The following is a 117,682-nucleotide window of genomic DNA, read 5'->3' on the forward strand; positions in this document are numbered from 1 at the left end:
GTGCCAATTGTTAGCAAATTCTCTCTGGCTGAACCTCGTGAGCTCGGCCACTAGCCAAGGTTTTTTATTTAATTATTGCTTAGATGGATTGTCGAGCTCACAGCCCACCTGATGTTAAGTGGTTACTGGAGCCCATAGACATCTACAACGTAAATGCGCCACCCACCACGAGATATAAGTTCTACGGTCTCACAACGGCTGCCCCGCCCTTCGAACCGAAACGCATTACTGCTTCACGGCGGGGTGCTGGTACCTACCCGTGCGGACTCCCAAGAGGTCCTACCACCAGTGAAGAAGGTCAGGCCAGGATAGCCCCTAGAGACTACTAACAAGACAAAACAAAAAGTACCGACACGTATAGATACCGTCAAGGTAAGGACTAACGCTAAGCCGTTGTGTACAATACTATATTTGTTTATTCTAAGGCTTTCCAACACTAAAAAGAAATTGTCTCGTTATACTCGTATGTATTGATTAGCAAATTATGATAAAAGTTGTATTTATTGTGTAACATAGATTCCTCACCTCTATCGCCCAGTGATGTTTCAGTTGGATTAGTGTAAAAGGCATATTGGTGCTCAGATCCAAAACATCACAGTGCTTTACCGTCTCGCTAGGCGGGTACCAATTTTTCTAATGAAATGCGTACTCAACAAATGTTCACGATTGATTTCCACGGTGAAGAAATAACATCTATACTAATACTAATACTAATACTAATAATATTATAAAGAGGAAAGATTTGTTTGTTTGTTTGTTTCGAATAGGCTCCGAAACTACTGGACCGATTTTTGAAAAATTATTTTTCCATTAGAAGCCGACATTGTTCCTGATGAACATAGGCTACTTTTTTTTTTTTATTTTTTTTTTATTTTTTGTTTCATGTGTGTTTTAATGTTTCCGAAGCGAAGCGAGGGCGGGTCGCTAGTCGTGTAATAAAAATGAAACCCGCAAAATTATAATTTGCGTAATTACTGGTGGTAGGACCACTTGTGAGTCCGCGCGGGTGGGTACCACCACCCTGCCTATTTCTGCCGTGAAACAGTAATGCGTTTCGGTTTGAAGGGTGGGGCAGCCGTTGTAACTATACTGATACCTTAGAACTTATATCTCAAGGTGGGTGGGCATTTAAGTTGTGGGTGTCTATAGGCTCCAGTAACCACTTAACACCGGGTGGGCTGGGAGCTCGTCCACCCATCTAAGCAATAAAAAAAAATCGTTTTCATAAACGATGTCATAAAGTATTTTCTTTGATTTTTAAAAGTAAGACATGTTATAATGAACTTTAACTTGTGAAATTTTCATCAACTCAACTCATGTAAGGTACAGAGAATCGTGGTGACTAAAACATTTTAATCCTAGCTGTATATTCTAAATCCCTTTTCATGTTGACTTTTTAAAGTCTGTCATAAATAATCTGTCATCAAATTGACAAATAGCCATCAAATAGCAGATGACAGTAACAGTTGGTAGGTAAGTAGTTCCTCCCACTGGAAAAGTGAAGAAATCACAGCTTACGGCCTAATCTATTGTATATTCTGTTTAATGAAAAAATGATACGGAAGGAGATGAAATGAAGTTGAAATTAAATTAAATGAAAGGAGATGAGATGGGATGAAATATAGTCTCAGTGAAACGGTGGTTATTTATAGAAACTTTTTCAGTGGACTCTGGAAAACCCGAAAAGCTGCGTTTAACAGCTTTGTTTCATTTTCCCACATTTGTGCTCTTTAACAGATAAATAAACCACACTTATTCCACATTGAAACCCTAAAAAACACTAAATTAACAAAATAAAAAAATAAAAAAATTCACACAACTTCGCTCCTCGACGTTCGCGCCAAAAAGTCGACAGATGACAATACCTTTTTCTTTTTTTTTCGTGCCGGGTCCGAACCTCCTACAAGGTCCCCACGCCCAGTGAGCGCGTGAGGTATGTGGGACTGGTCATCACTGATCCGCGACTGCGAAACCGCGGGCCCAAGGATGTTTTTAGGGCCCTACCTACTAAACGACTCCTCTACATTCTTCGCCCAAGCGTCCGATCCCCTCTGAGGGTAGAACCCGGATGAGGTAGGGGGGTTACCGCGGTCAACACTGCAACCAGACAGCGCAGCTCAACCCAAGGACGCCCGGCCGACGGAGTCTTCGAGGCGAATCGAAGGCTCTGAAACGTCGGCCGTCTCGGTACGGCAGCCCGTTAGGCCGCCCAGGCGGTGCCGCTGGTGTCCCGGAATGCCCCGCTGTACCAGAACCAGCCTGCCGGGTCGGGACGCGATATACTGCCAACCGGTTGCTCTTTCGTATCTCCTTGGCAGCGCGCTAGAATGCTGATAGCGTGCCGCGCGGCCTCTACCCCCTCAGGTCGTCCCTTAACCTTCACGGGGGGAAGCCGCTACCTACAGAGGCCCGGACGTACGGGCGTAATCCTCCGGCCCCCGGGACAGATGATAAAACATTTTTTTTAATTTAAAATTCTTGCATTTTACCTTTACATTTTAACCGATTTCATTTCTAATCATCTTTAAAAATAATCCTTTGTATATTATTTTGGTAATTTCAATCCAGTTATTGTAAGACCCCATGATACCATATCCATACCCATAAATAGTCCCTTTGTCCTAATTAAGCGCTTTTAATGGAAATATTCTATCTAAAGGTACGAACTAACACGTACTACGTGGTAGACCGGACATCATAAAACACCATATCACACTCCAAATACATAATTCACTCACATAGTTGGAGCCAGTCGAGCCTGAAACCTATAACAAATCAATCCTCCATACTCACTACTTCATTATTTATATGGCTTTTTGGCGGGAACGCGAGGAGTGAAGTTGTGTGATTTGTTTTATTTTGTCTCTTTAGGGGTTTCTTCAGGTTTAATTGTGTAAGAACGGTGGTTTATTAACTGTTTAGTATCCGTGAAAGTGCACAAATGTGGGAAAATCAAACAAAGCCGCTGAACGTAACTTCTCGGGATCCTCCAAAAAATCCACTGAAAAGTCTCAGTAAATGACCACCATTTTACTGAGATTAAATTTTTTACTATATCATCTCATCTCATTTCACTTCATATTATAATTTTTCATAAAAATAAGAATATAAATTAAAATAAGACTTGACCTAAAGGCCTTCATTACCAGGTCATAAAATCCCTTAAAAAAAAAAAAGACAGACTATACCGTACCAGATTGTACAGGTGAATGAAGTTAGCCCCTCAAAAAAAATTTTCTTTCCTATTTTCTACTTATTTTCTATTAATTCGTTTGTTCATCATTTGTTTTTGATTGTTCACTGTTAATAATTGTTTGTTCTGCATTTATTTATTTTAAAAAGATTATTAAAAAAATATGTACAAGTTAGCCCCTCGATTGCAATTTTTAATATTTTTTCGTCCTTAATGACTCGTAAATATTCATTTTCGATTGTTCTTATATAAAACACGTTTGTTCTCTTTCGAAATTACTCGTTTTTTGTTTAATTTACTATTTGTATTAGTTGATTAAATGTATGCAAAATATGTGTACTGCGCATGCGTCAACTATAATGCCTAAACTTTGTACCGTCTACGCGGTTTTAATCGAGAGAAAAAAAAACAAATATAAATCCTGAAGGAGCAATTGATTGGTATGTATACAGTTTAATTAAAAAAATTAAAAAATAAATAAATGAAATAATGTACATTGGCGTAAAGTTAGACCAAATACATTTTTTCCATCCTCCTACCTATCGTTATGAAGGTATAAAAAAGATTAAGTCAATAATATGTTCATTATTTATCTTTCAAGAGATAATGTAGGTATACATTATAATAACTTTTTTACACAGTCGAAATTATATTCCTAACATTAGTAAAATAACATTTTAATATTTTTTTTATAGGTTATGTATTGAAAGTGTTGGAAAATTATTTCATGTTTTAGCTGGAAAACGACATTGAGAATTATATGCAATACAAGATAATGGGCTCCATCAAATGAATTCGAATGAAACCAAACTGTTTACCATCCAAATTCGATTGTCGGGCAGATAGAAAACGAAAATTCACTCAAAGTGAACCTCGACCTGCATTTGTGAAACGGCAAAGACTCACTATTGTCAAGGAGATTGAAGAGACGACTAAAAATGAGATGTGTTATATTATTATACCTTTGCCATCTTGTAGTCAAGGTAGGTGTAACTGTCAATAATTAGTAACACTCACAGATCTCATAATCAAATAACAATATCAGAAAAAAGGAGAATAGTTAGTTAGTTAGTGGAAGTAGCCAAAATGGGCAAGTGGACCTCAGTTCCTATTACATAAGGTATAATAGCCGGCAAACTTCTTGAGCATTTGTTGACGTAGTGGGGGTAAGTTTGCGCATGGTACACTCACGTGCAAAAATATTATTTACTCTGCGTCATAATGCAATTAAATTATTAAAATCAACATATGTATTTATTTATATATTTATTAGAACATCAACAAAAAATATAGGTTAATAATTGTAATAATTTAATCTTGGGGTAAAATAGATATTCCTTCTATTAAGTCAAAACTAGAGCTGTTGCCAGGTCTTCGTTCAGTTGAAGCGAAGCTGGTATTTGTAATTTTTTTTTCGTTATCATAATCTTGACCATTATCATCATCACTGTTTTCATCACCCGAGTCGCCATCATCGTGTTAAGTCGACATAGGGCTCATCGGTGTAGTTTACGACTCGGTCGGTTCGATCTTCTTTTTTGTCTATAATTAATTATTTTTTGAAGATATTCGATTCGTAGTAATCGAATGTTACTTTTTTCAATTACCAGCTTCCGATTATTTTCTGTTTTTTTTTTCCATCTGAAGCCTAGCTCTTTCATAATTCGTCGTAAACTTCATTCCGAGCCATTAAAATGTATATCTTCTTTAAAATTTTCGAAGCCTTTTTATTACAGATTGAACGAAACTATCCATTCCGGTAACTTTCTTCTTCCCTGATCTTTTCTTACCCGGAGTCCCAAGCACGATGAGCAAGCCAGAGCCTTTAGCTTCGTTAATAATGCACCTAACAGTACTCACTGATGTTTTTGTTGCTTCCGAAGTCTGTTTTACTTTTTCCATAATATCATTCTTCCCCTGTTTTATAATGAAGCAATATACGTCGTACACATTTTTTCTACCCTTTCTTTTGAATACTCCACCAGTTTGTCGCGGCATAGTGTATTTTTTTATAAAAAATCAACAAACACTCAACAAATAGCAATGGCAACAAAGTCAACAAGCAATTATAATAAAATATAACTTAACGATTAATAACGATAGATTTTTCACTGTACGCAAGCGTACTTTACGCAAGGTTCGACTGATCTACCAATAACGCGCTCGATACGATTTCCCCTGCCGTCGCGCCTCACCCTCACCACCAAAGTGATCTAAAATTCGGTTCTGCGCAGCCAAGGTCATTTGCTCACGATGTTTGCCGGTTACTATACTAGGAAGTTTGTGATAATCAAAATTTATCACAGTGTAATATCACTTACTTACTTTAACAGTGAAGGAAAACATTGTGATGAAACCTGCACACCTAAATGTTCTTAGGATTTTCTTAGGTGTGTAATCCACCAACCAGCACTAGGCCAGCGTGGTGGACTAAGGCCTAAAAACCCTCTCAATGGTAGTGGAGGCCAGTGTCCAGCAAGGGGATATATTATATGGGCTGATGATGATGACTAGGAAGTTATATACATACTACTACTACTACTACTACTACTACTACAGTACACATATAATCCTATATATTTACAAACTATAAGTTTGTTGGGTACCTAGAAATTGCTAACATTATTTCATATTTCCAGATGTCCAGCCACTTGAAAATAGGTGTAGTAATGACAAAGCTATCCAAGTAGCTCCAGCACAGGAACACAAAGGCAAGGCAAGTGTGTATTGCCACATCACCCCTAAATATATCTGAAGCAAGTACAAGTAAACAATCAGAACCAGCAAAAAGAAAACTGTTGTTCCTGAGGACAAATTTGACAGTGATGAGTCAAATGCACCAGCAACAGAAGGATCAACAGTTGACTATGAGTCATCTCTCAATATCTCCACTCCATCAAAGACTTGTGCACTGCAGACTATAGCTCTCAAGAAGACTAAAAAGTTGAAAAAATGAATGTGTTAACAATTTTATCTAAAGTGAAAAATAAACCACGTTTATATATTGGTCTTCCACAAGAATTATATTTCATAATAGGCTTGATTGAGAAACATACAAATGTTTCTGAACAAAATATTATATTATGTTTGATGAGAATAAAATTAAATAGAACATTCTCTCAATTGGCTGATGATTTCGATCTATCTGTAAGTGAAGCAAGCAATATATTTTTCAACAAACTCCCAGAAATTGCAAATGTAATATCACCCCTTGTTAGAGTATAAAAAAAACGATACAATAAATATATATGCAGGAAGGATAATTGATGTCAACTTGGTGGAAAATAGAAAGTTTTTAGATAGTTTGCCACCTACAAGACTCTTTAATTAAATAAGTAATCCTTACTTATAAATATTAATTTATTGTAAGTATTATTCACTCTTCATTCAAAAACTACTGAACAGATTTTAATAAGACTTCTATGCTGGTCTTGAATGGCTAGCAACTCATTATTATTTTGATTCTGTTTTCCACAAATGTGCTAAATATGGGCTTATATATATGAAAAGGAATAAAGATTAATGTTATGTAACCTTTGTACCTGTATGTTAAGAATAATTTTTAAATAAAACATATTTAAATTGAAATATTATTTTTATTAAATCACATTCACTTTGTACACATCAATATTTTGTACTCCCTAAAAGGAAAATAGGTATGAAGATTTTTTTAAGTATTTAACATTACATTTTTGTGTAAGATTAGAAAAATGTTATTCTTCCAAAAAGAAACTACATTACCTAACAACTGTGCAACTTACTCGGGATCAAAATCAATACTAATTATAGTGACCTGATTATTTTTTTCAAAGTTGCTGTTTGCTACACAAAAGTAGCAAGTTTTACTTTTAGTATAGTAATCGGCAAACTTCGTGAGCAAATAACCTTGACTGCGCAGAACCGAATTTTAGATCACTTTGGTGGTGAGGGTGAGGCGCGACGGCAGGGGAAATCGTATCGAGCGCGTTATTGGTAGATCAGTCGAACCCTGCGTCCCGCACTGCGCCCTCATTCCGCTTGCTCCCAAAAGTACGCTTGCGTACAGTGGAAAGTCTATCGTTATTAATCGTTAAGTTATTTGTTATAATTGCTTGTGGACTTTGTTGCCATTGCTATTTGTTGAGTGTTTGTTGATTTTTTATAAAACATACACTATGCCGTGACAAACTGGTGTAGTACTTAAAAGAAAGGGTAGAAAATTTGTGTACGACGTATATTGCTTCTTTATAAAACATGGGAAGAATGATATGGAAAAATTAAAACAGACTTCGGAAGCAATAAAAACATTAGTGAGTACTGTTAGGTGCATTATTAACGAAGCTAAAGGCTCTGGCTTGCTCGCCGTGTTTCGGACTCCGGGTAAGAAAAGATCAGGGAAGAAGAAAGTTACCGGAATGGATAGTTTCGTTCAATCTGTAATAAAAAGATGTAATCATAATAACTACATAACAAGCAGCGAAACTCCGTACCGTAGAAAGGCTTCGAAAAATTTAAAGAAGATATAAATTTTAATGGCTCGGAATTAAGCTTACGACGGATTATGAAAGAGCTAGGCTTCAGATGGAAAAAAAGGACAGAAAATAATCGGAAGCTGGTAAATGAAAAAAGTAACATTCGATTACTACGAATCGAATATCTTCAAAAAATAATTAATTATAGACAAAAAAGAAGACCGAATCGACCGAGTTGTAAACTACGCCGATGAGCCCTATGTCGACTCATCACGATGATAGCGACTCGGGTGATGAAAACAGTGATGATGATGATGGTCAAGATTATGATAACGAAAAAAAAATTACAAATACCAGCTTCGCTTCAACTGAACCAAGACCTGGCAACAGCTCTAGTTTTGACTTAATAGAAGGAATATCTATTTTACCCCAAGATTAAATTATTACAATTATTAACCTATATGTTTTGTTGATGTTCTAATAAATATATAAATAAATACATATGTTGATTTTAATAATTTAATAGCATTATGACGCAGAGTAAGTAATGTTTTTGCACGTGAGTGTACCATGCGCAAACTTACCCCCACTACGTCGACAAATGCTCAAGAAGTTTGCCGGTTATTATATAATACATATGCATTTGAACTTGTGCATAATATCTTTCTTTAATTTTTTTTTGCCATTTTTTTTATGGAAACAGCATTACACACTTGCTTTTTTGTAGATCTATCAAAAAAACATAATTTATGATTTTTTTTAGCATAGTGGGCAATACCCTATTATTCATATTAATTATATACGGTGATGCGAAAATTATTTCTTTACTGAATTATTTAAGAATGATAGGCATAATATAATATTTTAATACGCTATCTTTGTTTATAATTTTTAATCTATTATTTAAAAATAAGTTATCTATAATATTTTTAATTTCTTTATTTATCGGGTGGTCACAGTCATTATTATAAAAATAGAAATTTTGAGGAAATACAAATGTTTAATACAAATTATTTTGATAATCGAAATAAATTAATATCAATCCAAATTAATATTTGAACTATGAAAATTGTATGGTATGTAAACAGAAATATATTTTATAATTATAATGATTATTTATTCCATGCAGTGTCGGTTAGAGAAGCTGTGCAAATTAGAATAAATTCTAATAAAGAATAAGAATAAACTTTGAAGAGAAGAAAAGAGCTTTCTTCGAAGCTCAATTCTACAAGGTATTCAATCAGATAGCTATCTATCTCTGTCTTTCCTGTATGAAATTTTGGTATGTCGAAATATTGGATAAATCCAGCAAAGCTAAATAGAATATTTACCTAAAAAGTATGTTTATGCTTAAAGTCACGTGTTTATGTTATTCGAAAATATTAACCAATTTTTCAATCGAAGATTAAAACAACATTAATACTGAGAATGAATATTTATTTATAAAATACACATATATGTTTTGACCAAAAATTTTGCACGATAATTAAAATTATATTCATTAATATTCATTTAAATAAATATTAATTAATCTTCTTCTATAACTCATAGTCAACTGTTGATCCTTCTTTTGCTGGTGCATTTGACTCATCACTGTCAAATTTGTCCTCAGGAACAACAGTTTTCTTTTTGCTGGTTCTGATTGTTTACTTGTACTTGCTTCAGATATATTTAGGGGTGATGTGGCAATACACACTTGCCTTGCCTTTGTGTTCCTGTGCTGGAGCTACTTGGATAGCTTTGTCATTACTACACCTATTTTCAAGTGGCTGGACATCTGGAAATATGAAATAATGTTAGCAATTTCTAGGTACCCAACAAACTTATAGTTTGTAAATATATAGGATTATATGTGTACTGTAGTAGTAGTAGTAGTAGTAGTAGTAGTATGTAACTTCCTAGTCATCATCATCAGCCCATATAATATATCCCCTTGCTGGACACTGGCCTCCACTACCATTGAGAGGGTTTTTAGGCCTTAGTCCACCACGCTGGCCTAGTGCTGGTTGGTGGATTACACACCTAAGAAAATCCTAAGAACATTTAGGTGTGCAGGTTTCATCACAATGTTTTCCTTCACTGTTAAAGTAAGTAAGTGATATTACACTGTGATAAATTTTCATTATCACAAACTTCCTAGTACCTTATGTAATAGGAACTGAGGTCCACTTGCCCATTTTAGCTACTTCCACTAACTAACTAACTATTCTCCTTTTTTCTGATATTGTTATTTGATTATGAGATCTGTGAGTGTTATTAATTATTGACAGTTACACCTACCTTGACTACAAGATGGCAAAGGTATAATAATATAACACATCTCATTTTAGTCGTCTCTTCAATCTCCTTGACAATAGTGAGTCTTTGCCATTTCACAAATGCAGGTCGAGGTTCACTTTGAGTGAATTTTCGTTTTCTATCTGCCCGACAATCGAATTTGGATGGTAAACAGTTTGGTTTCATTCGAATTCATTTGATGGAGCCCATTATCTTGTATTGCATATAATTCTCAATGTCGTTTTCCAGCTAAAACATGAAATAATTTTCCAACACTTTCAATACATAAACTATAAAAAAAATATTAAAATGTTATTTTACTAATGTTAGGAATATAATTTCGACTGTGTAAAAAAGTTATTATAATGTATACCTACATTATCTCTTGAAAGATAAATAATGAACATATTATTGACTTAATCTTTTTTATACCTTCATAACGATAGGTAGGAGGATGGAAAAAATGTATTTGGTCTAACTTTACGCCAATGTACATTATTTCATTTATTTATTTTTTAATTTTTTTAATTAAACTGTATACATACCAATCAATTGCTCCTTCAGGATTTATATTTGTTTTTTTTTCTCTCGATTAAAACCGCGTAGACGGTACAAAGTTTAGGCATTATAGTTGACGCATGCGCAGTACACATATTTTGCATACATTTATTCAACTAATAAAAATAGTAAATTAAACAAAAAACGAGTAATTTCGAAAGAGAACAAACGTGTTTTATGTAAGAACAATCGAAAATGAATATTTACGAGTCATTAAGGATGAAAAAATATTAAAAATTGCATTAGAGGGGCTAACTTGTAGGTATATTTTTAAATATTTTTTTTAAATAAATAAATGCAGAACAAACAATTATTAACAGTGAACAATCATGAACAAATGATGAACAAACGTATTAATAGAAAATAAGTATAAAATAGGAACAAAAAATTTTTTTGAGGGGCTAACTTCATTCACCTAGATTGTACAGAACAATATTAAGTGTATAATCTATGCACTGTTGCCAGATGGGGGGGATTCCCTGCAAATTCTGGGGGTCTTTCGACCTTGGGGGGGAAATTCGGGGAGAAAGATTCTTTGGGGGACATTCGGGGGGAAAAGTTAGTTGAGAGAAATTTCGGAGGTTTTTTGAGTATCAATTTGCAATTACTATTAGAATAATTATAGTCTACTATACTATTCACAAGTCAATATTATAAAGGACAAATTATGCAACCAAATAGCAATAGAAACTGCCGAAGCGGTTCTCAGGATTCGATTTTCACTGCCAAATAGATGCATAAATTTTGTTCCCACATCGGACATGTTAAATATCTTTAACTTCGAAAACGAGTATGCTTTAAATAATAATAACGAAAGTGAATATGATCGTGATAATTGTTTAGAGATGGTTATGGGGATAGCTTGATAGATGGAAGTTATGGGGATAGCTTGATTAAAAAATAAAAGAATCCTTTTGGTTTTTTATTTTTTCTTTAAAATAAGTAAAAACTGTTTTGGGGTTTTTTTTCTTCAAAAAGCCTATTTTCGGGGGGTTTTCGAAAAAAGTTGGGGGGAAATTCACACGGTCATCTGGCATCACTGAATCTATGGTACAGAAAAATGGACTTTTTGGCGGGAACGAGAGGAGTGCAGTTGTGTGATTTGTTTTATTTTGCCTATTTAGTGTTTCTTCGGGTTTAAATGTGTAATAATGGTGGTTTATTAACTGTTTAATATCTGTGAAAGTGCACAAATGTGGGAAAATGAAACAAAGCTGCTGGATGTAACTTCTCGGGTTCCTCCAAAAAGTCCACTGAAAAAATCTCAGTAAATGACCACCATTTTACTGCGATTATATTTCATCCCATATCATCTCATTTCATTAAATTTCATCCCAGTTGATTAATGTCTCAAATTAATCATCTTCATTTCATTTCACTCCATATTATCATTTTTCATAAAATTAAGAATATAAAGTAAAATAAGACATGACTTAAAGGTCTTAGTTACCATGTCATAAAATCTTTAAAAAAAAAAAAAGGTACAGAAAAATAAACACAAACAAAAATTTCATAAAAAAAAGAATATTTATTTATTAATTTTGAATTTAATGTAGAAGAGGTCATAGACAGACAATACACATAATATTTTTATCAGAAGTTACATAGCAAAAAGTAGTTTTGATAGACACAATCAATCATCATTTTCAACTAGGACCACTACTGAAATCAAATGAAATCTAAGATAATTAGATGAAAATTTTTAAAGATGAAATTTAAACTATCTATAAATGGTGACAATGAATCGCGGTTATTATGATGTTTTCATGCGAACTTGCGCGAGAAGTCCCGGTAACGTTGCCATTAGACAGTACGAATGCGGCAAATATCATACATATACTTATTCAGAATTATACGGAGTCTGCGAATACGTGTCGCAGAACTTGCAACAGTTAAAATGCAACAAAGGTGTCATAGCATTGGTTTCGGAAAAGAATGCAATCATACCTTCGGTTATAGCAGCGTAAGTATTTCGTTAACTGTCCACTGAGACAAACTTTTAGTTGCCTCGCCAACCCTATATCTGAAATTATTACTATGTCGTAGTGTTATTGGTAGGAAGACAGCACCTTGGAACCATTGAGACTCCTCATATACCAAGGTCAATGTTGGCATTCACATTGCAATTTTATGAACTCGAGTTACCACTTAATACCAAGTGTGCTCACAGACACCTATTACAATAAAATTTAAAGTGTACCATGATACACTTATTTTTAAAGCTATTACACTATGGCTTTGTATTCTGCCTGCACATCAGCATTAGTGCATTCATTACATATATTATTTGAAATGTTTTTTATTCACAATGCCGACCTAAACAATTTAAAGATTATTGATCCTGAAATAAGAGTTTATAAAAAATAGACCATTTAAAATTTCTTATTGACTGTGGCTCTTTCTGAAATTATACCAAATCTGGACATTAAATTAACATGCAGTTGGAAGCTATTTAGTTCTTTACTTACTTTACTCTGTTATCAGCATACTCCTTGTTTCCTCTTATGTTCACATAAGATTATGCAAATTAAAAAAGTTTTTTGTTTGTTTGGTGTGTTATCTGCTATCTGCATGTACTATAAGCAGATGTGCTGTGAGATTGGCAGTGTGTCCTCTAGCTCTTCATCAAGAGGTCATACTTAAAAATGTCCATATAAATAAGCCATGTCCTTTACTATTATATGAAAAATTCTATACCATTGCCCCAAAGGTTGTTTATATGGAATAATAATCTACTTTTATTTGTTTAAGGGCACACAAATGTTGTACCTCTTTTATATTTTTGAATTCTCCTCAAGACATAGAGACTATTACTGGGAAAATCAAATTGTCTGCAGTAATTGTGATCAACAAAAACAGAGATAATGTTCAATTGGAATTATTTGGAAAAGAACCTGACACAACAGCTTCAATGTTTGATTTGAATATACTCTTCTACAGTTGTGATACTACTGCAGAAAATAATTTTGTATCTCAACACTCATTTATAGCAACAACCTCAGGCAGCACTGGGGAACCTAAGCACATACAAGTGCCAATACAATGCCTACAACCAAACATTGATGATTTAACTAAACTATTTAGCATTACCTCAAAAGATGTTATCTATTTTTCAACTCCACTGACCTTTGATCCATCTATGGTTGAAATATTACTTGCATGTACAAATGGAGCATCACTTCTTATTGCACCGGACCTCACAGAAGTATTATTTCATGAGGACAATGACAATTCTGTAACATTCTGGCAGACAACACCATCAAAATTTTTTCAACATTCAAATGAAAATATCAAGAATAAAATATTATGTGCTAGATCTACACTCAAAGTGTTGGCTTTAGGAGGTGAACCGCTTAATGGAATTAAAATACTGAAAGAGCTAAAACATAAGAATAATAAAACTAGAATATTCACATTATATGGAGTTACAGAGATGTCATGTTGGGCAAGTGTAGCAGAACTTGATCTAAATAAAGTTACTACAGGAGACAAGGAAGTGCCATTGGGAAACTGCCTATCGGAAACAGAATTATTTGTTCAACCTCATGAGAAAAATAATACTATGGGTAAAATTATATTGGGTGAGTTAAAGTTTAAGTGCACCAAATTTATACTAAATTTAATATAGAAATTTTACCTTCCAATAAAATTTGTATTATGTTTCCTAAGACGTCCGAAGTCCATTATGAGAGTACATCGTATGATTTCCACTGCAGGTCGCTAAATTTGACTACTTCCGTTTCCTTAAGTCCCATCTACAGCGCCCTCTATAACGTCTGGAACCGAACCAACAAGCAAAGACAAGCCGCCATATTTGTCATTGTTCGGCTCATAATGATGGATGTAGCCCCAGGAAGACATTATCTGGACTTCGGACGTCTTAGGAAACATAATACAAATTTTATTGGAAGGTAAAATTTCTATATTATGTGTTCCGTTTGACGTCCGAAGTCCATTATGAGAGACTGTTTGTTATCTCCTGGTGGCTTGTATTTGAAATAAAATAAGATTTATTTAAAAAGCAACAATGTGACTTATTGTGTTTAATTAAGCAAAGCTTAAATTAAGCACGTAATTTAAATTAATTGAAGGTAACCGTATAATATTACCCACTGAATTCAAATCAACCTAATAAGATTTAGGACGAAAATACTGAGAAAGATTTCTCAGAATTTATATCAGTGTTTGATGCATTAATAATAAGTTTTTGATAGAACTTTCTAAAAGTATGCTCATGTCGTCAGTTATCTTTAGCTGAAATATCATTAATTTGGTAATTTCCTACCCAGTTTAAAGTTTTCACCACCGCTCTACAGCTTCCAACTGAGGCCTGAATACCTGAGTCTCCTAAAAGACTTTTTACCCAACTACTAATCCTCGCTGCAGTAGCTGGCTTAGTGGAGCCTTTAGTTGCTAAGAATAGATTAAATATTCCCACTGGTTTGCTGTGTCATATTCACTAGATTGCGTAGCCAGTATACTGCATCGATGATCAATTGGTCAGGAGCAGCCACGAATGTCCAACTGGACTGTTGGTGTGAAGATCGATTAGTTTTCGACCCAAATATCAGTAATTTAGAAGGTGCAGGCTTTGTCAAGGAAATAGATTTCAGTATGTTTCACTGTCGGGCTCGAAGCTATTTTTTATATCCGATAGAGTTTCACAAACGGACGTTATATAACAGACTTATAAACTAGAATGGTCCGGTAGGAGAGACCATGAGATAAATACAGATAACAGAGAAATCTAGCTACATTTTCTAATTCGGGTACACGAGAATTAATACATTTTCTTGACAAAACCTTACCCCTTATTCCAAATAGGGGCGTATGTTCTTATCGTAGACTCTCTCCTGCCGATGTCCATGTCCCTGTCAGCGTGTCCCACCCAAAATGAACCAAGCTTCCAGGTGTAGATTGCTGACAGCCTGGCGGTAGCATTGTCAGTGTCCACCAGACTGATGTTCAGATCTCTGAGCTTCTTGAGTCGCTTGAGGGCAGGTGTTTTCAGGTCTGGCCTCCACAGGGGCTTCTTGCACTTGGGTACCACTAGTATGTACCGACCTGAGGTTGAGTTGAGGTGGTCCAGCACTCTGGATATCATACTGAGCGGCGGAAACGGCCATGCTAGTCAGTAATGCCAAGATCTGCTGAACGCGTTGTAGAGGCAGGCGTTCGAGTTTTGCTTTGATGGGTGGACGAGCTCACAGCTCACCTGGTATTAAGTGGTCACTGGAGCCCATAGACGTCTAGAACGTAAATGCGCCACCCACCTTGAGATATAAGATCTAAGGTCTCAAGTATAGTTACAACGGCTGCCCCACCCTTCGAACCGAGACGCACCACTGCTTCAGGGCAAAATACCTACTCGCGCGGACTCACAAGAGGTAAACAGTTTTTATCCATGAGCGGTCCGAGACGCGAACAAGTTCCCCACAGGCTGAATAGCCTAGTAGTTGCTTTTTCTGTGAGATACCACTCCAAGCCGCCGCGATTGCGTAAGAGGTGATCGGCTTCAGTGTTGTACAGTCCCGGTAGGTGGTGAAGGAGAAGTACAACTTTGAGGTGGTCTATTAAGTTAAGCAATTTTCCAGTCAGATCTAGCAATTATCGTGACCGGGTTCCTCCCTCGTTCTTTATGTAGGAAAATTCTGTTCTGTTGTTTACAAGGGCTCCCCACTGAATGTCCGACGCGTCGGTGATGACGTGGTTCGTGGCCATTCTCTGTGGATGAATTGGTGTGCTCTGACTGACTTTCTCTAACCACCAATCCAGCTCTGTACGTACCTCGTCCGAATACTGCTTTGGTAAATGAGGATACCTCCTGAGCTTGTTGCTGTGGTACTGCAAGGACTCGGCAAAGCAACTTTCCCCGGTGGGTGATGAAAGTCGCAAAGTTGAGATATCCTAAGAGGCTTTGCGCCTGCTTTAGGTTCCAACCGCCGGCAGTAAGTCGCACGAGCAAATTCTTGGGTAGGGACTTCGTCTTGGATTTGGTGTCCCATAGGATTCCCAGAAAGTCTATCAAGCTCGTCAGTGTCATAACCGGTTGCTTAGATGGGTGGACGAGTTTACAGCTTACCTGGTGTTAAGTGGTTACTGGAGGCCATAGACATCTACAGCGTAAATGCCGCCACCCACCTTGAGATATGAGTTCTAAGGTTTCAGTATAGTTACTTGAGATTTCAACAAGTCTTTTGCCCTTGCAGGCAGACGAGCATACGGCCCACCTGAAGGTGAATAGTTACAGTCGCCGATGGACTTCAGCAACGCCAGGGGTAGAGCCAAGCCGCTGCCTACTGCTTAATTCTCTCCACAAGCCTCGTTTGAAGAAGGACATGTCATAGCGCTCGGGAAACACCGTGGAGGGAGCTCATTCCATAGCCAGCTGGTACGTGGCAAAAAAGACCTCTGGAAACGCACTGTCAATGAACGCAGCGGTTCCAGATAATATGGATAAGCTTTGCTCCGATGGCGGGAGATGTTCTGCCCTGGTGTACAAGCACATAACCACTAGTCGCAGACCCTTCTGGCGAAGTATTTCGGCTATTTAGTTTGTCACTGAAGCAAAAATCCGCGGTGGTGCAGCTAAGCCGAATGGCAGACATATCATCTGAAGTAGACGACCCTGATAACTGATCCCGAGAAACGTCATTGATAGATGATAATAGGCCTGGCTCATATCCAATTTGACATTCCAATCTGTTATAAAACTTAGGAACTCGATGGTGGAAAAGGTGAAAAAGACTGTTTCATGTACTTGTTCAATGCCTTGAGGTTGAAAATTGTTCGATTTTTTATTGGTCTTGGGAAGTATGAAAAGAGGAAATCTGAAAGATGGTGTCGGGGGTGCGGGTTCTAAAGCTCTATTGAATTAAATTTTGGATTTTGATTGACATAAAGTTATTATTAATTTCAATATTACGTTTGGTGGATCGAGTCCAGGTGTTTCGATATAGTCTTAGACATCCGCCTGAAAATGCTGTTGAGTAATTTATTTTTATTTCCTGATTTTCGTTCCACTTTGTACTTGTTCCCCCCTCCCCGTTTTTCTTGCTGAGGAATTATTTGGATAGCATCGCTCAGAATATCTGTTTTCGGCCTCTTTAGATGTATTGGAATGTGGCCTACCTCGACATGGCTTTGCATTGGCAGTACAGGCTGAGGGTTCCGGCGATGCGGGCCGGATGCGAGTAGCAGACGGTGCCGCTTTTGTAATTTATCAATACCACCAATTTTCTGTATATATGCCAATAATAAGTTGGGGTTAAACATATAATCACAAGAAGAAGATATTTTCTCTATATCTTCCCTGATATATCTATCCTTTAATCTCTTTATGAGGTATCTACGACGCTATCGTATAACCTCGGCTCGCTTACCGAAAATTATTTGAAGGATATCGTTAGAAACTTTTATAGGCGAAATCGTTACCGAATAGCGGTTTACACTTTTCGTAAAAGGCGGAAGTATTAAGCTGAACATTCTCTGAATTTGACCCGTCGGCAAGGTTTTGTATGGCAGCATAACGCATTCGTTCTGTGCCAAAAGAGCATTAGATAACGCAGGAAAAAAAATTTTTTTTTTTTTTTTTGAACCTCCGAATACTGCACCGCGTTCTAAGTCGGCTAGTCAAATCTTTGCATATCTGGTTCTTTTATAGAAATGCTCAAATTTCAAAACCTACCCGCTTCTGGTAACGGACGGTCTGGTGGCAGACGTAAAAACTATTCGTCGTTGTCTAATTTCGATTGGAAGTTGAAACCAGATAAGACATTATTATTATAAGATGTTGGTATTTGTAAGTGTAAAGGCGGGACCACTGGTGCACGACCAGCAATAGCATGATTCGAAGTTAAAATATTATTCACATGACTCACCGATTATTGCGACAGTAAGTCAAACCTTTTATTCAGATCTCGCGACCAGTCACTTTTTCGAAGTTTTCTTGCTGGTCCCTAGTCTTTATTTTCCGACGAACCCGAAGAAATATCCGAAGAAATCGAAGAACTATCCTCACTTAAATTTTACTTTGAAAGGCGCGATAACCTCGTCACTCATTGTAGAGCCTTGGAGGTTTCACGAAACGGAAGATAATCATAACACTTGTTTGAAACAAACTTTCTACTTCAAATCTCGAAAGTTGCTTATAACATTTTAAATTACTAACTTCTTAAAATATTAACGACTGCACGTGGGAAAAAAACGACGCAACAATGACAAATATGGCGGCTTGTCTTTGCTTGTTGGTTCGGTTCCAGACGTTATAGAGGGCGCTGTAGATGGGACTTAAGGAAACGGAAGTAGTCAAATTTAGCGACCTGCAGTGGAAATCATACGATGTACTCTCATAATGGACTTCGGACGTCAAACGGAACACATAATATGGTTTCAAAATGCAAGTGTTGTCAAAATTCATTATTTTTAAGTGAATTAACCATGGTTTTCTATATTACAATGTTATACTTGATATAGTAACCGGCAAACATCTTGAGCAAATGACCTTGACTGCGCAGAACCGAATTTTAGATCACTTTGGTGGTGAGGATGAGGCGCGACGGCAGGGGAAATCGTATCGAGCGCGTTATTGGTAGATCAGTCGAACCTTGCGCCCCGCACCGCGCCCTCGTTCCGCTTGCGAACTGAAAAATCTATTGTTATTAATCGTTAAGTTATTTGTTATAATTGCTTGTTGACTTTGTTGCCATTGCTATTTGTTGAGTGTTTGTTGATTTTTTATAAAAAATACACTATGCCGCGACAAACTGGTGTAGTAATCAAAAGAAAGGGTAGAAAAATTGTGTACGACGTATATTGCTTCATTATAAAACAGGGGAAGAATGATATGGAAAAAGTAAAACAGACTTCGGAAGCAACAAAAACATCAGTGAGTACTGTTAGGTGCATTATTAATGAAGCTAAAGGCTCTGGCATGCTCGCCGTGTTTGGTACTCCGGGTAAGAAAAGATCAGGGAAGAAGAAAGTTACCGGAATGGATAGTTTCGTTCAATCTGTAATAAAAAGATGTAATCATAATAACTACATAACAAGCAGCGAAACTCCGTACCGTAGAAAGGCTTCGAAAATTTTAAAGAAGATATACATTTTAATGGCTCGGAATTAAGTTTACGACGAATTATGAAAGAGCTAGGCTTCAGATGAAAAAAAAAACAGAAAATAATCGGAAGCTGGTAATTGAAAAAAGTAACATTCGATTACTACGAATCTAATATCTTCAAAAAATAATTAATTATAGACAAAAAAGAAGATCGAACGACCGAGTTGTAAACTACACCGATGAGCCCTATGTCGACTCATCACGATGATAGCTACTCGGGTGATGAAAACAGTGATGATGATGATGGTCAAGATTATGATAACGAAAAAAAAATTACAAATACCAGCTTCCCTTCAACTGAAACAAGACCTGGCAACAGCTCTAGTTTTGACTTAATAGAAGGAATATCTATTTTACCCCAAGATTAAATTATTACAATTATTAACCTATATTTTTTGTTGATGTTCTAATAAATATATAAATAAATACATATGTTGATTTTAATAATTTAATTGCATTATGACGCAGAGTAAATAATGTTTTTGCACGTGAGTGTACCATGCGCAAACTTACCCCCACTACGTCAACAAATGCTCAAGAAGTTTGCCGGCTATTATAACTTATTTGTAAATAAACATGCAAATCCTAGCTGTCACTGCCAGTTTTTATTCAAATATTACCAAAAAATATTTATTTCATTTCAGCTAGCAAAACAAGAAAATGTATTCTTCTTAATAGAAAGAATGGAAACAAAGAAGAAAATAGTATAAAGTTTATTGACACAGGTGACATTGGTGAGATAAGGAATGGGACTGTGTTTTATAGAGGCCGTGTAGATGACACAATAAAAAGATTTGGTCATAAAATCAATTTACATTCTATAGAATCTACTGTGATGCAGTGTCCAAGAGTAAGGGCTTGTTCATGTGTGTGGCTGCAAACCCCTCTCCTCCTCATTGTATACTTCTCAGCTGAAACATTGAGCAGTCAGGAATTACTGGACTTCCTTAAATGTAAGCTTGATGAAAAATACTGGCCAGATAAGGTGATCAGAGTGGATACTTTGCCTACTAATGCTCATGGAAAGACTTCTAAAGAAATCCTAGTCAATATCTATAAAAAATCAAACATACTACAAAATGTGGAAAATATCAAATCATATCTTTTTAGAGAATTAAAGGCCTTAGTAAATAAAGATTTGAATTATGAAGATCTTCAAAGTAAAAGTTTTTTTTCACTTGGTGGTACATCATTCCTAGCAGTAACAATTTGCAATAAACTTTCATTAACTTTCCCTGAAGTAGGAAAACATATTTTACCACATTTATTATCACATAATAAAAGTATTGGTGATGTTTTAAAAACTATTACCCAAGATACAAACTGCTTAGAAAATAAATTCAAAAAGAGTATCAAAAGAAACCGATCTACAAGCAGCCATGGTGAAAATAGCATATCTTACAAAAAAAGGTGCCGGTGGCCTTAGAAATTCTAATACCGTGGAGTTTGTTGTCCAATGGACTTTCGATACTGGGAAATGTGTTGATGCTTCTCCTGCACTCTATAAAAGTGAAAGGTGAGTTATCCAGAAACCTACAAGGCTTTAATGTAAAAACTATGTAATATATATATATATATATATATATATATATATATATATAATTTAGTAATAAAATGTAAACATCTCCGGGCCCAGTTAGTGAAGGTTTTTCAAACATAAAAATTGCATTATGAGTTAAAGCAATATTCACTGAGCGGAACAGAATAAATTTCGTAATTACAGTGTTGGTTAACTCAGCTTATTCACTGCTTTTTATGCTGTTACCTAAATGTTTTTTTTGTGTATTGAATGGTGTATTGAATATACTCACATTCTTTTGAATATTCTGACAATACTTCCCAACCTTGTTTGCAGTGTGCTGTATGTCACCGTCGGGAGCCACTCAGGAAAAATCGTGGTTATGAACGCTAACACCGGTTTTATACAAGGTCTGATTAAGTTGAAATCACGAATTGAAGCTCCGATCCTGTGTGTGCACGATGAATGCGTGACATCACCTTGCGGCGTTGTTGGCACATACGATGGCACTGTGATCTGCTTTCTTCTCGAAAATTGCTCAGTAATATGGCAAATCAATGTTGGTTCCATGATTAAAAGTAAAGCAACATACTGTAAAGGAGTTTTATACATTGCATCATATGATGGTAACATACGATGCATTGACATCTTGGTAAGCAATGTATTACTAGACAAAGCTACTAAATTCAAAAATTCTTAAGGGTAAAGTTAAACCAGAATTATCTTTTCAGACTAGTACCATTAAAGAAACAGTACATGTCTCAGACCAAGCAATATCAGCAGATCTAGTCTTAGCTAAAAATGAATTCATTCTCTTCGGTACATTTTCTGGTGTGTGTGCTTGTCTGCACGTCAATACCAAGACTATTATTTGGCAAGGTTCCTTGAAAGGTCCCATTTTCGCATGTCCTGTACTATATGATAATGATAAGTATGTAATTTTTGCTGAAGTAAATGGAGAAATACATTGCAGGACTGTAGAAAAGGGTATTAAGGTCAGTTCTTAGTTAATACTTTTTATTAAAAATTGAATATGAACTGAGATTTTATCATTTCACATATAAGTACTATTTTCAGATATGGACATACAATGGAGCAAAAGGAAACATATTTTCATCATTATGTGTAAAAGAAATAAATAAATTTAAGTGGCAGATGTACTTTGGATGTCATGACAATAATGTCTATAGTGTTAACATTACAAATTTTCAACCAAGCTTGCACTGGAAGACAAGAGTTAGTTCCCCTGTTTACTCAACACCAACTATATTCAATAATAAATTAATATTGGCTGCCTCTAATGATGGAAAGTTGTGGGTAATTCATTCCGAGCTTGGAACAGTAATGGCACAGTACCAATTACCAGGAGAAACATTCTCTTCTCCCATAATATGTGATGATCATGTATTTATTGGCTGTAGGAATGACCTCTTATACAGTCTTAAAATTAATACAAAATAAGATATATTATAGCTATATATTAGATATGTACAAAATAGAAAATTGTTGTCGTACTTTTATTTTGAAATAAAATAAAAATTATTGTTTTCATAATGTAACTTTATTTATGATCTTACACAATTAAAATAATGAGCATTCATAATTTTGAAAGATTACACAAATTATATTAAGGTTATTGCTGCATCAATAAATGTACCATATTGGAATGCATATCAGTTACAAAATAACATATAAACAGCTTTTAACTTGTGCAGACCAACTTAACACTGATAAATATTAAAGATAAAAATAGCAACCACCCAACTATATTCGGAAATTATTCTTTAGTTTTAATACTTAGTGCAAATAATATTTTCTTTTCATTTAATGAAACTGGTTAAATGTAGACCATAAACTTCTCAATTACTTAAATATGAAGTATTATAAAGTAACAATTCATTGAGGTTTTTCCTTAAATAAACAGTTGAATAACAAGCAGTATACATATTATTTTTTCATGAGACCTCTCAATTATTTACTGATCCTCTTCACCAAGTTCCAGCTTGACTTTAGAGAAATCAAATTCTTCCCCAGTACCATGTTTATAAATTTTAAGCACATCCAGACAAGTTGTTTCAAAGTGTGTGGTGGCATCATAAGATTCCGAAATAAATATTTGGCTTTGGCTACCATCATCGATTGGCTCATAATAGTCAGTCACTGATACAAACTTTTGCCTAATGGCACCCAAAAGAGCCAAACCAGGTCTGATTTCAGATTCAGGATCATTGGTCTCAACAGTAGTAGAGACCATAGCAATAAACCAACCCTTAGCTGCAACCTGGTGAGTGTAGGACACTACCGACACATAGATATCAGAATTCCTCTCAACTTGTTTTTGAGGGATTATAATCTGAGTGGAAAGTGCATCCTTGGTGTTAGAAATGGGATGATCTAATAGACAAATGCATCGTATCACCTGACCCTTCTTACGGACACGGTCAGGGACATAGCTTGGGTCACAATAAACCTGCTTACACTTGGCAGTTTCATTGCCAGAGCGAACACCAACCACTTTTCCATCCTCTCCCAAGACAATCTCATCTATGGGTTTGTCCAACATATAGGTTCCTCCATATATAGCAGAAAGGCGAGCAAAGCCTTGAGGAAGTTCTCCCAATCCATACAATGGGTAAAGGTAAGGAGACTTACCATACTTCGCTAGTGAATCAGAATACAACTTGATGCGGCGAATGGTCTGGATAGCAGGCTGTTGCAAATAATTATCATCCAAATAAAGGGCAAGAGCATGTCCAGTGAAATCTTGGGTGTTTCTATCTAGCCCAAACTTATCGTACAGCGACTGCATGTTTGCAGTTGAGGGATCAAAATCCTTCCATGTCTTGGCATCTTCTTCCTGGAAATCTTGAACGTAGATTAAGAAGTTGCGGAAACGCCTCTTCTCAAACATGCCCATAAGATCAGACGCAAGAGCTTCTTTCTGATCGACAGGTACTTTGGAGATTTTTCCACCTTTGTAAACATAGCTTCCTTCGATGGACTTAAACTCCAAGTACCGGGTGACGCCCGTGTGAATGAGCAATTTGACTAGCAATCCATTAGCCATCAGAAACTTAGGAATCAAGTCAACGTTCCAGTCTCGACCTCGACCGTATGTTTCATCAGGTGCCGGTGCGTTGAACTTAGCGAACAGCTCCTCTAACGGGGTAATTGACGCAGATTCACCACCGTAGTACTTATTGCGATCGATGTGCAAAACCTTCTTCCCAGAAACTGACAACATGCCGCTTAAAATACATTCTTTTAAGCCTGTTCCCAGGACAATCACATCGTATTCTTCATCCATTATGATAGTGTAAAAGATCGACTCGATTTAACCAACTACTGCTGAAGAAATGTCAAAATGTCGGAACTGAGAACGGAAAGATGTCGGCCATCGATGACGTTGACGAATGAACAAAATGAACGAAGTAAAATTATAGAATCCAGATTATTAAAGGTGCATATTGAATGCAAGACTGAAGCATGAACCAAAATTATATCAAAGATTGAGAATCGATGTTTGTGTTTTTAACAAAGAGAAGAAGTTTAGTTTGTTTTTTGCTTCCGAATAAAAAGTAGTAATATCGGTCGTCTTTATTTAATGTTCCAGACATTTATAAATAGCCCGACATGTTTCAGGGATAGTTTTTGTCATCAGGGGTTGGGATATTGAAGAACTAAATTTTAAATCTTGATACGAATTTCCTGTTGCAAGAAATCTTAATGTACAACCAATCTTTCTTTTGGACTTATACGGTCGTAGGATTAGATATGTAATAGTTGTAAAATAAATATATAATAGACTATCGTAGGATAGTATCCTGCTTTTGAATAAACGGTGTCATAAGGCCTAATATTAGATCAAACGAGATCGAATCCATTTATAGATAACTAACTGACCCGGCAGACTTCGTAGTGCTTCAATCGATAAATAAAAGACCTAAAGGAATCCGTCCGACGGGGAACACATCAAAGGAAAAACAAAATTGTTATTTTTATTTAATTCCGAGCATTTTCATATTTAAATCTACCTTTTAAACCTTCCCTGGACTTCCACGAATAATTCAAGACCAAAAATAACCAAATCGGTTCAGCCATTCTTGAGTCTTAGCGAGACTAAAGAACAGCAATTCATTTTTATATATAAAGAAGATTTCTGAAGTTTGCTGGTTCTAAATCACTCATAATGTTCATATTTGTTAACATTCCGCACAGCAATAAATATTTCTTCACCGATATTCTTGTTTTTTTATTTTTTTATTTTGAGCAATTGAAACAAAAAACAAAAATTTTGTTGTTGTCTAGACAATACTGGGGCCATCCTCTTACGCATACGACACGTCTTACTTCATCGAGTTTAAACTGACAATTGATTCGGTAACTGAATTTAATATTCAAAAATTCCATTCCAATATCAATTTCATTTGCATCTTAGGTCCAGTTGCTCCATTTCACTGCCATTCACAATAATATAAGAAGGGTTCTTTGTGCCCCCTTAAGAGGGCACGGAGCGGGCCTCGGGGCAAACCCATCTGCCCGGGCAGAAGCTCCCTGCAATGCAGGGCAGGGGTGTGATGAGGGTGGGACTGTTCTTAGCGTGCTCGGTTGCAGTTTACATCTATATATACATATATAATACGATGGGTTTGGTTAGGCGTCGAATTGGTGCCCGTGGACGTAGCACGCGGCGGCGCCGGGGTGTTGTACTCTGCTTTTTTTCTTTTCTTTTTTCCCCTTATAACTAACTAAACCTAACTACAAACTGACTACTGACTACTATATACAAACAGGAACAACAGTCAGCAAGAAGAGGGCCGGGGTCCACCACGGATCCCGTATGTGGACAGCTCAGTCCCACCCCCATGCTCCCACACTCATTATGAGCACTCCCTTAACACTCCGGTTAAGTCGCGAGTAGCTCCCTTGGTAGCGCCTGACCATTAGGTGGTCTGGCATGCAAGGGAGCTATATTGTGGAGATGCTCGTGGGGTCCACCGTCAGCCCGCTCGTAAATATTACGAGCTAGCCTCCAAATGAACTCCTCGAGCAACTGCACATCAAGATCCCGGGCTATTACGTCATTTCTGACGTAACGGCCTGCTCCTACTATCGCGCGTAGAGCCAGATTTTACTGGGCCTGCAACCTCACCCGCATACGCTGCGGGATGAGGTGATACCATGTCGCAGCTGCGTACGTGATACGGGAACGGACATTGTAAATTGCCATTCATAACGGCAATCATGGCTTCATCCTCCACTACACAAGACTTGGCTGTATAGGCTTTGCTCTCATCGCGTATCCAATTGACGATCAAACAAAAAAAAATCATGTCAAAATGTCAACTTCGTGTCAATTCTGTCAGTTCGCTACTCTCACTTACAGTCACTTTTTTAGTTGTTTTGAGTTGTTCTCTCGCGTACGTGATAAGCACCGTTGCTTTGTGGAAATAACAATATTTGTATTTCGATGTGAAATATATAGCAATGTGTAATGTACTATCAGTTCAGAATACATCACCATTGATACGTTCTCTCTGTAACACGAATATTATTCTTGCGAATCAGTGATCAGATGACTTTACCATATGTTTCAAATCTTTCGACAATCGACAGATTCTCTTATAACTCTTCAATAAACATTACTATCACATTACGCGTCACGTTTTAAATGAAAGGAATAATTGAGCCGCATCCATCACAGATGTATAAAAATGTCAACAGAAGGAAGCGGAGAGACTCCCTCGACGGTGCCATGTTTACCAGGAGCACCCGAACAAACATATCTATTTCCGAAAGTAAAAGGACACTCGAGGTCCATAAGCCATGGTGGCACTCCCATATTAGCCGGGAATACGACCACGGCCCGGCCGCCCTTAAAATCTGCACTGAGAGGTCATCAGCGAGCTTTGTCTCATGGTCAAATTGGCGAAGGTCCACGCGCCGGGTCAGGACCCGGTCACAGTCGCACTGGCAGCCGCACAGACTTCATCTTACCACCAGGTCATCGCGAACCAGTACCTGCAAGTGCCCAACCAAGACTTGGATCTGTACGCGCTCATCACTCACGACAAGCATCCCGCTCTGATTCCATATACACAATAAGAAGAACTTCCGTTGTTGGCCCATGGCGGCGTGCAGCCTTTTGGTTGTTGAGAAGACAACAGCCTGTTATTGATAATTGTCATATGACTGTAGTACCAAACCATTTAGTGCCAGATAAAACACCACCAAAAGACCATCCTAATGGACATAGGTGCAACAATAAAATTAGGACTACTAAATACACCTTACTGTCATTTTTACCAAAAAATTTATTTGAACAGTTTCATAGGATCGCAAATGTGTATTTTATTTTTATTGTGTTGTTGAACTGGGTGCCAGCTATAAGTGCATTCGGGAAGGAAGTGGCTATGCTACCTGTGTTGTTTGTGTTAGGTGTGACGGCTATTAAAGACTTGTTTGAAGATCGGAGAAGACACATGTCCGACAAGAGAATCAACAATTCATTTTGCAGAGTATACAAGAAGTGAGTAATTTAAATCTTAATATTTTTTTACTTGAATTAGCTATTTGGAAGTATACTAGAATGTGGAATTGTTGTACCTACAGTAAGTAATGACTCAGTTTGTTTCATAAGATTCTGTAGAATTTACAAAATGGCTCTGGCCTTTAGAGCTAGCTTCTGTATCAAAAAGCAATTTTCATTTTGGTTTTGGATACATTATTTGATTCATTATTTTATCATAATATTGAATGTAAACTTTAAGCACATTTTTATATTTTTCAAGTCAATTTAAAGTTTTATTTTCTTTTAATATACAGATTTTATAAAAATAATAATATAGTCAGTTGGATTGAGTAGAATAATGAATATACAGTGAAAACAGTCTACAAAAATATTATATTACCTTTTATCAGTGCATACTGCAAAATAGCAATAATTGTGTTAAAAATATGAAACAAGAGCAACTTGTAGAATTTGAACAGAGTATTTTTTATACATATTTCTAAATATCCTTTTTTTATTAATGCATGAAACAGTTAATGTTCTATAAAACATAAAATGATCTTCATTATGCTTAATCTCATTTGTCTACTAATTTGAAGAACCAAGGTTATATTATTCACAGATTATAATAATATTAATATAATATTACTTTATTAAAAATACATTTTTACAATCACAATTAAATTTACACAAACAAATATATTTTTTGTATTATAAATAATTCTGGGAAGATATCCCAAGATAGATAGAAGATATCTTCAAGAAACTGATGTACATGAAAAGCTATAATTCATATTATTGTACACACTCAATATTATTTGTTTTATTTATTTCAAAAAATTTAAGAATTTAAGAAGTCGTCGTGGCCTAACGGATAAGACGTCCGGTGCATTCGCGTTGAGCGATGCACCGGCGTTCGAATCCCGCAGGCGGGTACCAATTTTTCTAATGAAATACGTACTCAACAAATGTTCACGATTGACTTCCACGGTGAAGGAATAACATCGTGTAATAAAAATGAAACCCGCAAAATTATAATTTGCGTAATTACTGGTGGTAGGACCTCTTGTGAGTCCGCGCGGGTGGGTACCACCACCCTGCCTATTTCTGCCGTGAAGCAGTAATGCGTTTCGGTTTGAAGGGTGGGGCAGCCGTTGTAACTATACGGGAAACTTTAGAACTTGTATCTCAAGGTGGGTGGCGCATTTACGTTGTGGATGTCTATGGGCTCCAGTAACCACTTAACACCAGGTGGGCTGTGAGCTCGTCCACCCATCTAAGCAATAAAAAAAAAAAAAAAAGAATTAATTACAAAGCATGTAATAAATAACTCACATACTGAACAATTAAAGTAAGTAAATTTATTCAAATAAAATTTTATTTGTTATAGTGGCAATCTATAAATTTAATTGAATAAACAAACCCAACTGTTAAGTGTTGAGTGCATAGACACAACATAAATGTAATAAAAAATTTAAGTCTTCATTTCTCCCCTATCATTTTCTCTAATGCACTGGCATGTTGACATCCAATTTAACTGACTGAAAAAAAATGTCTATTTCTATTAGTTAATCTAGTATTTATATAGTTAGACAACATGGATACTTTTTTTTAAATATTTTTTTGCATCACCTATTTGAATTTTCTTGATTTCTTGATAGGATTTTCAATTCTCTAGTTCATCTTTCTCTCCATTTTCTAAGCAACAGCTTAACAACAACAGAATGTGTAATGATCATATTATATCATTTGAAAACACAAACAAAGATGTCTTGAAATGTTACAGTATCTATACTATGTAACATTATTTATGACAAACATTAAGAGATAAATATTAGACTGCATTTATGCAAATAATACTACGGGTTTTGTCCTCTATGGGTTTAACTTCTTACCAATGTTTAATTGAAATTACTTAATGTTTGTTCGACATTTTATGACTTTTATGTCGTTTGATTTGTTTAATTTGAATGATTTATTAAAACGAAACTAAAAAGTAAATACAGTAGGGTGTATAGTGTCGATACATGTACAGTACCTACCTATTTTCGTTCGTAAATTAGATTTTTAGAAAAGCAACCTCGTAAGATGACCTTCGCCGTGTAGTCGGAAACCTTATATCGCCTTATAACACAATGTAGGAAATGACGATGTAAAATAAATAAACCTCGGAAATTGGATGTTGGTATTTCAAAAGGCCCACGTGTGTAGTGATCGATATTCGTAATGAAATATTTCATGTATCCGTCGGTAATATATGTGTCCTCGAACTTTAAAGTGCCTTTCGCGTCGCCCGGCTCGTTTACAGTGATTTCAATTGATTGTGTCGACTGACTGCTACCAAGGTCGCTTCAATAACTTGAAACGTTATGAGCTTAATGAACATCGTTATGGTCCCGAGAACAAATACGCAGATTTATTGTTTTATTGATTTTGTTATGTTATTCGGTACGTCTGATGAATGATATTTACATAAATTAATAATGCTCGTTTGCCAAAATATTTGAAGGTTACAAAACTTTATGTTATTTATTTTTCCAATTTGAAAACCAGAGAAGAGCATTCTAATAAGACAGAAAATAGGAAAATACTTAGGCTTATTAGAAATATATAGCCCTCGTATACGTATTCGTATAAGTTCATATCGAAGAGTGAAAGGCTGTTGTGTGTGTTCCTGTAAGTTTACAGGAGAGCCATTTAAAGGTTAAATTTTGAAATAAATATCAGCAATTTGAATGAGGTAAACTCAATTGAAGCTCAATTAAAAACATCGAATTGCTGATGCTAATATCAAATAAAACGGACTTTAATTATAAAGATACAATATGTCGCGTATTAAGCGAAATGTCGCTTAAACTAAAAATAACCTTTCATTCATTCCTCGTTGCTATAAAACGACTACATACTAGGTACCTACCTACTGTCTAATCCATTTGCAGAGTTTGCTTGCTCACTTTCTCTATTTTCTAAATCGGTAAGAAGAAAAATCAGGTTTTTGATAAATCATTGATAACATTTAATTCAATTAACACACAATTTCCCTGCAATTTTAATGTATACCTACTTGATAATTGATATCAATTTAAGGTTATGAATTAAACTTGAGGCTTATTCTGGACTTTTTGTGCAGGAACGCGAGGAGTGAAGTTATGTGATTTGTTTTATTTTGTCTATTTAGTGTTTCTTCAGGCTTAAATATGTAATAACGGTGGTTTATTAACTATTTAATATCTGTGAAAGTGCACAAATATGGGAAAACGAAACAAAGTCCATTAAAAAAAATTAAGCTTATTCTGTATTCTCATTTACCTCATGTTCACGAATTTAAATATTTTAGAATAAATAAACAAAACAGGAATTTAAGATAAAGACACAATTATGAATTTCAGGATTTCGATATTTAGGTATTATCCGCCATTACGTGATTGTTCATTCATAACATCCATTAGAACGTGAGGTTGATTACTGACCGTATAAATACTGAATAACGCTGTCGACGGTCGGTTCACGATTGTTTTCGTGTGATTCGCTTAGGAAATATTTGTTTCAAAATTAACTGTTTGAGTAATACGACTATTATTTTTTTTCGCGACTATCAAAACAGATTTGTTGAAGTGTTTATTATGTATTAAGTGTCGGCTCGTTGTGTAATTTATATATCACACAAACTGGCAAAATAGAAGGTCGCCTATGATGTGTCTGGTTTTTTTTCACATTCATCAAAATTAAATATTTAATGTACGAGCACCTGTATAGATTTTAGATCCCTATGCATATTCAACTTCTATATATTTCGCAGTGAATGGAATGGAAATTAAGTCATCGTTTTCATTCTTCCGTCTGACGAGACGAAGTAAAGCCGGTCTTTCTAACCTTAAACTATCGACCTTAAGTGCAGTTCGTTAAGATCCAATTGTGAATGAACTCTTTTCCTTGCTTTTCCTGGAGCACCGTGATATGTCTTCTCAAACGAGGATTCAGAAGAACAATGAAATCCCAAGACGGGCTGCGGCCCGCTGTGTTGCTGGTATTTCTTACATTTGTGTAATAAAAATCAAACCCGTAAAATTATAATTTGCGTAATTACTGGTGGTAGGACCTCTTGTGAATCCGCACGGGTAGGTACCACCACCCTAGCTATTTCTGCCGTGAAGCAGTAATGCGTTTCGGTTTGAAGGGTGGGACAGCCGTTGTAACTATGTTGAGACCTTAGAACTCATATCTCAAGGTGGGTGGCGGCATTTATGTTGTAGATATCTATGGGCACCGGTAACCACTTCACTAGGTGGTCCCGTGAGCACGTACACCAATCTAAGAAAAAAAAAAATGGAATCAGTGAGAGGATTAAGTTGTTTATTGGAAACTAAATATTGATATGTATACATAATATATGTACACACACATTTAGTAATGGTATTGTCATTTAAAGAATATTTAGAACAATTTTCAATGTGATGGATTTTTTCGTTTTAGCAAAATAGACGATTATTTATAGTATCGTTAAAAAATCCGAACCCGTTTTTATTTATTATAACATTATACAAATAATTTATTTACAAACCAAAGTAAGAAAACAAAGACGTAAAAAAGTAAACGTATTTATCGACAATGGTTACGAGAAATGGGAGTGCTGTTTGCGTGAAGTAGGTCAACGTTCAAGGCCTGAATGTCAATAAGTTCCCTGGACTATAACAGCGTTTGTGGTGCCATCGGCCTGCCAAAATATTTACCGCGGCCTGCGTATACATTTTAATGACACGTTGACACTTTGTTGTTTTTCGAATCGTTAACCGCATGACACCTACGTTGTTGACCCAAACAGCCAATAAGCTGATCAATTTCTAGTTCGATTTTTACAAAGAAAATCATTTAGAATAAATCTTATTTTTTTGGTATATTTGAGAATTACGATACTGCAGCCATAAAATGTGGTAAGGAAAATCAAACGATTTTGGCAAACCAATAGATACTAAAAGCAGTTTTATAGATATTTCATATGTAATTACAGTATATCGTTAAAAAAAAGAACTATCAGTCGCTACTTCCACATTTCGAATACAATACATGAGAAGAAAGACACGTAGTCAGTCTCATTGTGATTAAGACCAGCTTTCGATATTGTGAGTCGTCGGAGTGCGACGACCCATGACCCGTGAGGGTCATGTGACTTTTCAGCGACGAATTATAATTTACCAATTCGTACGCAATTTTTAAGCTTTATTGTTAAACACTCGCATTTTAATCGGTAAATAGTTCTACATATATAATATACCATACATACCTGACGATATATATTCAGCAATATTTAATTACTTATATTGATAATTCAGTTTGATTTAAAAAGCATTATCAGTAACATCTAATTATAATGCGGATCTTTTTGTTACTTTACTAGTACAAGTACCTAAACGTAATCATTAATCATTTTATTTAAAATTAAAAATGTCTGGTTTCCAATCGCTGCTACGCACGGACTTCGTGTTACGTAGATTATCAAAACAAATTAGTTATAATATTATATTGAATGTGGATACATGATAACGGGAATTAACCGAATTACTTAACGCAATGCATACACAAATCCTACAAAAATGCTAGTGGCATACATCCTGCCCATTCGTCGTTAGGCAATTATGCTTTCCGTTTTGAGGTGTGGGTGGGTGGTGCGGTTATATCATACAACCGAGATTTAAACCTCATGTCTCAAGATGGGAGGCGGTATAAGACTGTGAATTATTTCCACTTCCTATGCATTCAAAAAATACACTTTGGACTCTGGAAGTGATTTGACAGTCACCACCGCCGGACGTGTTTCTCGAGAATGAGAACTGTATTTATTTAGTTTTGTGTGGTCCGAAATTTTGTACGGACACACCTAGTAAAAGATAAAGTATCTAAAATATGAGTCACAATTCGATTTGATGAAAAGTTTATCTTTTTTAAATACGTAACTATATTATTAGTCATGACATTAAAAATATTTATGTATTGATATAGATAAAACTAAATAGATAGTATTGAAAATAGATTTTTCGTGTAGTTTTTTGTCTTTGTAGTTTAAAATTATGAAGAATAGGTAAATTGATAACAAAAGTGATAAGTTAACGACCGACGCACGTTTATCTGAATGTACACAAACAATAGATAATAATCTGGTGCGTAAATAGGAATTAGCATCAAGGTCTTCGTGACAATCTATTCCCAAGTAAATCCTCGTAAATCGGACGATCATCAAGCTATCAAAGAATATTAATTAAAAAAAATTACTGGTGTTAGGACCGAGTCAAACGAGGCTTCAGAAGAACAATGAAGTCTCAAGACGGGCTGCGGCCCACTCACTGTGTTCCTGGTATTTCTCGCAATTGTGTAATAAAAAACAAACCCGCAAAATTATAATTTGCATAATTACTGGTGGTAGTACCTCTTGTGAGTCCGCACGGGTAGGTACCACCACCGCGCCTATTTCTGCCGTGAAGCAGTAATGCGTTTCGGCTTGAAGGGTGGGGCAGCCATTGTAACTATACTGAGACTTTACAACTTATATCTCAAGGTGGGTGCGGCATTTACGTTGTAAATGTCTATGGGCTCCAGTAACCACTTAACACCAGATGGGCTGTGAGCTCGTACACCCATCTAAGCAATAAAAAAAACAAATTAAAAGCGCCGTATTTCTGTTTTGTGCCTTATCCTAACGGATGGTGACACTCGAATTGGATTATTCATATATCGGCACTTCTGTTGCGCGCTGTCTTTTCTAGATTCATTATTCGCAATTTGAGTTAACTTTTACGCTATCGAGAACGTTAAAAAACTCGCACTAAGCACACTGGTGCGCTCTCACAATCCATAAATAGCTCAGTCATTCGGCTTGATATACTTTGGAGGTTCGTTTCTTATCAGATGTTTCCTAATCTCGGAATTCGTTCGTGAACATGTGTTAGTAACGTATTAACTTAAAAATTTGCGTATTGCAAAATAATAATAAGTTTTTAATTAGAATAACAAAAACGTTTATCAGTCAAGGAAAACTTAAAAAAATACGTTGAATTACAATAATACAAATTGTTACTACATACTTAATAATAATACAATAGCATACACGCAAGTAGATTATGCTTGTATTATCGTGTTCATTATTTCCTTAAATTCATTAACTGATACCGGGTTCGTACCCGGTAACACTGTTATGTTAGCACGTTCACAATAAATCGACTCCTGAATCGCGCTAGTAAAGATTTCAATTAGATTGATTGAAGAATTAATGTTCCGTGGTGAAATTTCAAATAACAAACAGAACCATTTCAAAAACTTTAGCCTTAGATAAGACTGAAAAATGAATTGACCAAGAAATAAAAATCTTACGTTACGGACGTTTTTTCCCGATTAGGGTACCCCATCCGCATCATCCCATAAGGAACTTCGTCCCAAAAAAAATATTTAATTTTAAGGGTCAACGTTGAATGTAATGACGGAATCCTCTGTCCTTGTGTTGTCCCTGTATTGTCCTGTTTTTATTACGCTTATTAGAAAAAGTTGTGGTTTATTCCCATTCGATCGAGTCTGTTTCAACGGAAACTTGTATACATATGGAAAAATCCGTTAAATTAATGTATGGAATACGCGAATTCTGTGTGACCGCGTTCCGTCTGCGTCATCGTGGGTATTGCTCGTATTGCCTGCCTCCTATAAACACGTTTTACGACTCGTTTGTGAACCTCAGAGAGCTGCCGCAGTAAACTGGCTCGATCGTTACTTGCTCTTGATAGGCTAAAGCATCACAATATTCGCACTTTCAAGGAGAATTTACGATTTCATTCGATTTATATTTTATCGTTATATAGGCGAACAAGTATCGGTGTGTTTGCCTTTAAATCATCTACCTATATATATCAAAATGAATTGCTGTTCGTTAGTCTTGCTAAAACTCGAGAACGGCTGGACCGATTTGGCAAATTTTGGTCTTGAACTATTTGAGGAAGTCCAGAAAAGGCTTAAAAGGTAGATAAATATGAAAATGCTCGGAATTAGATAAAAATAAAAAAAATGTTTTCCCGTTGACGTGTCCCCCGTCGGACGGGTTCCTTTTGTTTGAAGTTTATTTTATACAAAAGGTTAGTTCTTTTATTTATCGATTGAGGCTCTACGAAGTCTGCCGAGTCAGCTAGTCACTAATAATTATATTAATAAGACGAGTTGTTATTCCCTACCTATTCTCTGATAGCCTAATGAGCTATTCCAGTTTCTCGAGGACGGGTAGGTAAGCTCACAGGGTGTGACCTGAGAGAATTTGCTAACACTAGCCCTAGCAAGAGCAGTGCTTCGCAGAATCTACCACCGGATCAGAATCGCGACCCACTGAGAAGATCCGGCGAGAAATTCAGTGGGTCGCTTTGCGAGTTGTCAAGTAAATTCCAACGCGACATCACGAATGCGCGCACGTACTTTCCTCGTTTGTACAAAAAAAAAAAAACGGATCGAACGCGATTCAGCAAAAGTTATTTTAATCATCTTATCACTGTGTTGCGTTAATGAATACATGATAAGAGCGTACTTTGTTGAAAACAACAAAAAAGACTGACGAATTCAATAAGTAAAACTACTTTTTTTTTATTTCTACATTCATAGGCTGCCCCACCTTTCAAACTGGAAGGCATTACTGCTTTGCAGTAGAAATTGTCAGGAAGGTGATGCCTACAGATGTGGGCTCATAAGAAGTTTTACAACCATTATAACTTTCAAAGTGTTTTTGCCGCGAAACAACAATGAAATACCATTTTAAGAAGTGCAAGTTAATATACAAAAAAATGGGTACTTCATGTCTTTTTTATTTATTTATTTATTGCTTACATGGGTGGACGAGCTCACAGCCCACCTGGTGTTAAGTGGTTACTGGAGCCCATACATATCTACAACGTAAATGCGCCACCCACCTTGAGATATAAGTTTTAAGATCTCAGTATAGTTACAACGGCTGCCCCACCCTTCAAACCGAAACGCATTACTGCTTCACGGCAGAAATGGGCAGGGTGGTGGTACCTACCCGCACGGACTCACAAGAGGTCCTATCACCAGTAAACGTGTCTCAACGTGTGCGGCGTTATTCACTTTAATGTCTACGGGCTCCGGTAACTACATAACACCGGGTGGTCTATCTAGAATTACGAATGCGCAAAATAATATTAATATCGTTGAACGTTTTCTCAAGAGTCAATCAACCATACGAAATTACGACTCCTTCAATGCAATTTCTGGAATAAACCCAGCTTTCTTGGCTTTTCCCTGATGCGATGACACATGACATTCGAACACGTAGCGGTCAAGCTAAGGATATTAATTTATTTGTTCGTGACTTGTTTCCGGCTGGTTACATTGATGATTTCGCATCAACGTACGTGCAATGAAATCTTGTGGGTCGCACCGTATTAATAGCAAAATGTTGTTAACTTATCATATCAGAATCATAATTGGAAATAATTCATTAATGTCATAAAGGCGCTGTATCGTCATACTAAGCGTCATAGCGCAACGATAATCAACCATTGTTTTTAGTCACCAGTGAAGCAAGAGACATTTCTGTTTCGTTTATAAACGAAAACAGCTGTGCTAACTTCATTTGCGATGATTGTATGGTAAATGGAGAATTACGACCTTCGACATTTCCAATAGTTTTCGACGACGAACGTTTTCTATTTAAGTATACCGATATAAAAATTTTGATATAAAAACATACGCGTTAGAATTATATTTGCATAAATTAAAAAATATTTTATCGTTCTGAATCGATATTCCTGAGAAATTCCATGAAAAAACTCTATACATAATTTTTTAAAATGTGTATGCAGATATATTTATACATACATTAAATGTAGATGGGTTGAACTGTTCAAGGGACATGAGAAGTAAACCGAATAAAATAATTTCAATTATGAATAGTAAAGAATAGTAAAGTCAAAATTATTATTGTGATAAAATTCTATTACATTAAATATTGACATCGAGCGAACAATTTTTTATGTTTAATATGTTAAACGTATACAATTAGTTTATAAAGTTTACTTTTCTGAATCGACCTGTCCTGAATTGTAGAATGTGTTATTAATTGGGTTCCGCTGTAACTTGTGCATAATTTAGAATTTTGTGTAAGGTGGTGGGCTGCTGTGTTCGTTCAACGATGTCAGAACTCCGGTAATCGTTTGATACTAAATCAACTTATCTGAGAATTTACGCCAATTGAGATTCTTGAACCATAAAAAGGTCAATAAAATCATATGCGCAGAAAAAATCTATGTCAAAAATACTTATATTTCAATCATGATATTCATCATATAGGATATGTAATTATTATTGCCAAAATAAATATATCCGGAAGTTTCCAACTAGGAACGATTTAACCTCGAGAAAGGCTGCCGTAATGTTTGCATGCGCAAATATCCTAGCTTAATGAATCGGCTAATTGCGTGCCAACCTTGACTGGTCGACCTCATACGAATATCACTGCAGGGACATTACCATTTAACCACCACATTACGTTTTACAAATTTCTTCAATTTCATGTTTAATTTAATAATTGGATTGCGTGTTCAATGACTGTTTGGCTTCTGGTTGGATATTTAAAATCGTTTTATGGGTTATGAGAAAAAAAAAAACATTTTTAGTGGAACAAAGTTAGCCTGGTTTATTATAAGGGATTACTGAAGGCTACACAGACACTTTAACCATAACGTACTATTGCCACACACCTTGAGATATTGAAGTTTAGGTCTCAATTGTATTGAATATCGACTGTCACCCGCCCTTCAAACTGGGACTGGTTTGCTGTAGAAATAGGTAAGATGTTAAGTCAACTAGCATTTTATTTACATTGTTTTTTTGTTTTTGGTATTATGATTTACATAATACAGTAATAAAATGTAAATTATAAGAGCAAAAATGTATGAAGTAAAAGAAACACCAAAAGATGAAACAAAAAGGTCACTTCCTATGCCACGTTGCAGTGGATTTTTAGAGTTATTAGTGGTCCAAGGTCGTCGAAATTCGACTATAAATAGAAATTATAATTTTGTAGACTATTGTGATTCTATTGTCAAAGACTTAACTTCTTTAATCACAGATTTCGCCAAGAGTACACTTTAGACAAATACTAATAAAGACAAAACAATATTTAATCTATTTTCAATTTGACCACAGACTATAACTGACAGACTGCAATCAGAAAAGTTTGACAATACACAAATAGTATGCGTGTGTGTGCCAAATACATGGTAGTGTGTGTAATATTTTTATTTATTGACTTAATGTATTTTTTATGCATATAATTAAAAAAAATATTAGCACTCTGCACTTCTTCTCTATAAGTGTGAGAAATTTCATACTCCTCCGTCTGCGCAATTTTCGTAAAAAGGGACAAAAAGTTTTTGCTTCACGTACTAATTTATAGATAACCCAAGGCGGATTGATGTCGGGTAGGCGGCTGGTCGTAAAACTCACGCCAAATCTCTATGTAGTATGATAAGAGGAAATGCTGCGCCCTACCCCACAAAAATTGAAAAAAATTTACGCGGAAATGGCATTGGATTGGTCACCTATTCAGAAAGCCCGATACCCATCTATCAAAGAGAGCACTGACCTGGAAAGTGTCTGAAAAAGGAAGAGAGGCCGCCCCAGTACAACTTGGCGTCGCTCGGTGGAGCAGGAGCTAGGCGTCGTGGGTATGACGTGGGAGGAGCTAGAACAGACTGCCCAAGACCGATATAAATGGATAAATTTGATTCGAGCCCTACACCCCGGCAGAGGGTAATAGGAAATAATGATGATGATGATGACCCCACAGAATGTGAGGTAAGGGTAAGAAGATGAAGAACTTAGATAGTGTGGATTAGATAGGGCAGATTTGTACATATCCGGGCCGGCTCACGTTAAACTCTACCAGTCTGCTAATTTGAAAGAAAAAGAAAAATTACTGGTAAAATTTTACTTGTGGTAGGACGTCTTGTGACTCCGCACGGGTAGATACCACCGGCCTGCCTATTTCTGCCGTGAAGCAATAAAGCATTTCGGTTCGAAGGGTGTGGCAGTCGTTGTGTTGTACTCTGAACTTGGAGCTCATCTCAAGGCACTTAATTGTAGAGGTCTATGGGCTCCGGCAACCACTTAGCACCAGGTGGGCCGTGAGCTCGTCCACCCACCTAAGCAATAAAAAAACCGGCTGTTTTTCGATTATGTTTGTTATGTTACGAAGCATGTTTTATTAGACAACCTTTGATATTTCCTTGTGTAGCGTTTCATTCCTTTTGCTAATTGTTGTTCGCGGGTTAAAGCGTTAATTGTTGACGTTCGCTTGTATTCGCTAATCATTTCGCATTCTAGTCGCGGTTTAGCATTTTCATTTACCGTTTATTAAATTTAAATAAAATAATTCAAATGCATTTGTTTCAATGCCTTGGACTATTGTATCGAATAAGTTTCTTTAAATGTTTTTCTTTTTATAAAATTCAATCTTGGAAATAAATTGTTGAACTCATCTTAGACATTTGTTATCTACACAATTATTGTGGTTATTAAAAAATTAGCGTTCACGATATTTCCACGACCAGTTTTTGGGTTTATACATGTGATATTGGGAATTTTAAATATAATCTTGTTTCATATTAACAATATTTTTTCCTTGTACCATATGCTTGTTGTTAATATTATGCTACGAAATGGAACACCAAGATCCTTAATCCTCAGTTATATAGAGACATGTATGTGAATTAAAATACTAATTAAGCCTACTGGCCATTTTTTTTCGCAACAGTATCATCATACATATGTGGGAAATACCTATAATTATAACAACATTGAATTGTCCGTTGCCTATTTTTTTACTATGTAATTAACATTTTGTATCGTATGTTCCATGGGGAGTGCTCAGAGGGATTGTTTGTTATGATACCATCATCTCGTTTTTACCATCGCACCGCCCGCCACCGGAGTAGAGTTCATCCATACTACCTGGAGCCACTGCGGTCATCCACAGTGCGTTTCCAGAGGTCTTTTTGCCACGTACCATCCGGCTAGGAATGAGCTCCCCTCCACGGTGTTCCCCGAGCGCTATGACATGTCCTTCTTCAAACGAGGCTTATGGAGAATATTTAGCGGTAGGCAGCGGCTTGGCTATGCCTCTGGCATTACTGAAGTCCACGGGCGAGGGTAACCACTCACCATCAGGTGGGCCGTATGCTCGTCTGCCTACAAGGGCAATAAAAAATAATAATATATGTTTACTAATGACTTGTAGTATAAATACAACATTATACGTGACAGTTATTGGTTCTAGCTTCCAAGATTGGGTCATGGTAGCATGAACCGATGACTCGTCTCAAACTCTGAAGGAACACTAAGAAAACTGTTTTGTAGTTCATAGCCAACTTTAAATAAATAAATATTTACTAACAATCACGCCACGTTAATGGGTCCCGTAATAAGTTCGTAAAGAACTTGTGTTACAGGTACCAGATAACGGATATAAATGTAAGATTTTTATTATACACATACATAATATATTTAATAGACATCCATAACCCTGGACAAGACATTTATATTTATCATCCAAATATCTTCCCTTGGCGGGATTCGAACCCGCGACCCTCTTGTGTAGTGACCATGTCACTTATCACTACACCAGACGGCCGTTAAAAAATAGAAAATAAGGCGGCGATTCTGAATTCGGGTCGTGTTTCTTATCGATGTGATTGGCACGATTTCTCCGCTAAAATTAAATCGATTATGTTAATTACTAATTTTATCGCTTCGGTTTGATTATAAGTTGATCTCGGTTAATTCTTGTAGATCTGTTGAAGACTTCGGGCCGTTTCCAAAAATATTGTCTCGACATGGAACTCATATAGGGATGGATATGCACTATATTCTCTAGCAGACTCTGGGTGGATAGTAAATAAATACATCTTTAATTATCATAAATCATTCATTAAATAGATATGAAAAATGCAATTAGTACTACAGATATTAGGTACAGATTTTCTCCACATCGGATGTTGCATTGTTCAGAATTTCGTTGATCCGTAACGCGTGACGTAACTGACCGTGGTCTACATAAAGCCGAACCAAGATTGGAAGATCCACAACCGAACTAAACATTTTATACCGGCGATACGTTCTGACCATGTCGCATTCAACTGGTTCGACCTACGCGATTAATATCATAAAACTTGTTTACATTGTGTGGTCTGAGTATTGTGTTTTTTTTTTGTTCTTTCACAATAACAAGGTTAGTAACACAACCAACAAAGTGTCGTACTTTAATAATAATAAAAAACTAAATCGTGAAGCTCCATTTATATTTGAAGTCGGTAAAAAATCGGTTTTCTGTAAAGTCGGCTTACTGACGATAGTTGAACGCGACAACGTCATAAGAAAATACTGATGGAATGGTTTCATTTTTCAATTATCGCAATTATCGTTGCTATAAACAATTGACACCACATTCACTTTTCACTGAACTTCATACTTGACGAAAACATGTAAATGTATTATTGTATAGCAGCTGTCCACGCGGATGCATCGCTCACTCAAGTAGGAGAGAGACAGATGTCGAACGCTGCCGAACGCGGAGGCCGATTGTGCCTCTTTGTCGCTCGTTGCGCGCTCTCGCTTGCGCTTTAAGCCTTAAATGGAACGCCTCAGAGCGAGGTAACGCCGTATGAGTCATGATTTTTCGTGCGTGCAGCCGGCTTCATCGAATTATAAGATGTTGTCACGTCAAAAATAAAAGATAAGATGAAGATTAAATTTTTTTTTATTGTTATCCAACCATCACAACTATCAACAGACTGAAAAAAAGTATAAAAATTTTACAAATCGAGAGTGCTTCGTGTCACTTAAAAATATTATTATTTGCATAGTTGTGTGTTAATGTTCTCGACGTGTCTACTGTTAAGTGGTTATCCGACGCTTTAGGCACGACTTAAATGCTGCTTTTTGCTTTAAATACTCAGATCAAACTCTCTATGGAACCCGAATAGTATCGTAGAAAAAGTAGTTGGCATTGGTAGATTAGATCTACACGTGAAGCGAGAACATAATTATTAATAATTCGCTGCAGAAATACTTAGGTAGTGTAGTAAGTAGGCTGAAATAGAACACGAAAAAATGTTTTTTTTTTCCTTCTATGGGTGGACGAGCTCACAATCCACCTGGTGTTAAGTGGTTACTGGAGCCCATAGACATCTACAATGTAAATGCGCCACCCGCCTTGAGATATAAGTTCTAAGATCTCAGTATAGTTACAACGGCTGCCCTACCCTTCAACACGTCATCTCGGATCCTCCCGATCCACTAACGGTGCTTCTAGGTACTTCAAGCACCGGTCACCGTTCTCGTCGAACCCGTCGCTTGCGACGAAGGGCTCGACGAGTAAATTAACTCCCAGACACAGCCCACTGAGTTTCTCGCCGGATCTTCTCAGTGGGTCGCGTTTCCGATCCGGTGGTAGATTCTGCGAAGCACGGCTCTTGCTAGGGTTCGTGTTAGCAACGTCATCAGGTTTGAGCCCCGTGAGCTCACCTACAAAAGTTAGGGTTACGCTGACATAGCCTCTCAAGGCTCTCAGCTTAGGTAGGAAAAAAAAAAAAAAAATACCCTTCAAACCGTAACGCATTACTGCTTCACGGCAGAAATAGGCAGGGCGGTGGTACCTACCCGCGCGGACTCTATAGGTCCTACCACCGGTAATAACGTTCAACATACTTAGCAATAAATAACAAACAACTTCATAATAAAAGTTGGTTTAGCATTTTAGATATCGTCGTAACAATGCATGATTTTTAGCCGTTGTAACTATATTTGAGACCTTAGAACTTGTATCTCAAGGTGGGTGGCGCATTTACGTTGTGGATGTCTATGGGCTCCAGTAACCACTTAACACCAGGTGGGCTGTAAGCTCGTCTACCCATGTAAGCAATTAAAAAAAAAAAAAATTTAAAACAGGCGACATATTGATAATTTTATAATACTTTTATTTGAATTTAATGATACAGTTGTTTATTGTACTCGTCGCATCCTATGTTTTGGTTTTTAGCGATAAGACCGACCACACATTAAGGTTTTTATGTTGTAACTGCGCCTGAAATATTCTTATTTTTATGCATAAAATTTTTATTTACTTAATGTTGCAACGGGTAAGTCTTGCCGAAGACGTGAATTAAAAGTGATTGCCTGAAGATAGACTAGAAGTAATACAAACGTCGTTTTTAGAAACACACATATGTAATTCAAAATTGAACTGTATATTTTGTCCTTAGAGCGCTATTGTTTTTGATGTGAAACATCTATAGCCGCACGTAAACCCGATTTCTGGCGTGGCGACGCGTCGCCACGCTATATGATGGTTTATATATACAGTCTATATGCAGTAGTGTGTACGGTGTGGAGACGCGTTGCCATGCGCAATCGACTGTGCGATTCTCTCCCACTCGATCCGGCGTTAAGCCATCTCTCTCGCTACACTGAGCTCGGATACCTATAGTGTATACTCCGTAGTGATACAGTGTTGTTTACTACAGTACACATAGCCTGTGTTTTACTTGAAAACAAATAATTTTTTCATAATATTTTATTTTATCATTATGACATATTTAGTTCCCATGACAATCTGTTCTTTTCTGCATATTACTTTTACAAAATAATGTCGATGTTTCACATCTGCCAGGCGTCCCGTGACGGCTCACATTTTTTAATGAGATTTCTTGTATTTTATGATACTTATGATAATATTAGTTAGTATTTTCTTCGTTTTTCGCGAGTAGATGTCGATATATTGTGTAATTATAGAACGAAATAACCACGAAAATTATAAAGTATTCGAAATGACGGGAATTCCATAATGACAATGAAATATCCAAGATTACATTTTAAAATTAGCCTTAATTATGGCCTTATATAGTTTGGTTTCCATTAAAGCTTGCAAATTTGCTTTAACTATAAATATATACTGAGACCTTAGAACTTATCTCAAGGTGGATGGCGCATTTACGTTGTAGATGTCTATGGGTTCCAGTAATCACTTAACACCAGGTGGGCTGTGAGCTCGTCCACCCATCAAAGCAATAAAAAAAATGAGTAAAATTTTCATTACAACATCGTCATGTTACATAAGTTGCTATTAAACGTCATCTATTAACATTTACTATTATTAATATGATTACTGAACAAATAATGATATGCAAATGATTCTCAGAATACAGAAAAAACTGTTTTTTTCTGTATTCTGAGCAAATGATTATGATAAAATGATAACGCTCACTGAAAATTTGTAACTTTCTCCATCGAATTAACTTCGTAGCTTCACTAAATATTTGTATGTATCTGGATAATGTCTCCGAGTTCATGTTGCGTTAGCATATTCATGAGACGATTAAGTCGAAGTAAATGAGTACCATCATTGCGTTAAGTGTGTTCAATTTCGTTTATTGAAAATTTGTTTTGTTAGATCCTCGTGTTGTAGATATAAACAGGATAAGTAACTATTGACGTGTTTGTTGAATTTAAATGATTCATTACTGGTGTCATTAAAATTTAATAGTTGCATGGTATTTTAAAGATGCTAGTAAAAGCGATCTTTTGTATGGACTTTGAATGATGGTCTTGAAGGTTGATCTCATTGTACAAAACAGGACGCTCTTCATAGATAATACACATAAATTAACTATGGATAAGCAAAGTCAAGCACTCAACAAAAATGTTTACGGGCGTCGGCCACTAGATGGATTAACTTCGATTAGTTTCTCATTGCTCCTGTAGAAGGCAGTAACATTAACTATCCTATATTTATTTTTAATAAAGGATTTTGTAAATTTTCAGAAACCACAAATTGATAAAATATAATCAATTTGTCTATCTATACATGTATATAAAAATGAATCGCTGTTCGTTAGTCTCGCTAAAACTCGAGAACGGCTGGACCGATTTGGCTAATTTTGGTCTTCAATTATTTGTGGAAGTCCAGAGAAGGTTTAAAAGGATAAGACAAATATGAAAATGCTCGAAATTAAATAAAAATAACAATTTTGTTTTTCCTTTGATGTGTCCCCTGTCGGAAGGAATCCTTTTGTTTGTTTTAAGTTTATTTTATACAAAAGTTTAGGTATTTTATTTATCGATTGAGGCACTACTAAGTCTGCCAGGTCAGCTAGTAACAAATAAAGGCTTGTATGCTTTATTAATTTCTGTGTCTAGTTATACAATAATTAAATGCCTTAACTTTAACAACATATAAGTTTAGGGGCATCCGCTAAAAGATGTCGATAGATTCCATAAAAAAATTATATTTGTTTTAAAGTATCCCAGTTTCATGGCCCTGACGCTTTTTCTCTGTCTGCTTCTCTCTCTTTCTCTCTCTTTCTTAATTCTAAAATTAAAGTTTTTATTTTGTTTTATTTTTTTACTCGGTAGCTTTACGAGGTAGCCTAAGGGTGTTGGCCGATGCCGGAATCGGGACGGGTACAATTTTTTTTCACGTATGGGTCACTGTGATTTTAGAAATCATTGAGAACAAAAAAATGCAGTTTGTTCTGTTTAAAAAGGCTTTCAAGGACATTTCCTTGACATGTCGTTACATGAGCTCATGTGATGCTGGGATACCAAAATTCGGACCGACGATCATTATAAATAACTCTCAATCCGATTTGTAACATGAAGTATGTTTACGAAAACTCACAATATACAGATCGTGATGCATTAACTAGAAGAGTATTTTCTCTTACACCGCCCGCAATAAATAAACCTTTGTCTATTGGAGCATCACCGAAGAAAACAACCTTTTTTACGATTCTAGACTCTAGATTTCCTTAACTCATCCCTTGAAATACGAGTCCAATATCTTAATTGTCTTATATCTATATACATATTAATACGTGAAGCAAAAACTATGTACCCCTTTTTACAAAAATTGCGCGGACGGAGTATAAAATTTTCCACACTTATAGAGAAGAAGTGCAGAATGCTAATTTTTTTTTTAAATTATTGTTTAAAAATACATTAAATCAATAAAGAAAACATTACACATACTACCATGTATTTGACACACACACATATACTCTTTGTTTATTGTCAAACTTTTGTTATTGCTTAAAGTCTGTAGTCAAATTTAAAATATGTTAGTATTTATAATATTACGAGTATTTGTCTATAGTGTAGTCTTGGCGAAATCTGTAACAATAGGAACATAATAACGTTGAAACTTATAATTTCAATTAATTACGAGTATAGTCGAATTTCGACTACTGCGGGACCACTAGTACCTAACAATTGCTCCAACTTTCACAGTCTAAATTGAGAAGTGATTTACGTTTGGCAACAACAGATCTATGTACGTACATCCAAACCATTGGATTTGATCCTCGTTTATTTACATGAATAGAATCATACTTCCTCCGATTGCACGTCGATAAACATTTTACTAAATCCGAGATTCTGATTTCGTGTAGTTTATACAGTGTGTTCGAACATCCTACGGATATTTAAATTGATATTTTTTGTGAAATAAAAAAATATTTAATTGTCTATAAAAAGCCATAATCAAATTCGATTAGGAGTGATTGCTTTCGTTTTTGTTTGTGAGCTTAAAGCGTTTCCGCTTTTTTTTGCGTCGATATTGAAATAGAATTTTAAAATTCAAGGCCGTGTAGTGATATTGGTTTTATTGGTATGGTACCTATAGCTATTTGTGGGGTGTACTGCATATTTCCTACCTTAGAAGACAAGTTGCCTCACACATTTTATACCTGTACAACTACGTTTTAATATTCAAGTAACTTAGTACTGCTCTGCATTACTGGTAGTGCTCACAGCCCATTTTGATTGACTACTAAAGCCCATACACGTCACAACGTTAATGCACCTACTACTCACCTAGAGAAATGTTAATACTATTGCAAATATTATAAATTAAATTTAATAGTAAAACATTTGTTCTTGTTTTTATTAATATGAGGTTCGTTCATGTCATTAATATTATCAATATATTTGATGTTACCAGTCGTTAATGACGCGCTTCGTACCGTATAAATGAATCTACGTCTTGGTATACTAAGAGTGGGCACGTGATCTTTCGATTTCACGGAGCGCGAACAATTTAGTGCACAGTAAAGCCAAACAAATTACAAAACTAAGTCAACGAGTTTACGGTTTACAAAATGAAATCAATCGAAATGTTTTTGTTATTCAATTATGTTTTTACAGGCACTTTCAAATTCTCATGACGTTACCACCAATTCGAAATGCAGTTTCATCACTGAGAAGAATCGGCAAGATACTCAGGGCTTGCCTTCTTTAACGTTGGAGAATACAATTTGCGGATACTTGGTCGATAGGGATCAGGCAGGGTTGTGTCGGACTCCAAGATTATTGCCAACTTAACCCCATCGATCATTCTCTCAAAATGTCCAATCCCCGCCCGAGACGGAACTTGGGTCAGGGTAGGTAGGGGATCCTGCGGTCAATACTACAGCCAATATATTTAGATTTAAAAAAAAATGTTCAGTACTATTTCTTTGAGTACAGTTTCAAACCAAACGCGATTTACACGATCTGGCGACTACAGCGCACGTAGGGAAACCAGACCCAGAGATTGAGGAAGTGATTCGCGCGATCGAATCTGTATGTTGCCGAGGACGAGTTTTCGGCCAGGCGTGAAGTGCCGCTTCGCTTTGGATTTTATGGATATCGAGAGGTATACATTTATGAACGTAGTAACTAGCTCGATTGACCGAAAACTAGATGAGATGACGACATCGCAGTAAGGAAAACAACGCTGAATTATTTTTATGAGCGTCGGGGATTGGCAATAATTGGTTTCACTGCGACGACCTTCAAATTAACCAGTGGTTGACATCGTAACAAAATATTATTCTCCTAAGATAAGCTCAATATGGTCAGGTCGTCCACGTATGGCATTCTTCCAATATTCGAATGGGAAATTCAAGAAAACCAACCAAGACACCCTGTACGAATTCCGAATGCCATTCCAATTTAAATTTAATTTCACTGCGCTCTTAAAATTTTGCTTTTCGTATTGGACTCGACCGTTTTGTTTTCATAAGCCAACGTGGATTAGTCTGCTACTGTATTTTTAAATTTATCGTAGCTACATTTCTAAATATTTGCATTGGATCGATATCAAATTGGTGAGTATGTAGATTCGGTTTTAATTGTTGCAGCAGTATAGGTTTTTTATTATTATTTCATACTTAAATATCTACAGGGATGGACAATGGGCCGTTTTCAATTTTGCGGCCAGAAAAAGTAACGATTTCATGAATTTAAACTTTCTCTAATTTTTCATTTTTTTGTATTTAGGCATGTTCAGAATAAAAAATGCTTCATCACAATCAAGTCAATCACTCATTTATTGATAATATTATATAATATTCATTAATATTTTTCATTTTACGCATTTCATAACGCCAACACGGATGAAAATTTTAATAGGAACTTTTTAAAAAGCTTAGAAATCGTACTTCTTTTGTTTTTAATAATGTTCTAATATCTAGTTAGTTTTCCTTTATTATTGTATTATATACTAATTGAATAAAATTGCCGAATTTCACCACGCTTTACTGGAAAAATAGCAAACAAGTTAGAATGTGAATTTCGAACCAGTGTTACGAATGAGATTTGGGGTAGTTTTTAATGTATAACTCCTAATTTAACAGTCTTTACGAATATATAGTTATAGGACCACGTGCCTGTTGTCATGACAACGAATTTACTGTACTTATAATTACGGTAACATTAAGGTTATGAGAATTAAATCAAATAACTCTCTATTGGCCCCAAATTTGAAAACGACCCCAATGTGATGACTCGTATTTGCTATCATCATCATAATCCTTCCACAGTCTAACACTATCTAAATTACATATTGTTCAAGCTTAAACCACAAATGGTATTATCATATCATATCCGTTATAGGTAATGAAGAATATTGTCTGGATGTGGTTTTTAATAGTGTGTTGAAATATACTTTTTTTTTTTCTTTTTTAATAATGACTAATGATGTTAATATCAGAGAGGCCACCCTTCATGTACTAAATGATCGTCAAAATCCATAGTTATGAAAACGCGAATCCACTTTCAGAATATTGAACTATCAATTGTCCTTTCAAACCAAACGCTTTGTGGCAGTAATCTGTATCGTGGGACATGCCAGTAGTAATTTACAATATCTCGGACCATCCATAAAGCTGGGCTATATTATTTGTCACTTTGAAAATCGGTATGTTCCGAAGCTCCTATACAATAGCAAAGATACATATACGAAATATACTCCCAATTATAATTTCTATTATAATATATTACTGATATATATTTTTATGTTAATGTAAAATCAAACATCTTCCACCTTTTTGAGCTGCAATGCAAAACATGTACTGGTCATAAGTCGTGCTATAAAATCGAAGAGGTTTTTGTCACCATCGCGTACCTATTTCTACCGAAAGGTAGTAGCTGTGCTATCATTTTTAAAAAATACGTTATCCATTTCTTTATACTAGAGGTCCCGCAGTAGTCGAAATTCGACTATAATTAATTGGAATTGTAAATTTGTACACTACTATGATTGTATTTTATACTTCTATAATCACAAATTTCGCCAAGACTACACTATGAACAATATTAAGAAAGACAAACAATATTTAATCTATTCTCAATTTGACAACAGACGTCAAGAACAAAAGTTTGACAATAAATAGTATGCATGCGTGTGTGCGTCAAATACATGGTATGTAGTGTGTGTAATGTTCTCTTTATTGATTTCATGTATCTTTTATGCATTATCTTTAAAAAATATTGGCATTGTGCATTTCTTCTCTATATTCTCTATAAGTGTGGAAAATTTCATACTCCTCCGTCCGCGCAATTTTCGTAAAAAGGGATACAAAGTTTTTGCTTCACGTATTAATATATAGAAGATACAGTCTGGCACCAAGACGCGACGCGGCCTATGAATCGCGCAGAACCAAATAAAAAAATCAAGGCTTTGTTTGCAAAAGGTATACGCATTAAAAACTAGTAACTAATATTTAGAGCGGTCGATAACAATCTGAACGTGTTACTGTTTTTATCAATCGGTGCCGTTGTGGGTTTCTCCGAGGCCGCCCGAGATCGCTCCACTCCACCGATCACTTCCCGGTACGATTCGAGTGCTTGTAACGATTTAATACTAATCGTATCTTTACTATATTGAAGTTTTTGAAAAGATAAATATACGTCGGTCTGAGCTCTTCCCGATCATCACCTGGGTCCTCGTGGTCAGTCATTTGTAGGTTATACTCGAAATAAGAACACAATTAAATAATAGCAGATTAGAAACTGGTGTAGTTTACTGGTGGTTGAACCTCTTGTGAGTCCGCACAGGTAGGTCCGCAATACAGACGGTGTGGTGGTTATATTGCTTAGATGGCTGGACGAGCTCACAGCCCATCTGGTGTGAAGTGGTTACTGGAGCCCATAGAAATCTACAACGTAAATGCGCCACTCACCTTGAGATATAAGTTTTAAGGTCTCAAGTATAGTTACAACGGCTGCTCCACCCTTCAAACCGAAACGCATTACTGCTTCACGGCAGAAATAGGCAGGGTGGTGGTACCTGGTACCCGCGCGGACTCACAAGAGGTCCTACCACCAGTAATTACACAAATTATAATTTTGCGGGCTTGATTTTTATTACACGATGTTATTCCTTCACCGTGAAAGTCAATCGTGAACGTTTGTTGAGTAATATTTCATTAGAAAAATTAGTACCGGCCTGGGAATCAAACCGCTCCGGTTTGAACCGTCCGGTGCATCGCTCAACACGAATGCACCGGACATCTTTATCCTTTAGGCCCCGACGACTATATAGGTACTATATATTTTTAATTACGGAAATTGTTGTTATGTACATTAATCTGAAATTAAACTTAATGAATGCCCAATTTTCGCTATTCGGGGAAAAAAATTAGTAACGGTTTTAGCTTTAAATTTCTTACATTTAGGTATAATTTTATTGTAAGTAATTGTTATCCGTTCTAAGTTTTGTCGGTGAAAGAACTGGCCTATTAGTTCTTTATTGAAAAACGATGATACAGTTTTGATGTATTTAATTTTATCCGAATATAAAATAATTTTTTGTAGATCTTCAGAAGATAATTTAAAGCCCTTATGGAAAGCTACGATTCGATTGTGGACATGACATTTATAATGCCCACAGGCGACACAGATTCCTAGTAATTAAATGGACAACAAAATCATGTCGATCGGTAGGTAATGCTAAAACTAAAACAGCAATTGAAGTTCCCATAGTCATGTCTGGTCTTTGACAGATACTTCTTACTTTGTAGCAATTTATATACTACCACATATAAACTGTAGCATCTAAAAAATTAAAGAAACATTACTTTTTAGAGATCATATTGAAAATCAGGGCGCTCCTGGCATATTATCCTTTGATACTCGATTTAAATATCAATATAATCATAACTAATATGGTTGGTGAAAAAAAAATACTTAAAGTTACAATAATTCTTCTTTTTCGAAGGTGGTCTTTAAATTATGTAAAAAAATCCTTCACAAATATATTCAGGGTTTAATATATTGACATTAAAATATAAATCTCGGTCTTTTGTTTATTTTATTCATTAACCAATCTTCGAGTAATGAGGCTCAGTTTTCGGGGACATAGATGACTCGGCGGCGTCAGACAGGATTGGCGGCGTGTTGTGAAGTTTGCCACCAACGCCTGAAATGATGACCACGACCACTCTATCAGGAGCGATACCAACTAGGAAGAAGAAGATGATGATTTCGCAATGTGTTAAAATCGCTTTTTAACAACACAAAGATGTATTGTAATTAAATTTTTTTCCTACCTAAGCTGATAGCCTTGAGAGGCTATATCAGCGTAACCTTAACTAGTAGGTGAGCTCACGGGGCTTAAACCTGACGACGTTGCTAACACGAACCCTAGCCGTGCTTCGCAGAATCTACCACCGGATCGGATACGCGACCCACTGAAAAGATCCGGCGAGAAATTCAGTGTGCTGTGTCTGTGGGTTAATTTACTCGTCGAGCCCTTCGTCGCAAGCGACGGGTTCGACGCGAACGATGACCGGAAAAATTATTTGTGCTCATTGTTTCGTTACAAAACAATGGCTTTCACTTCAATGTCAATTATATCTGTACAAATATTTATACTTTCGACTTCGCAGACTCTCAAATCTATTGTATTAAAGATTCGTTTTTATCGAACTTTACTCACGTTTACTTACATATTGTATTTAAATAACTATTGAGATATAACTAACTTCTCATGTATTCTGCGATAATTTGTGACAGTAGGCTTTGTTTCTTTTTTTTTTTTTTCAATATAATACGAAAGAAATTTCCCACGCGTATTATATTCTGTGAATGACGTCACGTTTAAAGAAAACGTATGTTTTTGCATACATATACATATTTACCGAGTCTTTATTTAGTAATTAGTATGCGAACGATAAATTTGCAAAGAACTTAACCACACATCATGTTTGGGTTATGCTGATGTTTGGTTTTATTTATTTTGGAAGAGTAAAGGAAATAAAATATTATACAACTAGAAGAAAAAAACAAAACATAATAATGAAAGTTTTCCCGGTGGTGAAGGAAAATGAAAAATTACAAAAAAAAGTAAAAATATTTGACAATCACGATCTCGCTGATTCAGAAACCACCGAAATTCAGTTCTCAATTTACATAGGTACATACATAGGTATCTATTATGACCATTCACACTTAGACCTTTTCGTATCACTCATGCTAGAGCGGTCGTGCTTCTCATTCAGTATCATTGCTGTGGGCAGACGTTATGCTCCTCTACACGTCATCTCGGATCCTCCCGGTCCACTAACAATGCTTTTAGGTGCCCCAAGCACCCGGTCATCTTTCTCGTCGAACCCGTTGCTTGAGACGAAGAGCTCGGCGAGTAAATTAACCCACAGACACAGCCCACTGAGTTTCTCGCCGGATCTCCTCAGTGGGTCGCATTTCCGATCCGGTGGTAGATTCTGCGAAGCACGGCTCTTGCTAGGGTTCGTGTTAGCAACATCGTCAGGTTTGAGCCCCGTGAGCTCACCTACTAGTTAAGGTTATGCTGAAATAGCCTCTCTAGACCATCAGCTTAGGTAGGAAAAAAAAGCTCGCTCGAGCAATCCCTACTTCTCCCGATTTTTGATGAGCCTGGTACAGTCATGTAAATAACCGCCAACTACCGATTTGACTTGGTTAGTCCAACGTATGTGCATTCTCCCGCGTTCTTTCATACTTGGGCAGACGAAAATGAGCCTCATATGAACTAATTTGCTAACATTCAAATTTATTATACCATTTAGAACTGTGTAATATACATCAGATTCGGAAGAAAAAAATCCCAATCACGGGTGGTAAGAGCGTCGTGTGTCAGATAAGTACCACACCCTGCCTACATTTTACTAATGCTCTCCGGTTTTAATACTGGAAAGGATTGGAAAATCCGTTGCACTATTGGGATTTTGATCTGATTTATTGAGGAAGGTGGCGGGCAGAATTCACGTGTGAATTATTGCTCCGGCAACGATTTCACATCAGGTGAGTCGCGAAATCAATCTGTCTCCAGTCTCTGTAGCTAAACCAGAAATTTCAATCACACCGTGTCATTCTCTGATGTTCATTGTGGACGGTTGAAAGATTCAGCGGGTGTTATTATTGTAAACTGATCAAAAGGTTCCACCTCATCATTTTTTATTTATGAAAGTATAGAAAAACTAATTATATGTCACAAATTTTTAGCTTACCATATACATAATAATATCTATGTGTGTAAAACCCCAAGGGTCTAATTATAATTTAAAATCCACTCAAATAGACTATATAAAACTCATGAAAATCTGGCCAGCGGTTTAAGAGTCAAGGGATAAACACACGTACAAAATTATAGGTATTTTTTAAATTATACATACAATATTTGTAGAATAATCAAAAACTGTACCTGTCTCGCTCCAACATAATTACACGTATAGTCTTGGTCGCTCATTTAATATGCAAATTGTAAGCATCAGTAGTTGTACTTTTCTATTTACTTTAACATCGAAAGATACGATTTTATTTTCACATTCAGTGTAATAGAGAACACGTATAACCTTCTTTCAAATATCAATAATATGCTCATTAATTTGAACTTCACATTCGAAACTACGCTTTATGGTTAATATTTATTATTGTCAATTGATAATAAATATTAAACCAGTTATTAACTAGATAATAACAGCGCAGGGTACACACGAGATAACCTATTAATTATACTTGTGAAATGTAAAAAGAAGGTAGGAAATGACACCTGAATTTATCCCAATAAAATTGTAAGGACAATATTATCATTTTTAAATAAGTTGTACACAACTTATAAGGGCCGAAAGAAATTGTTATGCTTATCGTTTCATAGACAATTTTGAACAAATAATAGACAACTTGTAATTCTGAATTGTAGGCACCAATAATTTTAAATTTACGTTATCGTTACAATACAACAATTTTAAAATATATCGACGCTTGAAAGGCAAACTTGACTAAGCGACAATACGTGAACTTTACAGTAGACTAATTTAAAGATGAAATACCTGAAAAAAAAAATATTTTAACGAATCTAGCTGTAGGATTGAAATGATTTTAATAGACCTAGAAATATTATTTTTTTTGCGCATCGAAATATTATCAATTGCCTATCATTTATGTACAAAGCAGTTTGTAATATTATTATCATAGTGTGAAATAGTAACAAATCTGGAATTAATTTAGATTAGATTTAGAAAAGTATGTGAAATTAATCTAAACGTTAATTTACAAATCCCATATAAATTCCAATAATCTAAACTAATCGAATACATTGGCTATTACTACTTATTACCGTGACGTAGGGTCATTGAATTTCCTAATCGCCTCAGAACGTGTCATCCGACTTGTTATCGATTTTTATTCGATCAGATTGCATTCGAAGGATTTAAAAATAACCCCTTTAAAGTAGTATGTACTCGACATCCGTGTTGCGTCCGCTTCGTTCATTCGTCGTATGGCCGCGTCAAGTTTCACCGTCCGACGCGACTCACGCGCTTCCATACAACAACATAAAAGAAAGCGAATAGGTAACGGTACTGTACGACTCAGCATAATTACTCGTATTTTGTTAACAGCAACTCGACGGCCGTGATACGCGGAATCAACGCTTTTACGATCCGCATCCGCATTAGCTACGTTTAAAACGTATAGTTTGAATCGTGTGAAAATAATCTGAGATAGTTTTACTTCTCTCTTGATAATAATCCTCCTATGGTTTAATTACAATTGAATATACTATATTGGAAAAAAATACAACATCATATCTGTTTGGCTGATTTAATTAATGTTATTGCAATTACTGCAATGTGAGTTCTACTTACTGAAAATGCTACTTTTTGGAATCTAGTATTTTTATTTATTTATTAGTGTAATTGAGCCGGTACAACAGATATATAGTTTTAATAAAACTTAAGTATATCTGTTATGCAGTTAGCAATGACATTCACTAGACATAAAAGACGCGAAACTGGAATATGATGTACAGAAAATTATATTACACCTGTTATGAACAAGTTCTCTGTTGCTTTAACTTAGGAAAAGAATAAAACGAAAACAACATTAAGCAACTCGATAATATTTAGAAGATGTGATAATATTTAGAAGAGATCACCGGGTCATTATGGAATCACTACTGAACTGCTGAACGTGGGTGGAAAACCGGTTCTTAAAGCTCTTCAGAAACTATTCAATTCCGTCATACTCAACGGGAATGTGCCCTGGGCATGGACCAGAAGTGTGGTGGTACTATTCTTCAAAAAGGGTGACAATACCCGTTTGAAGAACTATAGACCTATTTCACTTCGGAGTCCTGTATATAAGTTATTCTTGAGTCATGAACAGCGCCCCATGGCAAACGAAGGGAAGCTGTTCCAAGTCTATACAAATTTGGGTTAACTTTTACGCGATCGAGAAGTTACAAAATTCGCACTAAGCACACTGGGCTATGCCCTCGCGTCGCAACCCCATAGCCTTCGCTTGCGACGAATTAACCCACAGACAGCCCACTGAGTTTCTTCTCTCTTCTCATTAGTCCGCGTTTCCGATCCGCTGATAGATTCTGCGAAGCACGGCTCTGGCTGGGGTTCGTGTTAGCAAACAATGTCAGTTTTGAGCCCCGGGACTACCAGTTCGGTGAATCTAGAATAATCCCTCGAGGTTACTAGAATAGATAGGGAAAAAAACCGGACTATATTGCAGTCTCTGCAACGGTGCCAAGTTGAGCACCGGTACATTGAAGAGTTAAAGTGTTTACAAATATAAAAATTCATAATTAATTTATTTATTATTAAAAAAAAGAACACAATATTCCTAACCTAAAAGTACATGTCATTATCCGCAACATGCTTCGTCAGATTACAGAAATAAAGTTATCAGCAATACGCTTCGTCAAAAAGTACAATACTTACTTTCAGCTGCAAGCGTCGTCATAAGTAACATAAAGGTCCACGCTAACAGCAATGCGCGCGTAGGCATCGGCTAGTCAAACAAGCCCCTCTGGATCGCACCCGGCCCGAAAGTACCCATTACGCTAGCAGTTTACAAATTAAATGTAGATTGAGGAACTAACTGCTCATAATTAATCTCATGGCTTTGTTGTATTTTTGCCTCGGTGTTTTTATCGGAAGAAAGAAAACAATAAAATCACTTAAGTACCTATCATATATTTTCGGAACTTTGGAGAAAAAGATGACATTGTAAATTACAAAGTAAATTGTATGAAATAATTTGTTAAGTAAGAAACATTAATAATATTGTTGGTCCTGTTTTGTTCTATGATATCCGTAAAAATTTACTTTATAAGGCTTTGATTTGAGAAATGCACAAATTTGATAGTAAACCATTTATTTTAATTTTGAAACTTTTAATTTTTTTTATTCATCATCTTGGAAACGGCTTAGCTCATTATTGCTGTGCTAATGTGTACAGCCAGAAGGTTTGATATTCTCAGCTAAGAATCCGCATTCCAGCTGACTTTGACAACTAGGTGAGTGGTGACAGACAATGAACCGTTGGTCTTGAGTAAAATCAATGAAAACGTATTATAATTGTACACACAAGACATGTTGTCATTATACGATAGTAATCACGAGTCACGGTGTGAAATAGTCGTTAAAAGGCCATCAAACTGAAATCTATGCGTATTTGTCACGTCACAGAGCAGACAACCAAAGTACATGTTTTACTAGATAATTGGTTGTCGAAAACTAGAAAGAGACGAACTTAGGGAACTGGATTTATTAACATGAATAATAATAACATTTAATAATCTGAGTCCCCGGTTTAAAATACATGAATTTCTTCCCGTAGATATCTTTATAAGTTACTCACAAATGGAGACATTGGCTTCTGAATATAATATGCTATTTTTTTTCTACCTAAGCTGATAGCCTTGAGAGGCTATTTCAGCGTAGCCCATACATTTGAAGTCGTCGTGGCCTAACGGATAAGACGTCCGGTGCATTTGTGTTGAAGCGATGCACCGGTGTTCGAATCCCGCAGGCGGGTACCAATTTTTTTAATGAAATACGTACTCAACAAATGTTCACGATTGACTTCCACGGTGAAGGAATAACATCGTGTAATAAAAATGAAACCCGCAAAATTATAATTTGCGTAATTACTGGTGGTAGGACCTCTTGTGAGTCCGCACGGGTAGCGGTACCACCGCCCCGCCTATTTCTGCCGTGAAGCAGTAATGCGTTTCGGTTTGAAGGGTGGGGCAGCCGTTGTGACTATACTGAGACCTTAGAACTATATCTCAAGGTGTGTGGCGCATTTACGTTGTAGATGTCTATGGGCTCCAGTAACCACTTAACATCAGGTGGGCTGTGAGCTCGTCCAGACAACTAAGCAATAAAAAAAAAAAAACGTGCTATAGTGACAACAAAAATCCGAACTTAAAACTTCCTTATGTACTTAGGTACTTAAATAGATTTATTTATGTAATGAAATATTCAAGAAACTAAAACTAGCAATACATAATATTGTGTTACAAAACTGAGCAAATTAATTAAAAAATGTTGTAATAAGAAAGTTTGACGTGTTGTAATGTAATTATAAAATGAGTGTATGTAATGAGTTGCCGGTGCTGCGTTGCTGGGGTTCTTACTGTACGCGCGAGCTTATGCATTATGTTAACTCAACTTATTTTTTTCCTACCTAATCTGTTAGCCTTAAGAGGCTATGCTAGCGTGACCGAGCGAGTAGGTAGGCTCTCGGGGCTCTGACCTGGAGACGTTGCTAACGATATCTCTAGTAAGAGCCATGCTTCGCAGAATCTACTCTGGATCGGAAACGCGGCCCACTGAGAAGATCCGGCGAGAAACTCAGTAGACTTTGTCTATAGGCTAGTTTACTTGCGGAAGTTTTGAATTTACTTGTCTCAAAATACGATTTGAGTTCGTTTATTTCAATCTTAAGCTCATTAGAATGATGCTATTAACAGTATAAGTCCATTCCACAATCAGTCAATGTTTATAGGTTCAGGTCATTCATTTTATTGAATTGTCCGGTTAGTAAGTCACATATGCTGTAACACGAAATTCCTTCAAACAAATGATTGTGGAACATTGCTTATTCGGTTCGTTGTCAATGTATTTCATTAAATTTCAATAATAAGTCTGTTTAATGTTAACTTACAATAACTATGTACAACCTACAGTGTAATCATAAGTGTCATAGTACTCATATTATATTGTTATACATACCTACAAGGGCAACAAAAAATATCAATGAGATATTTTAAAATTTATTTGTAGTTTTAGTCAGATGAGCTTAAGGCCTATCTGATGGTAAGTAGTTACCATCGATCATGGTACACAGACACAGCCCACTGAGTTTCTCGCCGGATCTTCTCAGTGGGTCGCGTTTCCGATCCGGTGGTAGATTCTGTGAAGCACGACTCTTGCTAGGGTTCGTGTTAGCAACAACCTCAGGTTTGAGCCCCGTGAGCTCACCTACTAGCCCGGTGACGCTGATATATGGTCTTTCTAGAACATCAGCTTAGGTATAGAAAAAAAAGTCGATCATGGACATCAGCAATGCAAGGGACGCGGCCAAGCCGCTGCCTACTGCGTGCTAGAAATGTGTGTAAATAACTTAATGCGATCATGATTTTGACCTCAGGGTTCATTCACCTTATAGTGGCAACGTGCAACAATTGTCTTCATTTTAATACTGGTTATTTAAACATAACATGAAACGATTCAACGAACGAATATCTATGAATATAAACATGACATGAAAATTTAAAAGTATAAAGATTTATTTGGTGAGATAAGGATTACATAATCAGACTTAATTAATGAACAAAATGTGGCGAACACTCCTCCTACCTTTGTGACAGATTGGCGGCCTTGATACGGCTGGTTAATTTTAATATTTTAAAGGCCATTATATCAAGGACAATGCGTGAGAAGACACAGTTTATAAATGAAAAAAAATATGAAGAATAAAATAATTGTTTTATTTGTTTTGTAGAGTTTCGACCTTATTACGAAGATTAGTTTTAATTGCAAAGTTGTTTGATTGTTTTGATTTAACTGAGATCCTTTGTGTATTTTTGACGAAAATATCCAAAATATTATAATGATAAATAAAACAGCGCCACCTACGCAGAACCAACTACGGAATTCGGCCAAATTCAGGCTTACATACATATATAACTTGTTTTTTTTTTGTCACATTGACTTTTTGTGATTGTCTATGACTTTGCATATTAGCCATTATGTATATTTCTATGTATATATACAAAAGTTCGATGAAAGTTACCAGTAAGTAGGCTGTGAGCTTTGATTGAAAAGGCCTGGCATTTCTTCACAGAATACAGTATATTAGTGGTATTAAGGCCTGGCATTTCTTCACAGAATACAGTATGTTAATACCACAAACAGGTCTAGGTAAAATGGTTCTCTTTGACTCAATTGAAAAGTCTATCATATTGATATGTAAGTAAAATATCATAAGAAACAAAGAAATAATTTGATTGGAATAGTTTAATTTAGTTCATGTTTTATTGAGAGATATCTCTATGTATTTATAACTTATTCATAGAGAAGTCGTCGTGGCCTAAAAGATAGGATGCCCAGTGTATTTGTATCAAGCGATGCGGCTGAGCCGGTGTTCGAATCCTGCAGTTCCTCCAATGTTTTCTAATGAAATACTTAACTAATTACTTCCATGATGAAGAAATAACATCGTAAATCGTATCGTATGAAAAAAATCAAGCTTAAATTAAACGGAATCTAAAATATTAAATTAATTATTTGTTAATTTTATAATACTAGCTGACCCGGCAGACTTCGTAGTGCCTCAATCGATAAATAAAAGACCTAAACTTTTGTATAAAATAAACTTAAAACAAACAAGAGAAATCCGTCCGACGGGGGACACATCAAAGGAAACACAAAATTGTTATTTTTATTTAATTCCGAGCATTTTCATATTTATCTACCTTTTAAACCTTCTCTGGACTTCCACAAATAATTTAAGACCAAAATTAGCCAAATCGGTCCAGCCGTTCTCGAGTGTCAGCGAGACTAACGAACAGCAATTCATTTTTATATATAGAGATAATACTTTTTATTAAAAACTCATAGGCCACTAAAATGTTGATCGCCTACGGATCGAAGATACAATACGTCAATGTGATATGTTATTAAGTTCGGTAAATAAGTTGTGTTATCTCTGAAAATTAGGTGCACTCTGACACGCCAATTTATTTAATTAATTTATTTTGTGTTTTTATCAAGAGTACAATGTTTTTTTAAAGTCATTTCGTTTTATTTTGTTGTTTCTTTTTCCTGTCACATGTTGTTTTGCAGTTCGTGATTGTTTATTCTCGTTACGTAAATAGGTAAAGTACTTTTCTCAATTTGTCTTTAGACGTCACTCTAATCCTTATTTTACATTCCATTTTCTCTATAAGTCATTATTTATCTTTTATATCTTCACTATATATAAAAATGAATTGCTATTCGTTAGACTCGCTAAAACTCGAGAACGGTTGGACCGATTTGGCTAATTTTGGTCTTGAATTATTCGTGGTAGTCCAGGAAAGGTGAGAAAATATAAGAAAGCTCGGAATTATATAAAAACAAACAAATTTGTTTTTTCTTTCATGTGTCCCCTTGATGTGTCTTTTATTTATCGATTGAGGTACTACGAATTCTGCCGGGTCAGCTAGTTATTAATATATTATTATTCTCTATTAAACTTTAATATTGTATTTTAAGACTTGTATAGCTTGTACAAAACGTCGGACTTCTTTTCCTTACCTGCACGACTACTTTGCTTCACAAGTGTGTGCGGAAGTGGTGAAAGCAATAAACACCCAAAAGTACAGTTAGTAAATGACAATATTTAATAACAAATTATCAACACGTTTCTTCAATTAACTACAAATAGGTAACTTTCTTAACGTATGTCACTTTGAGGTACCTACTAACAGAAAATCAACGTAAAACACATCATAGAGTACTCCCATTAAATACCTCCAAGTGATTTGTTTAAAGTCGAAGATTAATTAAGGGGTATTTAATGGCAACGTTGGGCATGTAGCGAAGTTTTAAGAACAATACAATTGTAACGTTCATTATCGATTCAAAACTTTTTGGTGGTTATTATAGATTTTGAAAATCGCTGCCTGAAAATAAAATAAAAACTACTAATTGGAAGTATAGGATTTTCTTCACAGTTATGAAGGTCTGAAAAACAAATACCGGGCTAGAACTACTTTGATTTTAACTCCGACTAAGGATCGAAACAGGACCTTATTTGTATGTGGCAATAAAAATCAAATTTTCTGGACTGGAATACGAATTGTCCTTTACATGTATTATTGCTTATTTGTTAGCTGACAAACAACGGACGAGTCTCTTATCTGTTTTTAGTGCAGTATCAAAAGTCCAACATTCGCAAATAATAAAAAAAATATTAAAATTAACAGTTATCTTTCAGCAGGCATGACTTTTGATAATTTTAATAATAAAACATTTGTCGGTGACAGGATATATTATTATAATACATAATAATTATTTACTGGAATTGATGAGAATAAAACCCTGTTAAGCACCAAAATGATTGCGCTTCACAATGCTACATGCGTTTTTCCAACTTCTGTGTGCTTATTGCGAATTTTTAACGTTCTCGATAGCGTAAAAGTTAACTCTGTATGCAATTGGAACAGCGCCCCTAGTGGCAAACGTAGGCAAACGCTATCGAGAATGTTTTTTTTTTTAATTGCTAGATGGCTGGACGAGCTCACAGCCCACCTTGTGTTAGGTGGTTACTGGAGCCCATAGACATCTACGACGTAAATGCGCCACCCACCTTGAGATATAAGTTCTAAGGTCTCAAGTATAGTTACAACGGCTGCCCCACCCTTCAAACCGAAACGCATTAGTGCTTCACGGCAGAAATAGGCAGGGCGGTGGTACCTACCCGCGCGGACTCACAAGAGGTCCTACCACCAGTAAAAAATCTCACTAAGCACGCTAACTAAACCTGAAGACCGAATGGTTACCGACGGAGAACTTGTTTCCTTCGATACCGTCGCACATGCCCAACACTTATGAGTACCAAATTAGTTCTATGATCACAATAGGCCAACCCAAAAACGTGAATCAATAAAAAAATGAAATTTTTAACGTTATTAATATTTTAAACGTTATTGTAAATGCTAGTGTTGTGGTTGAGTTGTAGGCCTTGATTCGACAATGAATCCGTAGTGCAATCGAGGTTGTCTCTAATCAGACATAGGAAGTGTGAGTAATGGCCGAGCCCGCGGAGATCTATCACGGTACGGTACGCTCGCCTCTTACCAAGAAAAGATTATATTTTTCATTGCCAATAGCAGCTCATTAGTATGAACTATATAGGCTTCGTAAGGCTCAAAGAGTCGAAAATAAAATAGAGGGGCACCCGAGATTGCTTGACGTACTGTTAAAGCTACAGAAATTGAACTGCAGGGTATCGTTGGAAAAAAGGAAAATTTAACATAAAATATTGTCTTTTCGCATTAAAAGTGTACAACTTCCAAAAATATTCGAAATTGAGTTAATATGCGGAATCATTTGGTATCATCAGTCTTTTTCTCATAAATACTGTCAAAAGAGCGTAGTTTAGTTTTAGTATTTTTTTTAAGTTTAGCTATGTTTTGAGTACTAATAACAAAATTAATACATAATTTTATCTTACTTTAAAAGACAGATAATGTAACTGGTAAAAAATAAAAAATAATTGTTGCAAAGATGATTAATATTAAAAATATCACATGTTAAACCTTTAAAACACTCTCGTGTAAAATTAGTAAGTTTTGAGATTATACAGTTTTAATGCGAGAAGACGATATAGGTAGAGAAACTTCATTTTAGACTAATAATTCAGTGGAACACAAAAGTCCAACAACATAATAAAGCTCTAAGTGTACATGTACAATATTATGTCGACACGTACATTGCTGTGTCTGGTAGATGTTCTCTAGCCATTAACGACTTAACGACGCCGTGTTATGAAATCTTTTCCCGTGTGAAAATACATTACCGCGTACCTTGTGTTCGTGGTGCAGCGGTACTAAGTGTTCCGTTAAACGCTAGTTAAAACATACACGTTACACCCCTAAGTAACAGTTCTTCACATTAAATGTCACATACAATATGCAATGTGTACACGAATGCTCAGGGTTGGCAATCTAATAAATAATAAGTACAAGGATATTAATTTTTTTTTAAATCTTTTTATTTTTATTTATTTATTGCATAGATGGTTTGACGAGCTCACAGCCCACCTGGTGTTAAGTGGTTACCGGAGCCCATAGACATCCACGACGTAAATGCCGCCACCCACCTTGAGATATGAGTTGTAAGGTCTCAGTATAGTTACAACGGCTACCCCACCCGAAACCGAAACAACCGGTTTCAAACCGAAACGCATTGCTGCTTCACGGCAGAAATAGGCAGGGTGGTGGTACCTACCCGTGTAGACTCACAACGAGTCCTACCACCAGTAATTACTTAAATTATAATTTTTCGGGTTTGATTTTTATTACACGATGTTATTCCTTCACCGTGGAAGTCAATCGTGAACATATTTTGTTAAGTACGTATTTCATTAGAAAAATTGGTATCCACCTAGGATTCGCATCGCTCAACACGAATGCACCGGACGTCTTATCCTTTAGGCCACGACCACTAAAATCTAGATAGAGCTACTGTATTTCACCTTAAGCGGAGTAAAAAGTCGTTCTTTCTAGTCATTTGGATGACCGGTATGTCACTGACTGAGGCCATTAGTGAATGTTCCGGCCTTCGTATTGCCTGTCCGGACCGAGATCCGCGCTGATGCAACCACGACACACTTGCCTGTGGTTCAAGATACACTAATATTGCCGCGCCTCGTTCATTCCGGCTTTATACGTCGGAGAAAGTGTTCCGGCCGACTCTATTGATGTCACCGAACTATTGATGTCATGAACGTCGAAAAGTGAAAACAAAGAATTGTCAAAATTACATTATCAGTTAAAATGTTTTTGGTTTAGTTCTAATTTGAACTAGAGGTCCCGCAGTAGTCGAAATTCGACTATAATTAATTGAAATTATAAGTTTCAACATTATTATGGTCCTATTGTTACAGATTTCGCCAAGACTACACTATAGACAAATACTCGTAATATTGAAGATAAACAATACTACCCTATTCTCAATTTGATTACAGACTTTAAGCAATAACAAAAGTTTGACAATAAACAAAGAGTATAATTATGTGTGTGTGTCAAATACATGGTACTGTGTGTAATGTTTTCTTTATTGATTTAATGTACTTTTAATCCATAATTTAAAAAAAATATTAGCATTCTGCACTTCTTCTCTATATTCTCTATAAGTGTGGAAATTTTCATACTCCGTCCGCGCAATTTTATGCTATGCTATTGATCGAAATTTGGGTATACCTACATAAATTAAAATTCAAATTTCTCTTGCGAATATCGTTAACGCGATTCAGATATCTGTCAAATATCTCTAAGTCGTCACTAGCTACCACTACATAAGTCTAATTAACTCCTTGTTTTTATTTTCTGTTCTTTGCACTTCTCGTTCAAGTCGTGAAGGAAACGCTCAACCCATTTTAGATATTGCCGGTAGGTAGGTACGTATTTCCTGAATTTGTTTCCGTTTTAAATTCATTACCTGTTTTTGCTGCAACTTTATTTATTTATTAATTGATGTTCAGTGTGTCGTTTAAATAATAATGAAGCGATTGTATAACGAAATAATTGTGATGAGGTCAAGGAATATTCATTAACATTATTATCATTTATGTGATGAAGGCTTCGGTCTTTACCAAATGCGTTACGTTTATATCTCTTTGCCGGGCTGTTTCGTAAAATAATCGCGGAAACTATGTCAAGTGTTTAGACTGTAAATATCATTGTTTGTTCGTAATGTTTCGCGGCGTGATGCACGCGCGTTTAGGCTCGCGGATTCGAGACTATTATTAAATAGTAAATGTGTTTTTCAGTTTTGTCTTTACCCATTATTTAAGAACGTAAAGTGTTCACAAGTGTTTTCTACTGGTGGTAGGACCTCTTGTGAGTCCGCGCGGGTAGGTACTACCGCCCTGCCTATTTCTGCCGTGAAGCAGTACTGCGTTTCGGTTTGAAGGGCGGGGCAGCCATTGTAACTATACTGAGATCTTAGAACTTATATCTCAAGATGGGTGGCGCATTTACGTTGTAGATGTCTATGGGCTCCAGTAACCACTTTACACCAGGTGGGCTGTGAGCTCGTCCAACCATCTAAGCAATAAAAAAATCTATACTAATATTATAAAGAGGAAAGATTTGTTTGTTTGTTTGTTTCAAATAGGCTCCGAAACTACTGGACCGATTTGAAAAATTCTTTTTCCATTAGAAGCCGACATTGTCCCTGATGAACATAGGCTACTTTTTTAAATTTTTTATTTATTTAATTTTTTTGGTTTCATGTGTGTTTTAATGTTTCCGAAGCGAAGCGAGGGCGGGTCGCTAGTAAAAAATAAAGTGCTCACGGCCGGTCCATAATTTATTGTTACCGTTTTATTTACCGATTTCGTTGTGGACAACAAAACGACAATGCAAAAATATTGTCTGCATGTATATAAACATAATGACGCCATTTTAGATGTCATCATCAATAACATTATCGTCATCTGATTGTGTAATTTAATTGTTAACATAGAATTCCATCGTACCATATGAAGTTCAAATAAAGGCCACTAAGTTTGTTGCGTAGGTGAGAAAGGGAGATGATAATTACCATATTACCGTGTTCAAAAGAAAAAAAAATATGTTAATAGACATATAACTATGATTAACTTTTTTGCATCTGATATTAAATTAATAAATTAACTAAGAAAAAAAATCAACAAATAACAAGTTGTATGACCTAGACAATTATTTTTCTGGTCCTCTCTATAATTGAATATGCAATTTCGAAAAAGGCACATGTCGCATATTTTGTCAAATAATTTTTTTTTTCATATACATGTAGTTTTGAGGCTTACCTACACCCATTTTATAATAAATCCAGTAATTTTCAATTGCTAATTAACACTGAAATATATATCAAAAGTTAATATTTTAAATTTTACACTGCTTTAGAAAATAATCAGTTTTTTTTTCATTTCCTGAACATTTTACATTTTCAGAGATGTGCCCTTTTCGAAATTTGCGTATTCAATTATTATAGACTGTCTCGATGATGGAGTAGTCAGCGGCCCTGACTGTTGCGTCGAGGGTCGTGGGTTCGATTACCACATTGGGCCAACATTGTGTGATGAACAGCTTTGTTTGCTCTTTATATGTATGCTATATAAGTATGTATGTCAGTCTCTAGTACTCACAACATAGGGAATCCTAAATTGGGGCCGGATGACCGTTATTATTACTATTAATAATAATAAATAATAATAATATTTAATTTATAATTAAAATGTATATAATTTCTGTAAATTATGAGTAATAATACATACAAAAGGCCAAATTGAACTTACCGAACTTGATTTTTTTTATATATTTTTTTGTCCTTCCTGTGCTGATAGCCTTGAGAGGCTATTTCACCTTCACCCTAACGTGTAGGTGAGCTCACGGCGTTCAAATCGGAAGTTTTGCTAACACTAGCAAGAGCAGTGCTTCGCAGAATCTACCACTGGATCGGAAACGCGACCCACTGAGAAGATCCAGCGAGAAACTCAGTGGGCTGTGTCTATGGGTTAATTTACTCGTCGAGCCCTACGTTGCAAGTGACGGGTTCGGCGAGGATGGTAACCGGTGCCTGAGGTACCTAAATGCACCGTTAATGGAACGTGAGGATCCGAAATGACGTAATTTGTGTACCACACCACAAAAATGCTTTTCATGGAACGTACCAGTATTTCTGTTCGGTGACTCACGTGTTACATACATTTCACGCGTTTATTGAACTTACATCATCGATGGCAGAAACAATATCATCCTCCAAACAAACTAATTAAATTACCTTTTGTTAATATTTTGGGACATAAAGAGCGGATCTTTTGAAGTTCAAGTTTATGCGCTATGAATATTCGAAGAGTTCTTGAAAAGAGTGTTCTTGTTTGTTCCGACAATTTTCAGCGTCGTCTCAATGTCCTCTAATGTTTACGTTATAAAGTCTTTGATGAAAACGACTGATGAAAAATATCTTTGATGAAAAATATACCATCTTGATTCTTTAGTATTAAGCTTGTTGACGCCATCGAAATGTTTTTTTTTTTTTTGTGGAACTCAATGCGTGCGAAGTACGTTGTATATTTGAATGTTTCGAAATGCTATTTGGTAGAATGGCTGCTAAATTCTGAACTGCGATAAAAATAGCCGGGCGATGACAACGAACAATGAGGGATTGCACTATTATTTATTTATTTATTTATTAGTGGCTAGGACTCATTATGTTCCAATCTCGGCGGTCCGTGCTGGAATCATGGTCCAGGCGGCTGGCCGATCCTTTGGCTGGCCGTAGGACCGTCGAGGCGATTCGTCGAGAGGACGCCTCACTTTCCGGCTCACGCAGGTGCTCACTGGGCATGGTTGCGTCGGTGAGTTCCTATACCGAATCGGAGCCAAGCCGACGGCAGAGTGCCACCATTTTGGTTGCGACTTGGACACGGCAGAGCATACGCTTGCCCCGCATGGGAGGGGTGGCGCCGTGTCCTCATCGCAAAAATAGGAAACGACTTGTCGTTGCCGAGTGTTGTGGCACGATGCTCGGCGACGACGAGTCGTGGAAGGCGATGCTCGACTTCTGCGAGTGCACCATCTCGCAGAAGGAGGCGGTGGGGCGCACAAGCCCGCCGCCGTCGAGCGGGGGCTAGGGAGGTGGATCTCGCCCAAGGCCTGGCCCTCTAATTGTTTCGGGTCCCCCTCACATGTCGGTCTGGGGACCGGCGAAGGGGGCCTAAGAAGACGACGTGCTGCTCTGCACGCGTTTTACGTAAGAGCATCCGAGTGATGGAAGGCCGGCTATCCTCGATCCACGCTGGTTCTGACCCAGTGGGGTATTCCGTAGGATAACCTTTTCTAACCAGCGCCATCTAGGCGGGCTCCAGATAGCCTGCCGACCGAGAGGGCTGGTGGTCGTGGCGCCGACGACCGCCGGTCCGGCGTCCCGAGGGAGAGAGTGATAGGAGATATGTGCTCTGCACTAAACGCTTCACATTCTCCCCTTTGCCTTTTCATGAGTTCTGTCTCATGCGAGGTTCGGACGTGGGTTGTTGAGCGACAGGAGGTTTTTAGTCAGTTCGGCTCCGACATGCCCCGCCCTCTATCCCCAGGGAAGGGCGGAAATCCGGCAATTTCCTCCTGACAAAAAAAAAAGACTTATTATGTTAGTGGATCTCCTAAAAACTACGTTATTATCAAAATATAACAATTTGATTGTGACTATGGCCTAACCATTCTTAGGTTAGAGGCCTAGAACACATCTTAGATTAAGAAATTATTGCAAACTACGAAGAACTATAGGAAATTAGTTATAATATAATTAATTATTCATTAGATTTAAAAACTGTGTCAGTAGATTGAGGATGATAAAACAAATACCAAAGTTTTTTTTTCTTTCTATTTGTTTATCTATGATCTATATATTAATACGTGATGCAAAAATTTTGTACCCCTTTTTACGAAAATTGCGCGTACGTAGAAGTATGAAATTTCTCACACTTATAGAGAAAATAGAGAAGGAGTGCAGAATGCTAATATTTTTTTTTAAATTATGCATTAATAACACATTAAATCAATAAAAAAAATATTACACACACTACCATGTATTTGACACACAACGCATGCTGACTATTTCTTTATTGTCAAACTTTTCTTATTGCTTATAGTCTGTGGTCAAATTGAGAATAGATTAAATATTGTTTGTTCTTAATAATATTTATCTAAAGTGTAGTCTTGGCGAAATCTGTGATTATAGAAGTATAGTAAGTAATAGTCTTTGATAATAATAGAATCATAATAGTATACAAACTTATAATTTCAATTAATTATAGTCGAATTTCGACTACCAGGGGACCACTAGGTAGTATTATAAAAACGTTTAAATCAGTTCAAAGTATATATCTACAATAAACAGAACATTGTAACGAGAAATGTTGTTGGCAACGATTAAGAACACTTATGCAAATTTAGGTCAATTGTAACAAATTTATTCGATCACGTGCACGACGTGTTGCAAAAAATATCAAACAATTGAGACAATGTTTTTATCGGTGGACGCTCAACAGTCACGTCAAGAGATGAAAGATTTATTTATTACATTTTTATCGAATGTAAAAAAAATAAGAAAAAAAACTACGCCTTTACAAATGTGAATACCGTGAGCATGAACATGGACATTTAGGACATAAAAAGTTAAACAACATATATAATACATAGTAGCTACATAATTTATGTGCCCCGGTTACCGTCCTCGCCGAACCCGTTGCTTGCGACGAAGGGCTCGGCGAGTAAATTAACTCATAAACACAGCCCACTGAGTTTCTTGCCGGATCTTTTCGGTGTGTCGCGTTTCCGATCCGGTGGTAGATTCTGCGAAGCACTGCTCTTGCTAGGGGCAGTGCTAGCAACACATACGGCTTGAGCCCCATGAGCTCACCTACACGTCAAGGAGAATCTGAAATAGCCTCTAAAGGCTATCAGCATAGGCAGGGAAAAAAAACATGTGTCCAGTCTCAAACCTGCGACATATTGGATGAAGTAAGATAAGGCAAAAATTTAGGTGGTAGGACCTCTTGTGAGTCCGCGCGGGTGGGTACCACCACCCTGCCTATTTCTGCCGTGAAGCAGTAATGCGTTTCGGTTTGAGGGGTGGGGCAGCCGTTGTAACAATACTTGAGACCTTAGAACTTGTATCTCAAGGTGGGTGGCGCATTTACGTTGTGGATGTCTATGGGCTCCAGTAATCACTTAACACCAGGTGGGCTGTGAGCTCGTCCATCCATCTAAGCAATAAAAAAAAAAAACATTGTTAATTTAGAATAAGGTCACGTATTCGAATTTGTTGTTTATTAAAACATTTTAGGAACGTTTGTCGTTTTGGCGTTCTGTACAAGTAGATTTATTTATAACAATAAATTACTGCACTACATTAATGTTGCAATGTTACTCAAGTCAAGTATTTTCCAAATGGGTTATCTTCGTGTCTGCGTGGCTGCGGTGAAAGTATTTTTGTTTTATTGAAACTTGTACGCGGTATTATTATTGCAGCCTTAAATTTGGAACGATAAAAATTGACGTTCTAGAAATTTCTTTAAGTTTAAATGTATGCGTAAGTTTTGGTGTATAATCATGAATTAATTAGCTTTCAGTATTTATAGTATATATATTTATGTCCAGCAGTGGGCAGATAAAGGCTGATGATGATGATGATGATCCCGTAATCCACCTTGACTGAAGGTAGAGAAACCTGTGTAGCCGCTATTGACCTTGAGATAAGAGAGTGAGATTGACTTCAGAATGGCAGATTAAATTACCGTCTTAGACTTTAATGTTTTATGGAATTAAACGTTGTTATGGTGTTAGGATTTTTTTGCCATCGAAGGCAGACCTGCAAACGGCCCATCTGATGGTGAGTGGTCACTGTCGCTCATGAACCGACCATTTTTATTGCATGTTTTAACATTCTTCAATGTTATTGTCGAGTCTTTGCAAAAAATCATGAAATTATTTCAGACATAGACTCAATTTAAGAATTTCAATTGTGGTAAACATACTCGTAAAACTACACAAATAAAATTTGATGTTTTTGTGTTTCTCTCCTATGTATTTTTATCTCAATCAACAGATTGTGATGAAACTTGATATAGTTGATTTTGGCATTCCAGAGATTTCTCTCATAGTAACCACATTTACACACGATTGGTGGTGCGCTAGTTGATTTAAGAGAACGATCATCACTGTTATCCACATACCGACACACACAGTAGAGCAGAACCGGATTTTACCAGCATATTATTATGATTACTTCTCATTTGAATTTTCACTCTATCCATTTTATTAAGGATATGAATGTCAGACAGCCTTATGTGACGTCACAACGTCAACTTACAAAAAAGATAATAGCCTTAATTAACCGAATCGGTCCAACGCCGATCGGTCACACTATATTGGCTTCCTGCGTAGTTTCATTATGACCGAACGGTCTTGAAGCTTTCAGCCATCCATTAGCAATATCTGTTAAGGGTGTGTAATTTGAGATAGGCTTTTTTTTTCGGACAGGGGGCAGAGCCTCCTACGAGGTTTCCGGGGGTCACGCGGTGTATTGGAACTTGACGGTCAACCGATGTTGGGAGCAAACCGCAGGCCCAAGGATATTTTAGGGCCCTACCCTATTTGAGACAGGCTGACTGGCCTAACTTTCATTTTGGCGAAATAATGAAAGGACGTGTGCGAAATTTTAAGAAATGTCGGAGTGAACAACCAAACGACCCTTGCCCTGTCATTTATATAATAATAAGACCATAGACCATATTTAATTTAGAGTAATTTAGACATTACAACCAGTGCGATATTTGTTTACATTTTAACAATACTTGATTCTGCTATGTTAGTAGCAACATACCACAACGTTTATTTAATCTTAGCATCATTGTATATATAATTATTCTTTTTCTTCACGTTTCCGTGTTTACCGTTTTGACTGGTAATTTCAGCTATGAGCGATTTTGCTCTATTGCGGAATAACGACGCAGGCGAAGGCCGGAATATGACTGTGTGCTATTTCGCGTAATGTATCCTGGGTAGGTAGAAAAACTGAAAAACGTTCAGTTCATTAAGACGTGCGGTTCATAGTTAAAGCCACAGAAATAATATCATATCTTGATTTATTTCTGTGGCTAAAGCTAATCCACTAGCAGACTTAAACGTTTAAATGACAAAAAATATCGTTTTTTAATGCTTAGATGGTTGAACTAGCTTACGGCCCGTAGGTGTTAAATAGTTAAAGTACAACGGCTGCCCCAATTCTCAAACAGAAAGGTATTATTGCTTCGCGGCACAAATTTTGCAGGATAGTGGTTGTATCCTTGCAGACTCACAAGTAGCGATACCACCAGTAAGAACTGCGCTTATCAAATCACATTCAAAGTAACGATTTGAGTGTTTATCACACATTAGCAGTTGTTACAAAATGCAACGTTTTCCTCTTCTCAGTGGGTCGCGTTTCCGATTCGGTGGTAGATTCTGCGAAGCACTGCTCTTGCTAGGGCCAGTGTTAGCAACACTCCGGTTTGAGCCCCGTGAGCTCACCTACATGTTAGGGCGAAGCATGAAGTAGCCTCTCAAGGCTATCAGCATAGGTTTAAAAAAAAGTTTTCCTTAAAAATCTACACTCGTTTTTTTTTTATGAATGAAAGATTACTGGTGGCCCGGAGGCCTTTCCAGCTTCAACAGGACAGGTGGGCGAGCAAAGGCTCAGCCAGGAGGGGTGGGATTTGCTCACAACTGCCCGAGCGCCTCCGAAGGAGACCTAACTACTCAAGAGCAATTGCTTTGCGAATGAATCTACTACCGGATCGGAATCGCGACCCACTGAGAAGATCCGGCGATAAACTCAGCGGGCTGATGCATGGGTTAGGTCTACACTCCTTTACACTACACACCTCTACACCGTTTCATGACGTCAATAAAAATCTTGCTCACAAACAGGACGTAAAAAAAATAAAACAATAAAAGGAATTGTCTCGAAACGAAAACGTTTATTATAGTTTATTACTCTTAACTGATAACGAATGTACTTCCTGAAATTTGACATTTAATAATAAAGCGTAGGTACTATGTACATTCTTTATCGAGAAATTGACGGTACGGCTCTTGCTAGGGCTAGGGTTCGTGTCAACAACATCGTCAGGTTTGAGCCCCATGAGCTCACCTACTTGTTGAGGTTACCCTGATACGGTCTCTCTAGACCATCAGCTTTGGTAGGAAAAAAAAAGTAATTTCTGTTAATGTTCAAGATTTTTTTTCGGTTATATAGAACGCGCTCTTTTGTGACAAATACACTGAGAACACTAAGGCGTAATAACTTTAATAGATATCCAACTTGAAACGAACCTGAAGACCATACAACAATGGTGAGAGTCGAGTAACCGCTACACCAATGAGGCGATCCTAGTAAAAGGAAACAAAAAAAAATCCCACTGGCATTGTTAAGTCATTGCCTCTATTAAGCGGTGACAAGAAAGAAAATATGAATGCGAAACAAATGAAAGCGAAAGCGGTAATCGTCTACGGATTATTCGTGTAATCGGGCCACCATAGAACAAGTTACCTGTTGCTTTTACCTCACGAACTCTTATCGGAGCCATGAACGATTTAAAAAAAAAAAAGCCAGCCGACACGCAGTCGATAACATCGTGACGACATAGCATGCTTGCATGTTTGTGTTACAGCGACGTCAGTAGGTAGAAAAGTTGACTAATAATGTATAGTAATAACTGGGAACAAATTTAATAATATACCTACAGTCTTCTTCCTAGTCGTACACTCTTGACAGTGTTCGTGGTCTGGTCCAGTCATCCGGCCCTAATTTAGGATTCCCTGTGTTATGGGTACCCTCCTCCTTGCGTCGGTTTCCTCATTACTGAGGGTCGTAGTCATGGCCTTGAAACAGTTTGTTTTTTATAATGCACCGCCATCTGTTCCTATCTGCAGCTGAGTGCAGAGCATCGTGCACTGTGGTATCAATGGCTGCACGAATCTGGTCCGTCCAACGGGTCGAGCTCCTGCCTTTTGGTCGCTTGCCCTCGACCTTTCCAGTGACCACCAATTTCTCCAAGTTGTCACTGTCTGTCCTTGCAATGTGGCCAAAGTATTTAAGAATCCTTCGCAGGCAAATGGTGGAGAGTCTAGTCCGGATTTTGAGCTGAGCTAGGATGGATACATGGGTACCAGAGACAGATAAACATACTTATACATGTTTAAATACATATTTAATAAAAACACCCAGAAAAGGAGCAAACAAATCTATTCATCAATCATCATCATCATCATCATCATCATCATCAAAATTTACGTAACCAAGTGTTACATTACGTCAAGTTACGTATAATTTTTCGCGACGTCGCGCTTGCCAACCAACGTAACCACGTAAAATTAAAATGTGCAAAATTAGTTTTGTTTTTCGTTTTTGATATTAAAATCGGCAAACAAGTTCCTGAGTTACTCGGTGTAAAAATAGGCAGCTAAGTAGGAAATTAGTAATACTACCTCCAAGGATAGTTTGAGGGAGTAATTATAGTCGGATAAACGGGCATCGTGAAAACGTTTGGTACAATATTACTTTGCACTATTCAATACGTGTTAGAGAATTTAACTTTCATTGGCTTTAATACATCACTCGTAAAAAAAGATACGAACGAGGCTGTATGTAATACATAACACTCAACAATCTAACCTTCAGATAACGTAAAACCGTATTTGTTTTTCATTAATTATTTATCTTCGTTTCACAGATCAGCCGAAAGATATGTTAAGGTGAAATGGAGGGACGTTCGAGTCGGCGACCTCGTTCACTTGTCTAACAACGAAGCGGTGCCAGCTGATATGGTGCTGCTGCACTCCTCCAATCCAATGGGGATCTGCTACCTGGACACGTGTAATCTGGACGGAGAGACAAACTTGAAACAGAGAATCGTCGCACCGGGCTTCAGAGAAAAGGTAATAATAGTATTTAAATTTATTAAATTTCGCTCGTGGTCTAGCCGGATCATGCGTGATTCGCGTGCGAGGAATGGCAGGCTCAAGATTTGGCACGTACCAATATGTTGTTGTTGTTTTTTTTTAATCGTCACGCAACGGAATTTTTCCCAGGAGTTCTTACGGTTGGTAACCTGATAGCGTTGTATTTCTGTTGACGTTCTATGGTTGCATTAAAATCGGGGTCACGTACACCTGTGAAGCTTCGAAAATATTTTTTTTACAACGGTCCCTGAAATTTCTCTCGGTTTTCGGAGTCTATTAGAAATTGTATGCGAATAAAATACTTTATGCAGGAACTAGTTCGCAATTCGAGACAGTTTATCGCGTTGACTGTCACGTAAGTCACTGGTGCCTTACGTGACGCACTGTGTGCTTAGTGTGAGTTTTTTAACTTCTCGATCGCGTAAAAGTTAACTCAAATTTGTATGGATTTGGAACAGCGCCTCTAGTGGCAAACGTAAGCAAACGTTCCAGCTCCATAGAAATTTGAGTTAGCTTTTACGCGATCGATAAGTTAAAAAAGTGGCACTTAGCACACTAAAGTAATTATGTAAATTTTTGGCACTAAGCGCCTGGATTGCCTAATTTTGTTTGTTAATATATGTTTTAGTCCTTTCGGTCTTTTAGAAATAGATTCATTCGCAGTATCTTCGGATTCGTCTTTTCCAGAGTCTACTAAATATTCTGACGCCTTAGTGAGAAGATCGAAGATAGAAATCGACATAATTACTTCAGTGCACCACGTAGGGCACCGGTGACCTATACGATAGTCAACGTATAAAAGACAATCATCTTTATATTTTAGCTATTTCAATATATACCTGAAGTATTTTTCATAGTGGTAGGGTACGCTATTCCTGCCGCGAAGTAGCAATAAGTTTCAGTTTGAAGGATGGGACAGCCGTTATACAATAATATAACAATACAATACAATTCAATCGATGTTTCGACCTCATTTATTTCAAGGTGGGGGGCGGCATTCAAAGCTTTTTGAGGTTTATGGGCTACAGCAATGGCTCAGCTCCAGATGAACCGTGACTAGCTCACCTACCAATGCAATATAATGAAAATACCCTTCAATCCTCTTAATTCAATGGCTCTTAAAGCTTAATTATTAACCGAACCCATCAATGTTCCAAAGGTGAACTACGTTAACCGTAGAATAATTTATCGCTTTCACGTTCAGACATGCTTATTTACTGCGTTCTGAATGTTTCGTGTTCGGATACACAACGTAACTGTGTCAGTTCAATAAAATAACTAAACAAAACGTTTAACCTCGTTTTGTGTGCTCTAGACTTACGATTTGACGTTATACATAATAATATTTTTTTTACTACAGATTATAAATTAAATGGGATGTAATTACCCTTTTGTATTGTCTGTGGATTGAGAGGTGTAAATAGTTTATTAGCCGTTACCATTGGACATCGGAAATACCATCGATCGTAGATCGTTGGGAACTACAAATCAAACTGCCTACCTATCGAATACTATCATTAGTTTTAGGTAATTAGTGAATAACAAAATGAAATCTACAGAGTCGTGACCGATGTCGTCTTTAAAAACGTTGAGAAAAATTTCGAAACGCAAAATATTCAAGATAGATATGATTGTTGATTATATTATTTTTGGCGCGAATACCTAGGTTTTTTTTTGAGAGCCAGGCATGTTTTTGTGTTGTTGTGTGGGCATTCGAATTTCAAATCGCAGGAACACGTGATATTTTTGTCATTCTTCCATCTTCATTTGTTGTTATTAATACATTTAAAGACGCTATGAATAGCCGTTCAAGCCATTCACTTTTCCGCGGCGGAAGCACAATGAGCGACGTTAATAATCCATCGGGGGTCAACACGAACGTTGCCTGAGTAAAGCTTACTGATCCACTTACTATTAAATAAGTATTTACTTAAGTAAACTAACACACTTTACTTTGAATTTAATGCTTAGAAAATGAAACGTGAGAATACTTTCTCTAGGGTTTTTATTTGAACACAATACAACGTTAACCACAACTCATTATTATTTTTGTTGATAGGTATGTACGTATATTTCATGAGAATTGCAATGTTTGGAAATGCGAAACAGATTAAATATAATTTAAACTGCTTTTATTGCGACCAACCGTCGTTCGTATTGATCACGAAAAATGCACAAAGTATTGGAGACGTGGGAAATAATCAGAATAATAAACACGAGACTTAACCGTAAAAAGTAGATTGAATCGTGTCTGTGGTTCGCGAAAATAGTTTTCTTGTATTTTTTTGTTGTCTTTAAAGAAATGACCTTCAGTCATTAGTTCTTATCTCGTTAGTTTGTTAGGCGCTGAATGATTGTTAGAGTGATGCCAAATAATGATGAGTGATTGACTGACTTAGGTGACATGTAACTCGACGGAATAGTGATTATTTAAACACGTGTAATAAGCATTTTAACTCAAAGTAAACTCTTGACCCACTTATGTAATACCCTTGCACATTCATTTTTGCAATACCGAGATGACACTAAATATCACACCCTAGATACAGACTGTTCAATACCAAACGAAATGGACAAATAATATTTTCTCAAAAAAAAACGTTATTACTAAGATAATTGTAGTTTTCAAAAGTAAAACAAAAACGTTGTTATCTACTTGTATTGGCACGAAACAGTGAATAATTGATGCCGTCGGCGTAAAAGTGGTCGAAGCTTACCATAGTTATTATGAAGATAATGAGGTTTGAATTTACTTTTAAACTGCTTCGTAGGCAAAAACTAATACCGCAAAAGTAATGTTTACAAAGCTATGTGTTATCTATGGGTGAAGCTAGGGATAGGCCGGCTGTGCATCAAAATTTATTATGTTTCAAATAAATTGCAATATATAAGCACGAATATGAAAAATTGTGGATTAGGCCACTTTTCTGCTCACGCCCTCAATTATGTATGTACTCACGAAAACCTAATTGTGTAACTGCGACTTCAGATCAGCATTGTTTTATTTTTGTTGCAGCGACTCGATTTTAATCCAATGAAATTCAGAAGTTCAATAGAAGTCGAAAGGCCTTCAACGAAAATCTACAGGTTTACGGGTACAATATCCCATCCGAATGGCGAAAGGGTGCCACTGAATTCGGAAAATTTACTTTTAAGGGAATGCACGATCAAGAACACCGATTACGTTGAGGGTATCGTTGTGTACGCGGGACACGAGACCAAAGCCATGCTGAACAACGGGGGACCGCGTTACAAATGCTCCGGTCTGGAGAAGAAAATGAACACAGACGTGATTTGGTGTGTTTTAGTGCTGCTATTCCTCTGCTGCGTTGGCGCCGCCTGTTACAAAGTCTGGTTGGACCAATACTTTCCCAATTTACTAAGATACACGCTTTTCATTCCGCAAGCTGACAAACCACCGGCGTACGAAGGCCTACAGATATTCTGGACCTACATTATAATATTACAAGTCATGATACCAATATCTCTGTACGTGACTATAGAGATGACGAAACTATTGCAAGTCTATCATATACATCAAGATATAGAAATGTACGATCCGGAGACGAACATCAGAACCGAATGCCGAGCGCTCAACATAACGGAGGAACTGGGACAGATAAGCTACCTGTTCAGCGATAAGACCGGAACGTTGACAGAGAACAAGATGGTGTTTAGGAGATGCACCGTTAACGGTGTTGATTACGATCACCCGCCAGGACCCCCCGCCGAACCCTCGACCGAACTCCCGCCTATTGTAACTCCTCTAACCCAAGTATCGCCAAACCGAAGACTGCTCCAACATCTAAACGACACAAACGATGCCCAACACACGCAAAAGGTACTACTAATTTTAATTTGGTCATTAAATCTATATATATATAAAAATGAATTGCTGTTCGTTAGTCTCGTTAAAACTCGAGAATGGCTGGACTGATTTGGCTAATTTTGGTCTTGAATTATTTGTGGAAGTCCAGAGAAGGTTTAAAAGGTAGATAAATATGAAAATGCTCGAAATTAAATAATTTTGTTTTCCCCTTGATCTGTCCCCCGTCGGACGGATTCCTTTTATTTCTTTTAAGTTTATTTTATACAAAAGCTTAGGTCTTTTATTTATCGATTGAGGCACTACGTAATCTGTCGGGTCAGCTAGTAATTAATATAATTTAACTAAACGAATTCGTTTGGTCCAGGTTCGCGAGTTCCTCTTGATCTTGGCCGTCTGCAATACGGTGGTCGTGAGTCAGCCTCACGTGGACACGATGCAGCTCAGCATGTCGAATTCGGGCGAAGAACTGACGAACAACAGGAAACCATCGAGATCGAATGGTACATTACGATCAAACGACAAGTAAGTGTTGTGGTTTTTTAGCGACCTCGTTGCCAACGGAAGACTGTTGTAAACCTTCGCCTTACAGTTTTATGATATTAGTTTATTGAGTTGGATTTTACGCCGTCATCCGCCAGTTGCGTTAATAATGTATGCACAATAATAGAATTATTGCCGGATTCGTGACCGTACAAAATAATTTTTTGTTGATTCTTAGAAACTGGGCGATTTTCAGGTACGCTCGATTAACGGAATCGCGATCGACGACGCCCTCGCCACCGCCCTCGACCGTTTCCCCCCTGAAGATACGTCTGCCTAAACTGACGTTTGGTAGCAGAGACGACAACACCAGTGAACCGAGTACATCTACTGAACAACAGGTACAAAATGCTTGGACGCTGCACGTAGTAGTGTATAAACAAAACCCTCTTTCTTCTTTGTCTCCATTTTATTCCACTATGTGGGGTCGGCACAGCGGATTTCTCTTTTCCATTCTCCTCTATCAGCCATCATCTCAACAATCACTCGTCTTTCTCTCACATCATCATACACTCCATCCATGTCTTCTTCGGTCGACCTTTTTCCCCTCTACCTTGCACTACCATTTCCATACATCTCCTAGTCACATGCATCTCCTCTCTACGTAACACATGTTCATACACACTAACCGTTCGCTCTGTAATTTATCAAACAAAACCCTCATCGAAGTCGCTTATACTTGTCGGAGTGGTCGCGGTAAAGTAAAATAAAGTATGAGTGGTTGTTCTTATTAAATAGCGCGTGTAGTTAGTTACCCAGATGTGCTTGGAGTTTCAAAAGAAAATCGTTTAAATATTGTATCGAATTAAAAGCTCTGCTTTATCCAACTAAGATCTTTTTTTGGTCGTTTGACAGAGATCTCTCTTAGCGATAAGACGGCCCATTGTAGATACCCTTTATCTTTAATGTATTGCATTTAGTTTGATATTAAATTATTGCCCAATAAATGAAATTCTAATCTACTCTAAGATATATTCTGAGCTTAGTTATTTCTGTTTTAAATGATGAATTTGGTGCAGATCGCTCGTTTTGAAGCGGAAAGCCCTGACGAGTTAGCACTCGCCGAGGCGGCTCTCGCGTACGGCTATGAGCTGAGAAGCAGGTCGCCTGACGAGGTCGAGGTCGGGATCAAGGGGGAGGTGAGCCGCCTGAAGGTGCTTCGGGTGCAGCAGTTCGACTCCAACCGGAAATGCATGTCCGTCGCGATGCGGACGCCTACCGGTCAAGTGAGAACTTTAACTTTTTTTTTTATAAATATTTGGCTCGAACGTCTTTGGCATTGATTTTGCCAATGTCAAAGTATTTACAAAACGACCGGTACTTAACTTTAACTTTATTTCAACACCATATTGTTGCTCGCTGACACAATCCAGAAACACATTTTGGAAAAGCAATATCTTTTAAAATGACATAAAGCATTGTGTTATCCGACTTTTTGACGAGGACACCGTTTTAATTTCATGATGCTACAGATTAGCAACGTGGCTGTACACGTTAGATAAATGTGGCAAATTGTTTGTGGATCTCCATAGATAGTCAAATAAAGGTGGAATATTAGGATACTAATGCAGGACTAACAAAATTAAAGAGAATATGTAATATATTAAATGAATTAAAATCTTGAATTGTCAGTGATTTTGGTCGTAATTTCGATCAAGGAATTTTACCTCTAAATATTTATACATAGATAGATCGGTTCACGTCATAATACAAAATTGTAATTTTTTTGTGTCTAGGTAGTTTTGTACGTAAAAGGCGCTGATAGCACAGTGCTGGGCGCCTTGGCACCGATGCGGGCCGGCTCAGCGGAGGCGGCGGCGTGCGAGCGCACCCGCGCCCTCATCAGCGAATACTCGCGCGCCGGCCTCCGCACGCTGGTCATGGCCAAGCGGACCATGCAGCCCGCGCTGTGGGAGGAGTGGCTCGCCAGCCATACTAGAGCTTCGGAGATCGGAGAAGGTAAGATTGACCTTTGTGCTTAGTGCGAGTTTTTTAACGTTCTCGACTGGCACTAAACACAATGTTTCTGCTACCGAGCTGACTATTGCGGACATTGACTTTGTTTTATAATTTATATAATATAATTTATATTTTCTTGAAGTGAAAAGTGACTTAATATTCTTTTTTTGTGTTCACATTGGTCGATAGAACATGAAGCAGAAAAAGTTGTATTCGATGTATCAATGTTAAAACGGTAGTGGGGGGCGCATTGTGAAAACGCACAGACTTTTCTGTCTATTTCTATCTCAAAGCAATAACGCGTTTCTGTTTGAATGAATTAAGATAGACGACGACGCTTTAATCTCAAGGGCCAAGATGGACGGAAACATTCGGGATGTGTTCAGGAAAAACAAGCAAACTAATTTAAATTTGCTTGTTTTTGTGTCGTCGTGGCCTAAAGGATAAGACGTTCGGTGCATTCGTATTTAGCGATGCAACGATGTTCGAATCCCGCAGGCGGGAATAATTTTTTCTAATGATTTTCGTACTTAACAAATGTCCACGATTGACTTCCACGGTAAAGGAATAACATCGTGTAATAAAAATCAAACCCGCAAAATTATAATTTGCGTAATTATTGGTGGTAGGACCTCTTGTGAGTCCGCATGGGTAGGTATGACCACCCTGCCTATTTCTGCCGTGAAGCAGTAATGCGTTTCGGTTTGAAGGGTGGGGCAGCCGTTATAGATGTTTATAGGCTTCGGTAACCACTTAACACCAGGTGGGCTGTGACCTCGTCCGCCCATCTATGCAATAAAAAAATTATGACTATGAAATAAATTGTTCTCATTTTGTTGTGAACAGGCCGCGATAAGAGGATACGCGACTCGTTGACTCGGCTCGAGAGTGCCCTGACGCTGGTGGGGGCCACGGGGGTCGAGGACCGGCTGCAGGAGGACGTGCCGCGCACCGTCCGGGCGCTGCTCGACGCCGGGATCATCGTGTGGGTGCTGACCGGGGACAAGCCGGAGACCGCCATCAACATAGCGTACTCCGCCTCTCTGTTCTCGCAGAGCGACCGGCTGTTGCACCTCATGTCCAGGGATAAGGTCGGTTTCAATATATATAGTACTAGCTGCACCCGTCCGCTTCGCTGGGCATTTAAAATTAACATTATTATTTCTCACCCTTACAAAGATTCTCATCCCATCTTCACGAAGTCCCCTCATGAAAGGTGTCATTAGTACTATCGTTTGTCTACATTTTCGGAAGCGGTCTCTTAACACCCAGTATATATATATTTATTTATTTATTGCCTAGATGGGTGGACGAGCTCACAGCCCACCTGGTGTTAAGTAGTTACTGGAGTGCATAGACATCCACAACGTAAATGCGCCACCCACCTTGACATATAAGTTCTACGGTCTCGAGTATAGTTACAACGGCTGCCCCACCCTTCAAACTGAAACGCATTACTGTTTCATGGCAGGAATAGGCAGGGTGGTTGTACCTACCAGTGCGAACTCACAAGAGGTCCTACCGCCAGTATAGATCCCTTTTTTTTTCAATTTAACAACACAAATTCAATGCTACATATCAACACATAACCGATGCCGTCAGTAATGTATCTTTCAATTAGCTCTATTCAATGTATGGTGATTAATCCAAATTGAGATCTACTTTCATCTTTATAGAAGCATCGTCTTGCATCCGTGTAATAATTACTCATATCAATGCACATACAGATCGCTCTTAAGAATATAATTAAAATTTATCTCGAATTAGTTCAGCGGAACGGTGTATATATAGTTCCGTCGTACTCCCATTCCTCTTGGAGAAAAATATTTAATGTGTATTACACCAATGATAAATTGCAGTTGTTATTCAAGTGATGTTAACGAATTCCAGTAATAAAGTGAAAACTTCTCTTTAGCTCAGTCGTTGTGGTGTGAAATTCGATGAAACGAAAAAACGACACTAAAACGAGACAAACATATACATATACGTCTGTAAGATTAAGCCTCAGAGAGAGTGAGATAGAATACTTATGTTACTGTCTGATCTGCACACACATTCTTTTCTTTATTACCAATTTGGTTAACCAAAATGAGTAGAACTACATGTTCTTTAAATGTAGTTCAAGAGGAGAACCTCTCAATTTGGCGTGGACAGTACAATACAAGATAGTTTTATTGTATTCTAGGTATTATTGATGTTCATGAGTTTTTTTTCGTATTAGAAAGGTTATAGGAAGATTGGTATCAGGGAATGCAATAAAATAAATCTTTCGTACAGGAGCACGCGGAGTCCACGATCAAGAGCTACCTGGAGGGGGGTGTGGGGGGTGCGGGGCGCGCGCTGGTGGTGGACGGGCGCACGCTCACGTACATCCTGGACCGGCGCTCGGGGCTGGTGGCGCCGTTCCTGTGTCTGGCGCGGCGCTGCTCCGCCGTGCTGTGCTGTCGCGCCACGCCGCTACAGAAAGCCTGCATCGTCAAGGTCTGCACACTGCATATTAACTCCTCGAGTGATGTCAGGGAGCAGGCGCAAGGGTCAAGTGGAGGCAGCTTGTGAGGACCCTATGTACCAGTGGGTTACCCTAGGAGCACAACAACAACAACAACAGACATTACTCTCGAAATCGAAGCTATTGAAGAACCACACTATATCCCCGATCATTGTTCTCGTCGAACTCATCGCTTGCGACGAAGGGCTCGGCGAGTAAACTAACCCACAGACACGCTATCAGTCAAAGCTATCAGCTTAGATAGAAAAAATAAATTATAATATTATGGCCATCGAGTCCTAAAAATGTTCAGTATAAATGTTTCTATCTTTGTACATGTTCAGAAATAAATCAAAACACCCACTTATAAATAAACATAAAGTATGTAACGTCATTGATATCCGACATTATAATCGAGAAGCGCTCTCTGTGAAGATTTTGTGGGTCGACAATCTTAAACAAAACAAAATAATATCCTAACACATACAAATTGGGAATGCTGTAATTCAATATTACTCTAATAGAGTATAGAAAATATTGTATTTCATCATCATCATCATCATCAACAGCCCACAGTCGTCCACTGCTGGACATAGGCCTCTCTCAATCCACACCTCTGAGCCCGGTCTTCGGCTCTAATAGAAAATGTACTGTAGTTGATACGAAAATAATTGTTCACTCTGACAGAAATCGTTTCAAGCGATAACGCCAGTAATTGTTTCACACGCTTTTATTGCTACCTTGATTATCATTTAAAATTCTAATTTGCGAAGTAAATTGTGGTGGTAGTATTGAGAAATTTTCAATTAAATCCCACCACGGTATGCTTTCAAAAGTGATTCATGCTTGGACCGTTTGCAGTTTGCAATTATCAAAAACTTCTTTGCCTCCAATTTACCTTTGTTCAATGATGATGAAATTTCTTTGAGCTACGCTAGTAAAAGTGATTACAAATAGAATTAATTAACATATTATCACAAAAATAATGTGTTTTAATTAAAATTTTCTTTTTGCTTTGTTGCTTTTGTACCACAGGAGGCAGATTTTTATCGAACGTAATATATACACACATAGTAACTAGTCAGGTCATAAGTATTGTCACACAGTAAAAACTTTTCTTTTAGAATGCTGGCCACAAAAAAGTTTATTGAATTCGAATTTAGAATTGTTCATGAAAATAAAAATGTATACTTTTAGAATTTTACTCATTACACAAATATGGAGTGGACGCTTAAAGAAGACCGTGTTGCAGTTATTGCGTTGCATCGTTGCGGTTACGCGCCAATTGAAATTTTTAACATACTGAAAAATTTGAATATAACCAAAAGATTCGTTTATCGTACCATCAAACAATACAATGAAGACTCTAGTGTAGATGACAGGTCAAGAAGTGGTCGCCCTCGGTCTGTTAGGACTCCAGCAGTGATAAAAGCTGTGAAGGCGCGAATTCAAAGAAATCCCAAACGTAAGCAGAAACTATTGGCCCTTCAGATGGGGTTAAGCAGAACCACGGTGAAAAGGGTGTTAAATGAAGACTTAGGGCTTCGGGCATATCGAAGAAAAACAGGACATCGTTTGAATGCTCGTCTAATGGACCTGAGACTGAAGAGATGCCGCGCTTTGTTGAAGCGGTACGCGGGAAAAAAATATCGGGAAATTCTTTTTTCGGATGAAAAAATTTTTACCGTAGAAGAGAGCTACAACAAACAAAATGATAAGGTGTACGCACACAGTAGTGAAGAAGCGAGCAACCGTATTCCGCGTGTCCAACGAGGTCATTTTCCATCCTCGCTCATGGTATGGTTGGAAGTTTCTTATTGGGGCTTAACAGAGGTACATTTTTGTGAGAAAGGTGTAAAAACGAATGCAGTTGTGTATCAAAATACAGTCCTGACGAACCTTGTGGAACCTGTTTCTCATACCATGTTTAATAACAGGCACTGGGTATTCCAACAAGATTCGGTGCCAGCTCATAGAGCGAAGAGCACACAAGACTGACTGGCGGCACGTGAAATCGACTTCATCCGGCACGAACTGGCCCTCCTCCAGTCCAGATTTGAATCCGTTAGATTACAAGATATGGCAACACTTGGAGGAAAAGGCGTGCTCAAAGCCTAATCCCAATTTGGAGTCACTCAAGACATCCTTGATTAAAGCAGCCGCCGATATTGACATGGACCTCGTTCGTGCTGCGATAGACGACTGGCCGCGCAGATTGTAGGCCTGTATTCAAAATCACGGAGGTCATTTTGAATAAACTTTAATGTCATAAGAATCTATGTTTTGTTAAGTTCATTTTGGTATATGAATGGTTACATAATAAATAAAATTGTTTCAATTATTTTACATTAAACATGTGACAGAATTTATGACCTGACTAGGTATATACACACAGTAGTGGTTCGCTCTACAACCTAAATCTTTTTAAAATGTTGGAACATATGAGGTGGTATTAGATTCAATGACGTAGGGTATAATATTTTACGGCGACATTTAGATTACACAAAAATATGTTTAATTTTTTTGTTTGTCCCCATATATAATACTTTTTAGTAACATTCATTTTGTATTAATGTTTTTAGTAAATTACAGGTTTATTATAGATTATTTTTGGTTTTTAAAGGTTCAAATTTTTTTATTGCTTAGATTATTAATTTATTTTATCCTGGATCGATTCATATATATTATCTATATTCCTGTCTACTACTCTCCGCCTTCTTTGAGGGATTTTACTACTTAGTTTTGCGGCGAGTGCCTGTGCGATTTGTTGCTATCAAATTTACACACTACAAGCTTTTTTAGGCTCTGCTATCTCTAATATAATGAACTAGTCAAACCCAGTCTGCTATGCTGGCGATGCTTAACTTGCCATTGATCCGATCTCTACCAATAAATACCAATCTTCGACTGGGCCAGTTTGAAGGTTACCTAAAAATGATAGTCATAGAAGTCGGGCCCTTTCGGAATCTATAAGGAACACACACACATCAACTGTAGATTCCATATAATAACAACTTTATAGATTGTTTTGTTATTGTTCGGCTATCGCTGGTTGGTTGCAGGCGGTGAAGGAAGAGCTCGGCGTGACGACCCTGGCTATAGGCGATGGCGCCAACGACGTCTCCATGATACAAACGGCTGACGTCGGCGTCGGTACGTGTCGGTCGCTCTGAACTAATTAATAACTGCTTGTTACTACCCAATTAACGTTGACCTTCTAATGTTTTAATTGAGTTTAATGTATAACTAATTTCATTTAAATCTCCAAAGTAGTTTTCTCTGACGTTAACAGACCTCACAGGTTTGAAGTGTTGATTTCAAGAAATATTTGAAGAAACATTGCTAAATTGTTCATCGATATAGACGTCTCATTCATTAAATGTGTCTATCTCTTTCAGTTTCTTTCTCCAATAGCTTTTAAATGATTATTTTAGAGCGTGTACGGATAGGCATCATCAATCTGTTTATTTCTCACGCTTGAGACTCAGAAGACCTCATGCCTCAAGACGGGAGGCGATTTGCCCCTTGACATCTGTCTCATTGAGATTCCACACACAAAAACTCTTCTCCTACAAGTGAACCAAATTTTTTTTCCGTCCAGGTCTGTCTGGCCAGGAAGGTATGCAGGCGGTGATGGCTTCGGACTTCGCGCTGTCGAGGTTCAAGTTCATAGAGCGGCTGCTGCTCGTACACGGACACTGGTGCTACGACCGGCTCGCCAGGATGATACTGTATTTCTTCCTCAAAAATGCCGTGAGTAGACCACACATTTCGGATCTGGTTTTGTTTAGAGGAACGATGGTGTATGGGCAATAGCAGGATATCAGCGTTGGCGTCTATAGTCCTGGCAGGTTACACTCATATTGAGTTATATAACAGATTTTGTTACTTTTGTTTTTTTTACTACGTAACTTATATGTGTTTACTGGCGGTAGGATGTCTTGTGAGTCCGCACGGGTAAGTATGACCACTTGACCACCCCGTCTATTTCTGTCGTGTAGCAGCAATGCGTTTCGGTTTGAAGGGCGGGGTAGCTGTTATACTATTAAAACTGAGAACTTACAACTCATGCATTTACGTTGTAGATGTCTATGGGCTCCGGTAAACGCTTAACATAAGGTGGGGCGTGGGTTCGTCCATTCATCGAAGCAATAAAAAAAAATGTTGACATCAGCTTTGAGAAGGGCCGGATAACCTGTTAATATACTATTGTGTATTTTTTTCTGGTTTATTTTTATAGATGACTACAAATATTGTCAATCGTAGAACACCGAAACATACCTGCCGTGTTTTTTTTTCAGAATTTTTAGGAGTTTTCTAGAAGATATCGCTTTTATTAAAAATATAGCCTGTTGTATCAATGATATTTACCTATTGACTGATGTCGACGTCGCCCAAAACACGTCGTTACGGATCCTCCCGATCCATTAACGGTGCTTTTAGGTACCACGAGCACCGGGCACCATCCTCATCGAACCCGCCGCTTGCGACAACGGGCTCGACGGGCAAATTAACCCATAGACAGCCCACTGAGTTTCTCGCCGGATCTTCTCAGTGGATCGTGTTTCCGATCCGGTGGTAGATTCTGCGAAGCACGACTCTTGCCAGGGCCAGTGTTAGCAACACTCCGGTTTGAGCCCCGTGATCTCACCTACACGTTAGGGTGAAGCTGAAATAGCCTCTCAAGGCTATCAGCATAGGTAGGGAAAAAAAAAGTACCTAAAGTATGCTATCTCTGTCTCACTCCGTCTCTCAACTGTTTGTACAATTTCTAACAGACGTTCGTGTTCATGGTGTTCTGGTACCAGCTGTACTGCGGCTTCTCAGCGACGGTGATGATCGACCAGCTGCACCTCATGGCCTACAACCTCATGTTCACCGCGCTGCCGCCCATCGTCATCGGTAAGCTCTCAATTACTTCATACTTCAGACTTATAATTTGCGTAATTACTGCTGGTAGGACCTCTTGTGAGTCCGCGCGGGTAGGTACCACCACCCTGCCTATTTCTGCCGTGAAGCAGTAATGCGTTTCGGTTTGAAGGGTGAGACAGCCGTTGTACAAAACCACAGATTCTTATTTACATTTTTGTTTTAATTTTAATTTTAGTTTATACTCCTGCCCATAAGGGGCTTTAAACCTGGGTAACGCATTCATTCCGAGCCTCTTTATCATACCAGCAAGTGGTTACATACAATACACTAGTAAGTTGGAATCGTGATGTGTGAATGGTGTCGGTCGCGCGCGCAGGTGCGTACGACCGCGTGGCGCCGGCGTCGCTGCTGGGCGAGGTGGCGGGGCTGTACGGCGCGGCGCGGCGCGGGCTCGCCTACCGCCCGCACTCCTACTGGCTGGTGCTCGCCGAGTCGCTCTACATCAGCCTCGTCGTGTTCTTCAGCGTCGCGACCGCCTACTGGGACTCCGCCGTCGACATCTGGTCCTTCGGCCTCTGCTGCATGACCTGCTGTCTCGTCGTCATGCTGGTCTACGTCGCCATCGAGACCAGGAGCTGGGTAAATTACGTTTTGTTCTTCACATTGAACAGTTAACACGTACACAATACTGTAAATGTAAAGAAAAACCTTTATTATTTAAAACTCTTTTAATTTTTCTTCGGTGTCATGGACAGATGTATGGTCATTCAATAAAAACAACGTTCAATTTTGTAAAATTAATAGTGTTTAAAATATTAATTTTAAAACAGATTTAAAGGCTTTAGACGTTGTTTTCTTATTATATTACAGAAAAAATACAATAAAGTATTTTATTGTCTATTCATTCTTAAATGCTTCATATCATTATATAAATAACAAATAAAAAGAAGTTCCTGATGAAAGCTAATCCAAGTACGAAACCTTCACTGTCTCGCGCCCTTAGTGAAATTAATTAAGCTCCGGTAGACTATTTTAGAGCAATTTCATCTCGACTTTAAAAAAAATAACGATTCTATATCGCCAAGAATAACTTGTGGTTCATTTGACAAAAACATGAAAAAGGCGACTGAGGTATAAGAACCAGAGAAAACGCAATCGCCAAAAGACATTACCTATCCATTATGTCTCCAAATGAGTGGAGGAGTTTATAGTATAATGTTGGACTCGACTGACCACTTAACAATAAATGCACCGTGAACTCATTCATGCCTTAAGGCAAATTATAAGATTGTACACACAGATATAATGACTTAAAACTAAACTTTCATGCAGCTTTTCTTCCCGAAACTAGTAAGTGTGGCACAGAGTGTCTAGTCGCTGTGTGACCGTGTGAATGTGTGACGCTTACCGTTCCTTACTGTCTTACTGCTTTTAGATGATTCACACGCATTTTAAATGTTTTCTGGAGCAAATAAAAGTGTTCTGTTTAGATTTATTCATTTTGACAATGACCTACGGTAATTAAGAACGATAAAGTCCGACTGAAACTTGTCCATTTAAGAGTAGTAAAGTGTCATTGTTCAATTAAAAAAAAATCATCTTTCTAAAACAAGTAGTAGGGGAATGACATGCCGGAAAAATCGCGACCGAACTGAAGTATGCGATGACCGAAAATTAAACTATTTTTTTAATTTTCATTTTAATATTTCCGCTGTTTCGATTACTTTACAGTTTTCGTGGCCGCTAACAATGGTAGTCTTTTGAATATTCTGCCACTGTCGTCTATTTCTCGATAAAAATATTACTAGACTCAATATCATAATTGAATTAAATTTAAAATTACTTAATATTTATGAGCAACGATGCACACTGTGAATATAATTTGAGTCTATTCGTCATCGTCCTCGTCGAACCCGTCGCTTGCGACGAAGGGCTCGACGAGTAAATTAACCCACAGACACAGCCCACTGAGTTTCTCGCCGGATCTTCTCAGTGGGTCGCGTTTCCGATGCGGTGCGATAGATTCTGCAAAGCACTGCTCTTGCTAGGGTTCGTGTTAGCAACGTCGTCAAGTTTGAGCCCCGTGAGCTCACCTACTAGTTAAGGTTACGCTGAAATAGCCTTTCAAGGCTATAAGCTTAGGTAGGAAAAAAAAACCTTAAAAAGTTGTATAACAATAAACATTCTATTTACAGACAATAATTCAAGTGTTCGCCCTGACCGGTTCGTTGATGTCGTTCTTCTTGTTAACGATGGTGTACCAGACGGTGTGCAGGCCGTGCCTCGGGATGCCGTCCACTTATGGAGTCATGATGAACACAGTCAAAGATCCGACCTACTGGCTGTTGCTCGTTCTGACCACGGTCGCGGCGTTGGCGCCCAGGTATGTTGCGTGTGAACTCTAAATTAAAAAAACATGTTTTCTTCTTGAATTTTTTTTATTGCTCTTGTAGGCAGATGAGCATATGGCCCACCTGATGGTGAGTGGTTACCGTCGCCCACGGACTTCAGCAATGCCAGGGGCAGAGTCAAGCCGATGCCTACCGCTACCGTAAAATGGGAGGAAACGCGACACTTTTTAAGTTCGAAGTTAAGTTATCGTTTTTTTTTTTTGTAGTTATAGTATTAAACCGGAGATCATAATTTATAATGCACTAAGATGTAGTTATTAAAGAATAATAATAAAAAGTTACAAAAACTCACTTGTTCCTATTCACCCAGGGATGGGGGTGAATCGGGTCGCTTAAAGGGACAATAGAGTTTTTCGATAGGGCACTATTTAGTTGTTAGATAGGTACCTAACTTTAGGTAATTAACATTCTAATATATTTATTGAGTTACAAAACTTTAATGACTAATTTAAACTATTGAATATTCTTAAACACGAAATAAAAGTCATTTTCAGTCCTCAAAGTTAAATTTAACAAGTCAACAAAAGTATTGTGGCATCCCAGATTTGTCCCCATTCCCCCCAATCTAGTGTACTAATGTATTTGTTATTGTGATACCGTTACCTCGCGGAGCTCTGGCCGCGGATACGGCCAGCAGTACACAGTGTCTCGGTGCGCAGGTTGTCGTACCACGCCATCCGCAACTCGGTGCGGCCGGGCACGCTGCGGCGCGCGGTGGCGGCGCGGCGCCGGCCCCGCCTGCCCTACGCCGCGCACTACCGCTCCGCGCACGCGCAGGCGCACGTCTACAGGTACGCACGCACACGTGTACGGGTACGCACGCACACGTATACGGTTTTATTTCTTTTTTTTATCTAAGCTGATGGCCTTGAGAGGCCATTTCAACGTAACCCTAACAAGTAGGTGAGCTCACGGGGCCTAAACCTGATGACGTTGCTAACACTAACCTTAGCAAGAGCAGTGCTTCGCAGAATCTACTACCGATACGGAAACGCGACCCACTGAGAAAATCCGGCGAGAAACTCAGTGAGCTGTGTCTGTGGGTTAATTTACTCGCCGAGCCCTTCGTTGCGAGCGATGGGTTCGGCGAGGACGGTGACCGGGGCTTGAGGTACCTAAAAGCACCGTTAGTGGATCAGGAGGATCCGAAATGACGTGTTTTGGGCGACGTCGACTGTTTACCATTCGGTCCGCAGGATCGGGAATGTAGTTACCGACGGCCACAAAGAGAGGGTTCTCGACAGTAATGCCGACTGTAGTAGATACTGATGGACTCTATGTCCATATCATCATGGAAGTTCATCATGAACCACGGGACTTCGTCGACTACCCTGCAAGAACGGGATTGTATGATTTAGAAAGGTTTTCAGTTAGCGCGGGCCGCGTGAGCGAACACTACACTTACATAGCTCATGACCGGACGTGTACAAGTTTTGTAGAGTGTCACCTTATTTCTAAGGGACAATTTACTTTGCTTGCAAATCATTGGATAGACGTATACGGGTACGCATACAGACGTCTAATAGGTACTATTAGGTACGCACACGCGCTCTACAGGTAAGCTCGCATACGTATACGGGTACGCACGCACACACGCTCTACAGGTACGCCCGCATACGTATACGAGTACGCACGTACACACGCTCTACAGGTACCCCGCATGTAAACACGGACATGTCCACAGACGTGTTGAATTCCAGAATTTCAATGGAACTATGATTGATTTCGTTTGCAGGTCGACCGATGAAGATGGGCTGCAGAAGAGCAGCGCGGACGTGGCGGCGGTCACGTGACGCAACCAGCGGTGCGGCCTGCTCGCGGCCTGCGGTCTCTGTGTGCTCGCCCTCCCGCGGCGCCCGGTGTCTTGAACCTTACCCACCACGCCTCCACCAGCCGCCATTTTTGTTAGTCTAAACATAATCCCTAATACTAAACTAGGGCAGCCCTAGCGATTGCCACCGCGGGTTAGTTAAATGTGGATAAGGTGTCATGATCAGATCTTGCTTCTCGACGGGTCTGAGGAAGCCTCCAACAATCCTCCCAAGGGATGTGTCACAGTACTGGAAGGGTTTTAGGCTCGTCATTTATGGGTCTCGTTGCCCCCAAACTATGAAAGGCGGGGGGGTTCGGTCAGTATTGGACAGTTTCTCATGTTGCCTGTTCTCTAGTGCTTATGTGAGGAAAATACTTTGAATGTTTGTGGATCAAGTGGAAAATGTGTGATGTAGTGCTTTATGGGACAAAGTGGGACCAAGGCGTCACGTTCAGTTACCAATTGTTTTGTACAGTATAAACATTATCTTATTTACGATTGTTGCATCGCTTCAAGCGAAATGTTTAATTGTTATAAAGTGAAAAACGGTTTTATCGACTTACGTACCGTATACGTTCGTCTTGTTTAGCTTTTGCAAAACGAAAAGTTTCACTGTAAAAGCCACGATTAGTTATGACGTACACGTCAAAGATATTTATTTATGGTAACAAGAAATGAGAGTTAATATATCGATAAATATTTTTAGTTTTCGTCGAGTTTTTATATAGTTCGAGCCCACGCCGCATGTAGAATTCCAATTTGAGTCCGTTCGATTAGACAACATAAGGTTTTCATTGCACTTTTTATTTGTACATTTCAAAATGAACAGTATTTCTTTTGAGATCTGACATTTTTAAAGTGTTTATTTGACTCGTTCTTATCTTTATACATTCTATGGAATCGCGATGCCTCCAATGAACACTACTCTAACTCAAAAAATTTAAATTGTCGTTTTTCACACAAATCGCTACACTATTTTAAAAGTATTACAAATTCATTATTGATGGGGTTCGAAGCAAGAGTAAATCAGTTAGTTACACAAGAAAAAACCATAAATATATCTGCAATAATAAAGATTTTATCAACTTTTTTCGTTTAAACGCTCCTCCTGTAAACCTACGAATTTGGAGTTAGAGTGGTGTTCATTGGAGGCATCGGTTTGATCTAGTCTCCGCAGTACATAGTACTTAATGAGTTGTGTAACTTAATTAAAAGTCAACCGGTTACGTACAATAGATACATTCCTAACATTAATAGTTATTTATCGATAAAATTAACACAATTTTGTTTGTTTGACGTAGAGAGGATCGTACAGAGTAAATATTGCCAGAACTAAATTTAATGTTAACATCGATAGATGCACTCAATAAAATCTGGATATGTCCTATATAGAATCGAAATAAATAAATCACTTTAATTATTAAACATATTATGTAGATTATTTTTCAAAGGCAAAATGCAGTCTTGGTATTTAAAAAAAATCTCATTTTACTTCGCCATAAAAATACAGCGCCCATTATAGCGATAAGAGACTAATAAAAATAAAATAAAAACTATCTTGCCTTACTTCATTTTCGTACATATTTAGTTTTCGCAAATGCCCGTTTATATACACACACGAACACATCAAGGGGTACTCGAAAGTTCTGCCAATTCATATTAATCATAAGAATTAATAAATTTCAGTACTTAGTGTTTACCGTGTATATGAGATGTACATACTGTACATTTATGTGCCAGGTTTCGTGGATTTATAAGTTTTAGTGTCTTCAACGTATGCTGTTTCAGGAAGGCGAATTTAAATTAAAGATTAAAAAAAAAAACAATTCTGACGGCGTTCCGTATCAAAAGCAATCATAGACACATCGAACATATGAATAAAAAAAAATCGGTTGCCTGTAAAGTCGGTTTACGGACGAAAGTTGAACGTGACAACGTCATAAGAAAATACGCCTCAGAGCGAGGTAACGCCGCATGAGTCATGTTTTTTCGTGCGTGCAGCCGGCCCCGTCGAAAAAAATTATAAGACGTTGTCACGTCAAAAAAAATTGCCGAAACTATGAACATAATTTAAAGTTTAAGCAATATTATAATGTGCTTTGCGGAATGTAATGAACACTTAAATTCGTGATACTGATATACGGGGTCAATGATCTCTGTAATTGAATGTTTTTTTTTTTGTTTGAATTGATTGAGCTTAGCTTAACGATTACCTCACACCCTTGTTAAACTGATAATATGTTTTTCTTATTTAAATGTTCATTTTCGTGTTTAATAATCGTGTGAAACGTGTTTCGATTTGTCAGTATCCGTATTTATCAACCGTTAAGTCATATCTGATTCAAATTTCAAATTTGTAAAAAATTGTTTCCACTCCCTGGATGGAACGTTTAGAAATATTTCAGTGACTCTTCCTATACATTATAAAATTGCTTTTAACAAAAAAAATCTAATCAACTCTCCTAATTGTAGTTAGTCATCTCAATATAAATAAATCTTTTTATGCATCAAAACCCCATAAACCAACGATAGTTTAAACGTGTGATAGATGATACTAATATATTGTATTTTTGTAGGTGATTAGTATGTGATGTCGTTTGGCTTCCTTCTCTAATATAGTTATTTAATCGATAGTTAAACTGTTGCCTTGCCCGAGACTGCACCCGATGTTGGGGCAAAACTTACAAATAACGAGAGGTACATTCGTGAACTAAAAGTAGCATGTAAGATGTTTCAATATGGCACGTTTCATAAAATAAACCGATGGAGATTATCACCACCGCGCATATTGCAATAACCTATTTTATTTATTTATTTAAAGAACTATTATTAAAATCTCTTGATCAACAAATACTTTTAAAAAAGATATATAAATATTTATGTATACCTAATATCAGATATTTCAAAATAAAACACGAGTAGGTATAATCTGTGACATGTGTGATTAATTTATTTGCATTGGCTTAAAGGACTTTGTTGCCAAATCCAGTAATATTTATTAAAAAATATATTTGCATTTAACAAGTGTTTATGCCTTTCCAGTTAGAAAAATAAAACTACTATCTACTACTACTTAAGTTCCTATACTTGCTTGAGAGATCACCTTTGGAATACTTTAATAAATAAATAATTGAAAAATACATAAAATTATATGTGTGTGTACTCGTATAAGAGTAATATTTACCGAGCTTGAATAATAAAACACATTACCCTGATTTGGAACATCGCTTTTGATATAATTTTTTTAAATTTAATTTCCACACGTTTTCCTAGTGTTCTCTGAAGTGCCTTGAATTATTTTTTCGGATAGTTTACGCGTACCTCTCGACAAACTTTCTACGTGAGTATTATGATTCCTAAAAGATTTGACTATTTTGTACTATCGTTCTAGTTATGTAAATAGAGACAAATATATTTCTATATGAAAAATATTATAACGTGTACACTAGAATATTTTTTATATTAAAATAATAACGAAAAAAAAAACGTGTAAATAACTTTTATTCTAAGACTGTTGTTTATTTAAAATCTTTAATTTGTTCAGTTGAAACTATTAAATAGGATATTATGATGAATGTTTGTATTTTCCAGTCATTCTTTGATAGCTGAGGTACCTTGGTATTTCTTGCCATATTAAAAAAAACCTTGATACTGTGTGAATGCTTTGAATTTTTTTTTCTATTTTAGTAAAAATGTTTTAATATGATTATTCTAATTATTTAACTAGTCTACCAACGAAAAATGAGTGGTAAATTAAGTTTTTTTTTAATTAATATAATAATTCCTTATGTTTTATGCGTTTAATTTTCTCATCAGTATTTTAATCTCTTTTAATTTTTTTCAAAATATGCATTTATTTTTTTGTGATACGTTCTCTAATTTACTTTGTCTCAACAGACAATCATCTAATAATGACTTGAAAATACATAAAAAACATATTGAATGTGTTGTTTTTATAATAACAAAATATTTAATTTTATTATGAATTTCGTTTCATTTTCCCCTTTGTTTTAATATTATAAGATTTCAATCATATCATTTGTGTCAAATCCAATATACAAAATACAGTCGTATTTCATTATTAAAAAAAACTACACTATGTATTTATTAGTAGTGTATTAAATTATGTGATTTACAATGTTTTCATGTTGTAAGAATCGATTTTAAAACATGTAATATTTACATTTCTATATAATAATATTTGTTTACAGTTTTGATATTCATCAATTGTTAAGTGCCTTGTCAGTTCGATACATGACTAGAAGATGTTTCGAATACCGAATACTTAATTAAAACAAAATCGAAGTGAGTTTAATTATGAAAGAATCATCTCTTTACTGCACCGTCTTTTTGGTCTTAGAGTTGCTGAATCGACCATAGACCAAGAACTGGATCCATGATAGGGTATTTGACATTTTATGGGTATCATCAAAATAGTTTTCATATTAACCTATAATATAAAAGTAATTTAAATTCAATTTTTTACTATAAAAATAGTATAATATGTAGTAACATTATCTTTCAGGAATACTTGGAAATGTATACTTATATTTTCCATGCAGTCAAATACCCTATTATAAAAAGTCGGTTCGAGTTTTACATAACCTATAACCCGAAAATGTCAAGAGTTTTCAAGTTAATTTTAGAATTTTTAATATTACATAATTTGTGTTAAATCAAACACGAAACTACTATCACATAAAAAAAAAAACATTAAACTAATTCAAAAACCATTAACATTGTACGTCGATAAACGACTGCAATTGTTATAAACAATAACTTAGATTCATTAATGTATTAATAACAATAATTATAATTTAAAGTCGTTTTAAACGAAACAAAAAAAAAGACACGAAATATTTGCTAAGGTACAACACCAACCGCACTTAAAAGGGATAAGAATCAAAATTTTGAAATATTTAATTATTTTTGCAATGAATTAATTGACGTTCAGGCTGACCTGATGTTAAGGCGAGTGCATATTGAAACCCATAAATATCGCAAAACTGATTTTACTATTGCAACAGCTCATAAGCATAATTACTGGTGGACCTCTTGTGAGTCCGCGCGGGTAGGTACCACCGCTTGCCTATTTCTGCCGTGAAGCAGTAATGCGTTTCGGCTTGAAGGGCGGGGCAGCCGTTATAACTATACTTGAGACCTTACAACTTATATCTCAAGATGGGTGGCGCATTTACGTTGTAGATGTCTATGGGCTCCAGTAACCACTTAACACCAGGTGGGCTGTGAGCTCGTCCACCCATCTAAGCAATATAAAAAAGGCATTCTGGTTTAGAGGTAAGATTCCATTACCACAGTAGGTAGCTAAGTGAACAGAGTTCTAGATGGTCAAACTCCTTCCCACTGTGGAATTTATGGGTTACAGTAAAAAAAATTAAAACCCAAATTGGCCTCTAGCTCATTTGCACAGAAAAGCTTAGCAAATAAGCATACAAAAATTGCAGAAACTTATGATGCTAACACAATTAACAGAATATTTTGATCACTCCAAAAACGGAAATATTGCACAAACAACATCATCTATTATCAAACACAAACCTTTTTTTTTAAATCAAATTATTCATCAAATTGTCAGATTTATTACTTCACATTGCATAAAATAATCACAAAATAAGATTTTATATTCATTAATGACTGTCAACAATATTGTTTATTTAAATTTTAAACATATTTTTTGCCATTCACAACATTAAACCAAACTTTTTTTTTTTTTTTTTTCGAAAGTTGTTACGTTAGAACGATAACAAAAACATTAATTAAATAAAAGTATAAACTTAGTAAATAAAACAAGACTAATTATGTAAATATATGAAAACATATGTTCTGTTATCAGTGTTCATGAGGAAGACAAATAATTACAAAGTTTGATTGGCAACAACAAACTACCAATGTTTGTTTATATAAATTAATTAATATGATAATGTGGAGTTGCTATGAAGAATATCTAACAAAAAACATTCTATCATGATCGTTTCTAGACGCCCTAATTTTTAAGATGAATGTGCTAAAACTAACTTTTACGATAAATCATTTTTCACCCGCGATTTTCGTCAGACATAGCACAGACAAATTATAAATACATACATTGCTTGAATATTTTAGTAAAATTTAATAGGCCAGTTTTAATACTATACATCATTTCTTATAATCATTCAAATTTTACGCGAGTTAGGGCGATTTCATTGTATATACAATTTATATAATACAAATATTAACAATAAAAAATAAAAACAGTAGTGTTCTCCTTGTAAACGACAAAAAATTTACGTCAAAACTACCACATATGCTTATATACTTGATTCATATGTATATTTACAACCAATAAAAGTTAAAAGTCTTTTAAACTCTGCTGTATTTTATCTATACAGCTTCATTTGTGGGCCTATTAGTTCATACGTAAATTTATTAAATTATTATATTATTTAATTAATTAATTAAATTATTATTAAATTTACTACGTACCGAATCTAATATGCCCTTTCCGACTGAGGTAGAAATCGTTTAGATTATACTCCTTTTTAAATAGAATATTATTCTAAAAATGTAAACATAATTATGCCGATGAACTTCTAAAATATTTATGATGTAAATTTTTTAGAAAAAATTTGTGGTAATCTGACGGTTTATTAAAAGCGTCAAATTTGACAACTCTGAAAATGTCAAATGTCATAAAAAACATAAATCGATCAATAACAATATGTACCTAAGAAAAATTTTCAATATTACATCACATTTGCTATTATGGTAAAACTAATTAGAATCATAATCACAGCACCAGTTTCACCATGGCATTGACAATGTCCATAGATGGTTCGTTGACTAGGACTATATCGAATTTCTTCTTGTAGTTAGGGAGGTTCCCTTCGGCGCTGTGACCGAGGAACCCTACTTTGACGACGACATCACAATGGTCCATTCCCTCAGCCATTCCGGCGTCACCGATATTATCCCCCATTAAGATGACATTACTCCTTTGCTGTACTAAATTATAATAATCGGTGTTTTTAATGGCAGTTTCGTTTTTATTGTACGTGTGTATGACCTCGCCTTTTATACCGACTATTTTATCGTTCTCGTCGAGAGCTAAGAAGTTTGATACGACCTTGAAATAAAAGCAATCCGGTTAGATACAGATATTTTAAGACTTTAGAACTAAAATACTATGCGAATACTTTACAGGAGATTTAAATGATCTGTGTGCCTAGTGGGAGTTTTTTAACTCCAATTTGTATGCAGTCGGAACAGCGCGCCTAGCAACGTAGGCAAACGTTCCACCTCTATATAAATTTGAGTTAACTTTTACCTTATCGAGAACGTTAAAAAACTCGCACCAAGCACACTGGTTTACTTATAAAAACTTTTTCCCTGATAACTTTTTTTTTAATTTTGATTAGCTTATATACTTAGTAATTTAATAAATATTCGAAAAGACTAAATTACTTAGGGCACTAACAAATCTGTTCCATATAAATTTATTTTTGGCAGACATAATATGCTTCGAGGTAGATCTATATAAATTATAGGGACATATATAAATTATAGTACTCCCTTTAAAGATATATTTGTATCATTTGATAATTGTGTTCTGATCAAGTAAAATAAACCAGTTCGGTTGTCTGTAAAAATATCGGGTTTCACAATATAATCACATATTCATTAAAACAATATTAGTGAAAAAAAAAAATTACGTCCTTGTATGTACTTTATTTTACATTTAAATGTTTCTAATGATATTGCATTTATTTCATAACTCAAGTGAATTGAATAGAAAACTCAAGGCGAGGTTGGTTAACACTCAAATTGCATTACATTGAAATACTGTTGGCCAACAATTTCTGTTCTATATTAGAAGAAAATGTAAAAAATATTTTTACTTGTGGAAATTTTGTAAACATATCTTAATACAGTAGTTGATTTGTTTAGAAACAAATATAAAATATTTTACTACTAGCTATTTACTATTTTTGAACCAGGTTTAGAGACAAGGAAAACATTATCTAATCACAATATTCGTTTAACAAGAAATACTGAATATTCTGAAACACTTTGACTAGAATATTTTTTGATTAAATTTAACATACCTTGACATGCGGTAACAAAAAATTCGCCGCCTTCAAAGCTGCCACAACGGATTCTCCTAATCCCGCCGAGAACACCAGCACCGGAACCTCATGGGTCTGACTCCAAATTATCAATTCTTTAACGCCCTTCCTGTAATACAACATTCTGTTGGGTCCCATTGAACTAATATTAAAAAAAAAACAATCTAATATTTAAAAAAAAAAAAGAAATGCCCGCTGAGTTTCTTGCCAATTCTTCTCAGGACGGAGGCTAATTCTTGTGAATTGGCGGTAGTTCTTTTGACGTTCAACAAGTATGTACTTTCATTTATGTTGAATAAAACTTTTTTGATTTGATTTGATTTGAACTTTATTCATGAAATATTGGTACATATTACATTGATGGTTGCGAGTCCGCATCACCACCCTGCCTAGTTCTGTCGAGAAGCAGTAATGCGTTTCAGTCTGAAGGGTGGGGCAGCCGTTGTACTGTAAAGCCGAGACTTAGAACTCGTGTGTGAACTCAAGGGCTCCGGTAACCGCTTAACACTTGGTGGGCTGTGAGATCGTCCATCTATCACATAACATGTCCTTCTATCTAGGATTGAAAAGCATCCAGCGGTGAGTTGAATAACAAAATATTGTTGAAACGAGATTGAGGTCTTATGCCCTTGTTTTTCGATAGGCGCTAAGACTATTCTGTTAAAATAATCAGATAATAATAATAATAACAAATGGAAACAAATCACGCATGGTCATTAGGCCACAATTTAGGATTCCCTATTATGGGTACCAGAGGCTGATAACCTACTTTTATATCTTTAAATATATACACATATAGGTAAAATAAACACCCAGACAAAGAGCAAAGAAACGTGTTAATCACAATTCGATGCCTAACTCCAAATTCGTAGGTTTACAGGAGGAGAGTTTAAACGAAAAAAGTAGATAAATATATCTGCAATAATAAAGATTTTATGGTTTTTTCTTGTGTAACTAGCTGATTTACTCTTGCTTCGAACCCCATTAATAATGAATTTGTAATACTTTTAAAATAGTGAAGCGATTTGCGTGAAAAACGAAAATTTCAAAATTTTGAGTTAGAGTAGTGTTCATTGGAGGCATCGACATAATGTTTGTCTGATGTGGGAATCGAACCCTAGACCCCCGGCGCAACCGTCTGGGCCGCTAACCACTGCACCATCGAGCCAATCGAATAGTTAGAATAGATATAATTTAATAATATACATCATCATAGACTTTTTGAATAATCTCACGTTGTTATAAGGTTTTATGAGAACGAAAATGATCTCTAATCACATGTTACATAAATAAATATAAGATCAGATCATATTTATACGCGTATTTCCTAGAAGATAACCTGATAACATCGAGCAGCTTTCATTAAATGGTTTTAATTTAATTAAATTTATTATTTATATTTCTGGTAAAACAGAACGCGTCACAAAATGTTTAAAAAATACCGGTATCTCCATTTAGGGCTGATTCAAAATAAAAAACAATTGTAATTACAACCTATGATTATTATTTTTTCCTACTTATTCTAGTAGCTTTGGGGGGTTATTATAGATTTGCCGAGCTTGTAGGTGAGTTCACGGGGCTCAAACCTGACGACCAACCTATGAATTAATTTGACTCGTATTTATATGAAAAGACAAATTAAGTGCAACTTTTGTTTTCCGTACCTAAACTGATTTTTTTTGTTCGTTGGTTACTGAAGAGATTTATGGTTTTTGAAGTAAGCTACCTATCCATAGACACAGCCCACTGACTTCCTCGCCGGATCATCTCAATGGGTCACGATTCCGATCCGGCGGTAGATTCAGCGAAGCACTGCTCTTGCTAGGGCTAGTGTTAGCAAATCTCTCACGTTGAACCCGTGAGCTCACCTACCAGTCCACGCGTAGCTGCAATAAGCTCCTTGGACTACCAGGGATAGGTTTTACTGGTGGTAGGACCTCTTGTGAGTCCGCACGGGTAAGTACCACCACCCTGCCTATTTCTGCCGTAAAGCAGTAATGCGTTTCGGTTTGAAGGGTGGGACAGCCGTTGTAACTATAATGTCTCAAGGTAGGTGGCGGCATTTACGTTATAGATGTCTATGGGCTCCAGTAAACACTTAAAATCAGTGGTCCGTGAGCTCGTCCACTCATCGATGCAATAAAATAAAAAGCGAAAAAAGAAGTAAACGACCGATTAAATAAAAATTTCAATAACGCAATAAAAGAGTAAATGTGATAAATAAAATTGAATGTTGAGATATCAGTGATATATCATTGTCGGATTTCGTTCATTGAGCCAATACTAGTTTATTGAAATCAGTTTAATTTATTCGATAAACCAAACATGTTTTTTTTTTTTTATTGCTTAGATGGATGGACGAGCTCACAGCCCATCTGGTGTTAAGTGGTTACTGGAACCCATAGACATCTACAACGTAAATGCGCCACCCACCTCGAGATATAAGTTCTAAGATCTCAGGTATAGTTACAACGGCTACCGCACCCTTCGAACCGAAACGCATTACTGCTTCACGGCGGAAATAGGCGGGGTGGTGGTACCTACCCGTGCGGACTCCCAAGAGGTTACCACTAGTGATTACGCAAATTATAATTTTGCGGGTTTGATTTTTATTACACGATGTTATTCCTTCACCGTGGAAGTCAATCGTGAACATTTGTTGAGTACGTATTTCATTAGAAAAATTGGTACCCGCCTGCGGGATTCGAACACCGGTGCATCGCTTCAACACGAATGCACCGGACGTCTTATCCGTTAGGCCACAACGACTTCATATGAATATATATAATAATATATTTTTATGCAGTGTGCGCCCGAACCGTTCTAGAAAACGGGTGGGAGGGGAGTTTACAAAGTGGTTTCGGTGTTTCCTCAAACGCAAGGACTAACAGATCGTGTTCCAAAAAATACACTTTAATAATTTATTCATTTATTCAACTTAATGCACATAAGTACAATGGCGGACTTAATGCCTGAGGCATTCTCTACCAGTCAACCAAGGGTGGTGTAGAGAATCTTGTGGTAGGTGCATAACTTAATGTGAAACAACCAAACTACATTATACAATATATAAACACATACACGGTATATATATATATATATATATATATATAATCACACAAACAACGTACACAATTTTATATCATGATAATAATATAAAATTTACACATATATCTATATATAATCTCTATCATATACTCACATATTCACATACATATTCATATACACACTTAAACACAACTTAAAAATATAACAAAGAAATAGAACCACATATACATATACATACAGTACAAGAAAATAGTATATTGCACAGAACACACATTGCAAGTCAAATTGTTAAGTTTTTAAGTTTCTCCAGAAAAAGTTGGCGTACCTTTATTTTGAAAGTTAGGCGATCAGTGATCATCCTAACATTAAGAGGAAGTGAATTCCAAAGTTGAACAGATTGAACTACGAAAGACGAACGGACTAAACTAGAGTTGTGCGTGGGACAGTGAAGGAGTAAATTATTAGAGGAACGCAAGTCCTTATCGTGCGAAGAATGTAAATATTTAAAGTACTGAGTCAGATAGGAGGGAGGAGTTGGGCATGTTAGTATAGAATGAAGCGCAGTAAGAGCATGTAGATTGCGGCGCTCGCGTATAGGAAGAAAATTTATTTCGGAGCGGTAAGTAGACACGTGGTCATACTTGCGAAGATTAAAAATGAAACGAATGCAGTTGTTGAGAAGGCGGTCGAGTTTGTTCAAAAGGTCTGCATTCAGGTCAAGATAGCATACATCGCCATAGTCAATTATGGGCAGGATTAAAGCTTGAACAAGCATCAACTTTATCTTGAAAGGGAGAAAGTTCTTGAAGCGATAAAGGGCACGCAGAGATCCAGTAACCTTCCGACTAACATTCAACACCTGTACCGCCCAATCAAGTCTAGAATCCATATACAGTCCAAGGTTTTTGACTGATGGGCTCAAAGGTATAATTGCTCCATTATAAGTTACGGGTGGGAGTGAGCTAAAATCTAATCGTCCCAACAAACGGGGACTACCAATAATAATCGCCTGACATTTGGTTGGATTGACCGTCAAACCAAATCTACCAGACCAATCGCATATAGCCTCTAGATCCCCATTCACTCTGCGAACCGCTTCAGACACACAGTCCACAGTAGCCTGCGAGTACAGCTGTAGGTCGTCAGCGTACAGGTGATACGAACACTGAAGGGACTGAGTTATGAGATTGATAAATAGAGAGAAAAGCAAAGGGGAGAGAATTCCGCCTTGAGGGACACCAGTATCTAGATCACGCCATGAAGACGAAGACTCATCAATGCGGACCGATTGCTGGCGCCCTCGAAGATATGATGTAAACCATTTCCGCACCTCAGGCGAAATCATAAGATAGGACAGGATAGATAAAAGGATTTCGTGACTGACGGTATTAAAGGCATTAGAGAAGTCGACCAAAGCCAACAATGTGACTTTAGTATCCTCCATTCCAGCCCTAACATCGCCTGTCACTTTGAGGAGAGCGGAGATGGTGCTGTGGCCTGGTCTGAAGCCAGACTGTAGAGAGTTTATTAAACCATACTTATGAACAAACTGGGACAGTTGGCTATGTACACAGGCCTCCAACACCTTGGACAGAAAAGGGAGAATCGATATGGGACGGAAATGAGTAGGAAGAGTCGGATTAGAGACTTTGGGTAAGGGAATCACAAATGCTTTGCGCCACTGTACAGGAAAAGTACCAGAGGACAAAGATGAATTGATTAAATGTTGTAACGATGGAAGAAGACAATCGAGAATCAGCACTATCATCTGGCGGCTCACTCCGTCGTGACCTACAGCATTGGATCTTATAGAGAGGATTATCTTTTTGATCTCACCCATAGATACCGTGGAAAATTTAAAGGGGTCGATATTTGGAGGGGATAGTCCTTCCAGAAACTCCACAGTACGGCGCGTAGACTGGTGATCCAACGGGATACTTGTAGTAAAGTGCACATTGATATCATCCAGTCCAATTGCCGACTGAAAGCTGTATTGACGTTGTTTGCCAATACCTAGAGTTCCGAGGAACTTCCAGATATTAGCAACTGAAGAAGACGATATATTATGTAGAAAGTAGCGGCGTTTAGCATTTCGTATCACCTGGTTACACCGGTTTCTCGCAATTTTATAAGAAGCCCAATTGTCATCGCATCGGTCCCTCCGGAATTTACGAAAAGCTCTATCTCTACGCCGCATACACATACGCACACCTCTCGTTATCCATGGAGCTGGAGGACGCTTCATCTTCACCTTCCTAACAGGCGCATGGATATCATACAAGTTAAGGATAGTTTCATTAAAAATACGCACTTTATCATCTACAGAAGGTGTAGCCATGAAATCATCCCATTTTAATTCTGACGCATCCTTTTGCAACTGATCTAAATTTAAGCGTTTGAAACTACGTATGCTCATAAGCCTAGGTTGGGACTTCGGAGGACTTAAGGAGTAAGAGAGGAAAATGAGGTCATGATGAGAGAAGCCAGGTGCGGGATATTGACCATGAGATGATACATGGGTGGGAGAGGAAGTAAGAATTAGATCAAGCCAGGTGTCATTCCCATCACTGTTCCAATGAGTGGCTTGTAGAGGCAGGACTTGAAGATTAGCAGATTCGACGATAGCCAAGAGTTTACAGGATCGAGGTGAATGAACTGCAAGGTCGGTGTTGAAATCACCCATAATGACGTGATGTGAATATTTTGAGCCTAAGGATTCCAGAATTGGTTCGAGACTGGAGAAGTAATCTACAGTGGGAGGACAATAAACAACACCCAGCACTAATTTAACTCCCTTAACGGAAACTTCCAAAAAAAGAAACTCAGCAGAGGTTGAACAGTTTGGTGGAGAACAGTCGAGGATTTTATAAGAAAAAACACTGCGAAGGTAGATAGCAACGCCGCCGCCTCTCCTATCAACACGATCATTCCGAATAAAATCGAAACCAGGAAGAGGATAACTAGTGGAAAGAAGATGAGGCTTTAGCCAGCTCTCGGATATCAGCACAGCATGAACGTCAGTATTATCAAAACTTTCCAGAATTTCACTATAATGACTGGGCACACTTTGCGCATTAATGTGACATAAATTTAGTAGGCCCGAATTTTTGCTAAAACATCGTCGTACACAGTCACCAAGAGTACCAGTTACTGAACAAAAACTATCCTCATTTAACGAAGAAACAGGAGAAAGAGATTCATTGGCAGAAAGATAAAGGTCGTCACATGAATTACTCATAAATTAATCAATGCAATACAAATACAATGCACAATTTAAATATATATACTATTATCCTATATAGAAAACAAATTTTATAAAAGTTATTGATAACTTAAAGCAAATGCAATGAGTTCAAAAACAAAAAACAAAAAGCTGATATCTCTGCACCACCCGCCAGCCAATACACACCGTATACATAATAAAAATAACAATAAAAATAACAATACAGATTATTTTCAGCACACAAAATCAAAACAAAAAAAAAATTATAACAAACTATAACAACAATGATATGTACAAAATAAAGCAAGAAAATATTAGAATAAAAAAAAACAAAAGAAAACTTAGAACTTTGAGTAAAATGGAATGCAAATTAAGTTACATTAATATTTACTCTGTGATTCACTAAGCTGCATCAATGTCAATTTGACAGACTAGGTGTCAGACGCCAATCTGACGACATGATCAGACGTCAGTGCTTAGCTATGCATTATTACAAAAATGATGTTGTTATTAAAAATAGTAGTTTATATATAATATTAATAACAATAACAATAATGATGATTATAAATTAAAACACTAAGTACACAACCAATGCACCGCAAATCAGTGATTACATTAATTATTAATTTGCATATGATTGAAAACTAAAAACAAACTGTATGGTGGGTAAGGCAAAAATTGAAGGAAGAAGCAATAAAAATAATAATTACAAATTAAAATAAAATTGAAAAATGCAATTTAAATTTCGATCGTTACGAAATAATGGCATTACAATAACTGACCAACACATTAAAAAAATAACAATGTATGTAGGTACAGTGGGATAGACACTTTCACACATACTATAACAAATACACTAATGCTTTCGAAGCCTTGTGGTTGTGCTCTTTGTTTTCACTGTATCGCTCTCAATGCTTTTAGCTGCCGAAGGTTCTTTTATAATTTTGGGGTATCTGGAAACTAGGTGATTCAAGTCGTCCATCGTAGTAAGTTTCTGCCTACTTCCATCGGGTAACTTGATTATGATTTTAGCATCTTGAGTCCAGCAAGCATGCATTCCAAAATGCTGCCGACCTTTGCTAAAAACCACCTGCCTGGTTTTGGTCAAAAACTCCTTGACTGAGATGGGTGAACCTTTTAATTTAGATTTAGCCCTCCACACACCTATCTTGGTATCTAAACTGGAAAACCTTACCAGGATTGGACGATGATGATCTTTATTTTGTGAGCCGATCCTATGACATACATTTATATCTGAAGCAGAAATACCTTTTAGTTCCAACTGCTTATGTGTAATATCTAGAACAATTTTATTACAGTCTTCTTTTTCGACTTCTGGAATGCCCATAAAGATGATAGCTTTTCTTCTGTGTCTGGTCTCAATAATATCTACCATTTGGGAACATTCATTGATTTGTTGCCGGAGAAGATGAAGCATTGAGAAAACTAGCTCTCTGAATGTCCTAAATTCTTCAGAAATTTTTGAAATAGTTTCCTTTGCAGGGGCAGTATTGTTGAGTTGTGCTTCAAGGTCAGCCATTCTTCTTGAGAAGCATTCTTCGAGAGTAGCTTGTGCTGCTTCTATTGTAGCCAGCTGTGACATGTTGCTTAATCCTTCAATTCCAACCTCACAACTTATGAGTGTGCAGAAACTGGCAGGTAGCTAATTATTAAAACTTAGCTTCCATAAAAACTGTCACAAACATTTGTGTGGTCTTCTTATGTTTAGTTTTAAAGAATTGTTAAAAAAAATGTCAAAAATATTATTAAATTGAATAAAATTCACTTTTCGACTTGAGAACGCTTGTATTCTTTTCCACACCTACCCGCGAATAATGTACTTAGTCTGGATTCCACGCAGTACTGCATAAACAAAAATGACTGGACGCGTGACTCAATAAAAAAACCAGTTATTGCGATTAAGTCATAAACGATAAATGAATATTGTATTCGCGTTGGGCTAATCATTTAGATTTCGGAGTCTCTTTACGCTGTATAAATAAAATTTTAACCCATGTCAAAACTTCGACGGTTTGTACATACTTATAATGTTCAGGGACTTGTAACATTTGTGGACGGATTTTATTTATTTATTTTTTATTGAAAAGTTTTGCGTACTCTTGAAGTAGCGGTCTTGTTTTTAAGTTTATTGATCGTTCTTTAATAACTTTTTTTTCTTCTTATTTTTATGCCATTAATTCTCCCTTGCCTCCAGCAAATAACCTTCAATTACCTTCCACGAATTCGTGCAATGAAGCTTTATCGGTATAGGAATCAAAAAAGCGATTATGAAATGGGTCGACACCGGATTATTTTATTAATTTACTAGCTGTACTATTATTATTTCTCACCCCCACAAAGACTCTCATCAGTAACGCCCCCGCAACTGGTGTAGGGAGTCCAACACTCATATAAATATTGGCCTGTTCATTAAGTACTTTTTGTATTTTCTACATGGATACCAAGTTTCAAGTCAATCGGATGCATGGTTCAGTAGTTATAACGGAACATCCGTAAAAACCACTAAAGATTCATATATTAGTATAGATATAGATTTTATTCGTTAGATTTACGATATTACGAATAATAATGAATTTGAATCTCGAATAAATAATCTACGTATGTACTTAAATCTAAATTTAAACTATTGCGTAACGACCTGGAGTCGAATGGTAGACAACAGTTTAGCTCGATGACCCTGGTAGCGAACTTCAATATCGAAATCGGAAAGCAAGTCGACAAGTTATTGCATTGAGATTTTGATCGTGTTTTATTTTATTAATCATAAAACACGATAACAGCTAATACCCGCTCAACTTGTTTTTTTTCTCCCCTAATCGTTGTCAGCTTAAGGGGCTATTCCAAATACGCACCGACCGGTAGGTGAGCTCACGGGCTCAACCTGAGAGATTTTTTTATTGCTTAGATGTGTGGACGAGCTGACAGCCTACCTGGTGTTAAGTGGTTACTGGAGCCCATAGACATCTACGACGTAAATGTGCCACCCACCTTGAAATAAGTTCTAAAGTCTCAAGTATAGTTACAACGGCTGCCCCATCCTTCAAACCGAAACACATTACTGTTTCACGGCAGAAATAGGCGGGGTGGTGGTGCACGAACTCACAAGAGGTCCTACCACCAGTAATTACGCAAATTAAAATTGGAATAGAATAGAATTGCTAACACTAGTCCTAGCAAGAGCAGTGCTTCGCTAAATCTACCATCGGATTGGAATCACGACCTGCTGAGAAGATCCGGCGAGGAATTCAGCGGGCTGATGTATGGGTTAGGTTGCAAGTCGAACTCTGCCGAGTTTGACAAGTACGGTTACCAGAGTTCTTATGCTGAAGTTAGAACTGAAGGCGTCTAATGCTAACGTTAATGGATCTGATGGATTCGTAAGGACGTTTCAGTCATCTCTGTTTCACAAGCGCCTGACCCGTCACACTTATCCCTAGTAGTACATCCCTTGGTATCAATCACTGACTTAATATAATAAAAGAGCCTTTTTTTGTATAGTTTTTTGGGGTCATGTATGTACAACATGTCAAAAATAATAATAATAATAATAAATACATAAATAGGTAAATAATAATACAAACAAAAAACGGCCAGATTATACCGTAAAAGCTGTTTAAATCAAATAATAATATGTCTAAAATAAGCATTCATTTTCTGAATGATCTTTTTTTTGTTAAAAATGCTGCACCTCTGCAACTCTTGACAAGTCATTGAAATCCACGTTTCATATCACTACGTACATATCTACATAAATGTATAAGTTACTCACCTAAAACTGTCTATCATTTTATTAGCTACATGTGTCAATTCGCTTCTTGGAAATTGTACTCCTCTGTAACAAAAGAAAAATTCAGTGAACTTTTTAATATATGACTATGCCATAATATGACAGAATATTAATAATAAGAAAACTAAGAATGCTAATAATATGACAGAAGTCCCATTTAGCAGTTAGCTATCATCAGGCTTACTCTATCTCATATTATTAACAACCAACATTTACATACCAACACTTTCTGGTACCTATTTCTACCATAGCATATACGACATATACGACAAGTATTACTCAAAATAAACAAAACAAAATAAATAAAAAAGTATATAACTGTAGATTAATTGGTAAGAAAAAGTCATGAAGTCAAATGTGCAAAGGCAATAAGATGATAAGTGCATTTTCATTGCAAAAGTTCTAAATTTTTTTTTTATTGCTTAGATGGATGGACGAGCTCACAGCCCACCTGGTGTTAAGTGGTTACTGGAGCCCATAGACATCCACAACGTAAGTGCGCCACCCACCTTGAGATACAAGTTCTAAGGTCTCAAGTATAGTAACGACGGCTGCCCCACCCTTCAAACCGAAACGCATTACTGCTTCACGGCAGAAATAGGCAGGGTGGTGGTACCCACCCGCGCGGACTCATAAGGGGTCTTACCACCAGTAAATGGGTCATTTGTCCCGTTATTGTATGTTTAGTGTTAATATACAATTTGTTTAGGATGTCACTATACCATTTGTATTGATGACATTTTTAATATATACAGTAAATACCCACAGTTAGAGTTACTAGTACTAGTGAATGGTCGAAGGATCAGTTGAACGGTCGTTTGTTCTATTGTCGTCTTATATGAGAACGGTCAATTCCTTCTTTTTCGTCTTTTTGTGTCTGTCTTGTCTTTTTGTCTCTTTGTTCTGTCTCTTTCGTCTCGTTCCATTTCTTTTCGAATTCTTTTCAAATCTCTGTCTTAGTCTATGTCTAGTCATTGTAGGACTTATGTCCTGACAAAGAGGTTGCACGCCACGACAACTAGTGGGATTTGTGATTTTACTTACTTGAGTAATGCATGAGCAGCAATATACCAATCGACCATGTGTTTAGTCTTCTCTTCCACGGTCATAACAGGGTCGGCCTCGATGGGCTTATATATACTTGCTAGCCTGACATCCTCGTCTTTATAGTGTTGTGGGATTGAAGGGCATTCTCTGAACATACCTGGCAAAAATTCAAAGAATAAGATCTTGTTTTTATATAAATATAAATGCTATTTAGTCGTTATTTTTTAATTATTGTTAATTTAACATAGCAGTAATCAGTAGACTTCTAGCTACATCTATATCAAAACAATTTTACTACTGTTGAAAGGGTATATAATGCTGATTCCTGTTATAAACAGATTTGAAATGTATGCTATTTATTGTGAGACAACGGATCTAAATTCATATATGATATAATTTAATAATAAAAGCAACTGCAGATAAATCACACACATGGTCAACTGGTCCCAAACTAAGATTCTCTGGACTGTAGGAATCAGAGACTGATATACATACTTATATTACATTTAAAAATATATATATAGATTTAAACACCCTGAGATAGAGCAAACAAACCTGTTGATCACGTAAATTTTTACTCGATGTGGGAATCATACCCACAACTTTCAAGTTAGCAATCAGAGGCACTAACTACTATGCCATTGTCTATCAATAGATTATGATATAGGTTACTTCTCTTGTTGAGTGCATGTTGCAGTAATGAAAAGAGAGAATGAGAAATCAGATATGAAATTCTGTTTTTTTTTATTGCTTATTGGGTGGACGAGCTCACAGCCCACCTGGTGTTAAGTGGTTACTGGAGCCCATAGACATCTACAATGTAAATGCGACACCCACCTTGAGATATAAGTTCTAAGATCTCAGTATGCCGCACATCCTTAATTATGGTGGAAGAGTTCACGAGGATAACTTATGTTTGATTTATTGTGAAGAATTATATTTTCTAAAAGTTCAAAAGTAATAGCTTCAATAGTAATAGTTCATTCCGTGCTTTATTTCACATTTATTAACACTTACATTGGTTTTTAATGGCAAATATTTAATATTCTTTAAGCAGTGACTTTACTGCGCCCCTCAAATTGTTGGTATCCATGAGCGACGGTAACCACTTACCATCCAGTGGGCTGTATGCCCTTCTGTCTATTTAGGCAATGAAAAACATATATATTTGTGATATCTTATTGGTTTGTGATATTAATATCAAAACTTTTTCACTGATAATTGAATGCACTTATAAATTAAAAACACACAATGGTTTTTTACAAAAACAGTAAGGAATTACATTTGACTACTAATATAAACTACTTACAGTATGATGATAAAGAACAAATTTTTCACATACCAAAACTAGTGAGAACGGATTTTCCATTATCCAAAGTGTGTCTTGTCAGCGTATGGTCAAAATCTGTCACTATCTGCAATTTGTTGTGTCCGCCTTTTATGATTCTATTTAACTTCGCGACTAGTTCCGTCTCGTCTCTAATATGGATGTTTTCTCTGTTAAACTCCGGAATTTCTCGAAGCGTCGTTAAAACCTTCATTGCTGAAGTAAATAAACAGTTAAAGACATGTTTGTAACTACACGTATTAAAATTAACTATGTACGCCATAGATAAAATTGGTGTCTATGTTAATAAAAGCTTCCGCAATATATTTGTGAATGCAAATATTTAAATGTAGTTTAGAGGAAGAGATTTCTTGTCATAGCTTAAAAGACTTGGCTACTTACCCATTAATTAATTTAAGAACAATATTATAATGTAATACTCAAATGTTTGTCGCCCGTCCAAGTTGTATTCTTAGAATATTTTCTATTTAAATATGAAAATAGAAAACGAACGAACAGATACAACCTTGGTACAAGAAAAAGATAAGTGACATTATTACTTTATTACTGACAATGATTACTTTGATAGACGAAATTCAAAATATTTATCTTCTGTCATGTCACCTGACATTCTTATCCGTAAAAATTCCGTTCAAAAATTACCAACGGTACCTACCAAAACAGCTTAACGCTAAGGAAAAATCAAGCTAGAGCCAGCTAGTGCACCTGTAGAGTAATTATTTCTTATTATTCTGTGGATTCTTTAAAGTATATGGTTTTGCTGTCCAGAGAATTAGGGTGAATATGATTGATTAAATAATTTTAAAGTAAGGCAATCCGTATCTACATATCATTTTGTAGTCGTCGTGGCCTAACGGATGAGACGTCCGGTGTATTCGTGTTGAAGCGATGCACCGGTGTTCGAATCCCGCAGGCGGGTACCAATTTTTCTAATGAAATACGTACTCAACAAATGTTGACGATTGACTTCCACGGTGAAGGAATAACATCGTGTAATAAAAATGAAACCCGCAAAATTATAATTTGCGTAATTACTGGTGGTAGGACCTCTTGTGAGTCCGCGCGGGTGGGTACCACCGCCCTGCCTATTTCTGCCGTGAAGCAATAATGCGTTTCGGTTTGAAGGGTGGGGCAGCCGTTGTAACTATACTTGAGACCTTAGAACTTGTATCTCAAGGTGGGTGGCGCACTTACGTTGTGGATGTCTATGGGCTCCAGTAACCACTTAACACCAGGTGGGCTGTGAGCTCGTCCACCCATCTAAGCAATAAAAAAAAAAAAAAAAAAAAAATGTACCGTACCTACTACACAAATATTTTCAAAATATTTTTATTGACGCTCCATTTTTCCATCCATTAATTCCATCCAGATTAGTTTTTTTTATTCCATGGTCAAAAGGAATGTGACCCATATATTCGACCCAAAATTGTTTGTCGTGTTTGTGAAAAGTAAAGTACAACAGAATTAATAGGAATTCAGGAATTAAATAGATTAGAATAAAATGGGATCACTTATAACAACATATTTGGATTAGAAATGACATGGAATGAATTTTAAGTAATTTACTGAGATTTTAATGAACTTTTAATATTTTAAAAGTTATGTGGATGATGTAAAACTTCCAACCCTAGACCTTGTAGCTTAGAGACCGTCTTTTGTACCGTAGGGAGTCGATCATTGTCATGTAAGAGCAGCAGAGACGAGTAATTAACCAAAACTATTCGGCTAGTTTTGGTTAATTACTCGTCCCTGCTGCTCTTCACTAGCTTTTCTATCATTGTGTCCAGTTCCTCACAATGCCCATCAGAAGCCCATACTATTTAAAGTAATTAGGTAACATGATACTTCGCTTTCCCATCAAAAAGTGCTAGCCATGGCTAATTATTATTAGAAGTAATCTAATAGGAACCAGAATTGCCGAAAACAACCCGAAGATTCACTAGCTTCTCCATCATTGTGTCCAGTTCCTCACGATGCCCATCAAACGTCCATACTATTTAAAGTAATTAACATGATACTTCGCATTCCCGTCAAAAAGTGGTAGCCACAGCTAATTAATTAGATGTAATCTAATAGGAACCAGAATTGCGTACGACGATTTCATGAAATGTTGCTCATCATATACACTGATTCCGCTAATCTCGATCATGTCATGTCAGATCTAAGTCTCCGTTTTACAGTACGACTGCCGCACCTTTCAAACTTAAATGTATTACTGCTTCACTAGATGGACAGGGTAGCTACTAAGTGCTTGCGAGCCAGACACCTTACCACCGGTAATAACACAAAATTTTGTGTGTTTGATTTGTATTTTTCCTCGACGTTAATCGTGGAGGTCTCGTGTACATGTTATAACTACGCATTTCATTGGATAAGTTAGCGCCTGCCTTCGAAATTCGGATTCGATAACTGGTGTAGTCGCATTACTTGACACAAGTATACCGAGTTTTATCTATTAAATACCGCCGTTTTGACCAATTTTTAATCTACATTTAAAAAAAACATCTGCTCAAAATACTCATCCTTTATTATACAAATCTTTCTTTCTCACATTAAGCTATTACAAGATTACAAAATATATTTAACAATATCGACAATTTTAATATTATTTTACAGTATAACAATTGGGCACTTTGTTACATTGAATATGTTACGGTTGTCATGCGAACCGTACTTAGGCACACATATATTTTTATCAACAACATTTTTTACTACTACAACTTTTATCAACTACAATGACGTTGTTGCTATAGGAAAAATGTATGCCGTAAAAGATTAGGATACACTGGGTACATTGGTACCGTTCGCAAAATCGAAACAATTGGTAACGCAGTCCAAAAACCGTATCCATTTTTATACTGCTAACGGGTCCACGAAATATGAAGTTACTAAAGATATTTATCCTGTTTAGCAGAAGACTGTTTTTGGCTTAAATAAGGAAAATATAATACATAACGCGAATTTCGGTTTATTGAATGGTTTATATAGTTGGGTCTATATACGTGCACAAAAAGTGAACCAACTATATATTATTATGTAATCAAAACGTAACTAAAATGCTCTTAAATTAACGAATATTATTCTAAGTTTCAATTTGAAAATTCAACAGAGATCAAATCCGGTAATAACTGTTTCATAAATTGATACTGATC

The 117,682-nt window shown here is 36.8% G+C and overlaps 4 protein-coding genes and 3 long non-coding RNA genes across 7 annotated transcripts; 3 read left to right on the top strand and 4 right to left on the bottom strand.

Moving 5' to 3' along the window:
- Positions 1-9,066: 9,066 nt before the first annotated feature.
- Positions 9,067-10,871, bottom strand: LOC149501581 (uncharacterized). The gene is made up of 3 exons (XR_016324078.1): positions 10,467-10,871; positions 9,925-10,170; positions 9,067-9,421 (listed from the first exon to the last, which is right to left on the bottom strand). It is a non-coding gene; the product is annotated as an uncharacterized LOC149501581 (long non-coding RNA).
- Positions 10,872-11,541: 670 nt separating this feature from the next.
- On the top strand, positions 11,542-22,670 carry Aasdh (Aminoadipate-semialdehyde dehydrogenase). The gene is given in 7 exon segments (XM_028186954.2): positions 11,542-12,442; positions 13,231-14,060; positions 20,242-20,975; positions 20,977-21,113; positions 21,453-21,768; positions 21,848-22,111; positions 22,194-22,670. Coding segments are annotated over 7 exon segments (2,898 nt in total). The 5' UTR covers positions 11,542-12,209; the 3' UTR covers positions 22,578-22,670.
- Gdi (GDP dissociation inhibitor) lies at positions 22,656-24,725 on the bottom strand. Its single transcript, XM_089732288.1, has one exon. It carries the CDS (start codon positions 24,421-24,423, stop codon positions 23,092-23,094), a length of 1,332 nt encoding a protein of 443 aa, XP_089588414.1. The 5' UTR covers positions 24,424-24,725; the 3' UTR covers positions 22,656-23,091.
- A 1,750-nt stretch (positions 24,726-26,475) lies between these two features.
- LOC114252482 (phospholipid-transporting ATPase VD) lies at positions 26,476-97,915 on the top strand. The gene is made up of 16 exons (XM_028186945.2): positions 26,476-27,645; positions 75,793-75,997; positions 79,038-79,862; positions 80,215-80,372; positions 80,587-80,731; positions 81,410-81,616; positions 82,127-82,349; positions 83,196-83,440; positions 84,627-84,830; positions 87,900-87,990; positions 88,439-88,590; positions 89,616-89,739; positions 90,086-90,348; positions 91,905-92,092; positions 92,780-92,911; positions 93,856-97,915. Exons 1-16 carry the CDS (start codon positions 26,831-26,833, stop codon positions 93,911-93,913), a joined length of 4,035 nt encoding a protein of 1,344 aa, XP_028042746.2. The 5' UTR covers positions 26,476-26,830; the 3' UTR covers positions 93,914-97,915.
- LOC149501582 (uncharacterized) lies at positions 28,988-29,915 on the bottom strand. The gene is made up of 2 exons (XR_016324067.1): positions 29,670-29,915; positions 28,988-29,168 (listed from the first exon to the last, which is right to left on the bottom strand). It is a non-coding gene; the product is annotated as an uncharacterized LOC149501582 (long non-coding RNA).
- Positions 97,916-98,032: 117 nt separating the features above from the next.
- cN-IIIB (cytosolic 5'-nucleotidase IIIB) lies at positions 98,033-115,078 on the bottom strand. The gene is made up of 6 exons (XM_028187254.2): positions 114,912-115,078; positions 114,525-114,725; positions 113,180-113,339; positions 112,118-112,180; positions 102,036-102,165; positions 98,033-101,056 (listed from the first exon to the last, which is right to left on the bottom strand). The coding sequence occupies exons 1-6, from the start codon at positions 114,913-114,915 to the stop codon at positions 100,721-100,723; spliced, it is 894 nt and encodes a 297-aa protein (XP_028043055.2). The 5' UTR covers positions 114,916-115,078; the 3' UTR covers positions 98,033-100,720.
- Positions 108,773-110,128, top strand: LOC149501583 (uncharacterized). The gene is made up of 2 exons (XR_016324066.1): positions 108,773-109,313; positions 109,831-110,128. It is a non-coding gene; the product is annotated as an uncharacterized LOC149501583 (long non-coding RNA).
- Positions 115,079-117,682: the final 2,604 nt, after the last annotated feature.

This window comes from Bombyx mandarina, chromosome 13 (genome assembly GCF_030267445.1).
Source record: "Bombyx mandarina strain Sakado chromosome 13, ASM3026744v2".
In the NCBI taxonomy this organism is placed as follows: domain Eukaryota; kingdom Metazoa; phylum Arthropoda; class Insecta; order Lepidoptera; family Bombycidae; genus Bombyx; species Bombyx mandarina.

Coding starts and splice junctions, on each gene's coding strand:
- Gdi (XM_089732288.1), bottom strand. CDS start 24,423: ATGGATGAAGAATACGATGTGATTGTCCTGGGAACAGGCTTAAAAGAA.
- LOC114252482 (XM_028186945.2), top strand. CDS start 26,831: ATGTCAACAGAAGGAAGCGGAGAGACTCCCTCGACGGTGCCATGTTTA. Junction 89,740..90,085: donor GCTGCCGCCCATCGTCATCG/GTAAGCTCTCAA, acceptor TCGCGCGCGCAG/GTGCGTACGACCGCGTGGCG. Junction 90,349..91,904: donor CCATCGAGACCAGGAGCTGG/GTAAATTACGTT, acceptor TTCTATTTACAG/ACAATAATTCAAGTGTTCGC.
- cN-IIIB (XM_028187254.2), bottom strand. Junction 113,340..114,524: donor ATCCGTTCTCACTAGTTTTG/GTATGTGAAAAA, acceptor AATTTTTGCCAG/GTATGTTCAGAGAATGCCCT. Junction 112,181..113,179: donor GCTGCTCATGCATTACTCAA/GTAAGTAAAATC, acceptor CTTTTGTTACAG/AGGAGTACAATTTCCAAGAA.